General features: G+C 43.1%; 1 protein-coding gene and 1 pseudogene across 3 annotated transcripts; both read left to right on the top strand.

The window, feature by feature from the left end:
• The first annotated feature begins 19,391 nt into the window (after window positions 1-19,391).
• LOC149469480 (U2 spliceosomal RNA) lies at window positions 19,392-19,548 on the top strand (annotated as a pseudogene).
• Window positions 19,549-29,688: 10,140 nt separating this feature from the next.
• Window positions 29,689-100,776, top strand: SH2D3C (SH2 domain containing 3C). 3 transcript variants are annotated; one of them, XM_089668999.1, is made up of 11 exons: window positions 29,689-30,190; window positions 49,517-49,556; window positions 79,418-79,546; window positions 80,568-81,004; window positions 82,693-82,817; window positions 83,916-84,457; window positions 85,807-85,922; window positions 87,876-88,047; window positions 89,456-89,567; window positions 91,754-91,960; window positions 96,088-100,776. In XM_089668999.1, the coding sequence occupies exons 1-11, from the start codon at window positions 29,781-29,783 to the stop codon at window positions 96,261-96,263; spliced, it is 2,466 nt and encodes an 821-aa protein (XP_089525125.1). In that variant the 5' UTR covers window positions 29,689-29,780; the 3' UTR covers window positions 96,264-100,776. The 3 variants fall into 3 exon arrangements, with proteins under 3 accessions (XP_089525125.1, XP_089525123.1, XP_089525124.1); XM_089668997.1 differs by lacking the exon at window positions 29,689-30,190 and adding an exon at window positions 40,355-40,475; XM_089668998.1 differs by lacking the exons at window positions 29,689-30,190; window positions 49,517-49,556 and adding an exon at window positions 61,928-62,183.
• Window positions 100,777-144,179: the final 43,403 nt, after the last annotated feature.

The following is a 144,179-nucleotide window of genomic DNA, read 5'->3' as shown; positions in this document are numbered from 1 at the left end:
AAAAATAAAATCGCTTGTAAACTAAAAAAAAGAACCGTTGTTTCGTTTTTACTCTTTTTTGCCACTTTTTTGGTGATCCCAGTTTCCCCCCATACTCACATTGGGGGAAACTGGGATCTGGGGGCAGCCTTGTCAAAGGGGGCTTCTGGATTCCAATAAGCCCCCTGCCCACAGACCCCCACAACCACCGGCCAGGTTTGAGGGGAAGAGGCTCTTGTCTTCATCAACATAAAGGAAAAGGTGCTTTGGGGGGTGGGGAGCCCCCACTGCTGCAAGGCACCCCCCCCCCATGGTGAGGGCATGAGGCCTGATATGGATGGGGGGGGGGACCCCCACACTGTTTTTCTGTAATTTTTCATTGCCGGCAAATGTTTTGTTTACATTCAGATGTCAGCGGGGAACGCTATTGACTGCTGATGACTCATCTGTTGCTGAGGATGCAGCAGCCACCCGCTCCTTAACAACTATATTGTTTACTGGTTGTTAAGGATACTGGCGGCTCCTTAGCTATTGCATACCTGGACCACTACTTATTTAAAACATTTATTTATTTCCTTTTGTGAATTGACTGTAACTCCTGTTAAATGCGGTATTTATCTAGCCTTTTTGCTTTATGTGGTTAAATGCGGTAAATCCTGCATAAAGCAATAGTGAATTGAAATTTTCAGGATCGCATGCGGTATTCGGAAAAACACCTAAATACCGCATGTGATCTGCTTTTCTGAATGAGCCCACTGTGACCACTGTAACACTGTACTACTCTGGATAAGTGATCAGGATTTTTTTTTTGTTTACACATTATGAATTTCACTGGTATAATCAACCATTTTTACTGAATGAAATTGATCCATTTAGTGTGTATTGTTGTGATTAGCTGTGGCCACAGCTAATCACATGGTACAGATGGGCTGGGATTTGTACAGATGTACCATGTGATCACTGTGACCAATCTAAGCTAGCAACACAATTGTACACAATGAATGGCATAAATCAAAGCCATTCAGTGTTTACAATTATCATGTGATCTGCTGTGATTGGTCACAGCGATCACATGGTACTGGCAGTGGCCCAGTATGTCCTGCAGTCCGGGAGGACGTAATATGATGTCCACCTAGAACAACGAAAGTCCCGCCCGGTCGTCATTTTACAATAGGCCGAATGGGAAGTGGTCACTATTTTTTATACTCAGCTTTATTGCTATCAAAAGGGTGAACACAACCCCTTGTGATAACTTGGACAGTGAAAGGTCCACTTTATGGAGAGCTAGTTGGTCTATATCCCTCTGATCCCTCCTATACCCTCCAAGGTAGCTGATCAATCACAAATCTATTTGATCAGATGCTTCCCTGGCTTTACCCAGCAGGTAAACACAGCACAAAAACCAGAAGTGAAATCCCTGTCACTCCCGGCTTCATTCATCACAGAAAAGATTGGGGAATGGATGTTCACCCATCTTGTTTGTGGGCATTCAACCCAGCTAGTTACAGCAGTTTGGGGCTCCCCTGTGGAATAGAGAAGCCTGGGAATGATGGTGGGAGGAGCCCCCTTAAAAGTGATCAGGCGGCTGTAGTGCCACTGTTATCACTTTTACATGAAAGCTAATTGTTGGATGAAAAGAAATGACACCAGGGTCATGGCTTAAGTTGCAACCATGATCCTTTTATAACCACTTCCCATCCAGGACATTATTATTGATTTCCCCCTGGAGTCTGTCATTTCTTATAATAATGAAACATTTCAACAATTAGTGAAAAAAAAAAAAGCTTCAGCTACATTACTCAATGGTCAGCAGCTGTTGTCTGATGTGTGGAATGACATCTAATGTTGTATATACCTCCCATCCTCCTTCCCCCTGTGCTACTGATAGGCTAGGAAATAAGAGGACGTCTTTCTAATGTGAGGGAAAATCCCTCCTGAGGGCTTCCTGAGGACCAGAACGTGGTGCAGGAAACCCGCGTTCTATGCATTTCTCGCACTGCAGTTGTGATCTGCAGCAGGTGTCAATGTTAATTTGAAGAAACCCAAAACACAGGTCACACATACATACATGTTACACAGTGCGTTTGCCTGCACCAGGTCGCATGGTACAGAAGTACCATGCAGTCTGGTTGCTCTGTGTTTTTTAAAGGAGTTCATGTATTACTTTTGCCGCAGATCAGTGTTATTCAGCCCATGCAAAATGAATGGGCTCAAATCGCACCAAACCAAACCATATGTGAATCGCACAGGAACATGGAGCGCATTTCAGTGTGAACCAGCCCTTAGACACCTGTCATCGGAACATTTGTCCCCACTGAAAGATCTGTCCTCTTTTCCTGTTTCAGTGTGTTTCTGGTAGCCCCTAGCAGATGACGTGGGCTCACCCAAGGTGCAAAGTCTTCACCAAAGCTCCTGATGAAGGAGATCGACAGGAACCCAAGTGGTCCAAGTTTTTTTTGCTACAAACTGCCAACAGGTCACGGCTCTCAGGACCACCCCACTAAAGAGGTGGTTGTAACGAAAAGGTGACAGTGCAGAGATTGTTTACAGGCCGCAGACAGAAGAGTTGTCAGGTCAAGCATAAATTGTGGAAGGCGAGTGAGTAGTTATGTCCAGGGAGGAGTGTTGGTGAGCAGTAAGCAAAATAGTCAGTTCCAGTGGAGGGTTGAGACAAGCGAGAGAGTGGTCAGTTCCAGGCAGGGGTCTTGGTAGCCAATAAGCAAAAGAGTAGTCAAGTGCATGCAAAGGTCAAAGCAGAAGAGAGAACAGTCAGGACAAGGCAGGGGTCTTGGCAGGCAGCAGGCAGGAGTATAGTCAGGTCCAGGTAGGGATTGGGTAAGACGAGAGAGTAGTCAGGTCTAGGCAGGTGTGTTGGCGGGTCAAGTAGTTGGGTCAATCAGGGTCGAGAGCAAACACTCAAATGTCAGGTTTTATAATGCTTTAGTTCACAGGCGTCAGGTCAGTCCACGTTGGCAGTAAACAGGTAACTTGAACACACGGGTCATACCCAACATTGTTTCTGGGAGCTTTGGAAGTCTTAGAGGTAGTGGAGGTCCTGGGAATCCTGGAAGACCTAGCAGGGAGCCTGTGAGTACTGGTGGTCCTAGGAATCCTGGGTGAACTGGCAGAGATCCTGTGGGTACTAGAGGTCCTAGTAGGTCCTAGGAATCATGGGAGACCCAGCAAGGATCCTGTGGGTACTAGAGGACATAGGAATTCTGTAAGTCTCAACTGGGATTCTGTGAGTACTGGAGGTCCCAGGAATCGTATGTACTGGGGGTCCTAGAAATTCTGAGAGACCCGGTTGGGATCTTGTAAGTACTGGAGACCTGGAAGGGATCTTGTGGGCACTGGAGACCCTAGGAGACCTGAAAGGGACCCTGTGAGTACTGTAACACCGTGACAACAGAACATTTAGAATTTTCACTCAGAAGGAAAAAACCCTAACTAATACAAAAAAGGGATAAACATTCCTGAGCTGTTTCTCACAACCATTCAAATCATATCAAATAAATATCATAATCAGTACAATGAGTGTCATGCAGCGGATTTAACATCAGGTCATAGGAGACAATAAAGCACAATTGTTCTATAGTCTGGAGTTACAGAGGCGAGGGTTAAGGGATTGGAAATCCAAGGATCCCAAATAGCAGCAAACAATCAAGGTTTCTTTCCAAGTTCAAAAGTAAGCATATATAACGGGAGACTAGCATTAGTCAACTAAAGCCAAAGGGTAGTTGTAGGAGGGCATGCTCCTTTCTGTGTCAATAGAAGTTCCTTTCTGGCAGAGAAATATAAGATACGTAATAGGTGATACTTAACAGCCCTAGAGACGAAGGTGTCAACCTCAGACCAGAACGTGTGAGCACAAGTCCAAAAACAGTGAAGGAAGTCAGCCAGGTCACTGCAGCCCCTAAAACAATTGTCGTTTGGGCGTAAGCCCATCTTGTGCAATTTAGCAGGCGTAAAGTGGGTTTGGTGAAACAGCTTAAGTTGTACGATCCTATCTGTGGAGGAAATACCTGTAGACTTCTCAAACTCCGACCAGTCCATGTCGTTAATATGTAATTCCCTCACTTTCAGTGTCACTGGGATGGTTACAAATGGCTGATTCTGTCCATAAGGACAACCTGACAGAGAATTTAACTAATCTCCACCCTATGCCTAACTACAAATAAAAAGTTTATAGATACTTTAGGTAAAAAGAAAATACATGCTGGGGAGGGGTAGTTATGTGGCAGAGGTGGGAGTCCAGGGTTGGGCATTAAAATTCTCTGAACTTTCATTGTTCTCTCAGACTTTATTTTTTTGCTGTTTTTAATAGTTGATTGGGTTATTTTGACATTCTGCAATTTGAACATAACTAAGTTTCTGGTAACATCTCACAGGAAGCTGGTACAGGCAGAACTGAAGCGGAAGTGAAGATTAGCACCACAGGCTTTGTAAGATGTGATAGATGAACTTCGCCTTAGAAAATAGCAAGAATTGTACAAACAGCAGCTTGGACTGCAAAGTATGCAATGGCCAATCAGATAGTGCTCTCCAAAACAAAAGGTCAAAGTTGACAGAGGTGACACATAAAGAGAGCTTTTCAACATCAAAAGCTTGACACCTTACAGATAGACATCATTACCAGAAAGCGGCTCCTCCCTGCACATTTCATCTTGTGGTTAAGTAGCTCGGCCCCAAAACCACACAAGAGTAGTCAGATAGGAGCATGGTGCCGAAAGAGGAGTTTTTGCTGAGGGGGGGAAGCTGCACCCGGGGAGACAAGCTCACAGTTATTGGAGCAAGGAAGCCACATGTGGTAACACAGATCAGAAAATCTTCAGCACATTCGTCTCAGGACTTTAATGGTGGCACCATGGGCGACAATGCAAAGAAACCCAACTCTAAGAAATTCAGTGAGTATTAAATGATCTGCAGTAATTGGTTGTGTAATGCATTGATTGTCTCGCTGATCTTTATTTCTACAATGCCTGGTTAGTTTACGGCAAACTTCGACAGTTTGACCAGAGATATATATTTTAGGTATTACATATAATTTTTTTTAACTCTGTTTATAGTTGACCTGATATTTCAGTAGCAGGTAGACCCTGATGATGGGATGAGCCAACCTCTGGGTTTTTATGTCTTAGATAATCCTACAGTGAGATCCCTCTGCCTTATAGCAGTATTAAACCCAACATCAAAAGTTTCAAATAATGAAGCTCACAAGTGGTGGCTGCATTCGTTTTCTTTTTTAGGATTTTTATTCATTTATTTTCACCTGGTCAATGGGCTAGTAATATACTTTCTGTCTTAGGGTCTACTCTACTGAAGGTCCAATGGAGACACCTTTGGACAGCAGCATTGCCAATGTAAGGAGAGAGAAGTGTTAGTTTACAGGGGTTTAGTCCCAGTGACAAGTATCTACTGATTCCTGTAGCTGGGATTGATAGCTGTGCACAGGTAGATTACCACCAAGCCCTTACAGTGAAATGACAGGCTGATGGCAGATGCAGCCATTTATGACTGTTAGCACAACCAGCAATTACCTGCAGCGATTGTGGCTGGATGCACTTTGTGTCATTGCACTGTACAGGTTCGGTGATCACAGCTATCAATCCCAGCCACAGGAATCAGTAGATTCTTTCTTGCCTCTGGGATTTAGTGTGACTAAATGCCCATTTGAATGTAGCCTTAGATCAGGGGTCTCCAAACTTTTTAAACAAAGGGCCAGTTTACTGTCCTTCAGACTTTAGGGGGGCTGAACTGCAGTCATTGAGAGTAGAAAAGGTCCCAAAGTCAGATGGGAAAAAAAAAAAATCCATCTTTGGCGTAATTTGCCCCACTGCTGGTGTCATTGGGATTAATTGTGCCCCACCGTTGGTGTCATTGGGAGAAATTGTGCCCCACCGTTGGTGTCATTGGGAGAAATTGTGCCCCACCGTTGGTGTCATTGGGAGAAATTGTGCCCCACCGTTGGTGCAGGGGCGGACTGACAACTCATGGGGCCCCCGGGCAATAGGGGATCATGGGGCCCCCGTGTCCTTGCCCAAACTCAAAAAAGCCTATGAAAAAGGTACCAGGGGCATCTCATGGGGCCCCCTACTGACCCCGGGCCCTCAGGCAGACCCTGAGTTTCCAAATGGTCAGTCCACCCCTACGTTGGTGTCATTGGGAGGAATTATGCCCCATTGTTGATTGGTATCAGTGGATGAAATAGTGTCCCAAGGGCTGGATAAAAGCAAGCAAAGGGCCAAATCGGACCCCCGGGCTGCAGTTTGGAGACCACTACCTTAGATGGACATGACTAACAATTTAAAACTGAACTAACACTTTTTAGGCAGTTACAGAAATTTTTTGTTTCCTTTTGGGATAAAGGTTTTACATAAATAAAAGTTGACCATTGTAATTAGCCCTGTCCGAGGTAAATAGCTAGGCTCAACCCTTTTTTTTTAAATCCAAACAACTTTTATTGTCAAGGCAATGAACAGAGTTCACAGAATGAACAATAATATTACTGTACCAGCAGAATAATGCATAGGTAAAACAATGTGGATACGTAGATCATGTAACATACAGAATAACTGAAGCAATGACGTCTCAACCCTTTAACTGCCACTTTTGCTGGACAGCTTGGTCTGTTAAGATAGTTAAAAATTAACAGGCTTAATGGCAGGATCACGAGGTAAAAATGAGGAGAGAGTCTAAAAAAAAAATCAAAATGCAGCCACCACATCTAAGAATTGGTAAGTTACCTGTACTTTAGGTTTCCACTCTGCCCATCTCTGTCTGTTCCAGATCCCCCCAGTGCATTCTCAGCAGCCTTTATAACTGTCCATTTTTTTTAACCTATGTTACTGTATAATACAAGTGTGAACAATTATCATTTGCTGAATGAAAATGCACATGCAAGCACAAACCCCATTCTATCTAAAGCAGGGGTCTCCAAACTTTTCAAAGGGCCAGTTTACTGTCCTTCACACTTTAGGAGGGGCTGATTGTGGCCAGTGGGGGTAGAAAATGTCCTAGGCTCAGCATCAGTGAGAATAAATATGGCCTCGGGGGCCAGGGCTAGTGGTCAGTAGGATGAGGAGTAGTGCCCCATTATTGGAATTTGTAGGTGGAATAGTATCCAATTATTGGTATCAGTGGATAAAATAGTGCCCCACTGCTGGTGTCACTGCGAGGAACAGTGCTCATATCATTGGGAGGAATAGTGCCCCAAGGGCCAGATAAAGGCTAGCAAAGATCGACATCTGGCCCTCGGGCCACAGTTTGGATATCCTTGATCTAAAGGCATGGTTACCCATAGTCATGATGGGCATAGGAAAGCAGCGTGGAGTATAGATCAGTGCACAAAGTGAAGCGGTGAGGAATACATAATGTACAGTACAATAGACTGAGTGAGGCAGTATGGCACACAGAATGTACAGCACAGTGTACACAGTGAAGTGGTGGCAAGTATAGAATGTACAGCATAGTAGACAGAGTGAAGTGTTGTAAAATATAGAATGTACAGCACAATGTACAGAATGGCGTGTTATAAAATATAGAATGTACAGCACAGTGTACAGAATGAAATGTACATAGAGAATGTACAGAACAGTGTACAGAGTGAGGCGGTGACAAATATAGAATGTACAGCACAGTGTACAGAATGAAGTGTTGTAAAATATACATGGTGACAAGTATAGAATATACAGCACAGTGAACAGAGTGAAGTGCTATAAAATATAAAATGCACAGCACAGTGTACAGAGTGAGGCAGTGGCAAGTAAAGAATATACAGCACACTGTACAGAGTGAAGTGTTGTAAAACATGGACGGTGGCAAGTATAGAATGTACAGCACACTTTACAGAGTGAAGTTTTGTAAAACGTAGACGGTGGCAAGTATAGAATGTACAGCAAACTGTACAGAATGAAGTGTCATAAAATATAAACGGTGGCAAGTATAGAATGTACAGCACACTGTACAGAGTGAAGTGTCGTAAAATATAGACGGTGGCAAGTATAGAATGTACAGCACACTGTACAGAGTGAAGTGTCGTAAAATATAGACAGTGGCAAGTATAGAATGTACAGCACACTGTACAGAATGAAGTGTCGTACAATATAGACGGTGGCAAGTATAGAATGTACAGCACACTGTACAGAATGAAGTGTCGTAAAATATAGACGGTGGCAAGTATAGAATGTACAGCACACTGTACAGAGTGAAGTGTCGTACAATATAGACGGTGGCAAGTATAGAATGTACAGCACACTGTACAGAGTGAAGTGTCGTAAAATATAGACGGTGGCAAGTATAGAATGTACAGCACACTGTACAGAGTGAAGTGTCGTACAATATAGACGGTGGCAAGTATAGAATGTACAGCACACTGTACAGAGTGAAGTGTCGTAAAATATAGACGGTGGCAAGTATAGAATGTACAGCACACTGTACAGAGTGAATTGTCGTAAAATATAGACGGTGGCAAGTATAGAATGTACAGCACGCTGTACAGAGTGAAGTGTCATAAAATATAGACGGTGGCAAGTATAGAATGTACAGCACACTGTACAGAGTGAAGTGTCGTAAAATATAGGCGGTGGCAAGTATAGAATGTACAGCACACTGTACAGAGTGAAGTGTCGTAAAATATAGACGGTGGCAAGTATAGAATGTACAGCACACTGTACAGAATGAAGTGTCGTAAAATATAGGCGGTGGCAAGTATAGAATGTACAGCACACTGTACAGAGTGAAGTGTCGTAAAACATGGACGGTGGCAAGTATAGAATGTACAGCACGCTGTACAGAATGAAGTGTCATAAAATATAAACGGTGGCAAGTATAGAATGTACAGCACACTGTACAGAGTGAAGTGTCGTAAAACATAGACGGTGGCAAGTATAGAATGTACAGCACAGTGTACAGAGTGAAGTGTCGTAAAATATAGACGGTGGCAAGTATAGAATGTACAGCACGCTGTACAGGGTGAAGTGTCGTAAAATATAGACGGTGGCAAGTATAGAATGTACAGCACGCTGTACAGGGTGAAGTGTCGTAAAATATAAACGGTGGCAAGTATAGAATGTACAGCACACTGTAAAGAGTGAAGTGTCGTAAAATATAGACGGTGGCAAGTATAGAATGTACAGCACAGTGTACAGAGTGAAGTGTCGTAAAATATAGACGGTGGCAAGTATAGAATGTACAGCACGCTGTACAGAATGAAGTGTCATAAAATATAAACGGTGGCAAGTATAGAATGTACAGCACGCTGTACAGAGTGAAGTGTCATAAAATATAGACGGTGGCAAGTATAGAATGTACAGCACACTGTACAGAGTGAAGTGTCGTAAAACATAGACGGTGGCAAGTATAGAATGTACAGCACAGTGTACAGAGTGAAGTGTCGTAAAATATAGACGGTGGCAAGTATAGAATGTACAGCACGCTGTACAGGGTGAAGTGTCGTAAAACATAGACGGTGGCAAGTATAGAATGTACAGCACGCTGTACAGGGTGAAGTGTCGTAAAATATAAACGGTGGCAAGTATAGAATGTACAGCACACTGTAAAGAGTGAAGTGTCGTAAAATATAGACGTGGCAAGTATAGAATGTACAGCACAGTGTACAGAGTGAAGTGTCGTAAAATATAGACGGTGGCAAGTATAGAATGTACAGCACACTGTACAGAGTGAAGTGTCGTAAAATATAGACGGTGGCAAGTATAGAATGTACAGCACACTGTACAGAGTGAAGTGTCGTAAAATATAGACGGTGGCAAGTATAGAATGTACAGCACACTGTACAGAGTGAAGTGTCGTAAAATATAGACGGTGGCAAGTATAGAATGTACAGCACACTGTACAGAGTGAAGTGTCGTAAAATATAGATGGTGGCAAGTATAGAATGTACAGCACACTGTACAGAGTGAAGTGTCGTAAAATATAGGCGGTGGCAAGTATAGAATGTAAAGCACACTGTACAGAGTGAAGTGTCGTAAAATATAGACGGTGGCAAGTATAGAATGTACAGCACAGTGTACAGAGTGAAGCAGTGGCAAGTACAGAACATACAGTACAGTGTACAGAGTTAAGTGTTGTAAAATATAGAATGTACAGCACAGTGTACAGAATGAAGTTCTGTAAAATATAGAATGTACAGCACAGTGTACAAAGTTAGGTGTTGTAAAATATAGAATGTACAGCACAGTGTACAGAGTGAGGCAGTGGCAAGTATAGAATGTACAGCGCAGTGTATAGGGTGAATTGTTGTGAAATATAGAATATATAGCACAATGTATAGAGTGAATTGGTGTGCCATATAGGGTACAGCATAGTGTATAGGCCAGGGGGAAATAGTCTGCTGACTGGGGGTATATTAAAGTGATTTTATGATCTAAAACACAAGTCCGTATTTGTTATTTTGGAAACAATTCAGTTACCATATACTGTATTAAATTCAGAATATGTCGGTATGTTTTGCATTGGTGGGTCACATAGTAGGGTTTTGTCTAAGCATATTTCACTCTTTCCTATATTTTCTTTTACTAGTACAGTGTCAATATAAATGATATAAAAATGTTGCCAGCTTTGTACACAGTAGAATATAAAGAGTGAAGTCAGGGTTATGGTCAGAATCAATGGTCATGCAGCATTTCTTCATACAAACCACCATGGCTCAGTAAAACATATTGATTGCCTGCCTTCCATTGTACATCAGCTGTGTCATGTAAATTGTGACTGGGAGTCCTGTGGTGGTTTGTATAATCTCTTCTCTCCGTAAACCCTCAGTGTGTGCTCTTAGCAATATACATGTGTAATGTAAATCCCCCGGGGATATGGTGCTGATCTCATCCTCATCATCTGTACTACTCTATTCTGATCAAATGTAGATCTGCGGATTGCTCTGTGTAGGAAGACTACTTAGTTTATTCACAGTTTTAACCGTTTGTATAACAGGACAAAGTGCAGACAGTTTGCGTTGTGCTGCGACCAAGGAGAAATCTACAAAACTGTAAAGTCACCCATAGATATTGGATGACAATCTCCATAACCCCAGGTTCACACCTAAGCGTTTTGCAGAAACACAGTCCAATCCAGTTAGCATGATTTCCTATGGGACACGTTCACATCTCCACGTTTTCACCCGGTTCGTTTTTTGGAAAGGGTCAGGGGCTTTTTTTTTTACGCAAAAAGTTGCGTTTTTGATCCTATAGACTTCAATGAAAATGCTGCAGAAAATCCTGTAGTGCATTTTTGCTGTGTTTCTGCAGTGTTATTGATGCGTTTAAAGCTGCCTAGCAACAAGAAAAAAAAACACAAAATGCTGCAAAACGCAGGTGCAAAAAATGCAGAAATGGGTCAAACTGCATAGGTGTGAACCTAGCCTTACTGCCTTTTATTAGCCTGATTGAATGATGATCCATTGTGTGTGGGGCAGCAAAGACGGGGCCAAACTAGCCCTCTAGAGTAGAGGGCTCCAAACTTTTCAGTACATGGGCCACGTCATATGTTTCTGAAATATTTGTGGTGCGAAAAAAAAATATTTTTTTATTAACTAATCAAATTTAGATGAATACATACATTTTACTTGCTAATTTTTTTAACCAGCATGATAAGCAACAGAGATAAAACTTCTGTGAAGCAAAGTAAAGAAATTAAAAAAAAAGTGAGCCCATCATAGTCCCTCCTCACATCAGGATCCCCACCAATGTTCCCCCTTACATCATGGTCCCCATCAGAGTCCCTCCTCACATCAAGATCCCCACCAATGTTCCCCCTTACATCATGGTCCCCATCAGAGTCCCTCCTCACATCAGGATCCCCACCAGTTTTACCCCTACATCATGGACCCCATCAGAGTCCCCTCTTACATCAGGGTCCCCATCAGAGTCTCCCCTTACGTCAGAGTCCCCCTTACATCATGGTTCACATCAGAGTCCCCCCTCATATCAGGATCCCCACCACTGTTTACCCTTATATTGGGGTCCCCATCAGAGGCCCCATTCACATCATGGTCCCTATCAGAGTTCCCGCTTACATCATGGTCTCAATCAAAGTCCCCATTTACATAATGGTCACCATCAGAGTCCCCCCTAACATTAGGATTTCCACCAATTTTCCCCCTTACATCAGGGTCCACATCCAAGTCCCCCCTCACAGTAGGATCCCCATCAATGTTCCTCCTTACACCGTGGTCCCCATCAGAGTCCCCACTTACATCATGGTCAACATGAGAATCACCCTTTACATCATGGTCCCCATCAGAACCCCTCCTTACATCAGGATCCCCATCAGAGTCCCCTCCCTTACATCAAGGTCTCCATCAGAATCCCCCCTTCCATCAGGGTCCCTGTCAGAATGCCTTTTTACATCAGATGGCTGGATAAAATCTTTTAGCAGCCCAGACTTGGCCTGCAGGCTGTAATTTAGGGAACTCTGTTTTAGAGGAATGAAGTGATCAGGCAAGTTAGAAAACCTTGCTACTAATGTTCCCTAAGGCAAGACTGGCTGTGATATCCTCCAACCTCTTCCATTGCCCCAAACAGAAACGTCTATGTGACTACAGTGCTCCTGTTTAAAGGAGTAACTGGCCCAGAAGGCATTGAGGAAGATTCAGATTATATATATTCTACTATATGACCATTTACTAATGTCTGTGGCCAGCTTTACATAATAAAAACATTCCTGGATCATATATAAGTATTGGAATATGCACTGATGAGAGATTAAAAAAAAAAAAAAGTTAGGTGACATTACAGTCTTTCTTTCCAGAAAATGGGATTCTGTAAAGTTATCTCAGCTTAATGAAACAAGAATCATAAACGACATGGATATCACCTGTTATTGTACATGCCCAGATATAGATACACATGCCCCGATGAAACTTTGTGTTGGTGAACCAGGAAAGAAAGGAAACTCCCGTAATGTAGTCAAAACCATGCCTGGCCAGCTTCTCACACAAACTTAGCTGCCAAGTAATATCATGCAAAAGAAGGTTTGATAAGAAATGTAATGTGTTTGGGTGGCAATTGGGTTTGCATATTTCAATCAGAAGTCAAATTTGACTCAGCCCTTGCTGGGTCTTGATCTTTTATATCCTGATACGGCCCTTTAAAGGAATGGGCATCCCATTAACTATAAGGGAGGCTTGGGAGGTTGGAAGGACATGGCCGGTTTAAAGCAGAAGTGTGGGCAAAAGCATTAGGTACCAATAAAGTACCTATACTGTAATGATATATAACCCTACCAAGGGCTGCTGCTTCTATTGTTGAAAAATGTTGCTTACATGCAGCTTCTGACAATGATATCACAACTGGATTTTTGGTGGTGAAAGTGACAGTTGAGGCTGGAGCATGGTGATCACAGGGGGACATTCACTATGCACCTGCTCCATTCAGAAAATGTCCTACATTCTACAAGGTGTTATGTGATTGGACACAGAGGTGTATAAACATCATGATCTCTCCTTGTTCAATCACAGAGCACCTTGTATTCCTTGAACAGAGCATAACAGTGGGTTCACATATGTGGATTAGGTTCAGTTCGAACTGCATTCAATCTCTATGACATGTGAAATAACATTGCTTCCTATGGTGCCTGATCACTTATGGTCAAAGCACTGGCAGTGCGGATTGAAAAAGAGTCCTGTCCAATTTCTGAGCAGTGCGGAGCGTTTCAGGTGCAGATTACATGCTCATTGGCTTCTATGGGAACCGCTTCTGTGAACACGATTTCAGGCCAGTTTTCTCTCTTGATCCTGATCTAAACCTGACCTGATCCTGATCTAGACCTGACATGAACCACTGAACAACTACTGTGTCAATTAGCTGTGAAAACGAAGCTTCAATCCACACTACACATGTGTGAATCCACACTAAGACATTTTCTGAATGGTGGTGATGCAGAAAGCAGTGATCACTGTAGTAACGCCAACTACTACAGTCATTTCCAGCTTCCACAGCAGTTCCTCAGGTATGAGATATGTATACTTTATACATTATGTCAAGCTGGACCAATCTAGGTATGCAATGCAATGAAGATCATACCTGGAGTTCAGCTTTAGCCTTGGTTCATATATATGCGACCATGCAGGCCATGTTGTGCGCAGACACAAGAGCCCGTTAATTTCAATGGACTCCCGAGCCCCGTGACACGCAGGGAAGAAGCCCCCGCACATCTTCTGAAACCTCGGTTCCCAGTACGGTTGTGTTTTCCAGTGCGGGCGGGTGCCATTAGAACTAATAGCACCCACCCGTGGGTCCGCATTCCTCTGTGCGGGTGGTGCGGCTGCATAGATATTCATGCGGATCCACAGCAGCACCACCCGCACAGATGTGAACCAAGCCTTAAAAAGAAACTCAGCTTTTGTTGAGAAAAAAGAAACATCCCTCTTTGGGTGATCAATGTACATTGCAGGGATTTTAACAAACTTTGTTGCAGATTCCTATGTTTTGTTGTTCTGAAGAAATAGCTGTTTCTTTGTCTGTGTCCATGTGCAAAATGAATGTGAATGGAAGTGACTTTATAATTATCAATCAGCTGCTGTACCTGTAGGGTTCTAATGTAGAAAGGTGTAGGGTCTGCATCTTTTTGGGAGTATTTCACCAAAAATTACATTTTTGTTGCAGGGGATGCCCAAATCCTGACTTGTATCTTATTGCAGACTTCTGGGAAAATCAGTAAACCAATCACACAAGCAGGAAATGACATTTCTGGGGGGCGTTCCATACACCATCTGTGTACAGAATGCCTCCAGGTTGCCATAGAGCATTGCATTTTACAGAAAATTACAGTGCTTTACATTGAAAAGAAATGGTCATTTTTAAAAACATTCACTTACCATATACTGTAATTTGTGTCACAATTGTATATGCTATACAGTGCCTTGAAAAAGTATTCCTACCCCTTGAAATTTTCCACATTTCGTCATGTTACAAACAAATACATAAATGTATTTTATTGGGATTTTATGTGATAGACCAACACAAAGTGGCACATAATTGTGAAGTGGAAGGAAAATGATAAATGGTTTTCAAAATTTTTTACAAATAAATATCTGAAAAGTGTGGCGTGCATTTGTATTAAGCCCCCTTTACTCTGATACCCCTAACTAAAATCTAGTGGAACCAATTGCCTTCAGAAATCACCTAATTAGTAAATAGAGTCCACCTGTGTGTAATTTAATCTCAGTATAAATACAGCTGTTCTGTGAAGCCCCCAGAGGTTTGTTAGAGAACATTAGTGAACTAACAGAATTGTGAAGGCCAAGGAACACACTAGACAGGTCAGGGATAAAGTTGTGGAGAAGTTTAAAGCAGGGTTAGGTTTTAAAATAATATCCCAAGCTTTGAACATCTCAGGGAGCACTCCATCATCAATCCATCATCCGTAAATGGCAAGAGTATGACACAACTGCAAACCTATCAACACATGGCTGTCCACCTAACCTGATAGGCCGGGCAAGGAGAGCATTAATCAGAGATGCAGCCAAGAGGCCCATGGTAACTCTGAAGGAGCTACAGAGATTCACAGCTCAGGTGGGAGAATCTGTCCACAGGACAACTATTAGTCGTGCACTCCACAAATCTGGCCTTTATGGAAGAGTGGCAAGATGAAAGATATTGTTGAAAGGAAGTTATAAGAAGTCCCCTTTGCAGTTTGCAAGAAGTCATGTGGGGGACACAGCAAACATGTGGAAGTAGGTGGTCTGGTCAGATGAGACCAAATGTAACTTATTGGCCTAAAAGCAAAATGCTATGTGTGGTGGAAAACTAACACTGCACATCACCCTGAACACACCATCCCAACCGTGAAACATGGTGGTGGCAGCATCATGTTGTGGGGATGCTTTTCTTCAGCAGGGACAGGGAAGCTGGTAAGAGCTGATGGGAACACGGATGGAGCCAAATACAGGGCTATCTTAGAAGAAAACCTGTTAGAGTCTGCAAAAGACTTGATACTGGGGTGGAGGTTCACCTTCCAACAGGACAACGACCCTAAACATACAGCCAGAGCTACAATGGAATGGTTCAGATCAAAGCATATTCATGTGTTAGAATGGCCCAGTCAAAGTCCAGACCTAAATCCAATTGGGAATCTGTGGCAAGACTTGAAAATTGTTGTTCACAGACATTCTCCTTCCAATCTGACAGAGCTTGAGCTATTCTGCAAAGAAGAATGGGCAAATATGTCCTTCTCTAGATGTGCAAATCTGGTAGAGACATCCCCAAAAAGACTTGGAGCTGTAATTGCAGCGAAAGGTGGTTCTATAAAGTATTGACTCGGGGGGCTGAATACAAATGCACACCACACTTTTCACATATTTATTTGTAGAAAATGTTGAAAACCATTTATCATTTTCCTTCCACTTCACAATTATGTGCCACTTGGTGTTCATCTATCACATAAAATCCCAATAAAATACATTTATGTTTTTAGTTGTAACATGACAAAATGTGGACAATTTCAAGGGGTATGAATACTTTTCCAAGGCACTGTATATATATTATTTTATAAATAATAATTTTTTATTTTTTCGAAAGCGGAGTTACCCTTTAAGTTGATTATTAGTTGCAGCACTTGTTAGGAAGGAAGGGTTGACAAGAAGCTTGGTCTTTCTAAAGCTAATTTTGGCCACTTGAAGTGTCAATATCTGAACCTGCGGTTTAGGGTGTGTGCTACTGAGAAAGGCCGCTTCTCACTTCTTCATCTCAAAAAGCATAAGTGGGAAAGTTTAGCATTACTGTTCTCACACAGCCGGGTCATTGAAGGGGCTGGCATGCGTCCTTATTTCTTTCATCACCAACCACTCTGTAGAGGAACTACATCCAGCACAATGTGTACTCTGCTTTACTCTACTTCACTTATCATTGCATTGCTGGCACGTGTGGGTGAGGTGTCCTCATTTCTGAAGGCCTGTTCCTAGATGTGTTGTCCCTGAAAATGCCTTTGAATTTTCGTACCAACCAGTGATAATTCCATCTTTTCTTGTCGATTCCATTCAGTGCTTCCAGTTTGTTGTACGGAATGTACATTCCTCAGTACAAATCTGCTTGATGTAAATATTCTTCTGAATATGTGTTAAAGTGTAAGTGCAGGCACTACATATTACTTTTAGTTGTTGATGGGGGGGATTGAGCCCCTGTCGCAGTTTACTGCTATATGGGAGTTCAATAGAGAGATTTGCCTTCACTTGCTGTTCCGCTGACAATGGTGGCACCAAACAGGACAATGCTTACTGATTTGCATTACTGCACAGTGGTTTTGCTTTACTGCTGCTTGTCTCAATACAAGCCTATGAGCCAGTCATATTGTTAACAATGCAGTTTCTATGTGGCTGATACCATACCTCAAAGGGTCCTAAAACCAAAAACTAAAATTGTTCCAACAGCTCGTTTTTTGTAAGTATCATATAGTTTTATTTAGTAAGTTAGTTACAGTATATTTACAGGTACAAGTTATTTTTATTTTTTATTGCTGCTAGTATAAAATACATGTCAATTCTGCCAGTTTTGGCAAGCTTCCAACACTTCCTGTAATAGAGTGACAACGCTAGCCACAGGCTCTAATGCTGAGTACACACAATCCGAATATTGGCTGGTTCAGCAGGAACTGGCTGACATTCGACCAGTGTGTACAGCTGCCTGTACAACAACTGGCTTTTGTCAAAGAGACGAGCTGGAAAACCAGCATCTGACTCACAGCCATTGGCTGCCAGCACTGATCGGCTGCTGATCAGTATGTTTGGGGGGTGTATGGGGGTACTCCCTCTGTCAGATCACAATAGATCAGCGGGGGAGATTGCTGCACTAATATCACATAGTTAGTACGGAGACCTCTGTTTTTTTCTGTTCAGGTTGAATGAAAAAAAAAACTTCAAGTGGTTGTAAAGGCTCAAAGTGTTTTTACCTTCATGCATTCTATGCATGAAGGCAAAAAAAAAATTTTGTGTGTTGCAGCCTTCCCAGCCCCTCCTAACACTTACCTGAGCCCCATCCCAATCCAGCCATGTCCACGAGAGCCTCAGGATTCCCACTACTGATTGTCTGAGGCAGCAGCGGCACAGCCAAAGAGCTATATAGGAGAGGGAAGGGGCGGGGCTGAGCTGCGGCTCTGTGTGTGAATGGACATGTGCCTGCTCAGGTGCCCCCATAGCAAGCTGCTTGCTGTGGAGGCCCCCGACAGGAGGGAGTGGCCAGGAGCGCTGATTGGGGACCCGAGAATAGGAAGATCTAGGCTGCTCTATGCAAAACCACTGCACAGAGCAGGTAAGTTTAGACATGTTTGTTATTTAAAAAAAAAAAAGACTTTGTTATCACTTTAACACATGCACCAGGCTTAACTATGTCACTTCGCCGTTTGCACTGCTGTGTATGGAATACACCAGCCTTTCTCAACTTTTTTACCCCAGAGGAAATCTTGAAATCATTTTTAGGTCTCTAGGAATCCATTCTAAAAGCAATTCATTGAAGGTGAGTGGGAAAAAAATGTCACTTACAATGGGGGCCAGTAGAAAAACTGTCCCCATTATAGTGGTGGCTGGAATGCCACCCTATAGGCAACCAAAAAGATCATTGGTGTCCTATAGCTGGCTCAGCCAAGTGGCATAGACCCTGAAACTATTGATGTACCATCAGAAGGGAGGTCAATCAAGGAACCCCCCAGTAACTTCTGGAGGAACCCTAGGATTCTACAGAACCCTTGTTGAGACTACAATATGAAAAAAATGTGCTTGTAGGGTCACTGATGCACTATCAGATGGGAGGTCAATCAGCCAAGGCTCAAGGAACCCCCAGTGACTTATGGAGGAACCCTTGTTGAGACTACAATATGCACAATGTGAACCCTTGTTGAGACTACAATATGCACAATGTGAACCCTTGTTGAGACTACAATATGCACAATGTGAACCCTTGTTGAGACTACAATATGCACAATGTGAACCCTTGTTGAGACTACAATATGCACAATGTGCTTGTAGGGTCACTGAACAGTCTGGCCTAAAGGTTGGAAGAAGTCAAATTAGCAGTTCAAAGGAAAACTCTCACTGTGTCCATTCAGGGAACTGAATGCAATTGGGCAATGGTACTGTAAAAGCAGAGAAAAGACAACTGCAAAGGAATAATTATGTTTTTCATAAAGGCAACATGCAAATCAAACCCATTGTAGAAGACATAGATAAGAATTGTTCCACATTTGCTGGGACAGTCCCACTTCTAGGTGCTCTGCCCTGATGATGCTACATCCTGAGATCACAGCATCCCCCTTATTGGAGTTACAGAGCGTGCGCAGTAAAGCTGGCCATACACAGATTGAATTTTGTCCTGTACCCTCTGTGGGTGGCCTTGTTGGGCCCTTTCCCCTGACATCCTTTGATTTAAAAATTGAAAGAGCCTGGCAAAAAATTCAATTAGATGCAGGCACTGTATGCTTCTCGGCCTTTTGGCTAAGATCAAGTGTAGTATCTGTTCTTATCAGTGTCCAGTGGGGGTGCTCCCGACCACTCTGTCTTTGTGGGGTTGGTTGGATAGCACCCTCACTGGTATGATGGGGGTCCGGAAGGCTGGACCGGAGGGACAGAAACCGGGGAGTGCCATGATTCGTTCTGGGGCCTCGGGAGTAATTCCTCTGGGAAGGCTGGAAAGACCCAGTACCTCCTGATTTGAGCAAGCTACCTTGGTCTGGCCAGGGGCTGGGGACGCAAAAAGTCTGCAAACTCAGTGCCCCCTGGGGAGACGCGCTCAGGGGTGTCACTAGTAACACTTGGGTGTGGGACCCCACGGTGTGAAAATGACACATGGTCACTGTTTTTCACTTCTTTTTGCACAGCGCCCTAAGGACCAGGTCTTTTGGCTAAGTCCGGGGCAATTTTTGCTACAGGCCTCAGGGCCTGGTCTGTGCACTATTTGGCACGGTACCACTTTTTTATTTTTTATTTATTTAATTTAACCACTCCCACATCTTGTCACTTTTTCTGTTCTTATGTGTGTGTTTTTCACGGATGGAGGGTGTGGGTCCTCGGGCCTTACCTGAAGTCTAGGGGGAGGATGTGTGGCCCTACGGTTCCTTCCTCCCCTGATCCCTAGGGGGTTTTCTCTTCGGGAGAACCCCCTTGCCTAGTACTGGATGTCCGGCTTCGGGTGGGCATAAGGAACGGTGGTCCACCAAGCCTTTTGGCCAGGAGGACCAAATGGGAACCTTGTCCCTGTCAGGAGCTTTGTGCCCCGGGGGATCGGGTGAACGGTCCAACCCTTCCGGGGGTAGGACAAACACACCCCTAAGTGCACTTTTTCGTGTGGTGTTTTGCACTTGCACATTTTTTGTGAACACTTACGGGTTTTTTCGTTATAGTTGCACGTTTGCGGACTTAAAAAAAAAAAAAAAAAAATGGGTATTTTCACAGCCAGCTATCATAATATTAGTGGCTTTACTATGTGGTGCAGGGGTGCGCATTGCACCCGGGTGACATCCAAAGGGGTGATACCAGGGCTGCCGATAGGGGGGTACCACCAGGCCTCCTGTTGGAGTCTGGGTACACAGGGGGCCTGGACAGCAGGGGGATTGGTGCAGTGGGATGGAAGGACAACTATAGAATCATGCACTGTGTCTGTGTCTCTCCCCCCAGCAGCGGAAAGCCGGTTTGTCCCCCTTTCCTTCCTGCTGGCTGTCAGCTGCTGGAGGGAGAGACACAGACATAGTGCATCGTTCTGTAATTGTCCTCCCGTCCCGCCGCACTGATCCCCCTCCCTTTACTGCCCACATTTGATTTGCCCTCGGTGCCTGGACCCTCCCACAGCGCTGCCTACTTTCCTCTCCTGCCGGCTGCTGTGGGTACACAGGCAGATGGAGAGTGGGGGAAGGGGTCAGTAAATTTGTAATTTACGGCCCCTTCTGTTTATGAATTAGACACAGTGAGCGATCGTACCGATCCACTCCTGTGTCCATTGATAACTGAGTATAGTAAACTGTGTTTACTATCCTTCTGTTTATTAATTAACAGGAACTTCTGTCTCCTATTCATTCATTTTCAGTGCAGCGGAGGCTACAGAGAAAGGAATTAAAGAATCAGTGTCCTCAATTCCTCTCTTTGTCTCTAAGGTGGTATGCCTGGGGTCTGTTTAGGAAGTGATATCTGACCGCAATGGTGTCACCTTCATCCGTGACAGTGTACGTATCGGTGCGCCGGTACCGACTGCATTATTTGCAGAGGCTGGTTTGGTGTGTGTGTTGGGGGGGGGGGAGGGGGTGACACCATATTTTACTGCTCAGGTGACACCAACCCTAGTGACGCCACTACATAATATAATAGCTGCAGTGAGAGATTGGTACATCCAAACATTGGTGGAGGAATCTGTTAAATTCTTTTCAGACCATATGTGTATATGGCCAGCTTTGCTCATACAAAAGGGTATTATCTCGAGGCTGAAAATTCAGGGGCTGACCTGCCTGGAAAGCAGGTGTGATTTGGACAGGTCCAGGGGCGGACTGACAACTCATGGGGCCCCCGGGCAATAGAGGATCATGGGGCCCTTGTGTCCCTGCCCAAACTCAAAAAAGCCTATGAAAAAGGTACCAGGGGCATCTCATGGGGCCCCCTACTGACCCCGGGCCCTTGGGCAGTGCCCGAGTTCCAAATGGTCAGTCCGCCCCTTAACAGGACTTCTCAAAAAGTGGGCATGATCTTGACGGGACTGCCTGGAAGGTGAATGCCTTAAGTGTGGGCTGTAGCCAGAGGTGAGAGTGTCCCAGGACTGGAATGAATATGTTGGCTAGTATGCCATATGAGTCTCCTAAAATCAGATCTGCACAGTTCAAGACCCATCATAATCATGTATTAGGTGTATTTCCAATTGCAGGTACCTGGACATTAAGTCAATTGTCCTATTTAGCGCTTTGGTACACAAAATCGCAGCCTGCTTTGATATGTAAATGTCTATCCAGCTTGATGTGATGGACAACTCAATGGCACTTAGTGAGGCTTAGAATGCCGAGGAAAAACATGGCCAAGGAACCTAGGTCAATATTTGCATACCAGACACCTCAGGCTTCAGAGCACCCAGGGTCAGAATTTAGTTTACCTGGGGAACTGATCTGACATATAGATATCTGGATGCATCTGGTATGTGCTGTCAGTGGTGGTTCAGTCATGTTTTAATTAAAAAAAAAAAAAAGTGGATTTCAACTAACCATCGACTGACAGAATTGCTTTTTAGACCAAAAAATGAAGCACAGCCACTGGGCTGGATTTACTAAAAGGCAAATAGACTGTACACTTTGCAAGTGTAGTTGCACCAGAGCTTAGTAAATGAGATGAAGCTTGATTTTGCAAAGAATATCCAATCACATGCAAGGAAAAGAAAAAAAACAGTATTTTTGCTTGTACATGATTGGATGATGGAAGTCAGCTGAGCTTCCCTTCATTTATAAGCTCTGGGGCAACTGCACTTCCAAAGTGCACAGTCTGCCTTTAGTAAATCCACCCCATTGTGCAGCGCTGAAAACAGAACGCACGGATTGAAAATGTAATGAACAAATATGGCCTCCTCATGTACATGCCGTGTAACTACCAGCTAATGGCGGTTTACATATTTTTACTTCGGTTTGCTTTAAAGCTGTAAGAGAATGGTCAATTCAGGTGACAATCTCAGCTCTATGAGTTCAGGTAGACACCTTAACCCTAGGTTCACACCTAAGCGTTTTCTGCAGCATTTTGCAGAAACGCAGTATAGTCCATTTAACATGATTTCCTATGGGACATGTGCGTTTTAACCCGGTTGCATTTTTGTTTCTATAGACTTCAATGGAAACGCTGCAGAAAAGCATGTATTGCGTTTTTGATGTATTTTGCATTTTAAATCTGCCTAGCAACAAGGAAAATAAAAAAAATAAAAAAAAAACAAACGCATCAAAAAACACAAGGCAGAAATGGCTCAAACGCAACCTGCATAGGTGTGAACCTAGCTTTAATCCTACTTCAAATGTATTATTATTTATTTATTTCAGATACTTGTATAACACCGTCAATTTACACAGCACTTTACATATATATATTGTGCATTCACATCAGTCCCTAACCCTCAAGGGGTGTACAATCTACGGTCCCTAACTCACATTCATATACAAGGGCCAATTTACACAGGATCCAATTAACCTACCAGCATGTCTTTGGAGTGTGGGAGGAAACCGGGGTACCCGGAGGAAACCCACGCAGGCACAGGGAGAATATGCAAACTGCAGGCAGGAGGTGCCGTGGCAGAGATTCGAACCAACGACCCTAGTACTGCCATGCGGAAGTGCTAACCATTTACCCACTATGCTGCCCTGCGAATGCTTTTTCTATTTTCTATATAGTATTTTGAGCCCCCCCTTTCACTTCTCTTGCAATGATAAAAAAGGTGAATTATCAGCCATTGCAATTATTTACAGGCCATGCAGTATCCGTGTTAGATGGAAGTTGGATTGTGATTGTATGGCTGGAGAATAGGCAATGCCTGACCCTGTGATCCAGACACACTTTGATTGGCGCTGTATTAATCACGGTTTTCATCGCTCAGCTGCCAGCCTTCATGTTGTCGCTTTGTGTACATGGGTTGCAGCATGTATCTATTCTCAGTCTAATCACATAATTGCCTCTGATGGGCAGCCTAGCCCACTGTAGTTATACCACCCTATGTATCTCTGATAAGTGATCAGCACTTCTCTTTTTTGTTAGCTGTGGCTTTTGTTTTGGGTGGGTGTCACACAATTCTCCAGCATTAATTTGTTATCTGACTGATTGCAAACATATGTAAATGGCTCCTTTTTGAAGAGTAACTAGCCTTATCCTGGGGATATACAAATGCTAATCACTGGGTGTCTGCGGAATGAAAGAAGCCTCATTTTCATATATGGATAACAAGATCCATTCCAAAGCTGGCTTTTATATCACAATCGCTCCATCCATTCCTACGCGTGCCCTGCAGGATAGTTTTTACTTGTATATCAACACATTTGGGCATACTTTAAGTGGACCAAAAAGACTTTTAATGCTTTTAGACATACATGTGAACATAAGCAGCTTATGTAAACAATCTTAATAATCTGAATATACCATAATACTTTTAAAAACAACTTGTTTTTACATATAAGTGGTAAATATAGATGTATGTATGAGCAGCCGTATATTTTCATTACATAGGTTAGGTGTGGGTGCTGCTTAGTAGTGCTGCACAAGGAGAGTGCGTTGTTGCTTCTCTGTCATGATGAAAGTCTGTTTAAGGGCCATATACACTTCCTGCGCACTGTATTGTTGGGTGACAAATTACCATGCATCGTGCCAAGGAATCCTGTTCTTTTTTAATACACTGCCAAGAATGGACAAAAACGCATGCATGCAGAATTTTTTTTTGATGCAACACACCACAAAGTAGTAGTTCATTACTGTGTGTTGTGGTGCACTGCAATGTATAATTGCATCTGAACTGCATTGCCTTTGTACACTGAGGTGCCATTCAAAATACATGCTACTGCAGCACGCTAACACTTTATATGCATTATTGCAATTCCATACATTGTGAACGTTTGATTCAGCCCTATTGGTATATGCAGACATTATTAAAAGCAACACTGCAAAGTTGCAAAAAAAACCAGCATACAGGTAGCCCATTATTATTATTATACAGGATTTATATAGAGCCAACAGTTTGCTCAGCGCTACAATATAACGGGAGACAATACAGCAACAATACAGTTCAATACAAGAGAGTTAGGAGGGCCCTGATCCTTGGAGCTTACAATCTAGGAGGGAGGGGCTGGTGGTAGAAAAGGTAGTAACTGTGGGGGATGGACTGGTAGGAACAGTAGAAGATTCCATTATTAGCTGATGGTAGGATAGGCTTCCCTGAAGAGATAGGTTTTCAGAGATTGCCTTAAAGTGAGCAGAGTAGGCGATAGTCTGATAAATTGGGGTAGAGAATTCCAGAGGATGGGGGAAGCTCTGGAGAAGTCCTGGAGACGAGCATGGGAGGAGGAGACGAGGGAGCTAGAGAGTAGGAGGTTGTGCGAGGAGCGGAGAGAACAGTTTGGGTGATATTTGGAGAGGAAGAGGAGGAATTTTCCTTTGAAGATCGATGAAAGTTATTAAGAAGCATGAAGAATTAATAAGTTCGAATGGTGATAAATTGAGACTTTGTTGGATGCTATAGAACATATTTTGCTCTTGAAATTCATGTGCAGCAGGGCTGCAGTGTGAGAGGAAGAGGCAGCACAAGGAGCCAATCAGTTCATGTGTTGCTTGGCTCGATTTTTAAATTGAAGCATGTTATGCAGGAAGCAGCTATCAAGGACATCTACTTAGGACATTTTAGCCAGTTCCTAATGAACTGTGAGCTAGAACAACTACCTGTGGCAGATTTCAAATGTTCACTGCTCTTACAGTAAATAACCCTTTCTGTATGTAGATGTTTAACCCCTTTTTCTTCAGTTACAAAGAATTTTTCAATTTGCTGGGACTTTTCTGCTAAACTTACTTTATGAACCATTTCTTTTTTTTATACATGGTGATCATATCCTCTTGAATTGCAGTTTATTTAATGTTCTCATGTGGTTGAAGTCTTCTATGCCCTTTACTAATTTAGCTATCCTTCTCCACTCTCCAGTTCCCCAACATCCTTTTTGTGAACTGATCCCGTAAATGAAACTGCATATTCCAGTTGTGGTCTTTTTGATATTTTGTACAGGGGGCAATATTGTAGAGGAGCTTTACCTATTGTATGAGGACTTCTCTCCTGCCTCTTCCCCCTCTCTTTTACACATTTGCAAAAAAAAAATTTGAATAAGTAATTTTTTTTAATTTTCTGTTTTTACTTACAAGCGCAAACACGCCGCGGATCTGTGCCAGTTCTCTGTCGGAAGTTTTTTATTTTAAGACAGAGATTTTTAGGAATAAGGGATTTCTATTTTTTGAGGGTTAAGGAGAGGGAGGTTGCTGTTTAATATCGTCATCTCTAGTCTATACCTCTTTTACTACAAAAAAAAAAGGATCTTACTCTAGTCGTCGCAGATTGACTATTTATGCACTTATTATAGCTGACCATAGATGATTAGAAAAGCGAACGTTTTGTGGACCGAAAAATAAAAATAGCTCATACAATTGTGCCATTATTTGTATGTTGGATCAGGTACTTTTTAACCACTTGCTCTCCAGAGGATTTGCCCCCCTTCCTGACCAGGCCATTTTTTGCAATACGGCGCTGCGTTACTTTAACTGACAATTACGCAGTCATGCAACACTGCACCCAAATGAAGTTTATGTCCTTTTTTTCCCACAAATGGAGATTTCTTTCGGTGATATTTGATCACCTGTGCATTTTTTAATATTTGCGCTATAAACAAAAAAAGACCAACAATTTTGAAAAAAAAAACAATATTTTTGACTTATTGCTAGAAAACATATTCGGTAAAAAAATTTAAAAAATCAAATTTGTCATAAATTTAGGCCAAAATGTATTCTGCTACGTCTTTGCTAAAAAAAATCCCAATACGTGTAAATGAATTGGTTTATGTGAAAGTTATAGTGTATACATATGGCGGTATAGATACTGGGATTTTTTTTTATACTAGTAATGGCGGCGATCAGCGACTTGTAGCAGGACTGCGGCAGACATTCTGACACTGGGGGGGAACTGACTGTCACTAAAATCCACTAATACAGTGATCAGTGCTAACAAAAAACACTGACACTGTACTAATGGCACTGGGCAGGAAAGGGTTAACATCTGGGGTGATCAAAGGGTTAACTTTGTGCTGTGGTTTACTCTGTAAGCACACTGCTTTGTATGGCTGTGCTATGCAGAGCAATAGAAAGCAGTGTGCAGGAGCTGACAGGGGAGAGCTCTGTATTGTTTACATACAGACCTACATACAGACCTCCCTGTCAGTGTTCCTCGGCGATCGCCAGGTGCTGGCGGGGAATCACTGGCCAGGACCCGGTGATTGACATCTGTAGCTGCCAATGCTGGTGCGGGTAGGGCGCGTACGCGTACCCTACCCAGTAATACAAAATCACGTATATATACGTGATTTTGCACAGCCCTGCCGTCCTGTAGCAGTAGGTCTGCTATAGGGCGGTCGGGAAGCGGTTAATTGTGGCACAAAAACTACATATCGCACTTGGCACACTAATGATGTGAAAAACGAATGACTCGATAATCGACATGGATTTTCATTTGGGTTTCTACTCATCTATGGCTGGCCTAAGTCTATGATCCACCAGAACACACAGATCCTTCTCGACATTAACTCTGCCAGATGTACTCCCCTTGAATATATGATGTATCTATGTGTTTAGATATCAGTAACATAACATCTAAAAGTCTTAACCTGGCAATACACTAGTAGATGTCATTTGCAAGTATGTTGTATTTCAAAATTTAATTTGCTGTTAAGATTTGATTTTGGGATTAAAGCGGAGCTCCACCCAAAAGGGGAAGTTCCACTTTAAGCCTTTGTCCCCCGCTCCCCATTAAGGATTAACACCTTTGGGGGGCGGGTACCCGAATTTGACAGGTACCAGCTCCCACTTCCTCCGTGATTGCCTAGGTGATTGGAAGCAGAAGTTGTCCTCCTCCCCTCCCTCCCTGTAGTCTTCTGGGACACGTGACATGTCCCAGATGACTACGGGGCCATTCACAAAGTACAGCACTACTTGCGCATGCGCAGTGGGCACCCGGTTGTGAAGCGGCAAGCTGTCGCAGCTGGGTGCCCACACTGAAGATGCCGGCGCCAGGGATAGAAGATGGCTGGTGAAACCAGCAGTGAGGACACCGCTGGACCGAGGGACAGGTGAGTGTCTGTATTTTAAAAGTCAGCAGCTACATTTTTTGTAGCTGCCCTCTTTTTTTTTTTTTTCTCTTCAGGTGGAAGTCCATTTTAATGTAATTTCCCGAATGAAAACCTAATACACTGTTAGAAATTAATTTGTTCAAGAAAAAATTACCTTCCTATCCCTTCCAATTTTCTTGTCTCTGCAGTCAAAAATTAATGTTGATTTGGCCACAATAACTACTAGAAAATTGAACTTACCTTCTTAGAACTAAAAATTTCAAACAAAATTCTATTAGTCTATAGACAACTTTAGACTGCCTTAAAGGTGAATGCACATGAATGCTGAAGTCAAGCACAGAGACACTGTTATCTATGTATTAGAGATGTTGTGATATATTCCTCTTCCTCAGCGGTCTACAACAGACTTTGTGGTCTGTCATCACAAGGAGATAATCATCTTTTTTATGGTGGACTTAGTCTCATGTGACCAAAACCCTTTTAAGGCAGGAAGCTTATGAAAGATTCATTTTGCAGTTCTGTACGTAGAACTGTCCTTTTGTTTGTGTTTTACCGCACATCTTTAGGGACCTAAGCCTGCCTATAGATGGGCAGATATTGTCATTGAGAATGACAGTAGATGAGAGAGTTGGCCGGGGGGTTAACATGTACACATGCATGCGTGTTCTGTAAAAAAGGAAGGATACTATGCTATTTCTCATATTATTTAACACCAATGTACTTATCAGCACCTTGTAGAACGCTGTGTACATTACAGGTTTTAGTATTTATCAAAAGATGCAACCAAAGTAATACATTATCTGTTGGTAAAATATTTCTATAGATTTTATATACTGTATTTTGTAAGTTTTTTTTATTTAAAGCAGGGGTCTCCAAACTGTGGCCCACTACAATATTTTACCCTGCCCACAGCTGATGTGCACAATCTTTGCTCCCCCCCCCACCCCTCAACAGCTGAGGTGCAAAATTTTTGTTTCTCCCTCAACAGCTCATGTGCACAGTCTCTGCTTCTTTCAGTCTTCTCATTAATACATCTGTGTAGGTACCTAAATATGACCTGGTATTAACCACTTGCAGCAAAGCTGGAGTATGAGAGGAAGAAGCAGCACAAGGAGCCAATCAGTTCATGTGCTAACAAAGAAATTAGCCCATCACTGTGCTGCTTCTCTTTCACTGTCCAGTCACAGGCTGGGGTGGGTCTAGGATGACTGGGTTCGAAGAAGGTGGGTTGAATGATGCTGACTGTTAAACCAAGGAAATCTAGCAGCAGAAAGATACTGTAGCTGACTTTGGTATTTTATCTTCTAATGGGCTTGTCATTTGTATCTTTATGCTTTTAGTTGGAGTTCTGTTTTAATGCATTCTGGAGAGCTACTGTAATCTGTGACTTATGTGGGTAATCACGTACAGTGGTGTCATTTTGGCATGCTTGTGCAGGGAGCCAATACCTCTGCTGACCTTTCAGGAAAATTGATTTTTTTTCCCCACGAAATGTATCTACTTAGCAGTATCTGCAGTGGTCAGACAAATCAAGCCATCACTGTTCCCATCCTATGGCTATACAAAGATGAGTTTGTTACGTCTTGTTTAATTTAAATATGACTGGTGTGAATTGTTCTTAATACTTGATGTTGATGCTATATAGGTATGGGAAGTAAAAAGATACGAACTATTAGAGACAAGCGGCAATACACACAAGGGGAACCAATAAAAAAATTATTTATTTTATTTGTGTATATGGTGATGTTTTTCTAAACCTAATGCCGAGAACATTTGTAAGCTACCCTTATAACTCAACTGTTGTTATGTCATTCACAGAACTATTTAAATTACGTGTGTTTGGAAGCCTGAGTAACCTTCCCAGGGCTTTCCGTAGACGGGAATCTCAAGATACAAATCTAAGCACTAACGTCAGCTTGGACAATATCTTGGAGAAGACTCAGGATGACCTCACTGCCATACCCAGGAGTCCGACCTATGCTCGGTCTAGTGACATGTACAGCCACATGGGAACAATGCCTAGATCCAAAAAGAAAACCAAGTCCAAGAAAGAGAAAAGCAAGGCCGTGCCACCCACCATGATGTCACAGTCAGCAAGTGACCTTTTAGATGATGAAGCCAATGATATTATAGTAGTTCCATCTGTGTTGGCAGCCAAGAGAGCAATAACAAAAACACAAAGTTCAAACCTATGTGCAACCGATGTACACAATGTTGAGAATGATCAGAAGATGGATAACCCAAGACCTGACCCAATAGAAAACCTATATAATCATAACTCAAAGACTCTTGTTGGTGACAACCACAAACCAAATTACGTTGGGGCAGATACTCCTGGAAAACTAAGTCAAGAATTGATTGAGAATAATGTACAAGAACAAAACACTGTAAACTGTGATGAAAGGTAAAATACTGAAGTCTAATTTTATTACCATTATTATTATGTATATGTAGCACTACCCCCATTGGAGTTGCTGAGTTTTGGGTCCCTCTATAAACATATACAGCAAGGCAACACGCATTTTTCCACAGACTTGCATTCAGGAGACAGTAACCAGTCTTTGAGCTTGTTTTTTTGGATTTTTATTAGGGCAATTGAACTTGGATGGGGTAAGGGATTGTCCAAGGTCCTCCAAGTGTACAGGCCAGTCCTGCCTCACCCCTGCCCACTGCTTCTAAAATCTTCTCCCAGATCTCTAGAGCAGGGGGAGGTATCAGGGAACTGGCCTACAGAGCCTTTCAGCTCTGACTGAAATTAGATCTCCCTCTGACTATCACCACAGGCTGCTACTCAGCCTCTGACTAACAATTGAGCACTAGCTCCCCCTAGCTATATAGGAGGGTGCTACATATATAAAAAGGTATAAAAAGAAATCACCTTTAGAGACAAATTAGTATTCTATTTGCAGCATGTCTCATTCTCTAAGATGATTGGTCACAAAGTTCCTTGCACAGATAACCTAACCCTAAAGCAGGCAGTAGACAGTTCGAATCTCAGCCAGTTAAGCAGGGAGCGGCCGAGATTCAAACCATGTATTTTCAGGCTGAATGTACCCAAGTTGTTCGATCGATCAACTTGGGTACAACCAGCCTGTCAGATTTTAAATGTGATTATTGCTAGCAGCTATTACAGCTGCTAGCACTAGTCACTGTTTTCTCCTGGCGGGGACAGCTCCCCATGCCAAAAGAACACAATGGCTCAGCAGGAGGGATTCCCCCATCAACATTGACTGTGTTGATGGGGGAATCGGGTGTTTTTCTTTCCTGCAGCCCCTGGTTGCAAGAAAGAAAATCAATCCTTCTAAGGCTGGCTTAACCCCAACAATTTCTTGTTCAACCACAGAGCCCATAATTGCTCAACCTACCTCTGATTTCATCCTGCTAATCATACCTAACAGCTAGGCTTTTACACCCCCATCTCTGCTGTCCTCCATGGCATGGCCTATCACACCTGTAACAAGTTACTGTGCTGTCTGACGCAATGAAAAAAAGGTAGGGGTTAAGGTGTTCACAAAGACACCAATACTTCTGGGTAACTACAGTTTTCCATTTCCTTTTGCTCCTGTTCCTCCAGGTAATTGCTGTCTCCTGTAATGAGGTCAGCAGGAGGAACCAGTGAGAGCTGCTGGGGACACAGGAGATCAACACTCCTGGAAGTGTTGGTTATCCACCAGCCTTCAGATGAAGATTTACACTGAAGGAACAAGCATTCTGACAGTGTAGGCAGTAGGAAAAGTAAGTATACACTTACTTTTTACAGGTACACCTTTACTTCATGACAGGGTCACTTTAGAAGACACTTGTGCTGAGACAAATATAGAGGCTGTCTTGCTGACCACTTCCTAGATATGTGTGGCTGTCTAGTGTCAATACTACAGTTACATCGCAAGAATATTATATGTAGAAAAAGAAAAGCCAACATACTGGGACTTTTCATGGTGCTTAAAATGTTTAGACCAGCATATCCTGTTAAAAGTTATAATATTTATTATACATCCTAATAAAATCCTACAATAAAACACGTAAAATGTTTATCATGGCTTTCTACGTCAGTGTTGCAATTAATTGCTTCCAACATGGCCCGTTCGAAAGACAACTACAAACACATAAGCGGCCCATAGATGATTCACAATGGGTCACTTAGTGTTAATGGGGGAATTGTGCTATTGTGTTCTGCCAGCGAGGGGGAGGGGGATGTTGGGGCGCGGGACCACATTGCCGGTGGGCAAAACATAATGATAGCGGCTGGCAGTAATCGCATGTAGAAAAATATGACAGGCTGGCTGTGCCCAAGTCCATCGAGGTATCGAATTTGAATCGATGTATGGCTGGATTTAGGCCATACTTACCTGCCAGGTCTCCCCTTGCCCCCTCCGATGGCAGAAGATTATAGTGCTGGGGGAAGAATTTCAGTTAGTGTGAATGACCCATGGTGGAAGAAAAGAATGCCGAATCATCTATGGGCTGCCTTATTCACAGGTCAACTAGAAGCATAATTGTCTTTCATGTATCTGTTGAAACAAAGATGCCAAAAAGGCAGGACTTCTGCAATTTTAATGTATATTGCTGAGCATACACTATATTGCCAAAAGTATTGGGCCCGCCCTCCAAATCATTGGATTCAGGTGTTCCAATCACCTCCATGGCCACAGGCATATAAAATCAAGCCCCTAGGCATGGAGACTGCTTCTTCAAACATTTGTGAAAGAACGGATTGCTCTCAGGAGCTCATCGAATTCAAGCGTGGTACCGTGATAGGTTGCCACCTGTGCAATAAGTCCATCCAAGATATTTCCTTGCTACTAAATATTCCACGCTCAACTCTTAGTGGTATTATAACAAAATGGAAGCAACTGGGAACAACAGCAACTCAGCCACGATGTGGTAGGCCACGTGAAATGACAGAGCGGGGTCAGCGCATGCTGAAGCGCACAGTGCGTAGAAGTCACCAACTGTCTGCAGAGTCAATAGCTAAAGACCTCCAAACGTCATGTGGCCTTCAGATGAGCACAACAACAGTGTGTAGAGAGCTTCATGGAATGGGTTCCCATGGCCGAGCAGCTGCATCCAAGCCTTACATCACCAAGTGCAATGCTAAGTGTCGGATGCAGTGGTGTAAAGCACGCCACCACTGGACTAGAACAGTGGAGATGTGTTCTTTGGAGTGATGAATCATTCTTCTCTGTCTGGAAATCTGGTGGACGTGTTTGGGTTTGGCAGGAGAACGGTACTTGCCTGACTGCATTGCACCAAGTGTAAAGTTTGGTGGAGGGGGGATTATGGTGTGGGGTTGTTTTTCGGGGGTTGAGCTTGGCCCCTTAGTTCCAGTGAAGGGAACTCTTAAGGCGTCAGCATACCAAGACATACAGTATTTTGAGTACAATGAAAAAACCCAGCATATTTGTTTTTCTGTTTTTGCATATATTATTCTTGAAGTGTAGTTACTGGTGATTTGATGCCATCCATCCTGGAAGTTGATGTTCCCTATAGATCAGTATAGCAGCCAGCCAACCAGCATTTTCAAAAGGAGTGGTCAGCAATGGCAGCCACAGTACAAATAATATAGCTGTGGCAGATTGTGTATGTCTAGTGCAACAAAAATAATGCAGTATAATGCTAGGTTCACACAAATGTGCATTGGAAACCAGTGCATAATCACACCAGTTTCTGACCCGAAAACTAAACGTGCTACTCTTTGGTAGGTGCATCACATGGGGGTGCTATTAATTCTTAATGGTACTTCCCTGCAATGGAGAACGCAGCATGTTTTCAGGTGTGGGAAACCGCATGGACCGCAGCATTCTATTTTGTGTAGTTGCCCTGCGAGGGCATTTTGGAAAAAGGGTCAGGGACATTTTCCCTGCATTCCCCGGAGTTACAGTAGCCCAGTCAAATGAGTGTGCTGATGTGCCCACGCAAATTCACCCACCTAGGTGTGAACCTAGGTTTAAATTGCAACTCATATAGAAAAGAGATTTAACTTTCACATACAGAAAGGCTTCTTCACAGTAAGAGCATTGAAAATGTGGAATAGACTCCTTCAGGAATTAGTTCTGGACAGCTAAGTAGTTTGTTTTAAAAAGAGCTGTAGAGATGTATTCCTAAATCAACAATATATAGCTGGATAGTAACATTAATAGGGTAATAACAGCAGAGATTGTTGATGCCGTTTTGGGGATCAGGAAGGAATATATTTTTCCTCTGCTGGAGCAATTTGGATCACGCTTTATAGACCTCACCCCCTTGGTCTCAGCCCGAATCACACACCTAATGAGCGACATATCAGACTGGATGTCGCTCCACTTCCTTAAATTGAACCTCTCCAAAACCGAGTTTCTTGTCTTCCCCCCAGCCCGGACACCACCCCCCATTGATTTCTCCGTCACGTCCAACAACGCTACCATCAAACCCGCCCTGCAGGCCAGAGTACTTGGTGTCATTCTGGACTCCATCCTATCCTTCCAGCCCCAAGTCCAATCTTTAACAAACTCATGCAGACTCCACCTCCGCAACATCGCCAAAACCCGCACGTTCCTAACCCCAGAAACCACTAAACAGCTCATCCACTCCCTCATCATATCACGACTCGACTACTGCAACTCCCTCCTCACTGGCCTGCCTCACCACAGGCTATCCCCGCTTCAGTCGATCCTGAATACGGCTGCCAGACTCATTCACCTTTACAACTGCTCTGTCTCCGCCACCCCCCTCTGCCAATCCCTCCACTGGCTTCCGATTGCGCAACGAATCAAATTCAAAATCCTAACACTGATGTACAAAGCCGTCCACCATACTGCCCCGAACTACATCACTGACCTAATATCCAAGTACCGCCCGGCACGCACACTCCGCTCCTCACAAGACCTCCTTCTCTCTAGTTCCCTGGTCTCCTCCTCCCATGCCCGCCTCCAGGACTTCTCCAGGGTGTCACCCATCCTCTGGAACTCCCTGCCCCAACCCATCAGATTATCACCTACTCTCCTCTCCTTTAGACGCACCCTGAAAACCCATCTCTTCAGGGAAGCCTACCCCACCCCCTGCTAACTTGCCGACCTCCTCCACTCTTCCTACCACTCCATCCCCCACAGCTATCTCCTCCTGTGCCACCACCCCCTCCCTCCTAGATTGTAAGCTCGAAAGAGCAGGGCCCTCGATCCCCTCATGTTTTGCATTGTATTGGTATTGTTCTGTCACATGTTCTGTCCCCCTTTGTAATGTACAGCGCTGAGCGAACTATTGGCGCTTTATAAATACTGTATAATAATAATAATAATAATAGACCCTGTTCTCCTCCTCCCATGCCCGCCTCCAGGACTTCTCCAGGGTGTCACCCATCCTCTGGAACTCCCTGCCCCAACCCATCAGATTATCACCTACTCTCCTCTCCTTTAGGCGCACCCTGAAAACCCATCTCTTCAGGGAAGCCTACCCCACCCCCTGCTAACTTGCCGACCTCCTCCACTCTTCCTACCACTCCATCCCCCACAGCTATCTCCTCCTGTACCACCATCCCCTCCCTCCTAGATTGTAAGCTCCAAGGAGCAGGGCCCTCGATCCCCTCATGTTTTGCATTGTATTGGTATTGTTCTGTCACATGTTCTGTCCCCCTTTGTAATGTACAGCGCTGAGCGAACTATTGGCGCTTTATAAATACTGTATAATAATAATAGTGTTTTTTTGTCTTCCTCTGGATCAGCTGTGTGTATAGGATTGTGTATTTGGAGGGTTTCTGTTTTCTATTGGTTAAACTAGATGGACTTGTGTCTTTTATCAACCTAACTATATAACTATGTATTTGCTTTCCAGAAAAATACAGTATCCAACAGCAAATTTCAAGTTACTTTTTACAAGCATTTCTCCAATAAAATGATGGATGCTGCAGGTTACTGCACTTTGCACTCTGCAGTGGTTAATTTTGAAAAGGCCCAATAATGCATGTGTCTGCATACTAATCATTTTATTTTAGGCCAGAATCATGTTGCCTCTATTCACATTCTGCGCTTTTATTAGAATTACGAAAGAAAAATAATGCGTGAAATAGCAAATTGGCCCTAGACAATTTGCATGTTATAAATAAAAGGACATTTCAGTCTATTGTTATCCTGATTTGCACATCCCTATGTTTAGACTCTGTGGTATTATGCTTGCAGTGCTTATGCAGATGGGCTTTTGAAGTGCCAAGCTGCAGCCTTGACCAAAACGTAACATGACTATCTAAGTGACAGTACATGTACAGTGCAGGCACAATGCCCATTCAGCATTGGCAGTACAGCTTTATAGTGGAGCTTTGTAGAGAAGGAAAATATCAGGGCAATTGAAAGCATCCCTTTCCTTTATTAGGCTCCATGTACACTGGCTTATAAAACGTCAGTTCTCTTGGCAGAAAAATACGCTTTTTGTACTAGTGGTTATAAGTGTTTGGTGTTTTTCTCTGCCAGAAAAACGCTCTAAACGCTGAGCTTAAAAAATGCCCGTAGACTACCTAATGTGCATGGACATTGGATGCTTCTACAGGTAAAACGCTAAACTCATCTAGCTCATTTTTTAGCGAGTGTGCATGGAGCCTTAAAGTGTTACTAAACCTCGGACCCTGCATTCACTATATCCGGTCTCCCTGGACCCTGCATTCACTATATCTGCTCTCCCCAGACCCTGCATTCACTATAGCCACTCTCCCCAGACCCTGCATTCACTATATCCGCTCTCCCCAGACCCTGCATTCACTATAGCCGCTCTCCCCAGACCCTGCATTCACTATAGCCGCTCTCCCCAGACCCTGCATTCACTATAGCCGCTCTCCCCAGACCCTGCATTCACTATATCCGCTCTCCCCAGACCCTGCATTCAGTATAGCCGCTCTCCCCAGACCCTGCATTCACTATAGCCGCTCTCCCCAGACCCTGCATTCACTATATCCGCTCTCCCCGGACCCTGCATTCACTATATCCGCTCTCCCCAGATCCTGCATTCACTATAGCCACTCTCCCCAGACCCTGCATTCACTATATCCGGTCTCCCTGGACCCTGCATTCACTATATCCGCTCTCCCCGGACCCTGCATTCACTATATCCGCTCTCCCCGGACCCCGCATTCACTATATCTGCTCTCCACGGACCCTGCATTCACTAAATCTGGTCTCCCCAGACCCTGCATCCACTTTATCTCGTCTCCCCGGACCCTGCATTCACTAAATCCGGTCTCTCTAGACCCTGCATTCACTAAATCCGGTCTCCCCGGACCCTGCATTCACTATATCCGGTCTCCCCGGACCATGCATTCACTATATCTGGTATCCCCAGACCCTGCATTCGCTATATCTGGTCTCCCCGGACCTGCATTCGCTATATCTGGTCTCCCCGGACCCTGCATTCACTATATCTGGTCTCCCCGGACCCTGCATTCACTATATCTGGTCTCCCCGGACCCTGCATTCACTATATCCGCTCTCCCCGGACCCTGCATTCACTATATCTGGTCTCCCTGGACCCTGGATTCACTATATCTGCTCTCCACAGTAAACACAACATGGAAATGTAATTATTGTAGTAAATATAAACTGCTAAATACCTTTTCTCATCAGCAGCACATAGCAATCTTTTGACTTCTATCAGTGTCCAGCAGATCACTGGTTAAGGCTTTTTTCTCTTCTGACTGTCCTATGAGACTTCATAACCCCTGACCCTCTGTCTGGACAGTGCTGATTGGCCCTTGGCTAATCACATGCACCCTCCCAAAGAAAAAAAACTCTCTAGCAATACACACTAATCTGAGCATGTGCAGAGTGACTCCTAGAGCTCTGTAGTATCAGCAGAAGCATTGGGGACAATAGAAGAAGGTGAGGATCTGATAAGACAGGATCAAACAGCCTTTTTACACAATGTGGACGATTAACCCCTTAGGTTACACAATGGAGTATAACAAGCATGCTCTGCTGTATATACAGACTGATTTTATTGTTATGGGTTTAGTAACACTTTAATGTATAAAGAAAACTCCAAAACCAAAAGCCAAATATGAGTTAGCTTATAAACAATTCTCCAAGTGCAGCATCAGCAAACACTCTGCTCTGATTTTTCCCATGAAACCAGGTTGTATCCCTGTTGGATGCCACCACATATCTATCACACATTTCCAGTGACGGTCATACTATTTCACTGCTTTCTGCATACATCAGTGGCCAGGGAGTGGTTAGAGATAGTGATGAGGGCCTCATAAAGGGCTTCATAAAAAGTCAAAATCTGCATGTCAGTAACAGTGCTTTTTTAGCTTGCCGAGGCTTCAAATTATGGGAACAGGCAGTGGTGTATTTAGGATTTTTGCTGCCCTAGGCAACACAAAACTCAGACACCCCCCTGGCGGAGAGACAGACTGACATCGACCAACACCAGACCCCCTACCCACCAAACCCACATAAGGAATTAATAAAATACACATAAGGAATTAATAAAAACCATGCAAGACATGATATTTAGAAGATCTCACAGGTTAATAGTTCCAACCAATGGAATATACTGTGTGATAAATCCCGACATGTTTCGCCCATTGGGCTTTCTCTGGGGATATAGTTGTATCACACTGTGGAGGAACTAAAAAATTATAGTCAATAACCACCTCCAGAGTGTGATACAACTATATCCCCAGAGGAAGCCCAATGGGCGAAACATGTCGGAATTGATCACATAGTATATTCCATTGGTTGGAACTATTAACATGTTAGATCCACTAAATATCATGTCTTGCATTGTTTTTATGAATTCCTTATGTGGATTTTTAAATTCTACATTTGTAAAAACATTTTCAATGATTTTATCTCAATAATTGTGTAGTGTTTGAATGACCTTTCACCTATAAATTCCTGTTTTGAAGGAGTGATGTTTTCTCCTACTTTTCTAGGTATACATTTTTTATGGATGAGGTGCTGCAGTTTCCCTTTTGACTTTAATCAGTGTATAGATCTTCTTTAACCACTTGCTGTCCGCCTACTGTTTTTAAAAGGCAGGACGGTATCACTCTAGGGGCGGGTTGCCATTCATAAATGGCACCCGAATTTTCTAGTTGTGCGCGCTCCCTCGGAGCGCGCAGCATCGCGATCTGGTGCCCGCTGTGTCCTCAGGACACAGTGGAACACCAATTGTCGGATGGGACCTCTGTGTGAGGTCCCGATCATGTGATCACTGATTGGCCAATCAGTGATCATATGCAGAGTAGTAAGCAAGATGTCACTTGTGACATCATTGCTTACTACGTGTGAAATCTGTGAATGATCAGAGGTCACATGGTACAAGGCTATTCACAACAGCCTTGTACCATGTGACAAGCTGTGACCAATCACAGCTCACTCAGTAGTTCTCAATGGCTGTAAGAATGCAGCCAGAGAGAAGGAGAAATTATTGCTTTTACAGCCTTTATAAGTGTAAAAGCAATCAGTGTAAAAAAAAAAAAAAAATTCTTCATCACACCCCACAAGTAAAAAATCCCAGGGTTGAATAAATACCACTAAAATAAAGCTTTATCTGTCTCAAAAAAATGCTAACAAATTCATATAGGTACAGTGTTGCATGACTGCGCAATTGTCATTCAAAGTGTGATAATGCTGAAAGCTGAAAATTGGCCTGGGCAGGAAGTGGTTAAAGGGCTAGTTCACTTTTTCAGAAAGAAATGAAAATATGAACTAAACCAATCCTCCACCCAGGGGCGGACTGACCATTTGGAAACTCAGGCACTGCCCGAGGGCCCTGGGTCAGTAAGGGGCCCCATGAGATGCCCCTGGTACCTTTCATAGGCTTTTTTGGGTGTGGTTTAAGTGTGGGCGAGGACACAGGGGCTCCATGATCCCCTATTGCCCAGGGGCCCCATGATCCCCTATTGCCCGGGGGCCCCATGAGTTTTCAGTTTGCCCCTGCCCCCACCCCTCTAGTCCCACTGTACTTACCTCCGTGGGTGATGAGCTGTCACTGTCCACGCAGCCAGTGTACCGTTCCAGGGATATCCCCGCTCTTCTCTCTGCTGTGCTTCCAGCATGGTTCAGAGTGATTCTATCTGCCTGCGATGACCAATCAAAATTGCTCTGATCCATCTCAAAAGCCCTGCAGAGAAAAGAGATAGAAGAGTGGGCATTTCAAATTCCCAGACCGCTACCACTGCTGCATGGCCACTGACAGCTCACACCACGGAGGTAAGTACAGCAAGGACTGGGTAAGGGGGGAAAGGGTATACTATGTTAGTTCAACTTTATATTATTTTAGATGGAACTTACACTTTAAGGGTTCTTTGGGATTGTTTAGATGTTCTCTATTATGACATCTCACCTAGAGTCATTCTCCTATATAACCCTTTCATTTCCGTGTCAGTAGCTACAAATATTGCACTGTGTATGACAGCAATCACTAGAGAATAGTTTTTCTTTGTATGAAAAGAATGGGAGGAGGCCAGGGAATGCCCAGAGCATGCTAATGACCTGGATTTCCATCACTTAGAGGAGACATCCCCTTGTACAGTTCTACATTCCATACAGGGCAGCGGAGGGAGGGATGAGGAGGAGGGAGGTTGATGGGGTCCAGTACAGACTTCTATCAAGTTCACAAACGGTTGGTTGCTGTTCTGGAGCTGAGAACTTATACTGAGACATGAACGTGGATTTCAGAGCCATGACAGATATGGGGAGGAGAGTGCACCCCTGGGGCTACTGGTAAGGAAGGCTTCTATCAGTCCTATAGGCTGAGGTGGACATTCAGGTTATCTAGTGCTTTTGGGGTGGGATGCAACCATTTACAACAAGATGACTCTAATAAAGATAAGATTCTGGATTCCTTCTGCTGGGAATAAGTTGAGTAACACAGCAGAATAGAACTAAACCCAGTTTGTTTATATTACAGCCGCGATGACATATTACTGTAGGAATTCAGATTTTAGAACATCTCCCGTTGGTGAAATGTACGATATGTAAACCCTCTTTGTGTGAGCCTCATTATGGGTTTATGCGCAAAAAAAGCAAAAGCTCAGCGAGATTTCAGTCCTTTACATGGATTGTATATTTCTTTTATGTAGAGGCTACAAGAGTCTATCTGGGCTTCTGTCCAACAGAAGAGGACGCAGTTTGGAAGATATGGGAAAGTGCAGAACGGTAGAGTACATACACAGCCAGATGAAAAGCAAGCAATGCAATATATTCAAGCATTGTTTGCAGAAATCAGGCTTAGGAAGGGTTGACTAGAGAGCAATGACAAGTTTTAGAAGATCTGATCATATTTTAGATACATTTCTACATGTTGAGATACTTTCCATAACTGAACACCTATCTGTCTCTGTCCCTTAACTTTTGTCAGAGCTGCACCACATATATTATTTCGATAAAATAATTGTGTCAGTACTCTGATTGCATCTAGCAATTGTCTGTTAGTTTCTGCTGCCAATTTGATCTAGTTTGATCAACATTGCAGAGCTGAATTGAAGACTAAAACCATTTTTGTCAAGATGATTTTATTGTGCATGGAGTGGTCGATGGATTCTGAAATGCAGAGCCTGGACAAGGGGTGGGCAGGAGGGACAGCTGCCCTAGGTGCAACAAAGCAAGGGGGCAGAGAATAAACGCAGAACGGTATACTCATTCTGTGGTATGCATTGGATAAGTGTGTGTGTGTTGGCCTGGGAACTGGACAAATCTGTCCCAGTACTGCTGAATTGATCACTTTTCATTTTTTAATTTTTGTTTTCTTCCAGTAAACATTTTACACTGAAAGTGATCGGCTTAATAAATATATAAAATATATATAAATATAGTTTTAGACATTGATTGAAATTATTTGATCGAAGGCTGATAGTTATATAGTTAGTCTGGCTGAAAAAAAAGACAAAAGTCCATCCAGTTCAACCATTAAAAAAAAAAAGTTATAATTCTATACCTACAGTTGATCGTTCCTCTGGATGATCCAACTGGATGGACTTTTGTCTTTTTTCAGCCAGACTAACTATGTAACTATGGAAGGCAAAATAAACCAGCAAAGCATAATCCAATGTGCTCCTGCAAGGGAAAAATTCCTTCCTGTTCCCCTGAAAGGCAATCGGATATTCCCTGGATCAACGTTTCCTATAAATGTTAGTATCCAGTTATATTCTGTGTATCTAAGAAAGAATCCAGGACTTTTTTAAAGCAATCCACTGAGCTGGCCAGAACCAACTCTTGTGGGAGTCTATTCCACATTTTCACAGCTCTCACTGTAAAGAAACCTTTCCGTGTTTGGAGATGGTCTCGTAAAAAAAAAAACACACTACATGTATGGCTGCAAGATCTCAAATGCTAGCAAGGGTGGAGCATTAAAAAAGTGACAGCTCACTGGTCCAGCCAGTAAAGGAGTGACACCACAGGAGACAGTGAAAAGACAATTAGCAATTATATTACTGGCTGTTTGTTACCAGAGACCATTTTCTAGTGTGGCATAGCTAATTAGTTGGCCATATGCTAATGGGTTATTCTTGTGATCAGCCATTAGATTCAATCATTCTAATCAACTGGATGTCTGAAACAATCTTTCAGTGCAACAGAAACTGAACATTTACATTAGTCTAATCACTTTCAATGTCAATAGCTTGTTAGAAAATGCTTATAAAAAGTCCAAGCGATCATTTCAGGAGCAGTCAATTGCACCATACACCACACAATCGGTTTGAAAATAAGAGACTATTTCAACCCATTTGATGGCTTTCATATTTGTTACCATTGGTAATGATAAAAATGATAGTGATAACCAAATGATCGCTAGGTTTGATCAGAATCTGGAAGCAGCCGGCTCATTGGATAATTTGAATAAGACTCGCTCTTGTATGAGCCTTGTTTTACCTTTGCATTCCTCAGCAGCTACTCACAAGTCATGAAGCTCTGCTTTCTGGGATTCCCTCTTTCCCAGGAACGTATCTCTCTCACATCATCTGGATTTAGTTAAGAATTGGGTTATTTATAGGGAGGTCATGAACCCCTTGTCAAAGAGGTCTAGATCTCAACTGTATGACTTCACTCCTTTCTCCCCCTGGTACACTGCAGGGGGGTTGGGGGCCAACTTCCTTTATAGCAAAGTAGAGAAGTTGCTCAACTGGTCAGATTCCATTACTCAATCTTCGAGGGGAGAATTGGACCAAAAAGCTAGCACTTGACTGGTCACTTTATAACAGCTTTGATGTACTTTACTATTCGCTTATCTGCTTCTGGCTATGCGGAGGATTATGGCCCACTCATACCTGCAGTATGTGTTCTCCTGTGGAAAATACTTAGCTTGTTTTTTGTACCCTAACATCAGTGCGATGGAACTTGTGGTTTTTAGGTGTATGTTTTAGGTGCATTGATTGTGGGCCCCTAGGACTGCATGGTAACACACAACAATGCATACTTAGCACATCTGCATTAGATTATTTTTAATTCTGAGAGCCTGAAAAAAGCAAAGGAAAAAGCTGCATGTGACAGCTATAAGGTGTGTTATAATCATGCTTTAACGTGTGGTCATAGATATATATGAACCTTATACACAGAGCCATTTGGTGGACATTCTGCAAAAATGAACTCCATTCAAACAACTAATTATACAGGTGAAATACATATACTGGTCACAAAGACTTTCTCATTTCCCTGCTGTCCCAACTCTTTCTCTATGGAGTTTTTAAATAACCTAACAAACTGCCCCCATCCCCAGCACTTATTATCCTTGTACCTATTTGGGAAAGATTTTGTAAAAAAGTGGTCTTCCCTCACTGTGGATCTGGCAGAGTCCTACCTTAACAAAGTGACACCTGTATTAAGGAATCCTTTTTAGAATGGGTTCTGCTCCTAACCCCATCCTGACTGACTTTACTGTGCCAAACCATGACAGACTTGTGAAATCTATTAAAAGACATCTAACCACTGCCTGGGTTAATCTCTGGCTTAAAGAATACATGGAAAAAAAAACTGTACCTTTAAATTTCAGTTGTTATGGTTTGCTAGGGGGTTCCTGGTCTATCTTTTGCATGGGTCTCCTATCAGTACACATGCAAAAACACTGATCAAAATGCTGGACTGCTATACCTGTATCCAAGAACCATCTGATCCACACGGCCTCTGAGGAACAACATCTCATCAAATCTACCCTTGAAGCCATTATCAAGGACATTACTGGTGGCAAGAGCAACCATCCTCTGCAGTGGAAGAAGTCTGCTAAGACTTCAAAGTCCTCTTCCTCTTTATCTGTTATGAAACATCCCTTTTGTTTCTTTACCCCTGTCACTTATGTGTCAAGTCCCCTAAGCTTCGCTGCCAGTCTGCCCCTAAGGTCTGTGAAATCCTCAGACGAACCTCTTTTTTCCCTGCCTCCTCCTTGGTTTCTTACTTTAAACCTTCCTATGATACCAAGCAGATTAGAAGATCTCCCTTCAACCCTCTTGGATCTTCTGTCATTATCCAAGTTTTTGTGGCAGAAATAAAAATCAAGGTTAAAAAAATCAAGGTTTTTTTCTTCAACCTAGTTCCCAAACCCAGTGGAGGCATCTGCCTAGTACTGGATCTCAAAGCTCTGAATGTCTTCATATTAGCTCAGAAATTTTGCATTGAATCCAAAACGTATGTCATCACCACACTTCACCTGACAAACTTTCTTATTCTCGGGGCTTGCCCCCAGGAGTTTTACTGTGGGACCAATCTTCTTACAGCTAGATTTGAACCAGTGTTTGGCTCTAAGCGCTAATAAATGGCCTCCCACTCCTTGGTTAAGACATATGTAGAGGAAGCCTCCAATGTTGCTCACGGTGTTTGTTCCCCTGTAACTTATTGGGATCTGAATCTGGTTCTGTCTGTACTTTAGAAACTACTGTATGAACCCATTAGAGTAATTCCTTTCTCTACATTATAGGTGGCATGACAAACCAGAATATACAATATCAATAAACTAGTTTCTTTATAATGTTGGCAAAATATAGGATGGACAAACATCTGAGAGATGGACCATCCCTCAAAAAAGAGGGACATCGGTCAGTTATGTAGTGTCCAGTACTATCCTACAGCCAGAACACTAATTCAAGAAGACTGAACTTGGTCATACTTGTGAAACTTGTCTGAAATCAGGTACTGCGTGTGTTTGTGCGTATACGTTTCCTTCTCTGTAACACAAGAGGATGCAGGGAGAAGAGAAAGGAAGCCTTGCATTGTCCTAAAACATGGATGGAGCATCTGTTTCCTGTGCAGCGCCTGTACCCAGGCCCCGTCACAACCTGCCACTTGACCCTTCTACACCCGCCAGTGATTCACCTCGGCCAGGAAACCTGAGTTAGAACACAATGTCCGCCAGCCTTCAAAAAGAGCTGCTCCTTAGGGAGATCCAGAATTGGGAGAGTACATGCAGTCACAAACATTGCATGACAGATTTCCTGCATGGAAAACCCAGTACTTGCCTCGGCAAGGTGACTTATCTCATGCTTTCATTCCACTCAAAAACTTACCTATTGCTCAACGATAGCAATTCATATATTCGTGATTTCACCAGAAGGCTACGGCGTCATATGTTCAGGTTAACCATGTGTTGTACTTTCTTGTTAAATTATTGATTTGTGTAGAGTATGTGCATGCATGATACATACTAGAGGGAGAACAGCTGGGGGAATCAATGGTGGAGAAGGATCTGGGAGTTCTGGTAGATCACAAGCTTAATAATGGCATGCAATGCCAAGCTGCGGTTTCTAAAGTGAGCAAAATCCTCTCTTGTATTAGAAGAGGTATAGACTCCAGAGAGAGAGATATCATATTACCCCTGTACTAATCATTAGTAAGACCTCATCTGGAATATGCAGTGCAGTTTTGGGCACCAATTCACAGAAAGAACATTGGGGAACTGGAGAAAGTACAGAGAAGGGCAACCAAACTGATAAGAGGTATGGAGGAGCTCAGCTATGAGGAAAGATTAGAGGAACTGAATTTATTCTCTCTTGAGAAGAGGAGATTAAGGAGGGATATGATCAACATGTATAAATACATCAGTGGTTCATATAGTGAACTCGGTGTAGAGCTATTCACCCTGAGGTCATCACAGAGGACAAGGGGGCACTCTTTACGTCTGGAGGAAAAGAGATTTAATCTCCAAATAAGGAAAGGTTTCTTCACAGTGAGAGCTGTGAAAATGTGGAATAGACTCCCTCAAGAGTTGGTTCTGGCCAGCTCAGTAGAATGCTTTAAAAAAGGCCTGAATTCTTTCCTAGAAACACAGAATATAACTGGATACTAACATTTATAGGTAAAGTTGATTCAGGGAATATCTGATTGCCTCTCGAGAGATCAAGTAGGAATCTTTTCCCCTGCAGGAGCAAATTGGATCATGCTTTGATGGATTTTTTTTCCTTTCCTTGGATCAACTGTGGGTATAGGATTATAACTTTTTTTTTATGGTTGAAATAAATGGACTTTTGTCTTTTTTCACCCAGAGTAACTATGTAAGAGTATGTATCAGTACATTATAGATTCCCTTCACTTTCTGTAACTTTTGTCCTGGTGGTAGTTGTCACCAGGACAAACGTTTTCCACTTTAAGATTTGCTTTTTATATATGTTATGATCTGGCATTCATTGTTCAGTATTGGGGAATAAAATTAACACTTATTTGTCATTTACTGAACAACATATACCCCCTAAGAGGAACTTAAAGGCCTCATTAACACATGAGTTTAGGGCCAGCCTGCAAATTCCTGTGGGAGGCACAGCTGCAAACAGCTGTGGGCAGGAGATCCAATGCAAAGCAATGAGAAGCTAACAGTGTCTGCAACCATTCACTGCCATTCACATGTAATTAAATATGCAGCAATTACCTGTAAATGATCGAGGACCCTGGATACAAATTGTTTGAGTCCAGGACTGATCAAGCTCAAAGCTTCTGATTAGTCCTTAAAGAGACCCTGTTGCCAGACCATTCATTTCAACAAAAATCTTCCAATAAGATTAAATATGAATTTAATGTATTTTATGCATGCTATCTGTAAAAACCTCCCGTGTATAGACATCTACAAGCCCTGAGAGTGCTGCTGTTGGCCGCCATTTTGGATGTGATGTCCAGCAGACTCAGAGCTGTCACTCAAGATAGGGCCAGATTTAGACCTTGAGGGGCCAGGGGTACTTCAGGTTTGGGGGCCCCTCATACACAGAATTGGTTTCCATTCTCAATGACAGTCACACATTTTCAAAATGCATGACACAACATCAATCTGAGGTCACATTGCAAACACACACATGCATTCATAGGCCACCTTTATTAAGAGTGGAAGCACTCGTGTGTGTGGTTTGCTTGAGCCGTCAATATTTGTTTTTTAAAAACAATACAATATACCAGTCCAAAGAGAAACATTTTACAGATGATGGCAGGCAAAGTATTATTTCCCAAGATACATTTAATAACAAAAAGCTATTTTTATTATATATTTCATATTGTTGTATTTGTATTTATTCTTTATTATTTTATATAATTGTATTTTATTGTTTTTTTTTTTTATAGAGGGGGCCCCTTCTGTCAGGGGGGCCCAGGGCAGTTGCCCCTTTTTCCCCCTTGTAAATCCAGCACTGATTCAAGTAACACTCTATAGTATTCCCCTTGGCTTCTGCACCAGGCACAATTAAAAGGTTATGTGGAGAGGTGCAGTAGGGGAGAGATTAGTTGGGCCAGTACAGACCGTAACAGAAATGCTCTCAGAAGAAGGGAGGGCTATGATGTGTAAGGGAATTAAGAATAAAAGAAAGAAAGAAATCTGCCCAAGTGTACAAATCTGCAGCCAACACAATACATCAACACCAGGCATACAGAATCTTATATAACAAAGTGCAGCGCATAAATAATAATCTTCATTTGTGAAACCAATATTCATATACAAGTGTACAATACCAGATACTACCCAGTAAAATTTCCTAAACATAAATGGCAACCATCAATTGTAAATAATACCAATAATCATATACACTATATTGATGAAAGTATTGGTCGGCCTGCCTTTTCACGCACATGAACTTTACTGGCATCCCAGTATTAGTCCGTAGGGTTCAATATTGAGTTGGTCCACCCTTTGCAGCTATAACTGCTTCAACTCTTCTGGAAAGGCTGTCCACAAGGTTTAGGATTGTGTCTATGGGAATGTTTGACCATTCTTCCAGAAGCCCATTTGTGAGGTCAGGCACTGATGTCGGACGAGAAGGCCTGGCTAGCAGTCTCTGCTCTAATTCATCCCAAAGGTGTTCTATCAGGTCAGGACTCTGTGCAGGCCAGTCAAGGTACTCCACCCCAAACTCACTCATCCATGTCTTTATGGACCTTGCTTTGTGCACTGGTGCGCAGTCATGTTGCAACAGCAAGGGACCATCCCCAAACTGTTTCCACAAAGTTGGGAACTAAGAGGCTAAGTCCAACCCCTGAAAAACAACTCCACACCATAATCCCCCCTCCACCAAACTTTACACTTGGCACAATGCAGTCAGGCAAGTACAGTTCTCCTGGCCAACCGCCAAACCCAGACACATCCATTGGATTGTCAGACAGAGGTATTCAATATTTGTCACTCCAGAGTTCAGTGGCGGCGTGCTTTACACAAATGCATCCAACGCTTTGCATTGCACTTGGTGATGTAAAGCTTGGATGCAGCTGCTCAGCCATGGAAACCCATTCCATGAAGCTCTCTACACACTCTTGTGCTAATCTGAAGGCCACATGAAGTTTGGAGGTCTTTAGCCATTGACTCTGCAGGCAGTTGGTAACTTCTGTGCACTTCAGCAAGCACAGACCCCACTCTCATTTTACGTGGCCTACCACTTCATGGCTGAGTTGCTGTTGTTCCCAGTTGCTTCCACTTTGTTATAATACCACTAACAGATGACCGTGGAATATTTAGTAGCAAGGAAATTTGATGGATGGAATTATTGCACAGGAGAGCTCCTGGGAGCGACCCATTCTTTCACAAATGTTTGTAGAAGCAGTCTGCATGCCTAGGTGCTTGATTTTTTACACCTGTGGCTATGGAGGTGATTGGAACAGCTGAATCCAATGTATATGCAATACCAAATACTACCCCGTAGTGTTGTGTGGCTTTTCTGACCCAAGAGGGAGCTTGCAGGAGTGTAGACGTAGACCCTACACTTTCCCTACCCCTCCGGAACCTTTCCTTACTGCTAGTACTGTCCCTGACAGACGGGTGAACTCTTGTTACATTAGCCACTTCGTAAATACGCACCAAAACCTGGGGGCAGGGACTTAAAAAGTCACCTGGATGCAGCATATCCAATCAGAACACTGCTCCATGAGACCAAGGAAACCATAGAGAAACAAAGTTTCTTTTGACTTCTCCAGCTGCAGTACTGCTCCCGTTAAACACCACCTACAGTGGAGAAAACAGACTGTACCTGCCTACACAGGCACTCTGGTGTGCCTTCGGGTTTATATAGGGGTGCCTTGGAAAAATTCCCAAAAAGTGCATTTTAGAATGGGGTGCCTCAAGATTGTGTAGAATTTTAAAGGGTGCCTTGAGTGAAAAAGGTTGAGAAACACTGCTGATCAAACAGTAGATGAAAGATTGGAAAAAAAGATGATAAATAATTAATAATTTTTCTATGTAGTATCTAATGTGAACATACAGCTGGAAAAGAAACAGGAAAATTCACTCATATAATGGTGCTGTCACCCCATGTGTTCTGCTGTAGCGTTTCCCTTTGTTGTTTCATTTGTCCTAACTCTTCCATCTTCTCTTGCAGCACATGCAGCACCGTGGATGCGGGGAGCGAGTATGTCAAGGTAAGATTCATCTATTACCTCTTTACTCTTTGTTTTCCATCTGGCTCATCATGGAGGAATCCTAGATGCCAAATAGATATTATATTGTCCCTCAGTTCAGGTTTCTTCGGCTATTTAATGGGAAACAGTAATATCACTTTATTTTTTTTCTTTGAAGTTGATTGTTCTTGAACAGGTGTGTTTTTTTTTACTATATTGTTCTACAGATAATCATTTAACTAATGAAAAAGGTTCTCATGGTACAAAAGCAGGGATCTTCAAACTTTCTACACAAAGGGTCTATTTAGTCTTCAGTCTTTAGGGAGCTGGATTGTGGAAAGTGAGAGTAGAAAATGCCCTGGTGTCAATGAGAGTAAACCATGCCTCAGGCTTGGTGGTCAACGGGAGTAAAACAACTACCTTTGGTTAGTAAGAGGAGGAAGCGTGCCCCATCATTGGTATTAGTGAGAGGAATAGTGCCCCATTGGTGTCAGTGGGAGAAATAGTGCTCCATTGTTGGTGTCGGTGGGAGGAATAGTCCCCCATCATTGGTATTAGTGACAGGAATAGTGCCCCATTGGTGTCAGTGGGAGAAATAGTGCTCCATCGTTGGTATCAGTGGGAGGAATAGTGCCCCATCGTTGGTGTAAGGGGAGGAATAGTTCCCCATCGTTGGTGTTAGTGGGAGTAATATTAGTCCATCATTGGTGTCAATGGGAGAAATAGTTCCCCATTGTTGGTATCAGTGGGAGAAGCAATGCCCCATCATTGGTATTAGTGGGAGGAATAGTGTCCCATCATGGTGTTAGTAGGAGAAATAGTGCCCCATCATTGGTGTCAGTGGGAGAAATAGTGCCCCATTGTTGGTATCAGTGGGAGAAGCAATGCCCCATCATTGGTGTCAGTGGGAAGAATAGTGCCCCATCATTGGTATCAGTAGGAGGAATAGTGCCCCATCATTGGTGTCAGTGGGAGGAATTGTGTCCCCATTGTTGGTGTAAGGGGAGGAATAGTTCCCCATCGTTGGTGTTAGTGGGAGTAATATTAGTCCATCATTGGTGTCAGTGGGAGAAATAGTGCCCCATTGTTGGTATCAGTGGGAGAAGTAATGCCCCGTCATTGGTATTAGTGGGAAGAATAGTGTCCCATCATGGTGTCAGTGGGAGATATAGTACGCCATTGTTGGTAACAGTGGGAGGAATAGTGCTCCATTGATGGTATCAGTGGGAGTAATAGCACTCCATCGTTGGTGTCAGTAGTGGGAATAGTGTTCCTTTATGGTGTCAGTGGGAGAAATCTTGCCCCATTGTTGGTGTAAGGGGAGGAATAGTTCCCCATCGTTGATGATAGTGGGAGTAATATTAGTCCATCATTGGTGTCAGTGGGAGGAATAGTGCCCCATTGTTGGTATCAGTGGGTGTAATATTACCCCATTGGTGGTGTCAGTGGGAGAAATAGTGCCCCTATATTGGTGTCAGTGGAAGGAATTATGCTCCATCGCTGGTGTAAGTGGGAGGAATAATTCCACATTGTTGGTGTCAGTGATCATTGGGAGGAATAGTGCCCTATTGTGGGTGTCAGTGGGAGGAATAGTGCCCCTTCGTTGGTGTCCCAAAGGCAAGAAAAGGGCTGCCTCTGGCCCACTGGCCTCAATTTGGAGCTCACTGTTCTAAATAGAGAGTATAGCAAAAGATGTTTCTTTTCACATGTTCTGCCTCTGGCTGAAACTGAGAATGAGCCCTCTAAAGGGAGGAAGGGGGAGATATCATGTATGCAGTATTCAGCTTGAGCTACTGAAGTCTGTAAACAGAAGGCTTTTTAAAAGGGCAGATAAGGTGAAAACGGAAAACATGTTGCCTGCTGATTGCATATAAAACTGTGTAATGAATTTACCTGAAAAAGAAACATTTTTTTTACAAATGTTATTTTTTACGTTCTGACCATAAAAATGTGCAAAACAAGTATACATTCCCTTTTGAATGAGCAGCTCCCATGCCATGTTTTACGGTAACCTAGTGTCATATTTTTCTTCTCTGGAAATTTCCATATTTAGCTAGGAATACCTCTAATTCACTCAGCTCCTCCCCATCCGAGAATAAATTTCACTGCATCCGAGAAAGCACACAATCAACGCACATTAGGAACCCCCAGGCAGGAAAATCTACGCGTAGACATGCGATTAATCTGTTTTCAAAAATCCATTTGCTTGCTCTCCTAGTAAATGACCTCTAATGAGTTAATTATTGTTTTTGAATGATTAGTACATAAGAGATGGAAGCGGATGGAGGACCAGATGTCATGGTGAAAGGTTGTTTTGAGCTTGCTGTGTCACTTTTGCAAACTCTGCATATCTGAATCACAGAAAGAATTCCACTATGATTGAGTGGAAGGGGAATGAGTCTGCTCTTGGGAGTGTGAATATGTTTACACTCCCTGCCTAAAAATAGCAAAAGGGGAACATAAAATATATCTTTTTTTCCCATAAATTACACTTACTACATAGTTTGGCTTCCTCTGCAATTTAAAAGGAAGCCGATTCTGAAATACGGCATCGTTTGTATCTTTTGCTGCAGGTACTCTAAGAAATTCCCAACTGCAGAGAGGCTTTGATCTCTTCCCCCACCCAGAAACTGGGTCACCCACTTTGCTTGTACAGAAATATTGAGAATCATTCATTAGCTGGGCTCATTGCGCTATGTTTTTAAGGACACGGTTGTAAATATCTGACATAGAAATTTACAAAGAGCAAGGAGTAGTACTTCTTTATTGCTTGCATGGTAGTGAGATAAAAAAGAGCTAACGCGTTTCGGCAGATAGCCTTGATCACAGGCAAGAGCACCCGCTCTTGGATTCCAGGTCTGATTTCTATTAGTTTCCTTGTTGTGAGTGCTGCACTTGCATCTGTTTCTCAAAATAAATATATCTTCAGAAGAAGCGGCTGTGAGTGATATTACTCCGCCAGCAGGGAATGTGAGGTGGAACTATAATTTTATCAACAAATGCGTGCAAGTTAATTGAGAGAAAAAAAAGTCCTTCCATGCTACAGGTCGTCTCTCCATTTCTCTCTCTCTCCTCATATAGAAGGATGCCCCTCTAGGAAGGGCGCCTGTAGGGACATGCCTACACTGCCTAATGGGAAATCCGGCCCTGGGCCAGCCTCCTAGTGGTGTCCATCACTTACAACCATCGGAGGCATAGGAAATCATCTTACTTTTTTAGTCGGAAAGGGAACAGACTCTTCACTTGCCCAATCCATTCTGTCACGATCCGCCTGGCGGCGTCTCTATCGGTCCACAGCACGGATTTCCTCAGGGCGCGGGGTCGAAGTCCCAATCTGCTTATTCACCAGGGCCCCTGATGGCGGGGATGGACTTGGAGCAGACTGAGACCAGGTTGCGACCCCTGAGTACATCCGACAATTGTAGAGAGCACCGTCAGAGGAGTGCGGGGTAAGGAGTCTGCTGTGAAGAGGCTGGCAGACCTGGTAACCAGGAACGATCCCTGCGGGATGGATGGGTCGTCTGGGTGGCTGGAAGCGTAGTCAGGCGGGCCAGGTCAGCAACGTGCGGGCAGCGAGGTACCGGAGGAGAAGGCAGAGAGTGGTCGAGGTCACAAGCCGGGTTCAGTAACTAGCGGACAGCGCGGTATAAAGGGGTCAGGCAGAAGGATGGTCAGGCAAGCCAAGGGTTAAGGAGGATACAATCAGCAGGGTCAGGTACAAAGCAGAGGTCGGCAACGGAGTAACACAGGATCAGGTATCAGGAACAGAGCACAAAAGACCAAACGGCAATTTGACATACCTCTATATCCGTTTAAATAGCCCACCCTGCGCTGTCCTTGGTGCCAGGCTCGCGATCGCGAGTGCACATGCGCGGCCATCGCGATCGCTCGCTGATTAGAATGCATCGAAGTCCTTCGCATGCGCCGCCCGGCGCATCGAGGCAGGGACACCGATCCCTGACACATTCACAATTTTCAAAGCAGGTTTGTAGGATTTGCTTTTTCGAACAAGAAAGATTTTTAAGAGAAATTAAGAAAAACTCTTTCCAAATTAAAAGAAATCGTCTCTAAGGCCCAGGGCCGGATTTCCCATTAGGCAGTATAGGCATGTGCCTACGTGCCCCCTTCCTATAGGGGCATCCTTCTCTATGAGAAGAGAGATAGGACCTGTAGAATGGAAAGACTATTTTTTTTCTAAATCGGCTCTGCCTCGCATTCCCTGCTGGCGAAATAACATCACTCCCAGCCGCTTCTTCACTGCCTGCCAGAGAAGTGCTGAAGGAACGGTGGGCTCAGGCTGGGAGGGAATCAGCGGCAGGTTGGAAGGTGGCAAATGGCAGACATCAGATCATCAGCACAGCGGGCAGAGGCAGCTGTCAGTGTGAAGTGAACACACAGGCACAGGAGTACACTGAGTGAGGGATCCTCCGTCTATCCTCCATTCATCAAGTCTGCAGACAATGCTCAGAAAAGGTACAGTCAGTAAAAGAGATACACAGCAAAGTGTGTGAGCCTTGCCCCAATGCAATGCCCTGGTTGTTGCCAGTTATGATTTAGGCTCCTTTCACACTGGGGTCATTGCTCTATGTTTTTGAGGTCAGGGATGTAAATATCTGTCAAATAAATATATCATAGAGCAAAGAGTAGAACATCTTTATTGCGTACATAGTAGTACGATAAAAAAAGAACTAACGAATTTCATACTAGCTCCCCACAGTGCAAGGAGACCTCTGTGGACCCTGATGTAAAGAGGAACTCTGATATAAGAGGGAACACTGTGGATCCTGATGTAAAGGGGAACACTGCTGACTGTGATGTAAGTGGGGGGGTTTTGGTGACCACCTTACATCAGAGTTCCCCTTTACATCAGGGTCCACAAAGATCCCCCTTGCACTGTAAGGGGGAACCCTGTAGATTCTGATGTAAAGGAGAACTCTGAGGACTCTGATGTAAGGGGAACTCCGGGGACTCTCCTGTAAGGAGGCGTTCTGGTGACCAGAAACCCCTTTACATCAGAGTTCCCCTTTACATCACAGTCCACAGCGTTTTCATTTACACATATAAAAATATTTATATAAAAATGTTTTAGCAAGGAATAAAAGTCTGTTTGAGCCCGGGTTCACACTTCTGCGTTGTGGAACATCGCATGTGATTTGCACAGGAACCGCATTCCTGTGCAAATCACATGTGAATTCTGTGCAGTGCAATTGGAGCTATACATGTTGTATGACTCAAACAGCACTGCATCCGCACCAAAAAGGTGCAGGACCCTTTTTTTTTGCCCGCACTAGAATCGGATCGCATGGGTATTCACACTGATGCAATCCGATTCTGTACATCACACCGCGTTCTGCAAAGGCAGTGGAGGGGGAAGTGCATTTACTGTGGCTGAAATGCTTTTCAAAACATTATCCCTACTGTCCCCAACCTATTCAACTGAATGGGGGTGTTCTGCAAGCATTCAGTTGTGCAGGGTTTAAGGGGTTAAAACAGGTGCTGAGGAGCCCATAAAACACCTCCACACTGCCTGTCAAATGCCCTCTGAAGAGCGTTCTGAACATGGATCCCTCTTCAGAGAGCAACGCTAGTATAAACTAGCTCTTGCTAGTTTTTGCTTACAGTCTACACCACATTCTGTTCCGGTGCGTTTTTGATGTGCTTTGCTGTGTTCCAGTACAGTTCTGTGCAGAAAAAATGCAGCGTGTTTTTTTTTTCTGCACCAGAAACTGACTGCCACTGACTGCACCGGTGTGAACTAGGGTCATTGGAATACATGGAAAACATTGTGCATGCATTTTTGATGCAGAAAAAAAACACACTGGACTGCATCTGGTGTGAACCAGCCCTTCTGCAGGCCATACATGGGTTGAATTCTGAAAGAATTTGCTTTCGAAAATCGTAACTAAGAATTTTCGTACCATACCATTAGTGAGCCGCAGCATTGCCCAGTTTTCGTGCAGCCATCGAATTTGAGTGATCAGAAATAATGTAACTTTTTTGAAAAACTAACAAATTTCTAATCAGTGATGGGAATATTGTGAGAGAAATATAATCAAAAAATAAATGAGCATTATCTGTGACCTGGAAAGAAAAGAAGATTCCCAGCCACAAAAAAAAATTTTCTGTAGCATCATGAGGTGAAATTGAAGGCTTGGTTGGTCGAATTCCAATATCAATGGTGGTACCATCAATTTACAAAATGCACAAGATTTTAGATTTTCTAAAGCAATTTTGTTTAGAATTCAACCCATGTATGGTCAGCCTTAGAGACAGATGATTGTCTGTGAACACAAATAGTTTGTGTCCAGGGGCAATCAATCATCTGTCCCTGGCTGCAGGTAATCGCTTCATGTCCAATTACTTGTGAATACCCGTGGACAGCTGCGGACACTATCACCAGCCACCTGTGAATCCAGCTGCAGGAATACACTTGATTCCTGATGCATCTGTGACTAAAATCCCATGTGAATGAGGCCTTAAAGCAGAACTTCACCCTGAGTCACCGGTCACACCGGGTGAGACTTGGCATGTGATTTGCATGCCATATGACCTGCAAATCGCATGGCAAGTTGCACCCTATTGTCCACAATTACAGTGGTCATATTGGTGCGGTACCGACTTGGCTGGAGCCACACTGATTTCTAAAGTAGTGCATGCACTGCTTTTGCATAGACATCTGTGTCACAATTTTAAAGTCGGGAAATAAAGGGTGTAAAGGAGAATTTCTTCTTTATGTCCTTCAGCCCTCTACCACATTTGGCACATGATAATTGTTTTTGGGGAGTGGGTACCTAGTTTTGATAGGTGGCTGCTCTCACTTCCACTGGGTGAACGGAGTGGAAGTTTGCCCCCCACCTTTGCCCTCTGGGACATGCCACGGCTACCAGAAGGCTGGGGGACCATTCACACGTCACAGATACCAGAAGGCTGGGGGACCATTCACACGTCACAGATACCAGAAGGCTGGGGGACCATTCACACATCACAGATACCAGAAGCCTGGGGGACAATTCACACGTCACAGATACCAGAAGGCTGGGGGACCATTCACACGTCACAGATACCAGAAGGCTGGGGGACCATTCACACGTCACAGATACCAGAAGGCTGGGGGACCATTCACACGTCACAGATACCAGAAGCCTGGGGGACCATTCACACGTCACAGATACCAGAAGGCTTGGGGACCATTCACACGTCACAGATACCAGAAGGCTGGGGGACCATTCACACGTCACAGATACCAGAAGGCTGGGGGACCATTCACACGTCACAGATACCAGAAGCCTGGGGGACCATTCACACGTCACAGATACCAGAAGGCTGGGGGACCATTCACACGTCACAGATACCAGAAGGCTGGGGGACCATTCACACGTCACAGATACCAGAAGGCTGGGGGACCATTCACACGTCACAGATACCAGAAGCCTGGGGGACCATTCACACGTCACAGATACCAGAAGCCTGGGGGACCATTCACACGTCACAGATACCAGAAGGCTGGGGGACCATTCACACGTCACAGATACCAGAAGGCTGGGGGACCATTCACACGTCACGGATACCAGAAGGCTGGGGGACCATTCACACGTCACAGATACCAGAAGGCTGGGGGACCATTTACACGTCACAGACACCAGAAGGCTGGGGGACCATTCACACGTCAGAGATACCAGAAGGCTGGGGGACAATTCACATTTCATAGATACCAGAAGACTGGGGGACCATTCACACGTCACACATACCAGAAGGCTGGAGGACCATTTACACGTCACAGATACCAGAAGTCTGGGGGACCATTCACACGTCACAGATACCAGAAGTCTTGGGGACCACTCACACGTCACAGCTACCAGAAGGCTGAGGGATCATTCACATGTCACAGATACCAGAAGGCTGAGGGACCATGGACACGTCACAGATACCAGAAGGCTGGGGGACCATTGACACGTCACAGATACCAGAAGGCTGGGGGGTCATTCACACATCACAGATACCAGAAGGCTGGGGGACCATTGACATGTCACAGATAGCAGAAGGCTGGGGGGCCATTCACACATCACAGATACCAGAAGGCTGGGGGACCATTGACATGTCACAAATAGCAGAAGGCTGGGGGGCAATTGACACATCACAGATACCAGAAGGCTGGGGGACCATTGACACGTAACAGATACCAGAAGGCTGGGGGGCCATTCACACATCACAGATACCAGAAGGCTGGGGGACCATTGACACATCACAGATACCAGAAGGCTGGGGGACCATTCACACATCACAGATACCAGAAGGCTGGGGGGCCATTCACACATCAAAATTACCAGAAGTCTATGAGAAGACACAGCCAGCTTCCCACAGTAAACATGCTGGCACTGGGGACTGAGGACCAGTAAAGAACCAACCTAGGTGAGGACAGTGCTGGATCCCTGAACAGATAAATGTCCTTTTATTAAAAGTCAGCAGTCACAGTATTTGTAGCTGCTTACTTTTAATTATTTCTTTCTAAGGTGAAGATCCTCTTTAATGACAAAAATGTTGTAGAAACAGGCTTGGTTGCACCACCTGCTGGCTGGATGTGGTAAATATGAAATATTCCATATAAATATTTATCTGGCTAAAGAAAAATAAAAAAATGAACAAGTTACGGTAAATTGTTACTCCCAAACGTAAGTTAAGAAGAACATACTTGCAAAAACACAATACATACTTTTTAGTGAGAATTGTAAAATAGGGCGGATGGCAAGCCGTTAAAGTATTGTCTATGGAAAGATTTGTGTACTATATTTTTGTTGTTTTCACGGATGTGTGCAACTTTAAGGCTTGACATGTTTGGTATCTATTTACTCGGCACAACCTCACCTTTTATATTTTACCAAAAATACTATACTGTGTTTGTGTGCACCAAAATTAACTTTAGTGTATTTTTACTGAAAATATAATATGGGTTTGATAAATGTGACATAAAAAATTGGAACTAGCAACATTTTAATATCCAGGGTCTCTGCTATCAGAGGAATATATAATGTGTTGGGGTTTGAACTAACCTTCACCTAAAATATGCATTTTAACATTTGTGAAAAGCTGGATCTGACAGTGAAAAGGTTAAAGGCCAAAAGCAGCAAGAACTGTTGTTTTAGATCCTGGTTGAATTGACTTCCCAATTAGCTTCTTATATCTCTTAGAGGCTCTTGGCAAGATTAACGTAGTAGTTTTTGCCCCACCACTGCCTTTAAATTAATCTATCAGTGATTACAGTATGTTACCTGAACATGATTTGGTGCAGATACAGAATCTAGCTGAAAGTAAGAAATTGAATTCATTTAGTAACTGCAGTACAATCGGGGTATTTCAAGTGATCTGTAGCTAGAAAACCCTTTCAGGATAAAACATGCTGCTTTCAAAAGCCACATTCTGGCGGCTTGTCTGTCTGCAGCTTCAAACAAGGAAGCTTCTGTCAAACAATTGAGTGCCAAGAGGGACACACTTGTCCATAGTGTTATCCTTGCCAGATCATCTGTCCTTCAAATCTGCTGGGTATGGTGGCAAGCTACAGTCCAATGTCCTAAAAAGCCGAGGGCTTTTTATGATTGCAAAGGATCACCAAATTATAATGAGGAAGAAAACTATTATAATTGTATACAGACTGTTTGTATTTGGGGGCTCCATCTATCCTAGATCTCATGCACATGGGCGGTTTGGCCTATCAGTGTTGAATCCCAATGTTTTCGTTGCCCTGGGAGGCATAGGTGCCCAAAACCAAGAATTCCTACATTTGGGCATGCGTCCCTGAGCACATACTGCCCTAAATGCGAGTACCACTTGGTACAGCGTCCCGCTGTGTCCAGCCATTGCATATTTCAGCCTGTCATCGATTTTAACAGGCTGCTGGTAGTGGAGCTGGATGCTGCACCTGTGCCTCCCAGCTACCTGAAAATGGTAGGAAAGACACTACTGCTTCTGTGTAAGCAAACTTACTGTTTAAGTGATTATAAAGCTACACTTTTTTTTTAAATTAAAACAAAAAACATGTTATACTTACATGCTCTGTGGAATGGCCCCGAACCTCCTCTTCTGGGGTTAGCCACTGGCACTATCTGCTGATCCTCTTCTCCGAGTGCCCCCATAGCAAGCTGCTTGCTATGGGGGCACTTCTGTGGTTGCGCTCCCAAGCTGGGCTGTGTGCGTCTATAGACAAGCACATCATGGCTTGGCCCCACCCCCACTCCCTCTTCGCAGGATCTAACTGACAGCAAGCAACAGGAGCCAATGGCTGCATTCAGTAAAGGCCAACAATGCAGGAAGAGAGGAGAGTGGAGCTGTCAGCTGGGAAAGTGCTGGATCGAGAGAGATGACAGATAAACGTTTAGGGAGAGGTGGGGGAGGCACAGACAGTTACCTTAAAGCAGAGAATGACATCCTGTCAGAAGGTGCTGCTCGCGCAGCGGCGCGATCTGTCACAGGACACAGTTGATGACAGATCACAACACCAGCCCACTGCCAATGTCCTGTGATCGCTGTGACCAATCGCAGCAGATCACGTGACAATTGTATACCATTGATAGCTTCCTTTCATGCCATCCATTGTATGCAATTGTGCTGTTAGCGATCAGATGGTACAGACAGAGCCAATCACAGCCCATTGTTGGTATCATTGGGAGGAATAGTGCTCCATTGTTGGTATCAGTGGGAGGAATACTGCCCCATTGTTGGTATTATTGGGTGGAATAGTACCCCATTGTTGGTATCATTGGGAGGAATAGTGCCCCACTGTTGGTGTCAGTAGGCTGAATAGTGTCTCATATCAGTGGGAAGATTAGTGCCCCATTGTTGGTATCAGTGGGAGGAATAGTGCTCCATTGTTGGTATCATTGAGAGGAATAGTGCCCCATTGTTGGTATCATTGAGAGGAATAGTACTCCATTATTGGTATCATTGGGAGGAATAGTGCCCCATCGTTGGTATCATTGGGAGGAATAGTGCCCCATCATTGGTATCATTGGGAGGAATAGTGCCCCATCATTGGTATCATTGGGAGGAATAGTGCCCCATCATTGGTATCAGTGGGAGGAATAGTGCCCCATCGTTGGTATCATTGGGAGGAATAGTGCCCCATCATTGGTATCAGTGGGAGGAATAGTGCCCCATCATTGGTGTCAGTGGGAGGAATAGTGCCCCATCGTTGGTATCAGTGGGAGGAATAGTGCCCCATCATTGGTATCAGTGGGAGGAATAGTGCCCCATCGTTGGTATCATTGGGAGGAATAGTGCCCCATCATTGGTATCAGTGGGAGGAATAGTGCCCCATCATTGGTGTCAGTGGGAGGAATAGTGCCCCATCATTGGTATCAGTGGGAGGAATAGTGCCCCATCATTGGTATCATTGGGAGGAATAGTGCCCCATCATTGGTATCATTGGGAGGAATAGTGCCCCATCGTTGGTATCATTGGGAGGAATAGTACTCCATCATTGGTATCATTGGGAGGAATAGTGCCCCATCGTTGGTATCATTGGGAGGAATAGTACTCCATTGTTGGTATCATTGGGAGGAATAGTGCCCCATCGTTGGTATCATTGGGAGGAATAGTGGCCCACTGTTGGTGTCAGTAGGCAGAATAGTGTCTCGTATCAGCGTAAGGATTAGTGCCCCAATGACCGGATAAAGGCAAGCAAAGGGTCACATCTTGCCCCTGGGCTGCAGTTTGGAGACCAAGCAAGCAAGGACTTTTCATTTTCCTGGAGTTCAGCTTTAAAGTGTACTTGTGCTTTGCCCATGCAAGGAGACATAAACCCGAGCTGGACAATATTTAGTATGCTAAGGTGTACCATAAATCATGGCCATGTTTTCATACAATTTTTACTATTTTCACTATTTTTAGCCCTGATCTCCTTCAGCCTCTTCCTATCTACACACACCCGCACCTTCATCATCTGGTCATCATTGTTCTGATCTGGCTTTTTGCACCTGGAAGTGGCAGATCAATATCATTTGGTGTGCGTATTTCTCAAACGTATAACTTTCCATGCAAAATCGGTCATATTAATGCTTTGATTGTTTGCAGAAAACTACGAGCGAGGAATCATCGATGAATCTGCAGAGCGCTGTTTTAAGCCTATAGCTAGCATTAGGTCACCTGGGTGGCATCTCTAGGCGCTCCTGATGACCTCGGATTCCTGCCCTGCCCCCACCCAGTAGAATCTCATTCATTCACAGACTAAGCAGCCCTCCTTCCCTTCCAAAACCCAGGAAAAGGGGAGGTGTGATCCCAGAGAGGCAGAAAGGGAATTGGGAGATAAGAGCATGGTAGGAGGAGGGAGGGGGGGGGAGGTGAATTTCTATGAGAACCAGACTCCTCCCATGATGCTCTACTGACAAGAGATGAGGTAATGCATGAACCATCAGTCTGCAATCCAGCAGCAGCATCAGCACCAGTAGGGAGCATCAGCTGTACAGGCTGCTACACACAGACAGCTGACAGCCACCAGACCGGGGGACACTCTAGGACGGGGAAAGGCTGCAGGTTCCCGGCTTCTCTGTGTATTTGGATGGAGGATCTGCTTTTACAATGACTGAAAGGTGCAGTTTGTGGAGTGCCCTATCAGCAGCTGCATGCTGCTTCTACCGGGGCTCTTTCATGCAGGTGCAGGTAAGGAGCTCTGTGCAGACAGACATGCTTCATATCCACTATTAAAATCCTATGAGCTTCTTTAATTAGAGCAATCAAGCAATCTACAAAGTGCGGTAGCCCATATCGGCCAATCAGAATTAATTTTTAAGGCTAGAGTAAATAGAAAGCTGGTTACTATGAGTTACAGCACGTTATATGGCAATGGTTTTCCATCTGTTTTATGAATATGCCGAGATGACATCTAATCATGGGGGACTTTATCCTGATTGGTAATAGAGTTTAAAAAATGTAATTTTCTCCTAGCGTTAAAGGTAGTTTTCCTGTGTGTATAATATGACAGGTTGGTGGCTCATTTAATCAGTTGGTACCGGTGGTGTTTGTTGAGAGTGCTTGTGAACATATGTGTTACTTGTAGGCATGAATTAGCCAAGAAGCCATGTGCAAAGTGCGGTAAGCCATAGCAACCAATCCGATGTAAGCTTTTATTGTTCTGAATGCTTTAAACAGACACAGGTGATACATGATTGGTTGCAAAGGCTCACCGTGCTTTGCATGGAAGCATGACTCTTTTGCAGCTTATGGGGAGAGATTGGGAATAAGACTGGTAACCGACCGGAGTTAAATGACATCACCCAGACAGAGCGTTGTGGATTCATGCAACAATATCACCCATGTCATACTGTATGTAGAGAACTTTCTGGGTTTAAGGTAGACTGCCGGATCAGAGGAAGCTCACCATGACGTCACTCTATACCCCTGGCATTCTTGGGAAGCATGAAAAGAGTTAAACATGTGTGTTTTGTCTTCTTTTCTGATGGGATTTGCATTCTTCTGGTCTGTGGGGTGTTATTAGTGGAATGGATAATTAAGTTATATAGACATTTTATCAGGGGTGGTGGGTGTGCTCCCCCACTCCCCAAACATTTTTTTCCCTTAGAGGCAGCCATTCTAACCCACCAGCATTGCACATCCAGCACTGAAGCAAAAATCTATAGATTGTAAGTTCTGCAGGTTAAGATGCTAGGCTCTGAAGGTGATAGCGTAGAGCTGTATATACTGGAGCTTTCAGATGGAACCGGTGAAATTTCCAGTGGAATTGGTCTTGTATGTCTAGGAGTAAAGCTGCGGTCCTGGCACAGCAAGGGTTACAGAGGACGAGAGACAGAGCGATATATGAATGACTGGGTGTAGCAGTGGTGACGGCACCATTCCTGCACCTCCACCAACAGCTTATTACCCGATTCTAGGAGCAATGACATCATTTCCAGCCAATGGGAAAGCAGACAGCATATGCAGCACCCACAGAAGGGGGGAGAAACCCAGAACCCCCAAATGAAAATGGCTAGGTACAGAATACTAAAGGTATCATCAGCAGTGTTGGGTAATGGTGGAAGAATAACAGATATGTACCCAGATGAGATCACATAAATACATTGTGCTGCATCAGTGGAGGAGATTAAAAAACACAGATGATGCTTCATTAGTGTCACCCGCCTCCATCATACTTCATTTTCTGGTCTAATGAGCCTATTTATTGCAATGAAAGGGAACATATGAATGGTAATGAAAAACATACAGTAGGAATCCATGGTGGACACTATTGTAAAGATAAATGGAGGTATTGCCCCTAACCAGCCGGTCACTTTTTACCAGCCGTATTTAACACAGGTAAGAGGATGTCAGAAAACAGGTAATTGGCTGACGTGAGCGACACCATTATTTTCCATTAGCTGCAATTTTTATAAATGAGAGCCAGTGTGTGTGCATCTGTGTGGCCTCAGTCACAGTGACAGCCATCCTCTGGGGAGGAATCAGACACCGCGTCCCCCCAGGACACAGGCGGAGGTGCAAAATGAAATGGTACAGAAAAATATCAGGCGCTTACAAAGAGCATGACCCAGAGGGGATCAGCATTATTCAGTGTCCTTTTGGATATATTTTGGAGGAATTTTAGTTTAGAGGATGGTAGGCATGTTGAGAAGAACGCAGCATGCCAGCTGCTAGGAAACTGCAAGTCCCAGCAGGTTCTGTGCTCTATGCCCCAAAAGCCAGGCTACTTTAACAAATAGCATAACAAATGATGTGGAAAATAAATAACAACCAATCAAATTTCAGTCAAATTAGCATTACGGGGGTTCTGATGGGTTGCATTGAAGCACTGTGCATTGCTCTTTAAGTTATGAAATAAGCCTGAGTGAGGGGCTCATTTAGACAAATTAGAACAAAGTAGAGGGACCAGTCATGTGTAAGGAAACAGGCAACCTGGGCAACTGTTTAGTTTAGCTCCAGTTTTTGTACAAAAATGTATTATATTATGATGGTATAGCAGAGAGTCATCTATACTATGTTATAATGATGTAGTAGAGAGTAATTTATACTGTTATAACGATGTAGTAGAGAATCCTCTATACTGTGTTATAACGATGTAGTAGAGAATAATCTATACTATGTTATAACGATGTAGTAGAGAATAATCTATACTATGTTATAACGATGTAGTAGAGAATAATCTATACTATGTTATAACGATGTAGTAGAGAATAATCTATACTATGTTATAACGATGTAGTAGAGAGTCATCTATATTATAACGATGTAGTAGAGAATCATCTATACTATGTTATAACGATGTAGTAGAGAATCATCTATACTGTGCTATAACAATGTAGTAGAGAGTCATCTATACTATAACAATGTAGTAGAGAGTCATCTATATTATAACGATGTAGTAGAGAGTCATCTATACTATGTTATAACGATGTAGTAGAGAGTCATCTGTACTGTGTTATAACGATGTAGTAGAGAGTCATCTATACTATAAAGATGTAGTAGAGAGTCAGCTATATTATAACGATGTAGTAGAGAGTCATCTATACTGTGTTATAACGATGTAGTAGAGAGTCATCTATACTGTGCTATAACGATGTAGTAGAGAGTCATCTATACTATAACAATGTAGTAGAGAGTCATCTATATTATAACGATGTAGTAGAGAGTCATCTATACTATGTTATAACGATGTAGTAGAGAGTCATCTGTACTGTGTTATAACGATGTAGTAGAGAGTCATCTATACTATAACGATGTAGTAGAGAGTCAGCTATATTATAACGATGTAGTAGAGAGTCATCTATACTGTGTTATAACGATGTAGTAGAGAGTCATCTATACTGTGCTATAACGATGTAGTAGAGAGTCATCTATACTATAACGATGTAGTAGAGAGTCATCTATATTATAACGATGTAGTAGAGAGTAATCTATACTGTGTTATAACGATGTAGTAGAGAGTCATCTATACTGTGCTTTAACGATGTTGTAGAGTGTCATCTATACTATGTTATAACGATGTTGTAGAGAGTCATCTATACTGTGTTATAACGATGTAGTAGAGTCATCTATAGAATGTTATAACGATGTAGTAGAGAGTCATCTATACTGTGTTATAACGATGTAGTAGAGAGTCATCTATACTATAACGATGTAGTAGAGAGTCATCTATACTGTGTTATAATGATGTAGTAGAGAGTCATCTGTACCGTGCTATAACGATGTAGTAGAGAGTCATCTGTACCGTGCTATAACGATGTAGTAGAGAGTCATCTGTACCGTGTTATAACGATGTAGTAGAGAGTCATCTGTACCGTGTTATAACAATGTAGTAGAGAGTCATCTGTACCGTGTTATAACGATGTAGTAGAGAGTCATCTGTACCGTGTTATAACGATGTAGTAGAGAGTCATCTGTACCGTGTTATAACGATGTAGTAGAGAGTCATCTGTACCGTGTTATAACGATGTAGTAGAGAGTCATCTGTACCGTGTTATAACGATGTAGTAGAGAGTCATCTGTACCGTGTTATAACGATGTAGTAGAGAGTCATCTGTACCGTGTTATAACAATGTAGTAGAGAGTTATCTGTACTGTGTTATAATGATGTAGTAGAGAGTCATCTATACTATAACGCCCACACACAATCTGATTATAAAACAACCCTGTTGCCAAGTGTACAGATATAGAGCACAGTTGGCCCAGCGGTTGGCACTTCTGCCTTGCAGAACTGAGGTCCTCAGTTCAAATCCCAACCATTACACAACCTACATGGAGTTTGCATGTTCTCCCTGCTTGCTTTTATCTGGCCCTTGGGGGCACTATTTTGTGTGCTGCTACCAACGATGGGGCATAATTCCCCCCACTGACACCAATGAGGGGGAACAATTCCTCCCAATGACACCAATGATGAGGCAAAATTCCTCCCACTGACATAAAAAATGGGGCACAATTCTTCCCAATCATATCCCAATGACACCAATGATGGGGCACAATTCCTCCCAATGACGAGGCACAACTTCTCCTACTTACACAAAAGATAGGGCATTGTTTTTTCCCACAGGGAGTAGAAAAGTCAAGACCTTTTCTATTCCCACTGGCCACAGTCTGCCCCCCCCCCCAAAGTGTGAAGGACAATAAACTGGTCCTTTGTTTAGAAAGTTTAGAGACCCCCCCTGCCCTAGGTAATTCTCCCACACTCCAAAGACATACTGGTTGGCTAATTGGCTCCAGTCTGAACTGGCCTACATATGTGAGATAGGGACCTTAGTGTGTAAGCTCCTTGGGGGTACTGGTGTAAATGTACAGTATATCATGTGCTGCATATCTGTAATAAATAGGATATTAAATTAAGCAGCAGTCCCCTGTAGAAGAAGATCCTTTATACTGACCTCTCTACTGGGTGGAACAGTGATACTTCACTCCCTTAAAGAGCATTGGGAGCCACAGTTCGCTGATACTTCCGGGTGTATCTGATGCCTTGTCCCCTGTTGCCTCTGTGGTTCTGTCCACCGGCCTCCAACCACACTACAGGACACAATAGTGATGTAGGAGCCAGCGGATCGAACTACTGTGCTCAAGTGGGGCATCAGGTATCTGACACATTCTGGAAAGCTGAAGACTCCTCACCCACTGTAGTTCCTCAAGACAGCAAAGATTGGAGGCATGAGCTGGGTGGGACAGGTAAGTAGTCATTCTGTACTTTATAGGCAAGTTATTACTGCGCAAGGTGCCGCAACCCATAGCAGCCAATCAGAAATAATTTCTTATTTGACTACAGAAAACTAAGTTGTGATTGGCAGAAGAAGGTCATGAGATGGGTAGACATAACCCAGCCGGGCCCCTCTGTCTTTACGTGCGCCTGTAAACACAAATGTTTGGCTTGGCTGGTCATCCATGTTTGGCTATTAAGGAGCAGCAGGACAGGCGAGCTGTAGACACCTCAGGTATTGGCTTTTCTTGGGATAGGCCAAGTCAAGATCCTTCTGCTTGTTTAGTAAAGGTGTGTCCTAATCCGAAAACAAAAGTTCAGTATTGCAGCTCACCTGTTCTTAGATATAGTGGATGCATCTGTCTTCTTTTTTTTTTTAAGGTTTTTTATTTCTTTATTTTTTCCTAATAAGTCTGCCAGTTACACCCTTCCAGTGCTAAGGTGACAACACTCATTTGATCTATTGTATCTCTGGAGGGAGCCATGGTTGTCACTCTCGGACTGCAGGACTACATAGACCTCCTCTTGTCCCATTTTACATAAATAGATGATTGTGGGTCTGTAGTCCTCAGAGCTAACTAGGAACAATATAACTGATAACAATGCAGTGCAGGCAGAGAATACAGGAAGTTATCAGCTGACAAGATTCCTGGCAGGATCAATTATTTTTGGCAATTATCAAACATATGCAACAAAACACTTTCAATGATATATTTAACAAACCAAAGGGAATGGAATAAGAGAAGTTCATAATTAGGGTTTACTTACAATTTAACTTCGACCTTCAAGAAGTCGCGGTCTGAGTTCACTGCTGGATTAACTAAAAATGGTGAAATTGGACAACTGTCATCCTTGTGTTTGGGTCCCTTTATGTAGATGGGTGTTCTTGTCAAACGCAGCCTTTTCCATTCAAACATAGTACTGCTTGAACGCATGTGATCAAATAGAAAATCCAGCATTTAACAGGAAAAGCCTGCGTCTGACCTGCTTTGCCTGCACTTGCACCCCAATAGAACAGGCTGGGGGAGATTTATTAAAACCAGGGCAGACAGAATCTGGAGCAGTTTTACATGGGAACCAATCAGCTGCTATCTTTCATTTTCAAAGCTTAACTTTATAAGCTGAAGATGGAAGCTGATTGGTTGCCATGCACAGCTGTTCCAGATTATGTCAGCTTTGATCAATCCTGTTTGTGTCTGAAAAAACACTAAGCCCTGTTCACACCAGGGGCGGACTGACCATTTGGGCACTCGGGCACTGCCCGAGAGCCCAGGGTCAGTAGGGGGCCCCATGAGATGCCCCTAGTACCTTTCATAGGCTTTTTTGGGTGTGGTTTGAGGGTGGGTGAGGACACAGGGGCCCCATGATCCCCTATTGCCTGGGGGCCCCATGAGTTGTCAGTCCGCCCCTGGTTCACACCAATGCGCTTTTTAGTACTTTTTGCAGAAAGGCACCACAGTCCATTTAACATGGTTTCCTATGGAACATGTTCATATCTATGCTATTTTGAGCTGCTAAGTTTTTGGAAAGGGTCAGGGACTTTTTTAAAAGCAAAAAGCAGCGTTTTTGCTACAATAGAGTTTAATGGAGAATCTGCTGAAATGCATTGTAGTGCGTTTTTGGTTTTGCATTTTTATTCTGCCCAACAGAAAAAAAATTTCACTTTAAGAAAAAAAAAAAGGAGCTAAACAAAATGCAGAACGCAGTAAAACTGCTTCAAAAACGAGTGTAGAAAAACGCAAAACGAACTGCGAAAAGCACTGCAAAATGAACAAAAAGCAAACGGCATAGGTGTGAACGGAGCCTAAGCCAAGCAGGTCAAATGCTGGCTCTACACTGTCATCTACACTACGGCATTGAAGCCAGAAGGAATTTGCTGATCCTCAGGAAAAAACCAATGCCTGTGTACATGAGCTCTTATGGTGGCCATACATGATTTGATAAATGATCAATTTCTTTTCAAAACAATTTCTTCCTATAGGAATAATGATCCTATAGTCACCAATCCATTTGATCGGTATGTCACAAATGGGAAAGTGGATTTTAAATGATTGTTAAGAAACGTTGAAACTAATGATTGTACGTTATCAGTCGCATCTCTGTTTCCACCATGTTATCTCATCATCTGATTGATCGAAATACGATTGTATTTGTGTGCAAAGCTTCTCAGTGCTGCTGATTGATACAAAACGATTGATAATATTCTGTTCTGAGTATGATCCACTCTGATCGAAATGAAGTCTAAATCAATCAGAAAGGAAGTTGTGGCTATTCAGTTGTTTGCAGATTTGATTGTTTTGAATTGCACATCGATCAGATAAAACAAATCAAAGCATGTACGGCCACCATTAGTCTGAGATACAGAATGCAGCTAAAGTGGTGGAACCAATCAGGAGTCAGATGAAGACATCTGGAAAATCTTTTGCAGCTGGTCTTTGATCCTTTTCCTGAAGGAAGGATCATTTCACTGTGCACATGCTGATCATCAGTCAGCAGTCACTGCATAGACTTCCTGATGGCTCTGAGGATGGGGCATCGTTTATGGGTGTTGGTATTGTGTCAGTGTGATGTGTCTCTTTTATTTACAATCCCTTTTTGTTGGTGTGAGCAGTGATCTGCATGGCTGGAGGCACAAGGCTGCATCTTCATTTTGGAGTGTATTAGGCAGGAGGCCCTTGTCTTCGGTTCACTAGAAAAATCAATGCATGGAGTGTGGGGTTTGACGGCTGGGATCGGATCCTGTACATCAGGGAAGTTGTAAGGCCTCATAGAGGACGAGCAGCCTTGACAGGAGCGGTTGTCATGACAACGGCATCTACTTAAACCCGGGTCCCTCCAGGGAATATTTAGGCTGAATGCCCCCACCAGTAATTAGACTTGCCCTCCCCCCTGTACCCCCCCTCTCCCCCCACACCTATTCACAGCACGGTCAGAGAAGCAGGATAATTGCGCTGTGCTGTGCGCAGGGGGTGCGCTCAGACAGAAAATGCTTTGAATGACCTCGACCAGGTCTGCTAATATGTGTTTATTTTTTTATGGCCTGCTGGACAAAATAATTACAACTTTCAGATTGTCACAGACACGTCGAGGTTGATTTCCTAAAGGCAAGTAGACTGCAAATACAGTTGCTCTGTAGGTAAGTAAATGAAGGGAAGCTCTGCTGACTTCCATCATTCAATCACTTGCAAGCAATGTTGTATTTTTTTAAAATTTTCCTTGCATGTGATTTGGTATTCTTTATAAAGTGAAGCTTTGCCTCATTTACTCAGCTCTGGAGCAACTGCACTTGCAGAGTGTAAAGTGCACAGCCTATTTGCCCTTAGTAAATGTACCCCACTGACTTCAGGCTGAACTCCAGGTACAAAAACGTTTATTCAGATATATTCCATAATAGCCACAAAGGATATAAATTCACTTTATGTCTTTGCAAACCCAGGTATAACCTTGTAAAAGTAGAAGTGCCATCATGGCTGAGCTGTACGTAGTCTGTGCAGAGAGCAGAGTTGTGGGAAAGACTCAGCAGGCTCCGCCCACTACAAGCTGCCTGCAGAAACTACAGGAGGGGGCGCAGACCAGACCACTCACCCTGCACAAGGGGAGAGAGCAGCAGTGACCAGTCTTTATTAGAGGAAGCAAAGCGTCTGTCACGTACCTGATGGGAGACTGAAATGACGAGGTCGGCCTCACTTGTGTCACTAGCCCTGACCCCACTCGAGTTGGAACAGAGGGAGTCTAGGGACCAGGGGGACAAGAGCGCCAGTAGTTGTTGTTTGCAGCTCTTGCAGATGATGACCTTGGAGGACTGATGATCTTCTGATCCAGGCACAGTAGTAACAAGCAGAGCGGGTTTTGTAGATCGCCAGGTGTGCACCAGAGCAAGGCAGGTAGTGAGGGTAAGAGACAGGAGCAGTGTCATAGGAATAGCCAGGGTCATCAACAGTCGGGCAGCACGGTACAGAATCAGAAGGAAAGCCAAGGTCAGGAGCAGAGCCGAAGTCAGGAATCCGTATCAATCAGGAGAGCAATCAGAGTCAGGTGAGGAACAAGCTGGGTCAGCAACAAAGGAATCATACAGGAACAAGCAGGACACGGGGGAGCTGAAGACCAGTCAGCACCTAACATGGGCAGAGACACTGTTTAAATAGCCCGCCTGGCACCAATCTTCGCCATGCGTGTGCACATGCGCACAACCGACAACTCTTCTCCAGGAGTTCCTATGCGCATTTCTAATTGTGATTCGACTTGCCGGAAATCCCTTACAGTGTCACACTGGATTACTGCACAGATCTGGAAGATATACACAAAACACACCAAGATTCAAAGAGTACTCATACCTCCTGTGTAGCCAATACTTGCTTACCCGGAGTTCAGCTTTAATCCCGCCACATACGTTACAGCCTGATTGTACAATCTTTTTTAGATCTACCATCAACTTTGTAGTGCAGGGGCCTGCTTGATTGGATGTAAATTGATTGGGTGATTTACGTAGGTCCTACTATTACCTGGTTTTGGTAAATCTAAGGTTATTGTACAGTTAGACTGTAACTTGTAACAATAAACTTTCTGATTTTTTTTTTGCATTCACCAATATGTTATACTGAAGTTTATGGCAGCACCGCCGTATACCCGAGTACAGCAGCGCACCGCATTCATGTCTATAGGAGCCTGTAATCTGCACCTAGGCTGCTTGGGTGGGGGAAGAGGCCATCATTTACATTGAATGGGCTCAGCCACCCGTGTGCAAAATCTTGAAAACATCTTTTGAAAACACATTAACATATTAAAGCATGATGAGATTTTAGTGATAGGTTTAGATTTATTTTATTCTTTGTAAACTAAAATTTGCAGCTGCTTACTGTACCTTAACACAGACAGACATTTATTTTGTCCATGTAATAAATCAACCTGGTAAATCAACATTAGAATCTAAAGGTTACACAATTACATAGTTATTCTGGCTGAAAAAAAGACAAAAGTCCATCTAGTTCAACCATAAAGGTTCCGTTCACCTACTGCAAAGGTGATTGCAGAGCTCAATCTCAGTCTTCATGGGACTCAGTCTTCACAGGACTGAGATTGAGCTCTACAGTCACTTTTGCAGCAGTTGCTTTCTTATTCCAGGTCACAATGTCCTTTTGTCTCTTTTGGTCTGCTGACCATGTTGACCGCGCTTATGCTTATCAGACGACGTTTTCCCGTAAACTGTATATGCTGTCAAAACCTTTGATACTGTACCTCGCAACACGGCAAATAAATTAACAACTTCAGTCGTAGAGGCATCAGCTAAGCGGCACCAACAATTTGCCCTCTTTGAAGCTCAGTAAGCTCTGACATTACTCCGTATTACTAGCAGCGTACGCAGTGAATGACGAAAGTGAGGCTTCCCACCTGTTAGCTAGGTGTCTCATCACATAGCGGAGGCAAAATATTGTTACATCACTTCCGCTTTCAACACGAAACATGTCATCACTTTCGCACCTGCAAATTATGGAGTGTTTCCATTTTTTTTTCTGTAAACCCTGTATGTGCCCATTGAGGGAAAGACCTCTCACTGAGAACTGTGAGCAGTGAGGAACCGCTTCTTGCTGAGACATTCAACATTTCTCTTAAGCAGGCCATATATGACTTGAATTTCAGAATTTGAGCTGTGTGTGGCCCTGTCCTCATCACCCAGCTCGACTGAAAGATGGGTGGAGCAATGTTAGCTGAACAGTAACTGCAGCCAATCAGAGGCAGTCACTGTTTGGGTATTCTGACAGCTGCGGTGCCCGAATACAATAGCTATCAGTTGGAGATTCCTCCATCCATGCTAGGGAATCTTTACATATAAGGCCATTTATAGATTCAGATGATTATTGAATGTCGGGTCTTGAAGGGATTGTTTCCTTTCCATGTTGTAGACGATCAGAACATTGAATGACTATTTTCCCACCAGAGATGTATTTCTACTGGATAGGTTATGGGGGACAACTTGACCAAAGAGATCTCACCAAGAGAGTCCCTAAAGCCCCGAGAAATTGGCAGGCAATTTAACCCTTTGGAATCAACCCAAACTTGAGTTTTGGGCAGAAGGGCCAATGTTGATGTGATATGTATTTGGTCCATAAACAGTGAAATAGTTACAAGCGAATAGTTCAGACTAAAAAAAAAACTGAAGTTCGTGTACAGACACCTGTGACCCATTCGCTGGCCAGTTACCCCAAAAAACTCTTACATCAGCTGAAACCATTGTGTGTGACCTGGGCAATAAGCAGACACGTTGGCATCACAATTTAGATTGCTATGTGGCCTATGAAGAACTTTCAGAAGTAACCTTCAGACTAAGGTAGGCCATAGATGATGTGATTTTCGCTCAATTTCCCCATCAGCACAGTCAGTGTTGAAGGGGGAATCTCTCCCGCAGAGCTGTTGTGTTCTCTTGACGGGGTGGGGGGCAAAGGGCAGAGGAGGAGCTGTCCCAGTCGGGAGTGATAATTGCTAGTGTTTATAGCCGCTGGCTATAATCACATGAAAAATCCAACAGGCTGGTTGTACCTAAGTCATACAACAATTGAATTGGGTACAATCAGCTTGCCTATAAATGGTTTGAATCTCGGCTGGTCCCTGTTGAACCAGCCGAGATTCGAACCATTTGATTGGATGCAGCCTCTGTTTGGCTGACAATTTCCCACCCAGCTCCTTTGCTTTTCAGATTGAAGGATGTCAGGTGGAATAGTGCTGACAGAACCACCCATGACTCAAATTTCATCGGGTTCATGGAGAACTGGCTGAAATTTGCTCAGTGTATGGCTAGCTTTAGACTTGAATCAAACTGATGTGTAATATGGACCAATACTGAGAAAGAGAACTGCTGTCCCGACCAATCAATTATATGCTTACTTACACACTTTTAGGGGCGGGTCACACCATAATGCATGTGTTCATGTGTGCATGTTTTTGACTTCTTGACATCCAATTAATTTCAATGGGAAATGCGGCAAAAGTACAGTAGGCACAATTTTTAAAATTCCACCGCGCCAACCTACATGGCATTGTGGTACCATGCACCTTGGTAGACGCAAATGTGTATTTCCTAGATGCGTGGGGATGACATTAACAATTAATGGTGCCTGCGTGCCTGTAAACGGCGGCGCGTTCCTGTGCGGTACAGGAAACGTGCACTTCACCCAAGTGGTGTGAACGGGCCCTCAAGCTATACTAGAAAAAAAATGACAGATTGATTGGTTGCTGTGCGTGGAACAGACACAGATAGAAAAAGGGGTGACAGGGTTAGATATGTCATGCATGTCGAGGATTCATGGGTGATATTCGGGTATAAATCTGGAGATGTGAGCAGCTGTGCAGCAGAGACCCTTGGATTTACTGTAATTAATATGAAGGAGGGAGGGACTAAGTCATTACGGTTTCCTTTAATTTCCCAGTGGGCCCAGCAGCAACAAATAGGTTACATTTAAGTGATCTCCAGCTTGTCTTAAAATTACTCGGATTGTGCTGCCTCCCAGGGCATAGAACGGCAGATGTGTATTAAGGGTAATAAATTAGATGGAAATGTGCTGATGAGTCGTCTTCTTCAAGATCAGGGGGTTAAATGGTAGTGAAAATGGGATCTATCTATCTATCTATCTATCTATCTATCTGCTGCATGAAGCTTGCCAAAAGCTTTGTAAATGCTTAGCCAAAGCTTATTGGACATACTGGACATTATACATTATTCACAATTAAGCTTTTATTAACAAGGCCTTATGAAAATGGGTGTTTTAAAAAACAAACTTTAAATATTTCCATGCAAACAATGCAAATTTGTAAATATATTTTTTTCATTTCTCTAGCTATCCCTGGAGAACTATGCTGGGATCATCTAAGGTCCTGCCAATTTGAATGTCCATCTATTTTCTGATAAAATCTTCAGCAGACACATTAAAGAAGACCCCCTCAGGGTGTTCTTACTTCTTGAGCCATCTCATAATTGGCTGTCAGGGATCAGCCATGAGAAATTGCATATCTAAGGAGATGTTGGGGAAGCTTTGTTCCATATAACATGCAGCAAATCTCCGTTTGTACATCTTACAACACTTAAATGAAGACGCGTGCTGTAGAAAAGTAATGACTTCAGAGCTTCTGAAATCAAATTTGATTCAGTATCCAGTAGTAACCTAAAAGCAAATGTTATTTTTACCACCAAAGTGTCTTTATTTTTGAAAATGAACTTGAAACTTGCCTATTCAGGGTTGAGGTGATTGAAGCCGTATTAGTGCACTTGTGACAGAAACAATTGAGTACTATCCATGATACTTTTTTTTATTACCACTAACATACAATATTTCAGGACAAGCTTTCGGGGTGTGCCTCCTTCTTCAAGATGAGTACTGCTTGGAACTTGAAGAAGGGGGCACAGCCAAAGTTTGTCCTGAGAAGGAAGAGGAGCATTTACATTCCATGCAATTTCCTACTGCCCAATGGAGCTGATCCACACATTTGCTCTATCAGTTCTAAGTCAACACTGTGTCAGAGATTACACTGAGTTAAAGCTTACCCTCCCATACTCTCACATGGCAACACACAGGCCTGTGAGTGGCCGCTCAGACACTGAGCCCCGTACTGCGGTAATAAAGAGCATTTCATCCATGTGGGCCTCTACATACCAGGTTTTTGTTCAGCTCTGGCAGGCTAACAGGACAACAAGGAAGCACATGGCAGGTAAGTATGTGCTTCCTACTCTCCCTGCACAACACTTTGACTTTGTCCTGTATGAATAAAGCACAGGTTCCCTTTAAAATCCAGTATTGCAACACAAAATTTGATAACACTGAGTTGGGTTGAATGTACCTAATCCATGCATCCTTCTTTCCATCCATTGTCTCAGCCTCAGAAATAGTCTTGATTGCAGCTTTGGAAGGGAATGCTTGACTGTGAGAGCTTCCAATTGAATGATTCCGCTGTAGAGCACACTCAGACTGTAGCGTAGCCATCTAGCTGACTCAGACTATTACATCATTGCTTTAGCGGCAGGCAGGGAAAGAGGGGGCCTTGCAGGGCTCATTGGCTCAGGTGTTCCCTTGGCCACTAAAGCTCATTACAATGCAGACGACGCCTCTAAACCCTCTGTATTATTCAAACAGGCCAGGCCAGCTTTGATACGATTTTGTGCGGGGGGGGGGGGGGGGGGGGGATTATCTCATGCTGGCATGGGCACTGTCACACAGAATAAGAGCTGCCACCTGGACTGATAAAGAATAAGTGCATTAATTCCCTTTCCTTGCAATCCTTTCTATTAGCGTGATGCTTCTGATCTGAATCCTCCATATGTGGAAGAGCATTACCAGCCAGATTTAACTGGCTAACACTGATCCTGTTAAACTGTCATCACACTGCTCTTTGTACCTAAAGAATGACACGTTTTTTCTGGGAGCATGACAGTCAGATGTCATAGTTGCTAGGACTGTAAAATATATTCAAGGAATATATGAGACATATCTAAATTTGTAAGACACAATAATGAACACCTATAGGCATGACACTTTAGGATTAATCCAGAAACAATATTAAAGGTAAAGGCAGTGGTTCATGAGAGGAGTCACAAGATTCTCTGCTGCAGAGCTGTATCTACCCTAAGGCCAGTGACTACGACAGTAGGACTAGGAGGGAGCACAAAGTTCTTAAATGTACAAATTGCAACAACTTCCTCCTTACTTTGGACATTTCTAGCAGAACTGTAGCAGGCAGGGGGGTGTATGGTATTATGTGAGAATTAAGAAGCCTCTGTAGGCTAGGCTCACATCTTTACGTTTCCTGCTTGCTGCCTTTGAATGGACTGCTGTACCTCTGGGATATGCAGGGAGAAGGTCTCGGAACCTTTTTCCCAAAATGCACTTACAGTTCAACAAACATGAAATCATCTTTTATTTCTTATGTTAGGTGTTCTGTACAGTTGAAATGTGGCCTCCAAAAATTCTAGAAGCAGTTTTTACTAAAATTATCACAAGGGGCAGTGTCTGTACTAAAGGGCATCGTCAATGAGGAGTTCCTAGATTTATTATAATATATAAATACAGGTCTGCTGGGCTGAACAGGTAACTTGTAGTTTCCTTAGGCCAGTGGTGGGCAACCTTTTTTTTCCAACTGAGCCAAATCTCGCCAAAACCACGATTGAAATTTATTTTGAGAGCCACATTTTTAAAACTGAAAATACATCCCCCATATAGTAATTCATCCCCCATATAGTAATTCATCCCCCATAGTAATTCATCCCCCCTATAGTAATTCATCCCCCATAGTAATTCATCCCCCATATAGTAATTCATCCCCCCTATAGTAATTCATCCCCCCTATAGTAATTCATCCCCCATATAGTAATTCGCCCCCCCTATAGTAATTCATCCCCCATATAGTAATTCATCCCCCATAGTAATTCATCCCCCATATAGTAATTAATCCCCCCTATAGTAATTAATCCCCCATAGTAATTCATCCCCCATATAGTAATTCCCCCCCCCTGTAGTAATTCATCCCCCCTATAGTAATTCATCCCCCATATAGTAATTCATCCCCCCTGTAGTAATTCATCCCCCCTGTAGTAATTCATCCCCCCATATAGTAATTCATCCCCCCTATAGTAATTCATCCCCCCTATAGTAATTCATCCCCCCTATAGTAATTCATTCCCCATATTGTGTCAATTCACTTACCTTTGCTCCGCGCGTTCCTCTCGCTGTGTTCCCGCCCCGTTCTGGTCTTCAGGGTGGACTGTGAGAGGAGAGGAGTTCGTCACGCTGCCCCGCCTACATCCTGGCTGCCCCGCCTACATCCTGACAGCTGCAGAGTCCTGACTTTTGGGGCGGCCGCCCGAGAGGAGGGAGGGGAGCGGGCGCCTGGCACACAGAAGAGCCGCATTTAAGTTTGTAAAGAGCCGCATGTGGCTCGCGAGCCGCGGCTTGCCGACCACTGCCTTAGGCCAACCATTCTCAACTATGGTTCCTCCAGTTGCTAGAAGTTCCTTGAACTATGACTGACTGACCTCCCATCTGATGGTGCCTCCTTGGTTTTAGGGCCAGCGCCACTAGGTAGAGCCAGCGACTAAATGCCAATTATCTTTATAGCTGTCTGGCTGTCCACTGGCCATCAATGTAAAGGGTCATTTTTCTAATCCCTTGATTCTTTTTTTTTTTTTTTTAGCAGGGGTTCCTAAGACTTAAAATTATTTTAGGGTTCCATTGAGAAAGGCTGCCTTAGGCTCTTGAATAGTGGTCTGTATTGTCCAAAGGTAACAATGTACATAAAGATTGGTACCACTAGGAGTGCATTCCACTATTCATTTCAGCAATAATGATTGTTTGGCAAAAAGGGTGCAGTCTTACAAAAGGGCTGTCATAATTCAGAAATGCTTTGGGCTATCATTTCTTTTAAGACAGCTATATGCTATTATTTTCAGTATTGGTTGTTGGCCACACTTTACTGGAGATATTGGGTCACACATGCAGTATCAACAGAGCAGGGAGGGAGGGAAAATCGATGGAGGAACTTCACTGGGCCGTCTCATAGTGGCAACCAATGTATTACACACAGTGGCCAATTTCCTTTTTCTTAGATTTAGGTGCAAGTCTCCTTTATGTATGGGGTTAAAATGTTCTGGATTATGTATAAAGCTGGAAAGGGGGGGGGGGGGGTGGCATGATGAATATATAGATATGTGGATGTACACCGCAAGGAAGTTTTTCCCTTGTTAGACATTAGACAGAGTATATGTGACATTGCTGGAGGTATCTATGTCAATATGTTAGTATCAAGGCCCGATGTGCATTTTTCCATTTCTCTGACAACACATGTTCCTAAGAATACAGAAACAACCAGGAATATTTTATACTGAATTTGCTGCTACAGAGCAATAGTTAAATAATAAATATAGAAGATGGATTGATCAGTCTAGAAGTTAGAGGAAATGAGGTGGGAAAATGGTCTTTGGTGATTTTTCAGGACTTATTGAAGGGTCAGTCCACCGTTTTCAGTTTTGGATGAATGTTGAGAGTGTAGAATTACTCACTGGATATGTATATTTTTTGGTAACTTACATTGTGCTTGGAGTTACTTATGCCGACGGCCATTGTGTGTGGGTAGGGGGTGTGAAATGCTTGTAAAGTTTGAAGTATCTCAGAGCAATCATTATTCAAATCAAAGAGGAATTTTAATGTACATATTTGTTTTTTCTAACCAACAGTTCTCAAAGGAAAAGTACATTTTGGATACTCCACCTGAGAAGCTGCACAAAGAGCTGGAGGAGGAATTAAAACTCAACAGCTCAGACTTGCGCAGCCATGCCTGGTATCATGGTCGCATACCTCGAGAGGTGAGTGGTGTACCCAAAGATGTTAGAGAAAGAAATAAGATATACCTGTGCTCAAATCCGAATAGCTTATTTATATATACCCCAACAGGTGCTGAAGGGCTGTTAATACAAAAAAATTCTGAATCAACCCTGTGCACACTACTATTTCCCTTCTAGCAAACTTTGCATAAAAACAGGGATTTTTTGTTCACATACATTACAATACATGTTTAAGCTGGCCAACTGCATCACAGTAATCCCTCTCTGGTCAGTCCCTACTCTACTCTGCAAAATGCAAATTCACTAGTGGATATAGTGCCATTATGGAGCAAATGGACACAGGTTGTAGGAGAGCTACAGGTTCAGGTCTGGTCACTGACCCGCAATGCAATAGAAATAAGATATACATGTGCTCAAGTCCCAATAACTTATACTGTACATACAGCATATGTTGTATAACTCATCAGGGGTTAAAGGGGTGTGACTACAAGTTAACACTAAAAAATCTGATTAGTCCCTCTGCATACTGCTATGCATCCTTTCTAGCAAACTTTGCACAAAAACAGGGCTTCTTTTGTTCGCATCATTTCTGAGACAGCAGCAGAGGCCATTTGCTTACGCTGAGGTCAATCATAGTCAGTGAGCCATTGAAGAGAGAGAGAGAGAGGGCGGCGCCAAGTCACAGCTCTGTGTATGAATGGACACGCAAAGCAGTGGCTGGGGAGCAAGCCTGCTAGGGTGCCTCCATAGCAAATTGCATTTCATATCACTTCATAGCTGGCCAACTGTTGAACTGGATGGATTTGTGTCTTTTTTCAACCAGATTATCAAGGTAACTGGGTCAAATTAATCTCTCTCTCTGGCCAATCCCTTCCATTCCATGCAAAATGCAGATGATCCAATGTATATAGTGCCAGTATGGCACAAATACACACAAGCTGTAGGAAATCTACAGGTTTCAGGTCAAAGACATGAGAACTGTTGCAGCATGACTTCATACAGTGTAGAAAGTTCATGAGTACACATTTCTCTATTGCCACAGGTGTCAGAGAGTTTGGTCCAGAGAAATGGGGACTTCCTCATCAGAGACTCACTGACCAGTCTGGGTGACTATGTCCTGACCTGTCGATGGAAAAACGAGCCGCTACATTTCAAGATCAACAAAGTGATGGTGAAGACCAGCGACAGCTACACGCGGATACAATACCTGTTTGAGCAGGAAAGCTTTGACAACATCCCTGCCCTGGTGCGCTCCTATGTGGGCAGTCGGAAAACTGTGTCAGATCAGAGCGGGGCACTCATCTACTGCCCAATCAACCGCACATTCCCACTGCGATACCTAGAGGCCAGCTATGGGCTGTCACCCAGCCGGCAGGGGTCACACAGCCCACAGAAAGGACATATGAAGAGAAGAAGCATTACCATGACCGATGGGCTCACTGCAGACAAGATTACTAAGGCCAATGGGTGCCCAAACAGGTACAAACAGAAATTCAGTACAAAAACGTTTAGTAGCCACATGTATTTCTACTGCTTCAGTAAATGCGGTAGGCTTATGTAATTCCCAGTCCTTCAGCAATCTCAGAACTTCCTGAAAGCCCTCAGAAACAGCTTCTCAAGATAAAGAGCAGTTTTCATCAGTCAGGCAAAAAAAGGATGCACAACACAAGCCACAGGCATCCATATTGTGCTGGTATCTCCAAATAGTTTTTATTGATGTCTCAATCCCCACTTTCCCTCACTTTCTGTTTCACTGTCTCTAGGACAGAAAGTGAACGGGAAACCGCCAATGGAGATTTCGGCAACATTAAAACCTGACAGGTTCTACCACCACTGGCTTTTATTGCTACTGTATCTATGCTGGAGAGATTATCCCTCACTTTATATTTAAGTGACCGCCATCACTGGGATCAGAAAATATGGGAATCTTCCTTAATGACAGCAGAGGTTCCAATCCTTTCCAAAACAAAGTTCTGAAAGGTGTTCTACATAAAACCTACTGAACAATCATGGCAGCAAATATGATTTTAAAAGAATACTTAAAGTATAACTAAAGGCAAAACTTTTTTTTAGTTTTGGATAGAGTGAAGATACGTTAGAACCCCTGTCAGTTTTGATTGCAGTCTGTTTCCCCATTAGGGAGATTCACCCTCTCTATTTGTTTGGCTTACCATTATCATTGAAAGTGAAAGAAAACCCCAAATTGTTGGTTGTCCCCAGAAAAATAATAGAGGGAAAATTATCCAATGGGGACACTAGTTCTGGTGACCTGGGGGTCCCCAAGTAATTCCCTTAATTTGCAGTAATTCCCTCTCACTTCTTGTTTTGGCTCTGGGACAGGAACTGAAGGTAAATCTCCTTAATGGAACACAGATGGCAAAAAATAAACCTTACAGGGATTATAACCCTCCGTTACGCTATCCAAAATGCCTATAGTTCTACGTTAATCATAGTTTGTGATTAAGAGCACTTTTCTACAAAGCACAGAGGTTTGAGTCCTGGTTGCTGCTTTTTCTTGTAGCTGTTTGGTTGGTGAAAGTGGAAGGGTTTAGTCTTGTACTGGATGAGTCCCTTTTTGCTGTACTGCTACTGATATGTTTGTGAGTACTGCCTACTGAGATTGAATGGTCAGCCAGTTTTGCTGTCTTTATCTCATTGGGGAGATATCCTTCACTTCCTGGTTCAAAGACACCACAGGAAGTGAGAAGACCTCTAGTGTCAGAGGAAATCCCAACACAGATGTTTCATTTGCAAGATGTCTCATCTATTCATTATACATTGACAACTGTTAAATGTTGGATTTCCTATTACTGTCTGTCCTAGTGATAATGGTCACTACGACCCATAGAGAGTGAATCTCAGAAGAGGTGACACCTAATGCAATAAAAACCTAACGGGTTATAAAACTTCTACACTCTACCCAAAACTAAAAAAAAAAGTTTTGGCTTTAGATATACTTTAATTAAGGCAAGGAAAAGATGTGTCTAAATGGTAAGAACTGAAATTGATTAGTGACCAGAAATAGATACAATTCAAGTAACAAGTTTCCAGGGCCAAATCTCCAGAACTGTGGGCTGTGCAGGCGATATGAATCCAATCATACTTATAGTGTTGTAAGTAAGGAATTGATGACGTAATTCATAACATTTGTTCTATTTTTCTCTTAGCACATCCTCTCCACATCACAGAGATATCATCAGGAGCTGTGCAGTCAGTGTGGACCAAATCCAGGATTTGCACTCCCCAATGTCCCCCATTTCTGAAACCCCTGGATCCCCAGCCTATAGTACAGGTAGGAAAAAAGGCTGGTAAGGGAAGATGGCAGGACAAAGCCCAGGCAAATAGCCCTTTAGACTTTTTGGGTAATAAACAAAAAAATAATCATTGCTTACTAACAGCAATCTTTTGCAATTGTCAAAAAATTCCAATATGATCAGATCACTTCACTGACTTGGTTATTTACCGTGCAGATATTCTGAAGTCTATACATCCAGAATATCACATCATTAAAACAGATCATTTTACTGTTTTAGTGCATTCCTATGTGTATATGATGCTTCTCTACTATCACATTACATAGGGTTAAAGCATATAGTACCTCATGACAGCTAATATGAATTCAGCATTTAAGATGAGAATATTTAAAGCTGATTTCTGATTGGTTACCTTGGGTTATTGCACACAATTTTTGCGCTATTGTTATTCAGTAATACTGATTGTATTTAATGTGCTTGCTCGCACCTAAAGGACAACTCTGAGCGACAGTTCAGAGTCTGCTGGGGCCGTTGACAACAGATTCAAGATTGTGGCACCCAGCAACAGTCCCAGGATCTTTGGACGTCTACAAACAGCTTTTTAAATTAAATAACATATTTAAAATACATGAAATGTAAATCTTATGGGATGATTGTTGCTGAAATCAGCTGTCTGGTGACAGGGTCTCTTTTAAAGAATCAGTCCACCTAACTGACATATCAGTTTTTGATGAATACCAAAGCAGTAAACCACTTTTCAGTTCATTATATTTCTTGGAGGATGCAGTACTGATACCTCTGAGGTCCCAGGTCTACATGCCTATTGCAGCCATTTTGAGGGGCTTCCATTTTCACAGTTTGTTATTTAATTTATTTTATATTATGGAGAATGCAACAGATGTTGTGGGCAGGAATATCCAAAAAGTACCAGGAACTATGGCAGGGAAGTCTTATTGCTTTCCAGAAATTGAAAGCAATCAGCTGGTGCCCCAGTTTACCAGATATTTACCAGAACGGTTATTCATTTGGCGTTAGTTACTAAGTTTTTTTCTTGACAATATGTGTAGACATTTATTCATACATTTTCTTCCTATACTATACAGTTTGTATTAAGTTCTTTTTTTTTATGTATGCAGTTGTCCGGGTGAAGCCCCAAGGAGCTCCAGTAGTAAATAATGTGACACCTGGCTCTCCTGTGCTGAGACGGTCCAGTGAACCCTACGTCTGCCCAGCAAACAACAAAGCTGCTTTAAACATGGCTGAAAACAACCATTCCTCACCAAGTCATGGGTACCCTCAAATCTCTCCTTCCCCCTCTATAAACAGTTATAGTGACCCGGACAATGCGCATTACTGCCAGCTTCGCCCAGCTTCCCCAACACACGATACCCCCAGCAAAACCCTTCCACCCAAGAGCTATGTTGAGAGGTTAAAAGTGGACGAGGGTGCCCGCGCAGGGGTGAACCGTGGGGTGGAGGACCCTGATAAGGACAAACTGTGCTTTACTATCCCTACTGTAGAGGCCAAATCTTTTTTCAACCCATCGAGCTTCAAGTCCACACTGATCCCCCCAGACAACAAGCCCCTGGAGATGTGTATACTAAAGAAGGTCAAGGAGCTCTTCTCTGAAGTTGATGCCAAAACCATTGCCAAACATATCACCAAAACAGACTGTGAGGTAAGAGTGATGCAAGGAACATATACTGAATACTGATATTATAAGCCACTTCATTACGTACACCTATTTAATTGCTTGGTAACACAAAGTGCTAATCAGCCAATCACATGGCAGCAACTCAATGCATTTAGGCATCAGCACGTGGTGTAGACGACTTGCTGAAGTTCAAACCAAGCATCAGTATGGGGAAGAAAGGGGATTTAAGTGACTTTGAACATTGCATGGTTGTTGGTGCTAGATGGGCTGTTCTGAGTATTTCAAAAACTGCTGATCTATTGGGATTTTCACATAAAAGAATTACAGTTCCATAATACCTTTAAATTTAGAGTGTGCCCCCCCCCCAGAGCTCATTATGCTAGAATTCCTATACAAATATGTACTTCAGAATTCAGTATATTGGCATTTTTCTCTTGTGGTGATGCCTGGGCCTGGCAATACGTGACACAGGTCCCAAGGTCTGTGAAATTGTGGAGGGGATGAAACTTTACTTCCTATACCTAGAATATGGTTTTCTCAGCAGGAAATTCTCGGGGAATACACGTCCCCAAAGGTATGACGTGGTCCATTATGTTGTTTGCTATGCAGTTTTGGCTTAGCTTGTATTACTTGAGAACTTAAAATTGTGGGCTTGCTTCTTGCCTAGCAGTTCAATAATGTGTCTTCTTGTTCTTCTATTTCAATTCTCTTCACTGGTCATATCTGACTAGCTGCAAACTATGCACACTCAGTATAGATGAGGTTTATCTCAGCTGTTGTTGAGCATAGAGGCTGACTGATTGCAGTGAATTTCAGTGTGAATCTACTAATCTAAAATAAGGTGCAGCATGCACATAACAAAGTAAAAGTTTGAATGAAGATTTACAATAAAGGAAGCCTGTACTCAGAGAAATACAGAGCCTAAGGTGAACATCGTGGTAATAGCTCATTTTATCTGATTGCTGAAATAACACAATTGTCTCCCTTTAAAAATGTTTGGTTCGAATAATAATTGTTTTTCATTAAAACCAGCTTATGAGCCATAGTTAGGGGGCCTTTAAGCTAGAGCGGAGTTCTTTTTTTACATATATAAAATATTAATCAAAGTGGCATCATGGCTTCAGGCTGACTGATCTTTGTTCCAGTCCTAAATAAAGGTTAACGCTAATGAAGTCTCAAAGTGCTACGATATTTATATCCGCTGCAATGATGTCACCATGACATCACCTTATTCTCTTGGCAGTACAGCCAGATTAAAATGCCTGCCATTAATGTGTTTATTGTTGTGCCCTCTAGGGATGCTTCCTTCAAGATGAGGCGACAATCTATTTCCAATTAGGAGAGATTAATCTCCATCTTCACATTGCTTTCAGGTTGCCAGGATACTCGGTGTTACCAAGGAGATGCAGAGGATCATGGGAGTCAGCTCAGGCATGGAGCTCCTAACACTGCCGCATGGCCGCCAGCTGCGACTTGACCTTCTGGAAAGGTGTGTGGAGAACAGAGGTAGAGGCTTGTGTCATTGCAAAATGCAGCGTCATACTGGATGCAAATGACAAAACAAAAAGTCACCCCCAATTAAACAGAACAGGCCATGGGTCCTGGCACAACATGACTAATACCGGTGAACTGTTGGTAATACTGACCTCCCTCCCCTGCACTCAACCACTTCTCCGTTCATTCTTCAAAAGCATCTCCTTCCCCCCTCCTCTTTACAAAATGTCACTTTTTTTGGGGGGGTGAGGGAGCAGGTACCTGGTTTTGACAGGTACCTGCTCCCACTTCTGCTCTGGTTTTGACAGGTACCAGCTCCCACTTCCGCTCTGGTTTTGACAGGTACCAGCGTCTCCTTCTTCCCTCCTCTTTACGAAATGTCACTTTTTTTTTTGGGGGGGGGGGGGTGAGGGAGCAGGTACCTGGTTTTGACAGGTACCAGCTCCCACTTCCACTCTGGTTTTGACAGGTACCAGCGTCTCCTTCCCCCCTCCTCTTTACGAAATGTCACTTTTTTTTGGGGGGGGGGGTGAGGGAGCAGGTACCTGGTTTTGACAGGTACCAGCTCCCACTTCTGCTCTGGTTTTGACAGGTAACAGCTCCCATTTCCACTCTGGTTTTGACAGGAATCTGCTCCCACTTCCACTCTGACCACCTAGGCGATCCTAGTGGAAGTTCTCCTCCCCCCTCCTTCTTGCAGTCTTCTGGGACACATCACTGGTCCCAGAAGACTGCAGGATCATTCACAAAGCACAGGGCAGCTCGCACATGCACAGTGGGAACCCAGCTGTGAAGCTGTCACAGCCGGGTGACCATAATTGAATGCCGGGGACAGGACACTGATGGAAAGAATGGCTCGGTGAGCACATTGCTGGATCCTTGGACAGATGTGTGTCTATTTATTAAAAGTCAGCAGCTACAGTTTTTGACTGGAGCTCCTCTTTAAGGAGAAATAGCTGGTACATATGAGGATGATGGAGCTTTTTGACTGTTTTTTCCAATGATGTAACTTTTGGTGCCTGAGCAGCCAACAGCCAAGCCATGGTCACATGGGGTAAGGAGGGAGTCCTTAGCCCTGTGTAAGCTCCCACAGATTGACTTGATGTCCACATGGGGCTCTTTGGAGGTGAAAGGGATATGTAGGGGATGATACTGTATATCATACAGTGGAACAAATCTGGCACATAGGGGCTTTAACTACATACACAGCAATTATATCTTTATCATTTACCAGATTGGATCTGGATCACTTTCAGGGCACAAAGATGAGACACATACAGATAAATAAAGATAGAGAGAAAGCCGGAGAGCCTATTTAATGAATGCAAAAATAAACTAGATTCTCCCAGAAAACTTGCTTAATTCTTCTCTGTGGACTATAGAATACCTCACCCCTATGTTACGGTCATGGGAAGATGTTCTTTAAAATAAAACATTTTTGGCTAGAGATATACTTTAATGTGAAACTGTGCTTTCTCCATCCATATCAATATTCAGATGGAAACAACGTGACACCCCTTTCCAACATGGTCCATGGAGACCATGATGGTGGACTCTCCCAGTTACACAGTGAGGTTGCACAATCAAATTGTAGGGTGTGTGGTGAGCTGAATTTTTTAAACATTACCATACAGACCGAGACCAGTGATATTGCATGTATTCCCATGGTCACCAATCAGGGGGGAAGAACTGATTACATGGGAAGGATTTTTTTGGACAGTCACTGTCGTTCCCCTGAGATAAATACAGAGCTGGAGAGATGCACACAGGGTATAAACATATACATGACTGTCCGTATTTATACCAGAATCCTGTGCAGCCATTGGATTTTTTGATCATCAAATGTTTTGTAGTTTATAATCCAAACCCTAACCATGATTCCACCCAATGGTTACAGGTAGCTCACTTGTATGACAGATGGTTGTAACCTATCTGCATTGCTCTACAGATTTCACACCATGTCTATCATGATCGCTGTGGACATCCTGGGCTGCACAGGAAGTACGGAGGAGAGAGCTGCTCTGCTTCATAAGACCATACAACTGGCAGCTGAACTGAAAGGCACTCTGGGAAATATGTACAGTTTTGCGGCTGTAATGAACGCCTTGGAAATGTCACAGGTATAGAGAACATGAACTTACAAGAATAAAAAACACACCTCATCAGGTTTTCATACTTTTGCTTACAGTTTTGTGATGGATGCCATTTTACAATGTATCAACAAATAGCGTACAAGAAAAATAAACTCCATTTTCATGGAACTAGATTTGCAGCCAGGTAGACGTTGTACCAACAACCACTAATTTCATAATCTTACCTCCACTTTCCTGTTACAGAAGTTGTGCAGGATGTCTAAATATGACACAAAAGTTATACGTATTGCACACATTAATCAGCACTCAGTAACAGAGCTGGTTGGATGCACTACTCCCCTTCTCTGCATTATTAGCCTCTGTTAGGACACTTGTGCTGAGGGGTGTGCCTGTTACCTAGCTCTGCCAGGACAAAGCACTGCAGTATGAGGCTTGGACGCACTATTTCATTGAAAATAAATCATATTTTAAAGCATTTTAAGGAAAAAAACAAACAAATAATAACATGGAGTATACCTGGTTATAAAAAGCATAACTACAGGCAAACAGCTGAACTACTTAATGCGAAGTGCTTTGCCCGCTAGATTAATTTTAATTCTGTTCAGGCAGCTTTGTGATTTTGGCAACCCTTACCAGACAATGCATACAGGTCCTGGGCCTTTTCATAAATCAATTGCAGGTGAGCAATGCACTGGCCTGAGACCTACCCCAGGCTGTGATTGGACAATCAAGGAGCAGCAGCACATCGATGAGGTGACTACTCTGCTCTTTAAGCTGGGTAGCCACTGTGCATTGTAATAGAGCACTGATTTTCCTGAAGTGAGTAATAAACACCCAGGCAGCAAAAATATATATTTTTCTTGTAGAGTGGAGGCTGGCTAAAAACCATCAGCTTTTTTTTTTGCTATGTTTGCTTTTTCCTCATTTGTTATCTGGATGACAAATACATTACTGAAGTTCTATGATTATGTCACAAGTCCCACAGGCTTGCAATATAGGTGCCTAGGACTGCCCTGGGCTTTTAAGGAGCCCGGCAGTGTCTATACCTCACTATCCAAAACTTACAAAATAGTTTTGGCTGGAGTTGGACTTTCACCCTAAATAATGTCTTATTATGTAAAGTAAATAATAGATTTCTCCCATCTCTTACATCAGATCATGTCAAGTTGTGTTTTCTTTCTTCTTAGTCAGAGCTGACAGATAGCCGTATTTTGCTATCTTTAATCATGGGAGAGCTGGAGCAGGGCCAGGATATAATGTGGCTCTTTTCATTTGGTGTCCCATTTTTAAACTGGTGAGGGAGGGAGGCTGTCCACACATAATGAGGCCTCCTGCCTGCTCTATTATTGCCTGGAAGGAAATGATGCTATAACACAGCCAGATTAATGTATCTTCTACAGGCAGCATTATAAAGTGTTTGCTTCTCGCTCTACAGATCTCAAGACTGGAACAGACATGGGTTACCCTGAGACAGAGGCACACAGAAGGGGCCATCTTGTATGAGAAGAAACTCAAACCATTTCTCAAGAGCATGAATGAGGGCAATGGTAATTACATAGTCATCTTGGTCCAAGCCCCCACATACTGTACGACCACATTTAAAGCTGAGCTCCAGCCAAAGTGTTTTACTAAACAAAGGGATTAGTAATTGTCCACAGCTAGTCTTTTGATGTAGGCACCCTGCCAGATAGCAAAGACAGGTCCTGGGTCGCCAGTGCAGTTGTAAACAGAAACCAATCAGCTACTCCCTTTCTCCCATATCACAGTGGGAGAAAGACAGTAAGCTCTAAGAACAATTCTAATTTAGGAATTCTGACCAACAGAGCTGTGAAAAGTTCAGGTATCTTTAGATATTCTAGCTCAAACCTCAGTTTCAGCAGCAAGGCGGCTTCATTTAAGTCATAAAAGGTTCCATATTGCCAGGAAGAGGATTTATCTGAAAGTGATACTAAAGGCTGGGTTTTTTACATAATATAACAAAAGATGTTATACTTACCTACTTTGTGCAATATCCAAAGGATATTGCACAGAGCAGTCCCATAGCTCTTTTTCTGGGGTACTCCACTGGCGCTATCTGCTCCTCCTCTTCTGAATGTGCCCCTATAGCAAGCTTTGTGCTATGAGGGCACACATGCGGGCACACTTCCAAGTCAGACTGTGTGCATCCATAGACACACACAGTGCAGATCAGGATCGCCCCCTCACTCTCTGCTCACTGGATCTTACTGACAGCAGCAGGAGCCAATGACTCCTGCTGCCATCAAAACCTCTAATGAATGGGCACAGTCATAGGTAAATGTTTAAATGGGGGCTGGGGTTTAAATGGGGGCTGGGGGGAGCTGCTATTGAAAGGTATTTTTTTTACCTTAATGCAGAGAATGCGTTAAGGTAAAAAAACATTTTAACTTTAGAACCACATTAGTGGTTCAGTGATGTCGTCATATCTTTGCTTTACAAATGTGTTGTGTGCTATGCTGACTTTGGGACACTTAAGCCAAAGGAAGTAAGATATACCTGTTCTCGAATCCAAATAGCTTATACATATCTATAACCCATCAGGTGCTAAAAGGGTGTGACCACATGTCAACACAAAAAATTCTAAATACACCGTTTCTAGCAAACTTTGCACAAACACGGGCATTTGTTAAGTTCACATACATTGCAATACATGTTTAAGCTAATTGCATCAAAGTAATCCCTCTCTGGCCAGTCCCTACACTGCACTGCAAAATGCAAATGCTCCAGTGGATATAGTGCCAGTATGTAGGAGAGCTACAGGCTCAAGTCTGGTCACTGATCTGCACTGCAGTAGAAATAGGATGTACCTCTATGTAAATCCTATTAGCTTACATATTACATACATATACAGTATATAATCCTTCAGGTGCTAAAGGGGTGTGACCACATGTTAACAATAACATTTTGTGAATGGACCCTCTACATACTGCTACACACCTTTTCCAACAGTCTTTGCACACAACAGGGATTTTTAGTTCACATACATTGCAGTACATATTTAAAGCTGGCTAACTGCGTAAATGTAATCCCTCTCTGGCCAGTCCCTATTCTTCTCTGCAAAATGCAAATGCTCCATTGGGTATAGAGCCTTCCTATTTTGTTACTTGAAGTAATTTACATGGAAATTTCTCTTTACAGCATCACAGACAATAGAAACCTGATAGAAAGTTCTGACTCTTTCCTATTCTATCCAAACCTGAAAAAAAGGTTTAGGCTGGAGTATTAAAACCAACAAAGAGAAACATATCAAATTATGGTGAGGTTGCCTAAGGAACAAAAAAAACCTACAAAAATACAGAGAACGATACATTTGCTTTTAAAAAATAAAAGTTATCATCGCTTCTACTCCACATCTAAAAAGCTTGGGGTTTAACCCTTATTTCAAGATAACGAGCAAAGGCATGCCGATACATCAATGCTGTAGTGTCCACTATGAAAGAGATATGTAATGTCTGTGCTCCAGAATGTCTTTGTACATAAGGGAATTTTTGAATAAGCCACTTGTTTTACCTACACCCTCCCTTCCAGTGGTGTGGACATTGTTTTTGAAAATCCACAGCATATTAACATTGAGATCATCAAGATGAGTCATTCTGCAATTGTTTTTATAGAGAAATGACTTGTGTACTTATAATAATGAGAAGTATGAAAACTATGTTTGGATCTTTGAGATTCCCATCTTACCATAGTTACAAGAATTTTGGATTTATTGCAGAGAGCCTCCCACTGAGCAATACAACCTTCCCGCACATCATCCCTCTCATCACTCTTCTGGAGCGAGATGGCCCTCTGCTAGATGGAGGAGAACCCTGGGATAACATTGACAGTGGTGTAGAAGTGGTGATGGCTCACCTGGAAGCAGCCAGGATGGTGGCACATCATGGAGGCCTGTACCGGACCAATGCTGAGATGAGGCTACAGGGTAAGCCAGCATAGGTGCAATTTTCTGAAACTTAGCTAGTTGTACCTGGAGGGGTTCAATGTTCTCCATGCACTGTAGTAAGCCAAGAAGGTCCCAACATCTTGTTGCAATGATTAGAACCTTGTTCGTAATGTTCTACGTTGGAATATCACGGTATAATAATACGTTTCACTTAACTCTATTGATTTTAATGCTAAAACCAAAGATTGGAACATTTTGAGGTGTTTTCAGGTTCTACACATCACAGAATATTTACACTTACCAATAGCAGAAAAAGCCTAATTTAATTAATAGAAAAACACATTCAAGGGCGGTGTAGGAGTAGTAGACTAGTAGGAGAAACTCCAGTGGAGACATCTTACTGCTGGAGTTCCCAATATATATGAGAGAGCAGTGGGTTATGCAATTTACTAGTATCCACACAAGACATCATTTGTAGGCCAAGATATATCTACTCAGATATGAAATGGCTGTGATGGAAGATTCAGTTACCTGTGGACCACTTTAGCTCTAGTATCACTGTTCCTGTTGTCTCCTTTTCTCCTAAATATATGAAAGGTCATTACTGCCCCACAATGCTTATTAATGTGATATCCAATAGCATGGATTGGCTTCTGTAGATGAAACCTGCAGTGAACAGGAAGTCTTGGGTATCCCAGTCTGTCCATGTACAAACAGGTTAAAGCAGGCCATAGACAGTTTGATTCTCTGCTGATAAAATCAAAAAGTAAAACCACCAAGCTACCAACAAATTTATGTATCTACGTGTAAATCTAACACCAAATCATATAATACAAATATATATCAATACACATACATATCTTGTTGCCACTATTCACTGTTATGTGTTCCCACACAAAGAACCATATAAACAATAAAAAAGTGGAGCTCAACTGAAAATACTATATCATATACAGTCAAGTCCATAAATATTGGGACATCAACACAATTCTAACATTTTTGGCTCTATACACCACCACAATGGATTTGAAATAAAACAAACAAGATTTGCTTTAACTGCAGACTGTCAGCTTTAATTTGAGGGTATTTACATCCAAATTAGGTGAATGGTGTAGGAATGACAACAGTTTGCATATGTGCCTCCCACTTGTTAAGGGACCAAAAATAATGGGACAATTGGCTTCTCAGCTGTTCCATGGCCAGGTGTGTGTTATTCCCTCATCCCAATTACAATGAGCAGAGAAAAGGTCCAGAGTTCATTTCAAGTGTGCTATTTGCATTTGGAATCTGTTGCTGTCAACCCTCAAGATGAGATCCAAAGAGCTGTCACTATCAGTGAAGCAAGCCATCATTAGGCTGAAAAAACAAAACAAACCCATCAGAGAGATAGCAAAAACATTAGGCGTGGCCAAAACAACTGTTTGGAACATTCTTAAAAAGAAGGAACGCACCGGTGAGCTCAGCAACACCAAAAGACCTGGAAGACCACGGAAAACAACTGTGGTGGACGACCGAAGAATTCTTTCCCTGGTGAAGAAAACACCCTTCACAACAGTTGGCCAGATCAAGAGCACTCTCCAGGAGGTAGGTGTATGTGTGTCAAAGTCAACAATCAAGAGAAGACTTCACCAGAGTGAATATAGAGGGTTCACCACAAGATGTAAACCATTGGTGAGCCTCAAAAACAGGAAGGCCAGATTAGAGTTTGCCAAACGACATCTAAAAAAGCCTTCACAGTTCTGGAACAACATCCTATGGACAGATGAGACCAAGATCAACTTGTACCAGAGTGATGGGAAGAGAAGAGTATGGAGAAGGAAAGGAACTGCTCATGATCCTAAGCATACCACCTCATCAGTGAAGCATGGTGGTGGTAGTGTCATGGCGTGGGCATGCATGGCTGCCAATGGAACTGGTTCTGTTGTATTTATTGATGATGTGACTGCTGACAAAAGCAGCAGGAGGAATTCTGAAGTGTTTCGGGCAATATTATCTGCTCATATTCAGCCAAATGCTTCAGAACTCATTGGATGCCGTTTCACAGTGCAGATGGACAATGACCCAAAGCATACTGCAAAAGCAACCAAAGAGTTTTTTAAGGGAAAGAACTGGAATGTTATGCAATGGCCAAGTCAATCACCTGACCTGAATCCGATTGAGCATGCATTTCACTTGCTGAAGACAAAACTGAAGGGAAAATGCCCCAAGAACAAGCAGGAACTGAAGACAGTTGCAGTAGAGGCCTGGCAGAGCATCACCAGGGATGAAACCCAGCGTCTGGTGATGTCTATGTGTTCCAGACTTCAGGCTGTAATTGACTGCAAAGGATTTGCAACCAAGTATTAAAAAGTGAAAGTTTGATTTATGATTATTATTCTGTCCCATTACTTTTGGTCCCTTAACAAGTGGGAGGCACATATGCAAACTGTTGTAATTCCTACACTGTTGACCTGATTTGGATTTAAATACCCTCAAATTAAAGCTGACAGTCTGCAGTTAAAGCACATCTTGTTAGTTTCATTTCAAATCCATTGTGGTGGTGTATAGAGCCAAAAATGTTAGAATTGTGTCGATGTCCCAATATTTATGGACCTGACTGTATAAGTGAATGTCTTCTGAAAAAAATATACCATTTTTTCATCCAAAAAAAGTACTATATATAATCCCAAACACATAGATAAAGTGCAAAACCATGTTATAGTAAGTAATAAGTCTCTGTGACAACCAAAAGTCCAGATAGATGTCTTCTGAATATTATTATAACTCCACCAAAATATATGTTACCCCACACACAAGTGCAAAATGTTCCACCACTGTGCACCATCACCTGTCTCCAGTGACTCTTACCTCCAAAGTATAACCCACCACACGGTGAAAGTCACAATGCACCTTCCACTTTGTTGAATCACCATTTACCATATCAAGGCAGGCTAAATGTACCCAAGTTCATTGATCGATCAACTTGGGTACAACCAGCCTGTCCGATTTTACATGCGAATATTGCTAGTAACTAATATAGCCGCTAGCAGTAATCATTCTGTTCTCCCAGCAGGGACGGTTCCCCCCCCACTGGGAGAGCACAATGGCTCCATGGGAGGGATCCCCTTATCAACACTGACTGTGGCTGCAGGAAAGAAACTTGCTCCATCTATGGCCAGCTTTAGTCTCCAATCTGAGTTATAAACCAGCCATACAATGTTAGAAATTCGGCCAATTCAGATGAACTGTTCAGTCGATGCAATCACTGATTGGGTATTCTGACAGCCAGCACTAACAACTCTCAGGATACAATAGCCTGGCAGAGGAAATTCGTCCATCCGTGCCATTTGTGTGAATGGAGGAATCTGTTAGATTTCTATTGTTAAGCCTACAGGCCAGCTTTGCTCTACAACACCAACTGATAGCTGAAGTCCTGATTCCTAAATCTAATGGATATCTGTAGCTAATAAGTAGACAATTAATATTTCTACAATGAGGCCTAGGAGGTTTAGGTCTTTCATTTACACCCAGTATTGTGCACTGAACCCTACAAGCACCACCATCCATCTGTCCTAACCATACAACTATTTATATGTACTAGAAAAATTCTGTCCCTCAAACACATTTCATAGGTATCTGACATGTGAGCGTGTCACCTGTCTTCTGTGTCTAGTGATGAGCCATTGAGCTAATGCATCTCTGCAGCTCTCATTAATTACTGATGGTTATCATGCTGACTGCTGTGACACATACATGCATAAAGTCACCATTTATCAAGGCTGCTCTACAGGCTGACTCATGTCTGTATAATCAGCTATGACTTCATACATGGCTGCAGTATATTAAATAGCCTGCCCTCCCAGCCAGCGCAGCATGAATGCACAAGTCCAGCTTCGCCTGGTACAACAATGGTTTATAGGAGGAAGGTCAGAGAGCCACAAAAACCCTCAGAGGTCAATTCCTTCCCAACTCTACTAGTGTTCTAGTTGCAGAAAGTTCCCATCAATGCCTGTCCCATTTGCAGGGGGTCACCAGAACAGGAAGTGAGCAGATATCTCTCCAACATGTACAATCCGACTGAGGTCCCACTCCTTCCTCACTCTACATACAAACAACACTTTTTAGCATATATTTGTCATTTCTGGTGTAGACTGTTGCCTGATTGTGTGTTTTCCACCCCTGAACAGGTTTCCACCCCAGATCGGACCTCCTGGAGGTCTCCAGCACAGAGTTCCAAATGCGAATGCTGTGGGGCAGTCGAGGAGCAGCAGGCAGCCAATCCGAGAGATTTGACAAATTCGATAAAGTCCTCACCGCGCTGTCACACAAACTGGAGCCCTCAGTGCGCTTCAGTGAATTATAACGCAGCACCTGGAGATGGAGACTGAAACGCTGTAACGGAAGGACATCAAAGGGATAAAACATGCCCAAACAATGCATCTCAGAGACTTCTTTGAGGAGAAAAAATAGCACTTTTCATTGGCGTCCGTCGTGGGGGCTGATATTTTGTTGCAGTGCATGCTGGATCTTATCAAATTCCAGAAGAAAAATGGCTGCACTGTATGTATTCATTTAAAGATAATTATATGTGGGTTAGTCCTGACCAATATTTTACATTTTTTTATTATAAATCCAAACATTTGGCCGCTACGGGGGCTCTGGTGTAGACAGGAGGTTAGCCCTGGACAAGTGCAATGTCTCATTGTACATAGCACTGTAATGTCATAGAGTAAAGGCTATGGACAGCAGAGCTTGTGACCGATCATACCGGATTGGAGGTCATCCAATCAGAATGAAAACGCTTAGGTGGAAGGGGGAGGTGCTTGTGGGTGCTGCGGGGTCTATGTATGCGCAATAGAAGTAAGCCTCATTCCTATAAGTCACCACAGACTCCAGAGACCGCACTCAGCATTCCTCTCAACTATCATTTTTGAGGACTAAACTCATTTTGAATGGTTGGTGACTGCCTGACTGTTGTGAAAAAAATGTATCAGGTCATCCTGGGACTTGTAGTTCCACAAGGCCTGGTTGCCCATAAACCGATCAAACTGCCATACCCCTACTAAATGCCAAATATGATACAAAACTGTAGAATCTCTGTATCCCTCCTTATATTCCTGACAGCAGTCAAAATGCACTGTCCCCACCACTACCCCAAAAGAGAAAAAATAAATAAAAGAAGAAAAAAAAATACACTCAAAACAGTGTCAAAACCTAGGTTTATATCGCTCTGTACCAGAGATTTGTTTGAATTGCTTAGCAGCAAGATTAACCGCTTTTTAACAATGGCCATACATGTACAACACTATTTCCATCTGCCAAGAAGGGGAAAAAAATGGGACCCCATACTGTGAATGTACAGACTACTACATCTGGTCTATATGTGTGTGACGGTATAAACATGGATTGGGCGCCATCTAGTAACCATGAAAGGAATGACAAGTACACAGATGAGGCTTGTTCTACACTGGGGTCTTTAAGCGGAGTTCCAGTCCCCATACATTTTTTTTTTATTCCCCCGTAATTATTACAACCTGCAGTTAAATATGAGACTACTGTGAAGTATTATATCATGCTCGTTATGTAAATAATCAAAATTTTCTTACAAAGACCTTGGAAGCAAGCAGGTTCCATGATGGATGTGGGCATCTGAAGCCCGCTACTGTACACTTCCTGGATTAGGTGCTGCCGGCTATCCCAGCATGCACCTCTCGATCTCGCAGTAAGGACACTGCGTGGCGCAAGTTTAGAACATGGGATGCTCGTTGATTCCTTGGATTGATGACTCATCAATCCCAGGTAACAACGTGTGGCTGGAGATGACGTACCTTGCCATGACGAGGTACAACGGAAGTACTTTTAGTATGGCTAAAAAAAGTATGTAAACATCTACAAAAAAAAAAATCCCAAACTATATATGGACAACAATCAGGAAAACTTAGAAAACAACTTTAAAAATAGGGTGGAACTCCACTTTAAAGTAGAATTCTATGTTTAATTTCACTTTAAATAGTTCATAGTTCCCTTCTACAGTTCAATAGTCATTTTCAACTTAAAGCAATGAAATGGACATTTCACAAAGTGTAGCATATGTATAGTAAAATAAATAGACAGATGATGGCAGAGCTTATTGGATATTGTGACACCCATCTATATGCCAGCCAAATATCACAGGGGGGTTTAATGAAACGGTCAGTGAAATGACTTCACTTCTGCTATTGTTTAATGGATGGCTGATGGCACTCCAGTAGGAAAAGAAGAATATATTATATTGTATAGATAGCAGCAGCTAAATCTCATTACTGAACAGTAAGACATAGGACCAGCTATCTATTACTGCAGAGAGCGGCGATGTTCACCTAACCTCCAGCAGCCAATCACATCAGATCTTTCAGCAATATAGTAGAAACAGAAATATAAGATGATTTAGTGGTGAAAACATCATCCAAACATTTTTTTTGGATAGAGTTGGGGATGGTCAGTTTTTTTGTGTCCTGACCGGGGAGATTTACTCATTGTTCACAGGAAAGAAAGCGAAGGGAAATGAAATGTTAGCGTTGTCACAGGTACAGGAACTGAGTGCAATTCAAAGATACCTGTCAAAGGCCAGATTATCACTTATTTGCAGAGATTTCCTTGCACTTCCTTGCTGTGTGTCTAGGATAGGGATTGTGGCAAAATCTCCCAGTAGGGATACAAGCAGCAGTAGGAACCTGACAAATATTCCAACCCATCCCAACTCGATCCAAAAGTTGAAAAAAAAATGTCTGGAGTTCTGCTTTAAACCAGCCAGCATTATTAGATTATAATGGGGACCATGCACATCGGGAAGCCTAAAATATTGACTATTCTTTAAGTCAGGTCCAAAGCTTGTCCTATTCCCAACACATTCCCAATGTAATGGGGAGTGCCTATCAATACGTTGCTAAGGCACCTGAATTGCACTGTAATTGGGTGGGCAAGGAGGGAGGGGGGTTGTCAGTAATTGTGCAAAATATGAGCCCTACATTAGGATCTTCCTTCACAGAAATGTAAAGCTGAACTCCAGAAAGACGCACATTGCAGCTTTATATTCTGGATTGCATTATTAAAAGAAGAAGTTTCTTTTTTTAAATCATACTGACCTAGGTGTTTGCAGCATTGACCCAATGCTGCATCTGTCCTCCGCTGCTTCTAAGACCGCTGATCGCTCAGTTCTTAGCCTTCACTGAGCAGAGAGCCATGACTGTACCAACTCTCTACTCTGCCCCCCAGTGCTCACAGGAACACTGGGCTGTGGAGGGGGTGGAAGTGGCTGGCTCAGGCTCTCAGCAGCTTGCTAAGAGGCTGAGCCAGATGCCAGTCCAGGCATCTGGGTGGAATCCTGACTTTAAAGTTGGGATCTTTCCCCAGCCTGACCATCGGTTGAACACAGGACGCAGCAGTGCAGAACAAACTGCACTTTTGTGATCCAGCTTTGGCTTTACTTCTCCTTCAAATGTATCTTTTAAATGCAACCAGTGTAAGCATCTGAAACACCTACAACCCCTGTACAGTAGAGCTCAGACTGGGAGAGGCAGAGGCATCACATGGACCCAATCATTTGTGCTAACAAGAAACAGGCTAATAGGAGGAGAGGGAAGAATGACACAGAGATGACCCTATCAGTTCCTACTTTTTCTTTTACTGTCCAATCACAGGTTGGGGGAGGGACAAGACCTGTATGTGTTAGTAATAATGTCTCCTGACCTGCCAGACAGGGCTGAGTAAATAGATTGAAATACAAATCCTTTGCCAAGTAAAAAAGCTCCCATATCTGTATATCATTTGTGTATTTAGCAGTGTGCCTGGAGTTCAGCTTTAATGTATTTGCAGACATTGGGGGGAGATTTACTACAACTGGAGCACTCAGAATCTGGTGTAGCTGTGCATGGTAGCCAATCAGCTTCTAACTTCCGTTTGTTCAATCAAGCTTTGGCCATAAAACCTGGAAGCCGATTGGTTTCTATTCAGAAGTGCACCATATTTTGCGCTCTCCAGTTTTAGTAAATCTCTCCTGCAGTATAGTACTTGTTATAACATAATAATGCTGGTTTACCAAAGTACACGTTCACTTTCAGGGTTTTTTTAAAGGAAACCTGTAGTGAGGAATATGGAGGCTGCCATTGCTGACCTCTCACTCTGAAAATACTAGTTCCCTGGCTGTCTTTGTGATCCAATGGATGCAGCACCTCCTAAGTCATTGATTGGAACAGGTATGTAGATTAGGAGTTCTGCTTCATCCCCATCTCCTGGTCTGCACACTTGTCTTGGGTCAGGGGGCCAGCAATAGCAGTCTGTGTAGTTCTCCCAGTGAAGGTTTCCTTATAGGAGGTGGTGGATGTCTTTTAGTGGGGAAGTAGGATTGTAAAAGGACACAAAAGAACATGTTTGCACAAATGTACATAAATATATTGCCAACCACTGTACCATTGAAGGGTCTCAGTTATATGTCGTCCTGAAAGAGCTGTGAAGGTTGTCTTTATTTTACAAGCAAAAGAAGATGATTATATGGACTGCACATAATATCCAGGGACAGAAGTCAGCAATTCGCAGTAGGAGATCCATGTTCAAACATCGAGGTAAAGGAGAGATAAAGGCCCATCTCTAGTTTTTCTCATCTGATTGTCCAGTATGGGCAATACTTCTTCCTAAATCCAACATTCTGAATATAACCTGGATAGAGCTGCAGAATGATGAATGTCAGTTGCTGTATGTGTAGAGTAATGGTGTACATAGAACTCGGCGCTCCTATGTAAATAGTGGTGCACTGTCTGGTTGTACAGTCATTCACACCATCTCATTGTACATAGCCATGTGCTATTCATATCTATGTAAATAAATGTATTGATGTAAAACTCTGTGTGCTTGTACTTCTTATATACTGGACGGTAAGCAGCATTTCTATTAGGATGCTAAAGGAAACCTGTGCTGTATCCTTGAGGGGAAAAGAAAACAGTGTTCACTTGAGCCCCCCCTTCATTGCCCAACAGGATAGCCACTTTACCACCCCTCTGTTCAGCATTTGGGAGTAAAGAGAGGAAGACATGTGTAAGCTCCAAGTTGTAACATAGAGCTTACACAGGGCTGGGGACTCCCCCACCCCCACCCCTATGGGACAGCACTGGGCCAAGCTAACAGAAGTTTTACCCATTCCCTACATGATCCAAAATTAGAAAAAAAAACATGTTTTGGCTTTAAATACGCTTAAAAAAAGGCTGGATTTAGTTGCAAATAGTTATATTCTGTGCATCTAAGAAAGAATCCAGGCCTTTTTTGAAGCAATCCACTGAGCTGGCCAGAACCAACTCTTGAGGGAGTCTATTCCACATTTTCACAGCTCTCACTGTGAAGAAATCTTTCCGTGTTTGGAGATTAAATTTCTTAACTCCAGATGTAAAGAGTGCCCCCTTGTCCTCTGTGATGATCTCAGGGTGAATAGCTCTACACCGAGTTCACTATATGAACCACTGATGTATTTATACATGTTGATCATATCCCCCCTTAATCTCCTCTTCTCAAGAGAGAATAAATTCAGTTCCTCTAATCTTTCCTCATAGCTGAGCTCCTCCATGCCTCGTATCAGTTTGGTTGCCCTTCTCTGTACTTTCTCCAGTTCCCCAATGGTCTTTTTGTGAATTGGTGCCCAAAACTGAACTGCATATTCCAGATGAGGTCTTACTAATGATTAGTACCGGGGTAATATGATATCTCTCTCTCTGGAGTCTATACCTCTTTTAATACAAGAGAGGATTTTGCTCGCATTAGAAACCTCAGCTTGGCATTGCATGCCATTATTATTAAGCTTGTGATCTACCAGAACCCTCAGATCCTTCTCCACCATTGATTCCCCCAGTTGTACCCCCCCCTAGTATGTATGATGCATGCATATTCTTAGCCCCCAAAGGCATAACTTTACATTTATCAACATTAAACCTCATTTGCCACATAGTTGCCCAATTAAACAGTGCATTGAGGTCGGCTTGTAAATTGGAGACATCCTGTAAGGACGTTATTCCACTGCACAGTTTGGTGTCATCTGCAAAGACTGAAATGGGATTTGTAATCCCAGACCCTATATTGCTTATAAATATATTAAAAAGGAGGGACCCAACACTGAACCCTGGGGTACACCACTGACAACAAATAGAGGAACAATGGGGTTGATTTACTAAAGGCAAATACTGTATACTGTGCACTGCAAGTGCAGTTGCTCTAGATCTGAGGGGAAGCTCTGATTTCTATTATTCAATCATGTGTAAGCAAAAATTCAGTTTTTTTTTCCTTGCATGTGATTGGGTATTCTTTGCAAAGTGAAGCTTTACCTCATTTACTAAGCTCTGGAGCAATTCTTGCAGTGCACAATATATGTGCCTTTAGTTAACCCGATTGTTTGATGTTGGAAATCATTTTGAGATCAATCAGAATTCATTGAACTGCAGTCAACCTCCGAATTTGACTTCAGGCAGGTTTTGGATTCTCATAAACAACTATTCAAGGGCGAATACTGTTGTGCATGATGTCAGAAAGTTGTTTGTTTGGAAGCCCTGATCCTGGCCTAACCGCTTCAGACCACTTCCTGTAGCTCTACTGCTACAGGATAGCCGAATTGCACTGGATGACGTATATATACGTGAGCCAGCATTTCTGGGTAGGGGGTGCACACACCAAAAGAACGCTCAATTTGTGTGAAAAAATTATATACATTTAATTTGGGTCCAGCTTTGCATGACAGCGCAATTACCAGTTAAAGTAGTACAGTGTCTAATAGCAAAAAAATGGCCTGGTCATGAAGGGGGTAAAACTGGAGCTGAAGTGGCTTAAGAATCAGCTGGAAACTCTGCAAAGCATCAGCTACCTGGATAGTAGTGTGGACCCTACCTGTCAGGTACTGGCTTGAGCCAGTATAGAGGAGGGTGGTGATATTGGGGGGCAGGCACCAGAGGTGAACAGCTGGGATAATGTTAGAAGGCAGGGTAGAGGGAAGAGCATTAGAAAGGCCAGTTCAGAGTGGGTACACCCCAATAAATATGATTGATTGCAGGATGTTTGGGATATCAGCTCAGGAGTGGCATTTCTGGAGCAAAATACTTCCCTTAGATGCCAGGGGGAGCAATGCCTCCAGTGAGGATGGGGGCAAAGTTACAGGCAAGGATAGACAGATACTGGAGGTAGGGGGTTCAATTATTAGAAGGACAGTATGTTGTTTGCCTGGCGCTCAGGTTTAGTACATTGCAGAGAAAAAAACCCAAAGGGTCACCATCGGCTTTCCAAAACTACAAAGAAAGCAATAAGAAATGCAAGAGCGCGATCAAGGAGCTGAAAAGATTAACCTCCCTGACGGTATTCCCGAGTGTAGCTCGGGGTAAAGTTTCAGCACCACAAGCGGTAACCCTGAGCTACACTCGGGAATACCTTGCAGCGTTGCTCCGGGATTCCTTCTGCACTTACCTTGTCCTGCGCTCCTGTGATGCCCCCCCTGCAGTGTCCCCGGCAATGTCCTCTGGCCGATGCCGGCATGACTTCCGGGTTCTGTTCCCTGCGACGTCGGGACGTACGGGGACGGAACTGGCAGGAAATTTAAAAATGTCAAAATGTGACATTCACTAAATGCACTAAAATCACATAGTAAAACATTACTGTATCAAAGCATTTCACATACATTTTGTCCCGAGTGCTTTGTCCTGTGCCCTGCCTGCATTTTTACTGTTCTTTCTGCCTGGAAACTTAGAAAAGTCCATGGCGTCCAAAAAGTGTCCCTCTAGGTCAAAATCAGTTTTAGACCAGCTAGAGAACAGCGATAGTAAATCAGAACCACTTGCAGAATTGAGTGATGATTCGTGGGGAAATTCGTCATCAGACACTGAAAACGATTTTGCGACTTTGCTCAGCGATGTGCGAACTTGGCGCTATATTTCAAATTTCAGTGTTTTTGGTTTGATTATATTATTGAATTACATTTATTATTATATTATTTTTTATGATTATTTGTTAAATTATAATTTATGATTTCAGGTTTCAAATTTTAACATACCGGGGATGTTTACTAGACTCTTGTTCGGACAGATTTCAGTGAGTTATTCCTAAAAATTACAGGCCTACAATTAAAAAAAAACATATTTCCATACAAAACAATGTACCGCTTTGAGCACAGAAATACTGACATAATCAGACTGCTAGGGAGGGTACGAAAGACACCAATATGGAGGAGAATAAAAACAGAAAAACACATTTTTACAAATATATTCATAGTAAAAGGGCAATGTCAGAACATATTGGCCCCATAAAGGATGATCAAGGGATGTTGGGTCACAAGTGACAGGGAGAAGGTAACTGTATTAACCACTTGCCACCAAATCATGTATATGTATGTGATTGACTTCAAGCGAGTATATTGGAGTTATGGCTGAAGCTGTCAGCCATAACCCCAATATCGTTTTATTTCTGCCGGCAAAGCTCTACACAGTAAAAGCAATCCTAGCCGCTGGATTGCTTTTACAGATAGCAGGAGGGGTCGTTCTCCCCCCCGTTGCCCACCGCTGCCTCTTCCAGCTCTCCTGTGTGATTGGGGAGCCTGGTATCCAATCTGGCAGTTCCACCGGATAATCATAGAGCATAGAAGGTCTAAAGAGACCGGAGAGACCTTTTTTTTTTTCTGGAAAGCATGACATAGATGTTTTTTTCTTTATCTCATGCTTTCCAGGGTAGAGGAGAGATCTGGGGTCTTATAGACCCGAGATGTCTCCATAAAGAGGATCTGTCATGCTTTATTTCTATCACAAGGGATGTTTACATTTCTTGCGATAGGAACAAAAAAGTGATTTAAAAAAAAAATAAAGGGACACTGTAAAAATAAAAAAAAATCATAAAATAAATAATAATTAAAAAAAATTAAGGGAATGCATACATAGGTCGCACACGCATATATAAATGGTGTTCGCACCCCACCTGTGACGTTTCCCTACAAACAGTATAGCAAAAGCAATCATTCTAGCGCTAGACCCCCTTTGTAATTCTAAACTGGTAACCTGTAAAATTTTTCAAAGCGGCGCCTATGGATAGTATTGTAGTTTTCGCCACTCCACGAGTAATTTTAACCACTTAAATACCGCCCCTTCCTGCCCATGCCAATTTTAACCTTTCAGTGCTGTTGCACTTTGAATGATGATTGCACGGTCATGCAACGCTCTACCCATATGACATTTTTATAATTTTTTTTCACACAAGTAGAGCTTTCTTTTGGTGGTATTTATTCACCACTGGGTTTTTTATTTTTTGCTAACTAAATGAAAAAAAAAACAACAGTTTGGGGGAAAAAATTGTGTTTTTCTTTGTTTCTGTTAAAAAATTTTGCAAATAAATAATCTGTCTTCATACATTTAGGCCAAAATTTATTTTGCTACATTTCTTTGGTGAAAATAATCCAAATCAGTGTTTATTATCTAGTCTGTAGGACTATGGTATATATCTGAAAATCAAACAATCCTGATATACTGACATCCTATCTCATTTCATGGGGCCCAAAAATGCCAGGCCAGTACAGATATCCCCCAAATGAGTAGACAGCTAATCACATGGTACAGATGGGCTGTGATTGGCCCTGTCTGTACCTGTCTGTTCGAAAATTAACCAGTGCATGACCAGCTTTACAATTAGAAAATTGAATGAATGTTCTTAAAACAAAACATTTTGAATGAAATTCCTGTCCAGCTTTATTCCCAGTTTCTACATTTTAGAATTGGATATCTATCTATCTATCTATCTATCTATCTATCGTCTCATGATACATAGTTGAATAAAGTTGAGTAAAGTTGAATAAAGAAACCAGTCCATCCAATTCAACCTGTGTGGGTGTGTGTGTGCTGATGTCAAAAACTTATATCCTATATCCATATATTTTGTGTTCACTAAGATGCCCATCCAAGAGATTTTTTGAAACTATCAATACTTCCCGCTGATACCACTGAAGTGAGTTCCACATCCTTACCCCCGAAACATTGAAAAACCCCCTACACAGTATTAGGCTGCTTTTCCTCCAATTTCACTGAGTGGCCCTGTGTCTTCTTATACTACCTTGAGACAGAATAGTTTAACTACTTGCCCTCCAGAGGATTTACCCCCCTTAGTGACCAGGCCTCTTTTTGCTATTCGGCGCTGCACTATTTCAACTGATAATTGCGCGGCATGCAATGCTGCACCCAAACGAAATTTACATCCTTTTTTTCACACAAATAGAGCTTTCTTTCGGTGGTATTTGATCACCTGTGCACTTTGTTTTTCACGCTATAAAAAAAAAAAAAAAAAGAAAATTTTGAAGAAAAACAATATTTTTTACTTTCGGCTATAAAAAATATATAGTAAACTCAAAGTTAGGCATAAATTTAGGCCAAAATGTATTCTGCTACATGTTTTTTGTAAAAAAAATCCAAATAAGTGTATATTGATTGCTTTGTGTAAAAGTTATAGCGTCTACAAACTATGGTATAGATACTGCAATTTACGCCATTTTTTTGCTATACAGCGCTGCACTAATTTAACAATTGCACGGTCTTGCAATACGGTACATAAATTAAATTATGTACTTTTTTCACACAGAGCTTGATTTCGGTGGTATTTGATCACCTGTGCGTTTTTAATTTTGGCGTTATAAAAAGAAAGTTTTGAAAAAAAACAATTTAAACAAAAACCCAATATTTTCTCATTTCTGTCATAAAAAATATCCAAAAAACAAAAATTTTGTCATAAATTTAGGCCAAAATATATTCTGCTACATGTTTTTGGTTAAAAAAAAATCCCAATGAGTGCAAATTGATTGCTTTGTGTGAAAGTTATAGCGTCTACAAACCATGGTATAGATCAGGGGTGGGCAAACTTTTTGACTTGAGGGCCGCAATGGGTTCATATATTGGACCCGGGGGCCGGACCAAGAGTAGATGAATGATGTGTATGTGTCATCCATAGTAAGTATAGTAATATTCCCCCATAGTAAGCATAGTAATTAATCCCCCATAGTAATTAATCCCCCATATAGTAATTAATCCCCCATATAGTAATTCATCCCCCATAGTAATTCATCCCCCATATAGTAATTCATCCCCCATAGTAATTCATCCCCCATATAGTAATTCGTCCCCCATATAGTAATTCGTCCCCCATATAGTAATTCGTCCCCCATAGTAATTCATCCCCCCTATAGTAATTCATCCCCCATAGTAATTCATCCCCCATAGTAATTCATCCCCCATATAGTAATTCATCCCCCACATAGTAATTCATCCCCCATATAGTAATTCATCCCCCATATAGTAAGTCCCCCATATAGTAATTCATTCCCCATATAGTAAGTCCTCCATATAGTAATTCATTCCCCATATAGTAAGTCCCCCATATAGTAATTCATTCCCCATATAGTAAGTCCCCCATATAGTAATTCATTCCCCATATAGTAAGTCCCCCATATAGTAATTCATTCCCCATATAGTAAGTCCCCCATATAGTAATTCATTCCCCATATAGTAAGTCCTCCATATAGTAATTCATTCCCCATATAGTAAGTCCTCCATATAGTAATTCATTCCCCATATAGTAAGTCCTCCATATAGTAATTCATTCCCCATATAGTAAGTCCCCCATATAGTAATTCATTCCCCATATAGTAAGTCCTCCATATAGTAATTCATTCCCCATATAGTAAGTCCCCCATATAGTAATTCATTCCCCATATAGTAAGTCCTCCATATAGTAATTCATTCCCCATATAGTAAGTCCCCCATATAGTAATTCATCCCCCATATAGTAAGTCCCCCCCCTGTGTCAATTCACTTACCTTTGGTCCGCGCGTTCCTCTCGTATTCCCGCGCCGTTCTGGTCTTCAGGGAGGACTGTGAGAGGAGTTCGTCACGCTGCCCCGCCTACATCCTGACAGCTGCAGAGTCCTGACGTCCGAGAGGAGGGAGGGGGGCGGCCATCCGAGAGGGGGGGCGGCCATCCGAGAGGAGAGGAGGGGAGGGGAGAGGAGGAGAGGAGGGAGGGGAGAGGAGGAGAGGAGGGAGGGGAGAGGAGGAGAGGAGGGAGGGGAGCGGGCGCCCGGCACACAGGAGAGCCGCATCTAAATTTGTAAAGAGCCGCGGCTTGCCGACCACTGGCCTTGCGGGAGCCTAGCTCCGCGGGCCGGATTAAAAGGTCCGCCGGGCCGTATACGGCCCGCGGGCCGTAGTTTGCCCATTGCTGGTATAGATACTGCAATTTACACAGCTTTTATTTTCTGACTGCCCATTTCTTGAGGGGCTAAATACCAGGACAGTACAAACACCCCCAAAGTAGACACCCTAAGCTATCTGCTGAGAGGCATATTGAGTCAATGGAAGATTTATTTTTTTCCACAAGTTTTTGGAAAATGACAAAAACATTTTTTTTTTTTTTACACAAAGTTGTCATTTAAATTACACCCCAAAATATTTTCTGCTACTTCTACCGAGTATGGGGGTACCACATGTGTGAGACTTTTTGGGAGCCTAGCCACATACAGTTGCCTGAAATCCAATGACCACTTTGAAATCCTGAAGGTGCGTAACTTCCTCATTACACTTCCTCACTACCTATCACAGTTTCGGAGGCCCTGACATGCCAGGATAGCATCTAACCCCCCCAAATGACCCTTTTTTGGAAAGTAGACACCCCAAGGAATTTAAAAAGGAGGCATGGTGAGTATTTTGCAGATCTCATTTTTTCTCACAAGGTTTTGAAATATAAAAAAGAAAAGAAAAAATATGTTTTTGTTTTCTTTCTTCAGTTTCCAAAAACTTGTGGCAACAAATGAGATCAGCAAAATACTCAACATGCTTCACATTTCTTGGGGTATTTACTTTTCAAAAAAGGGGTAATTTGGGGGGGTTTGGTGCTATCCTGGCATTTCAGAGCCTCCAAAACTGTGATGGGTAGTCAGGAAGTGTAATGAGGAAATAAAGCCCTTTAAAAGCTTGAAGGTACTTATTGGATTTTGGGGTCCTGTACTTGACTAGACTGCCAAAACGTCTCTCACATGTGGTATCCCCATACTCAGGAGAAGTATCAGAATGTATTTTGGGGAGTAATTCCACATATACCCATTGCATGTGTGAGCAATAAATCATTTAACTGACAATTTTGTGTAAAAAAAAAAAAATTTTTATTCTTTGTCATTTTCCAAAAACTTGTGGTAAAAAAATAAATTCTATTGATTCAACATGCCTCTCAGCAAATAGTTTGGGGTGTCTACTTTCCAAAAAGGGGTCATTTTGGGGGGTTTGGGGCACACATCATTCACTCTTCTAACCACCTGAAGACCAAGCCTTTTCTGACACTTTCTGTTCACATAAACAAAAAAGCCTGAATTTTGTGCTAGGAAATTACTTTGAACCCCCAAACATTATCTATTTTTTTAAAGCAGACACCCTAGTGAATAAAATGGTGGGTTCTGCAATTTTTTTATGTCACATAGTACTCGCGCAGCAAAGTTTGCAAATGCAAATTTGTGAAGAAAATACACTTTTTTTACTTTTAATGCACAAAAACACAATATATTGGCCAATTATTTTGTAAAATATAAAAGATGATGGTGTGCCGAGAAAATAGATACCAAACATGACATGACATGACTGCGCATGCCCCGTGCAATGGCGACAAACTGCATACATTTTTAATATCCATAGACAACGATTTAAAAGCCTTTGCAAACTACCATTTTAGATTTACAGAGAAGGTCTAATGTTAGAATTACTGCCCTCGACCTGATGCTCGCAGCGATACCGCACATGCATGTCGCAGGGTCAACGCTCGCGCATGCAGGTGTGCACAGGGGGGCGAGGGTGCTTTTTTTTTTAATTTAGATTTTTTTTACTTATTTTTACACTGTCCCTTTCATTTTTGTTATCACTTTTAATGCTATCACAGGGAATGCAAATATCCCCTATAACTTCAGTGGGCATTGTCATATATTCTTTTTTGAAAAATCTGGGGTCTATCAGACTCTAGATCTCTCCTCTGCCCTTACATTATCTAATCTCACCAAGATCGGTGTGATCGAATGCTTTCCCAATTTACAAATGGTGCTGTACATATTATGCAAAACTGAAGTGATGAAATTCTCATAGCTTCCTATTGGTCATCTGGCAGAAACACCGTCTGCATTCTCAGGTTTCCCCGATGGCACGGGACTGCCCAAGAAGGCCGTGGAAGGCAACGGGGGTAGGGGGGGGATTGTCTCCCGCTGCTTGTAAAAGCAATCCTGAAGATAATTAGCCACTAGGATTGCTTTTACATGAAAGCCGATTGCCAGCTGAAAAAAATGATACCAGGATGATGCCTGCAGCTGTAGGCATCATCCTGGTATAACCAAAGTCCAGTGATGTAACAGTACCTTGCTGGTCCTAGTCAGGTATATATGCTGTGTTCATTTTTTTTTTTATATGCAGCCTGTGGACTGAATGAAAAAAAGAGAAGAAATCTCTGCCACGCGCCCCCTACCCGGAAATGCAAAATTACATTTATGTATGTGATTTTGTGCACAGGGGCCGCCCTGTAGCAGTATAACTGCTATACTGCGGTGTTTAAGAGGTTAATCCCTATGCTAGAATCACTGTTGAGGTATTTGTATATCGCCATCATATCTCCTCTCAAAAGTCTCTTCTCCAGGGAGAATAAGTTTAGTGTTTGCAGTCATTCCTTATAACTGAGGTCTCCCAGCCCCCTTATTAACTTTGTTGTCCTTCTCTGGACTCTTTCCAGTTTCAGCACATCCTTTCTTTTGGCCAGAACTGCTCTGATTTCAGTTGATGTTTCATATCTCAATATTCACAAATAGTTTTCATAAAGCTAATGTATCCACAGACATTGTTATAATGTTTGTGTTGTTATTCCAATACGGTTTTCTAATAAACACATTTTAATTATTTTTTCAATAGTGCAAAATTGTGGAACTAACCCCCCCCCCCCCCTTTACAGCCAAGGAAGCTGCCGTCTTGGCCTCTGCTTGATCTGTATTTACCATGGTGCTGCACATGTGATCAGTTATGGCAACAGCCAATTGACAGCTTGACAGTTCAGCTGAGAGCACAAACAACTGTGACAGTTATCATTTATGACATGCTTTGAATGTAACTGTTTTGGGAAACTGTTAAATCTATGGGTTTAGTCCAGCTTTACATTATATGTCTGTGCAGAATCATATGTAATGGAAAAGATTCATTTTATAGATGGTCCTTTTTGTTCTGAAGGTTATTGTGAGTCTGTCTCTGGTGTCTTTGTAACGAACACATCTTTTGTGGGTACCAGGGCTGTAGCCTTTGTGGTCACTGTCAGTGTGGGGGAGGGCAGATAACTGTCGCTTTGGGGTGATGAAGCGTATGGGGCACTTGTCTATAGGAAGGGAGTGTCTGTTATTTTTTATTAACATTTCCAGACTCAAATCATTGCAATGCAAAAATTTTCCTGTGCGTATACAGATATGATGGGGGAGGGGGGACACCCCAAAATAGAGAGAACATTGCATATACTGATATGATGGGGGGGGGGGGGGGGGTGACAGTCCGACTGCCCAATTTAGATAGAACATTTTATATATATATATACAGTCAGGTCCATAAATATTGGGACATCGACACAATTCTAACATTTTTGGCTCTATACACCACCACAATGGATTTGAAATGAAATGAACAAGATGTGCTTTAACTGCAGACTGTCAGCTTTAATTTGAGGGTATTTACATCCAAATCAGGTGAACGGTGTAGGAATTACAACAGTTTGCATATGTGCCTTCCACTTGTTAAGGGACCAAAAGTAATGGGACAATTGGCTTCTCAGCTGTTCCATGGCCAGGTGTGTGTTATTCCCTCATTATCCCAATTACAATGAGCAGATAAAAGGTCCAGAGTTCATTTCAATTGGGCTATTTGCATTTGGAATCTATTGCTGTCAACTCTTAAGATGAGATCCAAAGAGCTGTCACTATCAGTGAAGCAAGCCATCATTAGGCTGAAAAAACAAAACAAACCCATCAGAGAGATAGCAAAAACATAAGGCGTGGCCAAAACAACTGTTTGGAACATTCTTAAAAAGAAGGAACGCACCGGTGAGCTCAGCAACACCAAAAGACCCGGAAGACCACGGAAAACAACTGTGGTGGATGACCGAAGAATTCTTTCCCTGGTGAAGAAAATACGCTTCACAACAGTTGGCCAGATCAAGAACACTCTCCAGGAGGTAGGTGTATGTGTGTCAAAGTCAACAATCAAGAGAAGACTTCACCAGAGTGAATACAGAGGGTTCTCTACCAGCTTTGCACATCTAAAGAGTGACATTTTTGCCCATTCTTCTTTGCAAAATAGCTCAAGCTAGTGAGCCTCAAAAGCAGGAAGGCCAGATTAGAGTTTGCCAAACGACATCTAAAACAGCCTTCACAGTTCTGGAACAACATCCTATGGACAGATGAGACCAAGATCAACTTGTACCAGAGTGATGGGAAGAGAAGAGTATGGAGAAGGAAAGGAACTGCTGATGATCCTAAGCATACCAGCTCATCAGTGAAGCATGGCGGTGGTAGTGTCATGGCGTGGGCATGTATGGCTGCCAATGAAACTGGTTCTCTTGTATTTATTGATGTTGTGACTGCTGACAAAAGCAGGAGGATGAATTCTGAAGTGTTTCGGGCAATATTATCTGCTCATATTCAGCCAAATGATTCAGAACTCATTGTTTTGCAATGGCCAAGTCAATCACCTGACCTGAATCCGATTGAGCATGCATTTCACTTGCTGAAGACAAAACTGAAGGGAAAATGCCCCAAGAACAAGCAGGAACTGAAGATAGTTGCAGTAGAGGCCTGGCAGAGCATCACCAGGGATGAAACCCAGCGTCTGGTGATGTCTATGCGTTCCAGACTTCAGGCTGTAATTGACTGCAAAGGATTTGCAACCAAGTATTAAAAAGTGAAAGTCTGATTTATGATTATTATTCTGTCCCATTACTTTTGGTCCCTTAACAAGTGGGAGGCACATATGCAAACTGTTGTAATTCCTACACCGTTCACCTGATTTGGATGTAAATACCCTCAAATTAAAGCTGACAGTCTGCAGTTAAAGCACATCTTGTTCGTTTCATTTCAAATCCATTGTGGTGGTGTATAGAGCGAAAAATGTTATAATTGTTAGAATTGTGTCGATGTCCCAATATTTATGGACCTGACTGTATATACACACACAGATATGATGAAGGGCGACGCCTCAATATAGGGAAAACATTGTATATACAGATATGATGGAGGGTGACACTCCAGTATAGAGAAAACACTGTTTATAAAGATATAATGGGGGTTACACCCCACTATAGAGAGGACATTTATGTTGCAAAGTACATTTTCATTTGTACGCTCCTTGAGGGCAAGGGACTGATGTGAATGTACAATATATATGTAAAACGCTGTGTAGATTGATGGCGCTATATATGTACCTGAAATAATAATATTAAAGCACTGCGTCAACTGTTGGCACTATATTAATCCTGTATTATAATAACATTTTCCATATACAGTAGATATAATGGGGTGACACCCAATATAGAGAAAACATTGTATATACAGGTATGATGGGGGTGACACCCCAACATAGAGAGAACGTTGTGTAAACAGATATGATGGGGGGGTGACATCCTGATATAAAGAGAACATTGTGTATACAGATATGATGGGGCGGTGACACCCTGACATAGATAGAACATTGTGTAAACAGATATTATGCTGTTACACAGTTAATATTTATGTTAATGTACATGAGAATTCATATAGTTTATTTTTTGTACCATTTCCTATGGACATTTCTATAGTTAGTTATATGCTGCCATCCAGTGGTCTTATTTGGTAATGCATTTGTTTTATATTGCCTCCCTGAGATCTATGACACAGTTCCTTTGTATATGAAGCTCCTCCCTTCTTCTTGAGTACAGGACTTCCTGTGTCATGGATGCAGCTAACAGACCACATGTAACAGGGACACATGTATTCTGCATAGTACGCTACAGAAAGTATCATCTTTTGACCGCATAATACTGGAAACCATTCATTCTGCTGTATCCTGTTGTCACATGTACAGAGTAAAGCAACTTCTGGATGAACACAGTATTGGTGAGTTCAAGCTATCTGATAAGGATTGCCCACAGTGATTATATCTGCTTATACAGGCTAGGCAGAGAGGTCTCACAAGGGATAAATCGCTATCACAACAATCTGAGTCAGAATAGTCAAAAGATGCATAGAATCCCTACAGCCTGCTGTGTATATGTGTGTGCCTAATCTGTCATCAAGCTCAGTGCCATCCGCCATCTTGCAAAGCACATGGTCGCACAAGCTTACTGCACTTCATGTGAATGTTGAAAACGGTTTCTCTGCATCGAACTGTGTTACCCCACCTGTCTAAACTGCTGTTCGTCTTCTTAAAGAGACAGTACCAATTTTGCAGAACAGTAAAAAATGTCTAGACAAGGCTCTGAACACTCCTTTATGGCCGAACCAACGCAGATACATCATTCCCCTGAACCAGCAGATGTACAGGGAGCAGATTCTGCAGACATTCCCGAACAGAGCGTAAAACCCAAACGTACAATAAAACTGACACAGAAACTCAGTGAAAACTATGAAGCCACTAGAGATGAGTTCTCCAGTAATCTGTCAGACCTCTGGGACCGAACTTCACAATGCATGTCAGTTTTGTCACACTTTAATGATCAACCAGCTGAATTAAGAGACTCTATAAATCGCCTATCTGCTGCGTATGAACGCTACCAGCGGCTGTCTGTAAAATACTCAGCTTTCTTGCAGGACTCTAATATAGAGGATTCTTCAGCAGAACTGACCAGGACTGATGCACTAAACCAACAAAGGGATCTTGCAGTGCAAAATGCTAAGTTTAAAGCAGAACTCCACATTACTCAACTGCAGGAGACCAGATCTCACAGATCCACCTCAACCAAGCGCACTGCACTTTATTCTAGATCCTCTCGCTCCAGAAGTTCGACGTTAAGCGATAAGCTAATAGAGGCCCGCGCTGATGCTGAATCAAAAAAGGCGCAAAGCTTTTTTACCAGAAAGGAAGCAGAGGTAGAAGCACGCAAGATAGCTCAGCAAGCAGAGATAGAAGCACGCAAGGTAGCTCAGCAAGCAGAGATGGAAGCTCAAAGCAAAGCTCAACAAGCAGAGATGGAAGCTCAAAGCAAAGCTCAACAAGCAGAGATGGAAGCTAAAAGCAAAGCTCAACAAGCAGAGATGGAAGATAAAAGCAAAGCTCAGCAAGCAGAGATGGAAGCCAAAAGCAAAGCTCAACAAGCAGAGGCAGATTCCCAAATAAAGATTCTGCAGATGGAAGGGGAGGAAGCAGCTTCCCTAGCAAGGCTGAAAGTCCTTGAACAAGCAATGGGACAAAGTACTAATTCAGACTGCCTTATCCCAGCAGAACTGGAAGATCCAGTTGAACGTACCAGTGAATACGTATTAAAGCATAACATTTGCGAAGATACAGAGTCATCTCCTGTACCTCCTACTAACAACACTGTTCTGACTCTCAACACAGAGACCTCTCAGCTCCATATGCCTAAGCCTCTTCAAATCTACAACACAAGTACATCTATACAGCAAACCACATCAACTCCTGCCAACAACAAGGTGACTTCCAGTGACAAGTCGCAGCTCAAGCCACAGCCAGCACAAGCCTTAGAGACTACACCACAGTTAAACGCTCATGCAACATCATTTTACCCTGGTAAACCTCACCCTACATCACCAGAGAACTTTCACACCCAAGGGGTTCCACAGGTTACTTTGGCACCAAAGAGTGAGAGATCAGACTTGAATGACTTTGCCAGATATATGATTCGCCGTGAGCTCATTAACACCAGCCTCTCAAGGTTTGACGACTGTCCAGAGAGCTACAGGGCTTTGAGATCAACCTTCAAGGCTGCTATTGCTGATCTCAACCTTACTACTAAGGAAGAACTTGATTTGCTCATAAAGTGTCTGGGACCAGAATCTGCAGATCGTGTTAAAAGACTGAGAACAGTACATGTTGACCACCCAGACACAGGTCTTGTTGCTGCATGGGCAAGACTTGAGCAAGCCTATGGTAGCTCTGAAGCCATAGAGAGCGCTCTATTCAAGAGACTGCAAAACTTCCCAAAAATAGGAAACAGAGACTATCGCAAGCTCCAAGATCTAAGTGACCTCCTCATGGAGCTAGAGTTGGCAAAGACAGACCCACGTCTATCTGGACTAAGCTTCCTGGACATCGCTCATGGTGTCAACCCAGTGGTGTCTAAACTGCCATACGGCCTGCAAGAGAAATGGGCACAACAGGGCTCAAGGTACAAAAGAGACTATAACGTATCCTTTCCTCCATTCTCATACTTTTGCAGGTTCATTAGTGATCAAGCCTGGACGAGAAACGATCCCAGCTTCAGCTTCAGTGAACCAAACTTGCCTGCTTCATCCTCATCATCAAGGTATGATACCACAGCAGCTAAACGTAGAGACTGTACTAGAAAAATATCTGTTAAAAGGACAGACATCTCACCCTCCACAAGCTCGCCTACTGACCAAGGCATTGTAAATGTCAGAGATAAAGACCCTAATCGTCAGTGTCCTATTCACAAGAAGCCTCACCCTCTTAAGAAATGTCGTGGGCTTAGGGCAAAGACTTTACAAGAGCGCAGGGAGATTCTCCAGAAACTTGGAATATGCTACAAGTGCTGTGCTTCTTATAACCACTTTGCTAAAGACTGTAAAGTTGTCATAAAGTGCACAGAATGCGGCAGCGACAGACATGTTACAGCCATACATCCTACTCCACTTCCAGACAACCCGCAGCAGCTACCTACCTCAACCCCTGTCTCAAATTATGGCGAGGAGCAACAAAGTCATGCTCTAGCCAAAAGTAATGTTTCTTCTTCATGCACAGAAGTCTGTGGAGAGGGACTGGATCACAAATGCTGTGCCAAGATATGCCTAGTCAAGATATACCCAAAGGATCATCCTGAGGAAGCTGCTAGGATGTATGCCATAATAGATGAACAGAGCAACAGATCCCTGGTTAAGCCTAAATTCTTTGAGATCTTTGGCTTAGAAGGTCACGCCACACCGTATACTCTCAGAACCTGTTCTGGTCGTGTAGAGACCTTTGGCAGAAGGGTCGATGGATTCATGGTCTCTCATACCAAGGATGGAGAAGGCATACCCCTCCCAACATTAGTTGAATGTGATCAGATACCAGATGAAAGAGAAGAAATTCCTACTCCAGAAGCCGCATATCATCATCCTCACTTAAGGCACCTTGCTGATGAGATTCCGGCGATGGACAAGAGTGCTGAAATCTTGGTCCTGCTAGGAAGAGACATTCTCAGAGTACATAAAGTACGCGACCAATGCGATGGACCTGACAATGCCCCTTATGCACAAAGACTTGACCTAGGCTGGGTAATAGTGGGCGATGTATGCCTGGACAGAACGTCATCTGAGATCCACTCCTTCAAAACTTACATGTTGGGAAATGGACGTGCATCCCACTTCAAACAGTGCCCTCACCATTATGAAGTAAAGGAGAAGCCTCTCGACATCATCCAAGCACCTGATGTTACTCCTGTTCTATGTGATGACAACCTAGGTACCACAGTGTTTTGTACTACAAGTGATGACAACAAAATAGCCTTGTCAGTCGAAGATAGAGAGTTCATCAAAATTATGGATGAAGAATTCTTCCAGGATGAGTCTAACAGCTGGATCGCACCATTACCTCTTCGTGCTGCAAGGGCCACACTCCCAACCAATCGTGAACAGGCTCTATCCAGATTCAACTCACTTCAACGAACACTAAAGAACAGGCCTGAAATGAAGGAACATTTCATCGCTTTTATGAAACGGATCTTTGACAATGATCATGCCGAACCAGCGCCACCACTTCAAAGACACGATGAGTGCTGGTACCTGCCTTTCTCTGGAGTGTATCATCCACGTAAGCCAAAACAAATCAGGGTAGTATTTGACTCCAGTACCAAGCATCAAGGCGTATCCCTGAACGATGTTCTCACTGACCCGAATCTAACCAACAACCTTGTAGGTATACTTATGAGATTTAGAAGAGAACCAGTTGCCATAACTGCTGATATTGAGCAAATGTTTCATTGCTTCATTGTACGTGAAGACCATAGGAACCTCCTAAGGTTTCTGTGGCACCGTAACAACAACATGGACAATGAGATCATTGAATACCGCATGAAGGTACATGTTTTTGGAAATAGTCCCTCACCCGCTGTTGCAACATATGGTTTACGAAGGACTGCCCTTGATGGAGAAAAGGAGTATGGTGCGGATGCTTGACACTTCATTGAGAGAGACTTTTATGTTGACGATGGACTTAAGTCTTTACCTACAGATGAAGAAGCCATAGACCTGCTCCAAAAGGACACAAGGTATGCTTTCTGAGGCTAACCTCAGACTACACAAGATTGCCTCGAATAGTGTCGCTGTTATGAAAGCCTTTCAACCTGGCGATCATGCCGCTGGGTTTAAAGATTTAAATCTTGGGATGGACATGCCACCTGTACAGAGAAGTCTGGGCCTACAGTGGGACTTATTAAAAGATACCTTCGGCTTTCAAGTCGGCTCTGCAGACAAACCATTTACCAAGCATGGTGTTCTGTCAGTGGTGAACAGCTTATACGATCCATTGGGATTTGTGGCTCCCATCACCATACAAGGTAAAGCCTTACTTAGACAGTTCTCAGAGTCTATTAAAGATTGGGATGCTCCCCTGCCTACAGACAAGCTTCCAAAGTGGGAGTCCTGGAAACAATCTCTACATGCCTTAGATGGAATCAGTATACCACGCTGTTACACCTCAGCTTCCCTTGCTACAAGTCAGAGAAAAGAGCTTCACATCTTCTCAGAAGCATCTGCCATAATCAATTCAAGACCACTTGTTCCAGTTTCTACAGATCCAGAGACCCCAACTATCCTTACCCCAGCTACTCTACTCACCCAGAAGCTTGGGTCCGTTCCTGTTCCACCTGGAAACTTTAAAGCAGGAAATCTGTGCTATGACCAGTGGAAGCGAGTACAACACCTCTCCAACCGCTTCTGGAATCGGAGAATGGAGTATATTTCTACTCTGCAAGGACGCAGAAAATGGCAACGCCTGAACCCTAACATTAAAGTTGGAGATCTCGTTCTGCTGAGGGACCAGCAAGCTGAAAGAATCGAGTGGCCTATGGGACTCATTGTAAAGAGCATTCCTAGTGATGACGGCAAGGTACGCAAGGTCGAGGTGAAAGTTGCAAGACAAGGGACTGTAAAGACTTTCAGCATACTTATCACAGAACTTGTTCTGCTCTTGCCCTTTGGAGAATGAACTTGCTTGCGTATGCTGCTGGATCCAACCTGTGACTTCAAGAAGGAAGTGTCTTGAACTTTAATTGATACAACTTGAAGCCTTACTTAATTGTTGCACTATATGCATGTTCTCTTTTTTATGTCTTTCAGGTCTTCAAGACATCAAGCAAATTGCACTGTTGTTTATTTGCAATTGTATAACTACCGTTATGGTTTAAATAGTGACATTTACAATGCCAGACGGGGAGTATGCTGTTACACAGTTAATATTTATGTTAATGTACATGAGCATTCATATAGTTTATTTTTTGTACCATTTCCTATGGACATTTCTATAGTTAGTAATGCTGCCATCCAGTGGTCTTATTTGGTAATGCATTTGTTTTATATTGCCTCCCTGAGATCTATGACACAGTTCCTTTGTATATGAAGCTCCTCCCTTCTTCTTGAGTACAGGACTTCCTGTGTCATGGATGCAGCTAACAGACCACATGTAACAGGGACACATGTATTCTGCATAGTACGCTACGGAAAGTATCATCTTTTGACCGCATAATACTGGAAACCATTCATTCTGCTGTATCCTGTTGTCACATGTACAGAATAAAGCAACTTCTGGATGAACACAGTATTGGTGAGTTCAAGCTATCTGATAAGGATTGCCCACAGTGATTATATCTGCTTATACAGGCTAGGCAGAGAGGTCTCACAAGGGGTAAATCGCTATCACAACAATCTGAGTCAGAATAGATATGATGGGGGTGTGACACCCCGATATAGAAAGAACATTGTATAAACAGATATGATGGGGGGGGGGGGGTGACATCCTGATATAAAGAGAACATTGTGTAAACAGATATGATGGGAGGGTGACGCCTCGATATGGAGTGAATATTGTACATACAGATATGATGGGTGGGGGGGCACCCCAATATAGAGAGAACATTGTATATACAGATATGATGGGGGGGTGACACTCTGATATAGACAGAACATTGTGTATACAAATACAATGAGGGTGACACCCTGATATAGAGAACATTATCTTTACAGATATGGTGAGGGTGACACCCTGATATAGAGAGAACATTGTATATACAGATATGGTGGGGGTGACAACCCGATATAGAGAGAACATTGCATTTACAGATATGATGAGGGTGACACCCCAACATAGAGAAAACATTGTATATACAGATATGATGGGGAGTGACACCCCAAAATAGAGAGAACATTGTATATACAGATATGATGGGGGTGACACTCCAATATAGAGAGATTATTGTATATACAGATATTATGGGGGTGACACCCCAATATAAAGAGAACATTGTATGTACAAGTATGATAGGTGGTGACACCAGTGGCGTCCCGAGGCAGGTGCGGGGGGTGCGGTCCGCACCGGGTGACACTTTACAAGGTAGGTTGTAAAGCAAGCCGACGATCCCCACAGGATGGATCGGATCTGCGGATGAAGCATAATGGATCGGAGTCTGATCCATTATGCTCAATCCGCAGATCCGATCCATTCTGCGGGGATCATCGGAGGGGGTGTCACCAAGTGTTACCGCACCGGTTGACACCAACCCTAGGGACGCCTCTGGGTGACACGCTTATATAGAGAGGGACAGAGTGTTGTCACTCTATACCAGGAAGCACCTGAACAAGGATCTTCTCGGCAGGATAACCAGGGGTTATTTGAGTGAAAGGTGAAGATTAAAGAAGATTGAAAATGACATGAACCTTATATAACGATTATATGATGTTTTAGTGATTGGGGTTTCTGTCTATTTTAACCCGTTCTGTGCAAGGATCCACCCATAACAATTATTTTTGTGTAAAGATAAAAAGTATTTTTGAATGACACTTGAGTGATAATCTCCCATGATGCAAATGCATGGTCATCAATTGGACTGTTCCTTCACTCACCAAAATTGGGGGTCAGCACCCCTGTTCCTCTATGGTAACACCTCCTTTTGGAAAAACACTGATCTTTTTTGTCTCTTTCCTATTGCAGAAACTTTGAAGTTAAAATGAATCCTTTAATTCAGTTATTAGTAAAGCTTTTAAGAGCCCTTAGATCCCTTATTCAGGCTTTATACTATACACCAATGCAAGTATGGCCAAAGCTATTTTGGTTGTACTTCTCCTGGGGATCACAGGAATGCACTTTGTTCTGCACTCCTGTGACCCGTTTTCAGTCAACAGCAGTCTAAAGCCACTGTCATTAGATGTCACTCAGCTGGTCATGGCTCAGGAAAGATTCTGACTTTAAAGTCAGGATCCATGCAAATGCATGCACCAGCAGCTGACTCAGCCTCTCAGTAAACTATTGAGAGCCTGAACCAACTGCTCCCACCCCTTCCATAGCTTGGTGCTCCAGTGAGCAATGGAGAAGCAGAGTGACTGACGGTCACTGACTTTCTGCAGGCTGAAGACTGAGAGCTGAGCAATCAGTGATGTTTGATCACTCAGTTTTCAGTCTTAGAGGTGGCGGGGACAGATGCAGCTGGGATCAGTGTTGCAGCTACCTAGGTGGGTATGATTGTTTATTTTTTTGAAAAGCCATACTTTTTTTTTTTTAAATCAGAAATAAATTATATTGAGGTACAGCCAATAAACAACATGTGTACAACCTTTACATATGATTGATGATAGTGGTGTTCTAAGGTACTACTACATCACAACACACATAGCATAACCAGAAACCAGCACTCCCCTCCAGCACTACAATCAGAGTGGTGAAGATTAGAAAAATGTGGCAGAGGCTGGGTGAGAGAATCATATATACAATGCTATATACACTCCTAGGGTAGAATCTGCTCTTTCCCTCTCCATGTGGATAGCAAGCTCACATCAAAAGTCTACCAAGCACCAGGTCAGTAGGTGCAAGGCCTGGGACGGCCAGTCAGTCCTCCCATAATTAACTGAATTTGTTTAAGCAGCTCCTATGTTGAAAGATGATTTTTTCTAACCTAAGGGTGTCACCCCCATGTGCAACCCATTCTTTATGAGTGGAAGCTTTGTTGGATTTCCACTGTTGGAGGATAAGGCATCAAGCTTGAAACAAAGCTCTGTTAACAGCAGCTTTCTGGGAATCCGTTAGTGGGAGATCATCTAGCATACCTAAAATACACTGGGTACGTTCAACAGGGACAGGAATTTGGAAAACTGCATTAATGGTTGTAACAACTTCTGTCCCATATTGATGGAGCTTTGGGCAGCACCATAAGAGGTGAATAAGGTCTCCCTGCACAGCTGTGCACTTCGCACAGAGGGAGGACTGCAGGATACCCATCCAGAGGTGTGTAATGGGAGCGTAGCACAATATATAGCTGTAAGAGCCTCTGACTGCTATTAAGGGAGCTGCTCAAGACTGACTCCATAGCATTATCCCAGTTTCTCATCCAATGGACCTGCATCCTGCTCCCACTGTTCTTTGGCCTTACAAGGGTGACCTTCTAGGTATGGGAACATGTCATAACAGCTGGAGATAAACCACTTTGTATTCTGCACTGTTTGGACATAGTGAATAGGTGTGGGAGATAGAGACGAACTAGTCATGGCACCTTGAGATTGGACAGCATGGTGGAGTTGGAGAAAATTGCAATGTGGGAGGAAGTTGACCTGTAGGTCAGAAAAGGTCAGAAGAGATCAATGTGGGAGGGAGGTGGAAGGTGGCCTGTAGGTCAGAAAAGGTCAGAAGAGATCAATGTGGGAGGGAGGTGGAAGGTGGATTGTAGGTCCATACTTCTCTTTTAAAGTGATATGACATTAGTGAGACTTTTCTGTCATGTATAGAACCAGTAAAGTTCATAGTGAGCGCAATAATTTTAGCACCAGAGCTCCTGCGCAACTTTAAAGCAGTGAACTGTAGGGGATTTTAAAGTGTTGCCTATGAAAAAATTTAGGGCACTGAAGTTTTCGCCATTTCACGGACACACGCAATTTTAAAGAATAACTTCACCTTTGGGATCATGTTACATGTTCCACCCGTTTTTAGGGTGGAACATATAACATGTTCCCGCTCCTGCAACCACTCCCTGCCGTCCCTGTGGTCTTCTCCCCGTACCTGTTGTCACCATTTGAAAAAAAAAGCGGCTGTGTGGGGCTCTGCCCGCATCATTTCATTCACAAAGTTCTGTGAATAAATGAACTACCAGGCTTGTAGTTCTCAATGAACTACAACGGCACTGTTGAGCACTCTAGGTAGTTCACTGATGCTTCCAGTCATTGTGTAACTACCTGCCCATACGAGGTACAAGCAGATTATACGGACAGTCTGCAGGAGTCCTGCTTTGCACCCACGATCTGCTGATCACGGGTGCAATGCTCTGCAGGCCAGGGGTGGACTGACAACTCAAGGGGCCCCCAGGCAATAGGGGATCATGGGGCCCCTGTCTCCTTGCCCAAACTCAAAAAAGCCTATGAAAAGGGTACCAGGGGCATCTCATGGGGCCCCCTACTGACCCAGTGCCCGAGTTTCCAAATGGTCAGTCCTCCCCTGCTACAGGCTCATAATGAAAAAAAATAATAAATTAACTTTTTTTTAACCTGCAAAAAAATGTGCAATCATTTTTTTTTTTTTTAATTTTAAAGGTGAATTGATTCTTTAAGGCTTAACATGTTGGATTTCTATTTACTCACCACAACTTCATCTTTTATATGTTATCAAAAAATGGTAATTTATTGCATTTATGTGCCCAACAATTAACTTTAGTGTATTTTTATTAAAATTTTGCATTGCATAAATTGTTGCACTAATATTGTGTAACTTAAAAAAATTGGAACTATCAACATTTTAATTTTCCAGGGTGTCTACTTTCATAAAATATACTGTATAATGTTTTTTGGGGGAGGTCAAGTAATCTTCAGACCTAAAATGATTTTTGAAGCATATAAACCAAAAAATTTTAAAAATGGCTCAGAGACTCAAGTGGTTAAAATATCTGTATTCCGCTCTCTAGCACTGCTCCCTCTTTCCTTACCGGGTACAGCGTAAAAGTTTTAGTTTGCTTCACCTGCAAGCTGCCCATAGCCAGTGAAGGGAAGTGGATAATGCACAACCCTGCCCCCTTATTACACATTGCCATTATGGAGGGGAGGGGTGTGTGGGGCAGCAAAAGGCATCTTTGCCTGTTTAGACAAAAATCCTTGCACCAGCCCTGGATGTAACTGCCTAAATTGAAGTGACTCATTGAAGGGACTCATTGAAATCTAAATTTTAGCCTGAGATCTATTGAACTATATAGTAAGCAGCAGGCTGTTTTTTCAGTCAAGCTGTTAAAGATAGCCTAGAAAGTACTTGACAACGAAGTCAAGGGCTCCTAATGCTAAAAGTGTTTAGGAAAATGCATATAAACATACAACATATCCGCTTCATTTGTCTTGGTTTAAATTGTATTTCCACCGCTAATATATACTCAACATTTAATTTGTATAGCGCCCCATACTTGGGAGTAGTTGCAAAACATATTTTGGGGTGCAATTCCACATATAGCCATGGTATGTGTGAGCAATATATCATTTAAGTGACAATTTTGTGTAAAAAAGTTTTCTTTTGTCATTTTTCAAAAACTTGTGGTCAAAAATAAAGTATTCCATTGACTCAACATGCCTCTCAGCAAATAGTTAGGGGTGTCTATTTTCCAAAAAGAGGTCATTGGGGGGGGGGGGGGGTTGTGCTATCATGGAATTTAAGAGCCTCTGAAACTGTGATAGGTAGTGAGGAAGTGAAATTAGGAAATTACACACCTACAAGCTTTCAAAGGGGTCACTGGATTTCAGCACCTGTATGTGGCTAGGCTCCCAAAAAAGTCTCACATATGTGGTATTCCCATATTTGGGAGACGTAGCAGAATATATATTGCGGTGTAATTCCAAATATACCGATGGCATGGTGAACAATATACCATTTAAATGACAACTATTTTTCTTTTTTTTTTTTTTTTGTCATTTTCCAAAAACTGGTGGAAAAAAAAAATCTTTCATGGCCTCAACTTGCCTCTCAGCAAATAGCTTAGGGTGTCTACTTTCCGAACTTCAGAAAGTCACAGCTGCTTAAATTCCGATATATATACTATAGTTTATAGATGCTATATATTTTATATATTTTTTATAACAGAAATGAGAAAATAGTGGTTTTTGAAAATTTTTGCTCTTTTTTAGTTTATATTGAAAAAAAATAAAAAACCCAGTGGTGATGAAATACCACCAAAAGAAAGCTCTTATGTATGAAAAAAATTATATAAATTTTGTTTGGGTACAGTGTACAATATACAAATCTTTAAATGGTGACTCTAGCATTACAAGGAAAATATTTAACCTAAGGTCTCTAAAGAAGACACACAGCCACACAATGAAATTGGATGAGAATTGGTTCAATCCTAAATTGTGTCAGGGGTTCTTTACTGTTAGAGTGGTAAGGATGTAGAACTCCCCTCCACAGTTTGTGTCAGTGGGGACTTTTAGATGTGTTCCTAAGTGAACACAATGTATAAGGATATTGAAAATGGTAGTGATAGACATACACACCAGTTGAACTGGATGGACTGGTGTTTTTATTCAATCTTACCAGCTATTTACCTATATGAGAATTTGAAGTCCACTTGAAGCAAATAAAAGTCCATCAACTCAGGCCCTTATACAAGGAACATTTGGCTGTGCCTGCGGGTTGATGGTGTGGTTAGATGGGCACTGGACCAGGTGTATCCATTTTTATGGTATTTCTCTTCACTCCCTGAGGTTGAACATGACAGTGGGGGAGCTAGTGAAAGATATGTTGAAGCCAAATTGTGGGCTGAATGTTTTCTTTTCTTACCACATGACACCCCGTTTCATTCAACCCATCAGAAGACTGAGGACATCCTGTGAGTGCAGGGTGTTGTGGACCCGCCCCCTGAGCAGCAGTCACCACCCAGCATTCATAGTCTTATGGTGCAGAGAGTGGCACTGACATCTCTGCAGATTTCTAAATCAGGATTTCTTAAAGCCCAACTCCGGGCAAAAAGAATGTTTTCCCATGCAGTGGGGCTATGCCTGCACTGCCTGGGTCAACTGCTTGTTTTGTCTAGAGGTGCCCAAAAAGCATATAATCACCCAATCCTACGATCCTCCTGAAAACAGTGTTCCCCCACAGTCCAGAGGTGGACTGTTTCTTGACTATGAAGCCTGATCTGGGCATGATGACGTCAGAAACAGTCCACTATACAAGACCGCTGAAGCACAGGGGTGCCGAACAGGTATTGTGCTGGGAGGATGAGGTAAGTATATCTCTCTTCTCCCCTAGAAAAAAAAGAGCAGTTAACCCGTGCAGTGCGGGCAAAGCCTCACTACATGGGAACATTTTTCACATTTCACATTTTTCAGTCTGAGGACCCAAAACTGCTACAGAACTGAGACTCAAGAAGAAAAATATTATAAAAATGTCAGCAAAGCCATACAAAGACAAAAAACAATGGCTGTATATTAAAAAAAAACAATTACATAAACAATAAATGTACATTTGTTTCCATTGTAGTATAGTTTTCATTGTTTTCTCATTAATAATGCGGAAAAGTGAAAAGCTAACATAATATTAATAAAATAATACTTATAATTTAAAGAGAATGAATTCCTGAGTGTCATTCCAATGTAAAAGCTCCTACATATGTGAAAACTACTTAAAGGGGAACTCCAGGCAGACATAAATGAATGCAGCCCTGTGTTCACAATACATGAGGATTTTTTTCAAGTAGTACAAGTAGCTGAATTGGACTTCATATCAGCCAAACCCATCACAAACATGTCCCCCACCCAGTATATGTCCCAACCCATAGTGTAAAGCAGAAATACAAATACATACATCAGTGATGTGTCATCCGTGAGGTTCCTCGCCAACATCTTCCCCTTGGCTTCGGTTATGTGCAGGCTCTGGCTATCTTGATTGGCCGGGATGATACAACTCCCATGCATATGTACAGAAGTTCACTCATTCCTGTGCTGACAATCTACAAAGATTTGTGCTACCTCGCTTTCTGACCAGAAGGACAACGTCATCCTTGCCTGAGCACTGCAGAAAGAAATTGGGGATAGGCGAGTACATTATCTAACTATCCCCTGACAAACGAACACACATTTTTTTTGGCACTTTTATCCAGCATTTTAGGGAGTGGACCTCATCACTAAGGTGTAAGGACCGCATTAAAGTCCACCTCACTGACCATGCTTCATGTTACACCCATATTTAGGGTCTACAGCCTCCTTTCTTACTGAATCCAGGGTGCACCTCCCTACTTGCTGCTGGGTTTTTTGTAATTCAGTGCAAATGTGCATAGCCCCACCCACACAGCCATGTAATACATTCCTAGGATTTGTGCATGGAGGACTACAAGTCCCATCTGCCACTGCGGCAGAAGGACTCATAGGTCTCAATGGACCACAAGTACAGAAACATCACCACACTTAGGGTCCATTGATAATTTCCTCCAGTTCCAACAGGTACAGACCAGCCACTGGAAGAACAGTCAGCAGGAGCCCGTGTATTGAATGTTTGATACAGTGATCATGATAGCAATGCTCGGTAGACTGTTAGAAGATAACATCTTTACATGGCTATGCACTGAGGTTGTGTAAAGGACCCACAAGGGTGTATGCTCTATACCAGTGGTGGTACACTTTCTTGATATGGGAGCCTCAAGTGGTACAGAAGATGGTTAGAGACTGCAGAAATGATATTAGAGATGGTCAGAAACTGTGGTCATGGTATAAGAGATGATCAGGGAGTGCAAACATGATACTAGAGATGGTCAGAGATTGCAGACATGATACTAGAGATGGTCAGAGATTGCAGACATGATACTAGAGATGGTCAGAGATTGCAGACATGATACTAGTGATGGTCAGAGATTGCAGACATGATACTAGTGATGGTCAGAGATTGCAGACATGATAATAGTGATGGTCAGAGATTGCAGACATGATACTAGAGATGGTCAGAGATTACAGACACGATGCTAGAGATGGTCAGAGATTGCAAACATGATACTAGAGATGGTCAGAGACTAGAGATGGTCAGAGACTGCAGACACGGTACTAGGGATGGTCAGAGACTGCAGACACGGTACTAGGAATGGTCAGAGACTGCACACACAGTACTAGGAATGGTCAGAGACTGCACACACGGTACTAGGGATGGTCAGGGACTGCAGACATGGTACTAGGTGTAGCAATTGTGCATACAAAGATGGACGCGGTCCTCCATCTTGCTAAGGATCCTCCATCTTATATCTCTCTTAGCCTCCAAATCCCCCCTCCCTCTCTGTTGAGTGACATGTGGTCTGTATGATGCAGAGGTCACAGGCAGCAAACACCTTGGACTGCAGAAAAGATACAAGAGATGGTCAGAGTGCAGACATGGTACAGGAAATATAGACTGCAGACATGGTACAGGAAATATAGACTTCAGACATGGCACAAGAGATCATCAGAGACGGCAGACATGATACTAGGGATAATGGAGAAGAGGATATTGAATGGACTTTTTAGGCACAGAAACTTCTTTCCTCTTCTCCATTATCAATTAATAGGGACGTGGCACTATGGTATAAGTTGGGTCTTGAGCTCCTACCACCCAATGGACGTCCCATTTTTCTTTTCTCAGTGATACTAGGGATGGTCAGAGACTGCAGACATGATACTTGGGATTATTATTATTATACAGGATTTATATAGCACCAACAGTTTGCTCAGCGTTTTACAATATAACGGGAAACAATACAGCAACAATTTAGTTCAATACAAGAGGGAAAGGAGGGCCCTGCTCCTTGGAGATTACAATCTATGGTCAGAGACTTACAGACGCGGTACAAGAGATGGTCAGATACTGTAGACATGATACTAGGGATGTAAGTAAGAAAAAGCGAGCGCTCATCAAATAAATGTATAAACAGCTAGAACACTAGAGGGAATCACAAAACCCTTGCGTTTTGACAAATAAAATAATAAAGTGCAGCGCTAAAAGGATCAACATATAAAAAAGTTTGTTCACAGAAGTTCGTGCAGAAATGAATATATATATATGACTATATATATATATATATATATATATATATATGTGCAACTCCAAACTGCTGCTTCCACAGCTGTAAATATTCCAAACGGCTTGTGACAGAGGGTATGATAGAAATGTGCACTCACTGACCGCGCATAAGACATGCGCATATAATATCCATCAATTAGGACATAGTCAAGTTGGGTGCAGAATCCCTCATGGAGGTGTTGTCATCAAGCAGTAATCAGCAGGACTCAGAGGACTCCTTTAGGATATGGGTAAACCGCCTGGGCAAGAGGCTCCCTCCTCTGGATGTTGGATGTAGTAAACTGTATGTGTGAATCTGATAGCCCCTCAAATTGGGGTCAAAGAGAAGGAAGTACCAATAGTGTAGTATTTCCAGGACTTTATTTAGTGTAAATCATAAAAATTCACTTGGTCAGTAGTGACAATGCAATATACGATAGAAAGAGCACAGTGGCTGTACTGACCTAAAGCAAGATGGCCGCCGGACCTCCTCGTGGTCCCCGCCGGGAGAGGCATCACACGCTGTCAGCTCCTCCGACAAATGATACTAGGGATGGTCAGAAACTGCAGACATGATACTAGAGATGGTCAGAGACTGAAGACATAGCATAAGTGATGGTCGGAGGTTGCAGACATGATACAAGAGATTGTCAAAGAATGCAGATTAGATACAAGAGATGATTAGAGACTGCAGACATGACAATAGGGATGAAAAAAGGTGAGAGAAAGGGGGGCTAAACTCTGTGTGCTAGGATTTCTAAATGCCATAGATGCAGAAATTATACAAGAGATGGTCAGAGACTTTGGACCTTTATATAGAAAATGGTCAAAGACTGCAGACATGATACTAGGGATGGTCTGCGACTGCTGACATGATGCAAGAGATGGTCAGAGACTTCAGATTTGATACTAGGGATGGTTAGAGACAACAGACATGGTACAAGGGATGGTCAGAGACTACAGACATGGTACAAGGGATGGCCAGAGACTGCAGACATGGTACAAGGGATGGTCAGAGACTGCAGACATGATACAAGGGATGGTCAGAGACTGCAGACATGATACAAGAGATGGTCAGAGACTGCAGACATGATACAAGTGATGATGGTCAGAGACTGCAGACATGATGCAAGAGACGGTCAGAGACTGCAGACATGATGCAAGAGATGGTCAGAGACTGCAGAAATGATACGAGATGGTCAGAGACTGCAGACATGGCACAAGAGATGGTCAGAGACTGCAGACATGATGCAAGAGATGGTCAGAGACTGAAGACATTATGCTAGAGATGGGCTGCAACAAACTCACCTCTGTTTATGATCTCTTTGTCACTAACTCCTTTAATCTACTTGCTGTCACCGAAACCTGGCTTCATGAATTCGACATTGCTTCTCCTACTTCCCTTTCCCATAATGGCCTTCTCTGGACCCCCCAGACCCAGTGGATGGAAGAGATGTGGAGTGGGAATCCTCCTATCCCAACAGCACATTTCAGGTTCTTCACTCTCCTCCCTCTCATCATTTGAAGCTCACTGTATGTGTCTATTTTCTCCAAACTCTTTAAGAATTGATGTTCGGCCCCTTGGACTGATACCTGTAGCAAACTTGCTTCCTTTTCAGATGGAATTCGGTTCTCCCGCAGTGCAGCGGTACCAGGACGACCCAAGAGGACTTGTAGCCCCCTCCCGGGCAACTACCTGAGGGGGAGGTGTAGCAAACTTGCTCATCAGAGATGGATGCGGAGTTCCCCTTTTTTATTAGAAGTATTCCTCAGTCCTTTATTCCCTACCCCCTCCCTTTCTGAGAGGCACAGGGACAGATGTGTGTGTGTTAAAAGTTGCTGGCAGGCTGGAGCAGCAGGGGGCCCAGCGCTACAAAGCCCCCAATAGAGACAGCAGACTCTCTGTCCCCAAGCCTGTGTAAACTCACACCTCCTAACCAAGATAAGGTAGTTTTTTCCCCGGACTTGAAAGAAGATGGAACATCATAAACCCTACCAGCCAGGTGACAGAAGTTAAATGAACATTCCTCAAGTCAGCTGTCACCTATGTTTCATATCATGGATTATGAAGCTGTCAGTTTTAATGCAGAGTCCATTCGACGATCCCGCCCAAAACAGGGTATTGGCCAGTACTCAGAGCCACCCCCCCTGCAGGGGGACTTTAAAAGACAGGCTGGCAAGCCTAAAAAGTTAAGCTAAACACATCTCCCAATTTTAACATCGTAACAGCAGGAGATCAAAGACCCCTCGCTCTGCAACTTGGATCTGCTTACCTTAAGGCTGAACTTGGCATGTAACTGAACCTTTTAACTTCTCCCTGTTATCTCTTTGCTGTGCTGTGCTGTTTTCTATGTATATATAAATATATATCTTAGTTACATCTTTTTCCTGTAAATATTTTATTGCACTCTTTTAGTAATAAATCTTTCTTTCTGAAAGTGTTAAACTGTTTCTAAAGCGCTTACTTGCAATTCACGAATTCCTGCCTTTGAAGAGACGCAACTGTTTGTTTTAATCTCTGTATAACTGGCTTGCGGACCGTGTTATATCGACCATTATTTCAATCATTATAGTGTATTAATTGATAAGGAGAGTTTCCCCTTTCTCTGTACAAAAAGTGGTGGTGGCAGTAGAGGGTTAGTTGCGTAATTAACCCGACCCAGTAACAAGCGCATTCAGACTGCAGGCACAGACTGTAGACCATTAACTGGATAATCGTTGTGCCGGGCGCAGCTGAGTGTGGCGTTGTTACGCACGTCACATCGCGGTTTTAGATCGGCCGGTCCTTCGGTCACGAGTTTGGTGAGAAGGTCTGGGTTCTGACGTCGCGGTCGTGACGTATTGGTGGTCGCGGTCGTGGGATTGTCGCATGTTGGTGGCGGCGATCCGGCGACCGTGACAATACCAACTTTCCATGATGACTTCTCTGCCTGACTACCCTACTTTCTCTCCTCTAAAATTCCTAAAATCATTCTTGGCCACTTCAACATCCCTGTTAATACGAACACTCATGCTACTTATAAACTTCTTAGTCTAACCTTCTCATTTGACCTCAACAAATGGATACAGGCTTCTACGCACTCTGATGGCAACACCCTTGACCTTGTATTCTCCTAACTACGCACTCACAACCTCTTCAACAATCCCTTTCCTGTCTCTGATCACCACCTTATTAGTTTCACTCTCTCCTTCTCTTCCACCTCCTATCCCTCCAGCCGACTAACAATTACCCGAAGAAACCTTTGCCACTTCAACCCTTCTTTTCTCTATTCTGCTACTGACTACCTCTATGACAAAATCTCACCCCTGTCCTGCCCCAATCTAGACACTTATGCATACAACAGATCCCTATCCTCTGCCCTGGACGAGCTTGCACCCCTTACTACACACAAAATCAGGCCCCGACCCCTACAACCCTGGCAAATAGATGACACCAGGAGTCTCAAAAAATCTAGCTGAGCTCTTGAGTGTCTGTGGCGTGAGATTAAGTCTCACAATGACTTCAACCAATATAAATCTGCCCTCCAAAAATACAATTCTTGCCTTCACACTGCCAAGCAGACCTATTTTATCGCTCTCATTAACACCTTCTCATCCAGTCCCCGTCAACTCTTCTCTACCTTTAACAATCTACTTCGTCCTCCATTGCCTCCACTCACTCACTCATTGCCCAAGAGATCGCCAATCACTTAAAAAATAAGATCAATTTGCGATGAAATCTCCACTCTATAGATATTCCCCCCACTTAACACCCCATTTCTACAGATACACTCAACACTTCCCTTATTCAACCCTACTATTATTGTTGAGGTTGATAACCTTTATTCTAACGCTTACCTAACCACCTGCCCCGTGGACCCCATTCCCTCTCAAATACTGCGGTCACCCTGTGGTGACCTACACTCTAACTCACATCTTCAATCTCTCCCTAACTTCTGGCATCTTCCCCAACTCTCTAAAACATGCACTAGTCACCCCCGTAAATAAATGCCTTCCTTGGACCCCACTAATCTTAACAACCTACTCCCCCATCTCCTTACTACCCTTTTTCTCCAAACTCCTTGAATGCCTGGTCTACAACCGACTGAACAACCACCTCACTAAGAATAACCTTCTTGATCCAAATCAGTTTGGATTTCGCCCTTGACACTCCACGGAAACTCCTAAAACTCACAAACGATTTACTAACAGCTAAAACCAAGGGACACTATTCTCTTCTACTTCTGGACTGCTTTTGATATGGTTAACCACCCCATCCTCCTCAAAGGACTTTACTCCTTTGGTCTCCATGACTGTGTTCTTCACTGGTTCCCATCCTACCTATCCCACTGCACCTTCGGTGTCACTTACAATTCTACTTCCTCTTCCTTTCTCTGTTGGGGTCCCTCAAGGTTTTGTTCTTGGACCTCTCCTATTCTCGATCTACACTTCCTCCCTGGGTCAGCTGATAGCCTCCCATGGCTTTCAATATCATTTCTATGCAGATGACACCCAAATCTATCTCTTTACACCTCAGCTCACAACATCAGTCTCCTTGCATATCACTAATTTACCGACCGACATATCAGTCTGAATATCACACCACTTCCTCAAACTCAATCTATCCAAATCTGATCTCATAATCTTTCCTCCCCCACTTGCCCCTTCTCCTGACTTCTCTGTCAAGATCACTGACTCAACTATTAACCCGTCCCAGCATGACAGAGTGCTAGGTGTAAACCTGGACTCTGAACTCTCCTTTCGACCCCAAATCCAATCATTTTCCAAAGCTTGCCACCTCAACCTCCACAACATCTCCAAAATACGTCCCTTCCTAACCAATGACACCACAAAGCTCATAATCCACTCCCAGGTTATCTCTCGTCTCAACTACTGCAACTCCCTCCTCATTGGCTTACCATTACTAGGGCTATCCCCGCTTTAGTCCATCATGAATGCTGCAGCCAGACTCATCCACCTTACCAACCATTCAGTGTCTGCTACCCCTCTCTGCCATTCCTTCCATTGGCTGGGTGGGGGGGGGGGGGCGAGGAGGACAAGGGAGGAGAGCACAGCTACACATATCCAAAATTCAGTGGTGTGGCCTAGTCATCTAGAGTGATTGTGAAGATCAGCCTGATAATCAGAAGTCCGTGACTGGGAAGCCCAGACAATTTGATCAGTACATTATGAGACCAGAAGCCCACGAAGGGTCGTGGAGGAAGAGAAATGGAGTCAGACCAACCACAGTGATTTGTAGTTATTATAGGTATCATTGGCAAATGCCAGCATCTCCTCCATACACATGATATCATTAAGTGCAGAAACCCACATGGCAGGGGGCGGGGGTGTGGCTGATTTCCAAAAAAGAGATATAATTTGACGAGCCGCTGATAGAAAAAAACGCAGTAAGCATTTCTTCTGCTTTATCAGTGGGACCGGTAATATAGAGAGGAGAACACTCTCCGGTGATAAGGTCAAGGACTCATCATAGACCCGATTGTATACCTCAAAGACAACACGCAAAAAGGGTTGTATTGGATCACATTCCCACCAAATGTGGAGCTGCCTCACCACATCGCCAACACAGATCAGAAGTGGAAGGGAATATTTTGTGTAAGGAGACAGGATCCCTGTAGCATCGGGAAAGGAGCTTATAATTCTTTTCCTGTGAGTAACATGAAATTGAGGATTTATGAGTGAAATGGAACGAGGTCTTCCAGTCTGCAGTGGATATGTCTTTACCAAGTTCCCGAGACCACGCTCCGGTAAAGGGAGGTGGCTCGGAGTGGATGGCGCGATGAAGTATTTTGCAGAGTGAGGCCAGAACGTGTAGGGGGTTCAGAGCGGGTACAATGTCGTTCAAACTCATAGAGTGAGCGATGTGTGTGAGATGTGGAATATAAGTTTTTACAGAATGAAGATAAGTGACGTTTAGTCAACCTGTCTCTAGGGCCCCCTTGAAGAAGTGGGAGGCCCGTTTGAGAGTATATAAACTCGAGCAGTGGGCCACAAAGTGCGCAAAAAAGGACCGACAGCATGGGATCCAAGTCCCTGGGGGAGAGCAGGATTGTCATATAAAAATATAAAATAAGGTGTAGCGCTAGACAATTATAATCATATATAAACCAAAATATTTGAGCTTATAAGATAATAGGTGACGTAGTGCTGACTATAATCAAGTGACTTAGTGGTACCATAAAACAGTGTCACTCTCAAACAATATTATGCATATATATATATATATATATATTTATTATGTAACGGGGGTTAGCTCGGCAGCGGGTGTGTGTGACCCCCTGGATGGGTGCACAACACAAAAAAGACAGGCACAGCACAACAACAGTGGAGGTGAAAACAAACAGGTGCAATTTATTTACAATATTTACAGAAAAATGGTAAACCAAAAAGAAACATCAAAATAAATCCAGGCCAACTTGGCTACTTACTGCAACAACAGCTTTCCCTAGCTACCCACTAGGTACAGCCTGCTGCTATACCTAGTTGCTAGTACTTGGAGGCTAACCACACAGGCTTTGGTCTCTCTGCACCCAGATAAGATGTCAGCTCCCCAGTCAGTTCAGACACAGATCTGGTTCCAGGGTGGAGCAACTCCCTAAGCACTCTGGGAAGTTTTATACAGGTCTTAATGAGCCCACTACCTTCAGCTGGGCTCATTACCTCCATGCAGAAGGACTCAGCACTTCCCTCTAGTGGAACAAATCCCCATAAAGCCTGAACCTCGGACAAATGTATCGTCCATCCAGGACGCAACCAGGCGATTTCACCTGCCTACTGTCACTATATATATATATATATATATATATATATATATATATATATATATATATATATATATACACATATACAGTTGCAAGAAAAAGTATGTGAACCCCTTGGGATTACGTGGAGTTTTGCATGAATTGGGCATAAAATGTGCTCTGAACGTCATCTAAGTCACAACAATAGAAGAACACAGTCTGCTGAACATAATACTACACAAATATTAGATGTTGCCATGGTTTAATTGCACATAACATGTAAACATTCACAGTGCAGGGAGGAAAAAGTATGTGAGGACCTAGCTTAATGACTTCTCCCAGAGCTAATTGGAGCCAGGAGTGAGCCAGCCTTGACTCCAATCAGTGTTATGATATTGGATGTGTTGCTGACAGCTGTCCTGCCCTTAAAAAACACACACCTGTTTTGGGTTTACTGGTTTCAAGAAGCACTGTCTGATGTGAACCATGCCTCGCAGAAAAGAGCTCTCAGAAGACCTACGATCAAGAATTGTTGACTTGCATGAAGCTGGAAAGGGTTACAAAAGTATCTCCAAAAGCCTTCATGTTCATGTGTCCACGGTAAGACAGACTGTCTACAAATGGAGAAAGTTTAGCACGGTTGCTACTCTCCCTAGGCTTGGTCGTCCTGTAAAAATGACTGCAAGAGCACAGCGCAGAATGCTGCATGAGGTAAAGAAGAATCCCAGAGTGTCAGCTAAAGACCTACAGAAATCTCTGGCACATGCTAACATTTTTGTTGACACATCTACAATAAGGAAAACATTAAACAAGAATGGAGTACATGGGAGGACACCACGGAGGAAGCCATTGCTGTCCAAAAAGAATATTGCAGCACGTTTGAAGTTTGCAAAAGAGCACCTGGATGTTCCACAGCACTACTGGGAAAATATACTGTGGACAGATGAAACCAAGATGGAGTTGTTTGGGAAGAACACACAACACTATGTGTGGAGAAAAAAAGGCACAGCACACCAACATCAAAACCTCATCCCCACTGTAAAACATGGCGGAGGGAGCATCATGGTTTGGGGCTGCTTTGCTGCCTCAGGGCCTGGATGGATTGTTGTCATTGATGGGAAAATGAATTCCAGAGTTTATCAAGACATTTTGCAGGAAAACGTACGACCATCTGTCCGCCAACTGAAGCTCCGCAGAGGATGGGTGATGCAACAGGACAATAACCCAAAGCATACAAGTAATTCAACAAAACAATGGCTGCAACAGCACAGAATACGCCTTCTGGAGTGGCCCAGTCAGAGCCCTGACCTCAACCCGATTGAAATGCTGTGGCATGACTTTAAGAGAGCGATTCACACCAGACATCCCAAGAATATTGCTACACTGAAACAGTTTTGTGAAGAGGAGTGGTCCAAAATTACTCCAGATCGTTGTGCAGGTCTGATCTGCAACTACAGGAAAAGTTTGGTTGAGGTTATTGCTGCCAAAGGAGGGTCAACCAGTTATTAAGTCCAAAGGTTCACATACTTTTTCGTCCCTGCACTGTGAATGTTTACATGTTATGTGCAATTAAACCATGGCAACATCTAATGTTTGTGTGGTATTATGTTCAGCAGACTGTGTTCTTCTATTGTTGTGACTTAGATGACGTTCAGAGCACATTTTATGCCCAATTCATGCAAAACTCCACGTAATCCCAAGGGGTTCACATACTTTTTCCTGCAACTGTATATATATATATATACACATATATACACACACACACACACACACATATGATGAAACAAGCATATAAAAGTGGCACCAGTGTTAAAGTGCTAATAATGCAATAAAGTGACTTATTGGTGGTATAATATGTTACTATATAGTGACCAATGGTGTATAAGGTGCCAGAAAATCAATTAATGATCCTCATATAGTCCATAAATAAAGTGCACGAGAGATCGTGATGATCTTCAGTAACTGGTGGTCTTATCCTTTGTGATGGTTATGTAGCCAAAAACGTAAAGACTGCGCACTCACCAGATGCGTAATCAGTGTGCGCATTTAGAGATAACACTCTCAGTAACCTGGAGGTCCCTTTAAGATGGAAGAGGTCTGGTCTGATGTCCCTCACTGCTCAAAACTCTGCCGTCCACATTGGCACAACTGCTCTGTGGGTGCTGAAAGCTGTGTCTCTGCAGCAGAGGTTTTCCTTCAAACAGAGGTGACAGCACGACAACCTTGAAGCTGGTGCAGTGATTGGGGGATGTGTCTTCCACCTCCACATGTTCTGCCTGCAGTTCCTGTTGTAGCTTCACCTTCCTGAGGGAGGGAGCTGTGAGCGCTGAGGCTCTGAGCCCTCAGAGGTTTGTTAGAGAACAAACATCATCATGAAGGCCAAGGAACACACCAGACAGGTCAGGGATAAAGTTGTAGAGAAGTTTAAAGCAGGGTTAGGTTATAAAAATATATCCCAAGCTTTGAACATCTCAGGGAGCACTGTTCAATCGATCACCCGAAAATGGAAAGAGTATGGCACAACTGCAAACCTACCAAGACATGGCCGTCCACCTAAACTGACAGGCTGGGCAAGGAGAGCATTAATCAGAGATGCAGCCAAGAGACCCATGGTAACTCTGGAGGAGCTTCAGAGATCCACAGCTCAGGTGGGAGAATCTGTGCACAGGGCAACTATTAGTCTTGCACTCCACAAATCTGGCCTTTATAGAAGAGTGGCAAGAAGAAAGCCATTGTTGAGAGAAATGGTGGTTTAATGGTTTTTTAAAAGTGTTTTTGGGGGCGCATGCGCAATCAGGGATGATGATGGTCACACATCCCTAGAGCTCCGCTCATCCCCGGCCTTAGCGACTCACCCACGTCGCATCCACAGCCTCCAAGCGTCTCTGGGTGAGTCATATCAGTCCTGCACGACATATAAGGGGAGGAACAATGGGGAAGATCGGGCGCTGGAAGCCCCCTTCCCCGCCGCCAAATGACCCATGGCCTTCCCCGCTGCAGCGGTTTCTCGCTAGGCCGCAATCCTTGGCCTCGAATACAGCCGCAAGCCCGAGGACGAGCTCCGGACCCCCAGCGGCGGCGGGAGGTACTGCAGCTCCATCCCTAACTGAGCAGCCAGCATCCCCAGCCTCTATACACCACCAGTTGGAGGATCCTGAGCTCCTGACATTGGTGGGGGGGGCACTAGAACACCCTTCTTTGAGTCATCATCCCTCTGCTCCTTCCACTCTGCATGTGTCACCTCTCTCACGGTATCTGCGTTGGATGGAAAATTACAAGTATTTTTACGCAACATTACTGATTCTATATCAGATGAAGTGGGCAAATTGGCTTTGGATCTTAAGAGGGGAAATAGCCCAGATCGGTGAACGTGCGGATCAATTGGAGAATAAATTTGACGAATTGGTGCAATACGTCCCTGTCTTAGAAGAAGACAATGCGTATCTGAAACACACCATGTCCCAAATCCAGCTCCAACAAGAAGATTTGGAAGACAGGGAACGCCGGCAGAACATCCGTATTTGCAGTATGTCTGAATCTATTGCCGACTATCAACTCAACTGACATCTCTTGTCCTTCACCGCAACCGCCCCCATGGATCCAGAAGCAGATTGGCTCCTGGACAAGGCCCACCGATCACTAGGCCCTAGACCTGCTGACAGCACTAGACCACGCAACATCATCGTCCGCTTTAATTTTTTTTTAAAGCAAAGAAGCCTTGTTATCCTCAGCCTTCCTTGGAATTTAAAGGGGACAGGCTCCAACTCTTTTGTGATCTCTCTCCGATTACCCTGGCCAAACAGCGGGCACTGAAACCAATTACCACACACCTTCAACATCACCGTGTCCTCTATCGCTGGAGTTTTCCCTTCAAGCTGGTCGTCTCTAAAGATAATTCCCAAGTTATTCTACGCGACCTTTTTGAGGCAGACTCCTTTCTGAAGCAATTGGGACTACCTCCTTTATCGAAAGATGCCTCCTCATTGCCACCTACTCCATCTCGCCCTTCCGTTACCCCCAACAAGATTGCGGGGGCCGGAAGCATCTTTCACGTACCCCACAACGTCCTTGTTCTCCTCTTTCCAGCGATGAGCCTACCTGATGTTCTTCTAGGGCAGCGGTTCTCAACCTGTAGGTCGCGACCCCTTTGGGGGTCGAACAACCCTTTCACAGGGGTCTCCTAAGACCATCGGAAAACACATATTTCCAATGGTCTTAGGAACTGAGACACTGCTCCTTTATCAGTCTCCAGGCGGGTCCGCCCACATGCAGATACGTCCACATTTCCCTGGACCGCGATGTGTGCGCGGGATGACATGCCGCCCCTGTCATCCGGCCACATCCCCAGGATCACTCAACAGCTCCGCCTCCTCGCCAGTGATTGGCCGCCGGAACTGTAGCTCAGGAGAGGCACACAGGCGGCCAATCACCAGTGAGGAGGAGGAGCCAAGCACCAGCGCAAAGATCAAAGAAGATCGAGCGAGGGAGAAGGAAGATAGCTGACAGGTAAGTGTCTGTAGCGTGCAGATGGTGCTGCTGCAGCCAGGTAAGCTGACTGTAGATGGGAGAGGGAGGGAGCAAGCCCAGGCTGGAGCAGGAGTCAGCAAGGTAAGTATCATTGGTGTCAGTGGGAATAGTGCCCCATCATTGGTGTCACTAATACCAATGATGGGGCACTATTCCTCCCACTGACACCAATGATGGGGAACTATTTCCTCCCCCCCCACTGAAACCAACGATGGGGAACTATTCCTTCCCCCACTGACACCAACGATGGGGCACTATTCCTCCCCTCACTGACACTAACGATGGGGCACTATCCCCCCCCACTGACACCAATTCCCCCCACACTAGTATCAATGATGGGGCACTATTCCCCCCCCCACCCACTGACACCAATGATAGGGCACTATTCCTCCCACACTGACACCAATGATGGGGCACTATTCCTCCCACTGACACCAACAATGTGGCACTATTCCTCCCACTGATACCAACGATGGGACACTATTCCTCCCTCCTCCCACTGACATCAGTGATGTGGCACTACTCCTCTCACTGACACCAATGATGTGGCACTACTCCTCCCACTGCAAAATTACAGTTATGAAGTAGCAACGAAAATAATTTTATGGTTGGGGGTCACCACAACATGAGGAACTGTATTAAAGGGTCGTGGCATTAGGAAGCCTGTTCTAGGGTGTTCTCCTGTGGATACTCTGGGGTCGACCCCCCCCCTTTTTTTTTTTCTGGCCAAGCCCTTGCTGGGTGCTTTCATTTGTCTTGTTTTTCTGGCCGGGTTTGACGACTTATGTTTCGGTTGTCGTGTTGCCCCCGATCCCGTCCAGCCACTGGCCTGGACGACTTGGGTATAGATATTTTTCCCAAGTATATATCCCTACGGATATCTATGTTTTTTGCTGTAATGTTTCTGGTTTACATCTTATGTGATCTATCAATGTTATTTGTTTTCTGTTTTGTTCCATCGATGATATCCCATTTACCGTTTCTGCTGGTACACATGCTATATCCATTATCATTTTGTGATGGCCTTACGGCTTTTATCATATAATGTCAAAGGCCTTAACTCCATTCAGAAAAGGTGGTTGGCTTTGAAGAAATTTCGATCCTCGGGAGCAGACATTATTTTTATCCAGGAGACCCATTTTAAATCAACTGGCTCCTTTCGGTGTTCCTCAAGGTTTTTTTCCCAATCCTACTCGGCCTTCAATCCATCTGGGAAGGCTGGAGTGGCAATTCTGATTCTGACACATTGCTCCCTTCGGGTAGTTTCCTCCAGGGTCGACCATCACGGTCGCTTCATTATTTTAGAATGCATGCTTGGTGACACCCCCCTTATTTTGTTGAATTTATATGCCCCGAACTCAGGTCAGTTGCAGTTTCTTACACAAACACACGCCAAATTAGGTTCCTTCTCTACTCCTCACATGATTATAGGGGGTGACTTTAATTTAATCCTCTCCCCACACAAAGACAGAGCAGTTCTCTTCAAGTCCACTCCTTCGAAGCGGCAATGCTCCTCCTCGAAATCCTTTTGCAAATTCATCAGGGAGCATCGTCTCTTTGGTGCCTGGCGAATTAGACACCCTCTTCACAAACAATTCACCTACTCCACTCCTCATTGTAGTTATTCCCATCTAGATCACTTTTTTTTTTATCTCAGCTCCTTTGCTCCCTCTCCTGGTTTCCTCTGACATCAATCCTATCACATGGTCTGACCATGCCTCTTTGACCTTAAATCTTTTTTATTTCCTAATGTTATGCCAAAGGCTTGCCATTGGCGCCTCAGTGAGACCTTTTTAACCACGGACCATCTCCGTGCTGAGCTCTCGCAGGGACTTGATATGTACTTTCACCACAATGTCAGCTACGTACCATCTACCTCGACTGTGTGGGAAGCCCACAAGGCGGTATTCTGGGGTCTCTGTATCTCCATGGGTTCTCGTTTGAAGAAATCCTCAGACAGTGCCAAGATTTCCCTAGTTCGCCAGTGAACCCTGGCTGAACGTAGACTTCTCGCGAAACCGTCTATTTCTGGGCTGCACAAAGTGACCTCTCTTCATGACCAAATCAAGGCCCTTGATGCCAGCAAGTCCACACAATCTCTTCTCTGGGTCAAACAGAAATTCTACGAATTCTCTAACAAACCTCACCGTATGCTCGTCAATCGACTCAAAGCACAATCTCCCTCTACGATGCCAGACCATCTTATCCAGCCAAATGGAGACCCTGCCTATGATCCCCATGTAATGGTCTCCCTTTTTCCAGTAGCAGATCGAACAGGTTAGGGATCAAGCAGAAGCGGAGTCAGTCAACAAGCCAAGGGTCGGACACAAACGCTAGTAGATGAGGCAGAATTGTAGTCCAGGAACAAGCCAAAGGTCGGTAGCGAAGGTATAGATAGCAGCAGGCGAGACAAGTGGGATATTGGCCGGAGAAGGCACAATAATCTGGCAAACAGGAAATGCAGAGACATGGCTTTTATCAGGAAGTTCATAGGAGGAGCAAGGGGTTCAAGATAAACAAGGTCAAGGTAGGATCATCCAACTAATTGTCAAGAGCGCTGTCCAGCATTCCAGGTGGGTCAGCGAGAAGAAACATTGCCTCTCACCGCAGAAGGCCCAGGTTTGAACCCAGGCTCTGACACTACCCATATCCTTCCTGGGACACATCAACGTAATAAAAATGACTGTGCTGCCCAAACTCCTCCTGTATTTATTTGCGACTGTTCCTATGTCCAAACTACATTCCCTCCAGAAATCTCTTCTACATTTCATTTGGCATAATAAACAACATAGAATCACACGTAGTGTACTACTTTCACTGTGCTCTAGGGGAGGCCTAGGGGCACTGGATATCGTGACCTATTATTATGCTACTCACCTCCATTTTCTTACGTCGTGGTCCACGCATTATCCTCCCAACCTGTGGACTGAGATTGAGTCCTCACAATTGACTCCGACTCATCCTTGTTCTCTCCTTTGGTCGACCTCAGTTGTGGATCTTGCCTCTATCCATCATCTCTTCTTTGGCCCCATGCAATTCTCTATGAATATCTGGCAGAAATGTAAGACTAAATTTGTATTGACCTCAGATTGCTCCCAAATGACCAATATCCTCTTTAACCCCAACCTCCCAGATAGTCTGGCCATGCCCCGGGTGCTCTTTTGGGTCACAGCCAATCTCTTCCAACTACGCCACTTGGTACACCATGTAACTCGGAAGCTGCAATCATTCTCATACCTCCAGAAAAAGGATCTACCTTCCCAACATTTATATATCTACCTCCAGATACGTCACGTCTTCTCTACCATGTCTCCCACATTGACTCTTGGGAAACCCACTCCCTTTGAGTGTCTATGCATATAGGGTCCGCATCAAAGGGGCATCATTTCTAATACATATAAACTTTTTATGGATGCTTCCCCCCTTTCTGACACTCATCATTACATGCGCAAGTGGTCCCAGTTTTTACAATGTGACATTGATCTGACACAGTGGAAGAAAATTTGGGAAAACGCATCTAAATCTTCTGTTTGT

Source organism: Staurois parvus, unplaced genomic scaffold (genome assembly GCF_062004578.1).
Source record: "Staurois parvus isolate SC_StPar_1 unplaced genomic scaffold, SC_StPar_1.0 ptg000068l, whole genome shotgun sequence".
NCBI classification, from domain to species: domain Eukaryota; kingdom Metazoa; phylum Chordata; class Amphibia; order Anura; family Ranidae; genus Staurois; species Staurois parvus.
Note: the sequence above shows the minus strand (reverse complement) of the source record. Positions and strands in the feature narration are given on the sequence as shown.

What these genes read in the sequence shown, in the direction of transcription:
- SH2D3C (XM_089668999.1), top strand. Translation starts at nt 29,781, where the DNA reads ATGTACAGCCACATGGGAACAATGCCTAGATCCAAAAAGAAAACCAAG. An exon ending in GCCAATGGGTGCCCAAACAG is followed by an intron (nt 81,005 to 82,692) that starts GTACAAACAGAA and finishes TTTTTCTCTTAG; the next exon opens with CACATCCTCTCCACATCACA. An exon ending in ACGCCTTGGAAATGTCACAG is followed by an intron (nt 88,048 to 89,455) that starts GTATAGAGAACA and finishes CTCGCTCTACAG; the next exon opens with ATCTCAAGACTGGAACAGAC.